Below are 134,261 nucleotides of genomic sequence, written 5' to 3'. Positions count from 1 at the left end.
GGCAAAAGATTGGTAAGGGCGAGGCAGTGAGGGTAAAGTGACTTGCCCAGGGTCACACAGCTAGGAAGTATCTGAGGTCAGATTTGAAACTAGGACCTCCCATCTCTAGGCCTGGCTCTCAATCCACTGAGCCATCCAGCTGCCCCCAGCAGCTTTAATTATTGATAACAATTGATGACAATGGTAAAACCAAGTGGGCCTTGGACATTTGTTGGGATCAACAATTCTTATAGTTGCCACCAGTGTTGAGAAGGCTGGGAGTGAGGGTGTGTGAGAGTTTGAGGGAATGGTTAGGATTAGAGAAAAAAATAAGTCTCATTTATATTGTGCTGTAAGGTTTGAAAAGTGTTTCACAACTATTTTCTCATTTGAGTCCCACAAATAGGTGCTATAGATATCATTATTGCCACAATAGTTTTTTATTATGAAGGAAAAAGTAAAGGAGTGGGGATGATAGAAGTTAGAGTGGTAGGGTAAAGACTGCAGTACAAACGTTATGAAAAGACTATAAGATCTGGAATCAGAAGACCCAAGTTTGAGTCCTGGCTTTGGGACTTAGTTCTTGTATGAAAGATTGAATGAAAAACATTGATTAAGCCCTTGTCGTAATGTGCCAAGTACAGTGAAAGAAAAAGGAGACAGTCTCTGGCTTTGTGGAACTTATATTCTAATGAAGGGTGAGAGCTATATCATGTCCACTGAGTTTATAGCAGAAAAATCAACTTACTCATTTTAAAGGACCCAGTAACTTAGGTACTCACTCTTCACTGTGAGGTGGGAAGATCTAGAAAGCAGAACGATTTATTGGCTACAGTGCAAGACTTAGGGTTAGACTTGAATTCCTGCCTTTGAACCTTTCTAGTGGTGACCTTAACAAATTATCCTCTATGGGACTCAGTTTCCTCATCTGCGAAATGAGGGGGTTGGAATTGATGACCTTAAAGCCCTTCTCAAGTTCTATATCTATGATACCATAATGTCTAAGCCAATAGTTACACCAGAAATTATAGTTCACAGGGAGTCTTGTCAGAAGTGTTGGGTATGCATCAAAATCTCACACTTCAGATGATTGTAAGACTAGGATGACAAATGCCATTCTTATAGACACTTGAGTAGTGGCTGATAAGTTTCATAGTTTGAAACTGGTTATACTATAGAGCACAAGATAGTGGTAATGTTGAATAAGATATCAATATTTTTTTTTTACATTTTGAAGTTACTAAGGCTTAATATTAAACTAAGACTTTTGTAACAACCTATATATCACCCTATCTAGATACTGGTAAAACTATCCACAAACTATCATGTCATTTGCTCTACCTCCTTGGGTTCTGGATCTAACCTTGTGCTTTCTCTTTACTCTAACACCTGTCATTGTGCTTGAAGACTTCAATATATATCTTAACTTTTTAAAATTTAATTTTAAAAAAGTATAAACCCTTCTATTTTGTCTTAGAATTGGTATGGGCTAGATAATTGGGGTTAAATGTCTTGTCTAGTCACATAGCTTGTACGTGTTCAATATATATCTTGATTTTCTCTCAACAACCCTTACTTTCCAGTTTATCAATATCTCTAATTCCCAATACCTTAACTCCACTTCTGCAACAAATAGGGATGGTTAGACTCTTAATCTCATCATCAGAACCCTAGTGTTCAGCCTTTATAACTAAATCTGAAAATTTCTTTCCACAACTGCCTATTTGTTTCTCCCTCAGTTTCACATACTTCTTAAACTTGTTCTCCATCCCTATCCTGTTTTGCTGCTAATTTGGATCCTGATTTGTCTTTCTTCAAAATCTTAACTTTATAGTTAAATAGTCCAATTTTATGCTGTTTCCTTGCCCTGTAATCCCTTAGTGCCCTGTTATAGCCTATTCTTTATCCCTTTCCAAACTTCAGTCTTGGATTACCCCCCAGGTACTTCTCCACTTCCACTCATCTTCCTAAGAAGTCACACAACCATACTAATTAGATTCACTACTGTAAGTCAGTCCTTTTTTCTTTTCCGTTTGTGTTTTTCTGTACTGTGATGTCTGTTCTCTCTTCTAGCACTCTACACCTCTTTTTGCCCTTCCCTCTTATCAGATCACTTCACTTCACATATATTGGAAAAACTGAGACCATGCATCTGTCTGAGTTTTGAACACACAAATCTCTTCTATATTATCCTCAATTTTTTCTTTTTTAGCCTTAGAGGAAGAAGTGACTCTTATCTTTGAGAAGGCTAACAAGGCTAGCTAAATTCTATTTATGTTCATGATCCCACTCCCTTCCATTTTCTGCACAAGCTTGCCTCAATGATCACTTTCTCAATTTTCCCTTTCACCCTCTATTCACTGGCTTTCCTACTGCATACAAACATGCCCAGCTCTTATCTATTCCTGAAAAACCATCACTTAACTCTACTATTTATTTAGTTCATCATCTTTTTTCTCATTTATTACAGGCAAGCTACTTGAAAAAGAAATCTAGACCTACTGCCTCCATTTCTTCCCTATTTCTCAACTCCCTACAATCTGGTTTCTGACTGCATTTGACTAAATCTCCTTTCAAGACGATTCCATATTGCTTACTTGATAAAATCACTGTCCTTTTTTTCAGTCCTCATCCTTATGGGCCTCTCTGGAGCACCTGATATTTTTGATGACCTTTTCCTTTTTTCTCCCTCCCTGTAGGATTTAAATTAATGTCCAATACTTCCAAGTATTACATTTAATGACACTGCTTTTCCCTCATTCTTCTACCAGAATGATTACTCCTCTTACAAAATAATCAACTGTCAACTATATGTTCCTGAAAGCGGATATTCCCCAGGAAGCTGTCCCAGATCTCCTCCCCTTCTTTTTCAGTGATCTCAGCTTCAGTGGGTTTAAGTAAGATGACCCCAGCTCATATTTCTCTCCAGCTACAGTCCTTCCCTTGCACTTAGTTGCTAAACATCTCCACCTAGATTCCCCATGTGTAGAGGATAGTAAGGAGAAGGGAGAAACAAGGCAGGGGGACAATTAGGTTCTGGGCAAAAGATGACTAAGGATGTCATCTCAAATGAGGTGGGCCAGTCATGTAGCAAGAACAAGGCTAATGGATGGATAGCATGCATTGGTACCTATATAATGTTGAGTTTTAGAGGAAGGCATTGTTATGCTGGGTGGAACCCTGTGGAGGATTTATAGGAAATACAGTCAATAATAACACATGTAAGACTTGGACCAGTTGCAATCTGCACCATTGGAGTGAATACCCACATAGATGAAATCACAGATTCACTAAAGTATCAAAATGATGCAAGGTTGGGGGGAATATCATAGACAGAGTATATGTCATTTTGTCTGAAAATCATCACATTCTTGTTCATAAATAATAGCTAGCATTTATTTAGCACCCTAAAGTGTCCAAAAGCTTTCACAGATATTACCTCATCCTCACAAAGTACTAAATCTAAATGGCAGTACTGTTAAATGAATTTGGAGCTGAATAAGAAACCATACCTAAAGAGTATGAATGATTCTGCTTTTGGCCCTGACATCATCATTAATGACGTAAGTGAACACACAGAAATCACTCCTCAAAACTGGCAAGGAAAACTAATACCACAGGTCACAGAATCCAAGTCCCAAATTAGACAGGTTGGAAAGGTAAATTTTGCCCTTCTGGTTTTGGTCTTAAACACAAAGATAAATCAGAGGCAGTACAATGGAGGAGAAAGGCTGTAGGAATCACGGACCTGCCTTTGAATCTCAGCTCTGTTGCTTACTACCTATGTGATGTTGGACAAGTTACTTATCCTCTGTTTCTTCATTTATATAATATTTTAAGAGTCAGAAGACGTGGCTTGAATGCTACCTGAGGCATTCCTGAATGTAGTACAGTTTGGTGGCCCATTTTTTATTTTTTACACCAATGAACTAAATGAAGGGACCGAGGTCCCTTCCAGCTATAAGCCCTGAAAACATACATTTATATTTAAAAGAATGAATTGCAAAAGTACTATTTGTAGGTGGAGAACCTCGCTTGTTAAGAGTTCACATTAAAAACAAAAAACAAAAAACGGGTCTTTTATTTAGCTCCACATTTTGTACGAGCCAATGGCGTGATGTGTATTCTAAAAAACCCACCATCTATCTTAGGCTACATTACAAGGGCAGCGTCCAGGCCACTTTACATGGGTCAGACCACATCTGGTGGAACTCTGAGACACTGGAGTGTCTTGGTGAGGACAATCTTGATAGAAAAATGTCTATATAAAATGTGAAACGTAGAACAGCTGGAAGAATTGTGGATCCCTAATGTGAAGGAAAGATGACTAAAGGCTATCATAATAGCAATGTTCAAATGAAATTCAGACGTGCCTTCAATAAAACAGCCCATAAACATTTAAGTTCCTCCTTGATGTGGAGTATTGTGCCAGATGCCAGGTGGGGAGAAAGTAACAAGAGCCAAGGGAGATAGAAGAGGGCGATGAGGTTTTTGGCTGCTCAAAGGACTAGAATTAGGAGGCATATTTTGAAACAGTATCAGGGATAAGTTTCTAACAGACGAGGCAGCTAGGTATTGCAATAGATGGAGTATTAGACCTAGAAGCAGGAGGGTCTGAGTTCAAGTCCTGCCACAGGCATTTAATAGCTGTGACCCTGGGTATGTCATTTAACCTCTGCCTCTGTTTTCCCACTTATGAGATGGGGATAATAGCACTAACTTTCTGGGGTTGTGGCAAAGATAAATCGAGGTATTTGTAAGACACTGCAGACCTTAAAGTGCCTAGATAAGCAGCCTGAGAGGCCCATGTTAGTGCTAATTATTATTATTGTTTAACAGTTGACTTGTCCAACAAAGGAATTTTACGTCCTTGAGAAATAGCTTACTTTTCACTGTAAAGATTCAAGCAAAAAATGGTAGCCTTTTTGCAGTAAATGTTGGAGGCTGCATCCCTGGGTGAAAGGTTAGACTAAACTATTCTTCCTAATTCTAAGATTATGGTTTTCCATATATTAGTTAACACCACAAGTTTGAGAAACTTAAAGAGCTACTTCAGCCCCCCCCCCCCCCATTTTCCTGCCTGTGCTCCATAAGTAGATATGGGCAGGCTGGCTGATGGCACCACAAATGGCTGGCTATTTCTCAAGGCATAAAAGGGTAAAGAGTGCTCTGGTTACGAAGTCATCCATCTCTAATAAAAATTGGTGGTCAAGATTCTTGTGGCAATGGAAAATGCTGCTGAATTTCTTCTTGATGAGATGACGAAGAAATGCATCAAGGATTTCTTTAGAGCCAACAGGAGTGACTAGAACCTTAGGAACTCTGGATAATTAATATGAAAGAATTAGTGACCCATTCCAAGGAGGCACCAATAAAAAGATTGGTGTCTGAAGAGTCAGGCTCAGAAGGCAGAGGACTTGGCATTTTTATACTATTTCTAAAAGCTTACTATAAACATTTCAGTAAGCCTGTAATTCAGGCTAAATTACATCTCTTGTATTAAATATCTTGGTGTATCTTGCTGTAGTAGAAACAATCTAATGTGGGCATTATCTCATCAGCTTTTAAAAGCTACTTCTACTAGACTTATATGAGTTCATGTAACAAAATGGCAGAGACACTTGATTACTGCTGAATGGTCTATCCTTCCCTCCAAATTTCAATGAAAAAAAAATTTCCCCCTACATTTATTTCCTCTGCCCCACTCTGAAACTGGAAACACAAGTATTGGCTGAGACTTTTCTGCATAGACCATAGTGGGTTAAGACAAGGCCACTGACATGTTGGGGGAAAAGAGAATACAAATCATCATGCCTCCATTTCCTTTCTCCTGCCACCTGCTTTACATTACACAATATATTAAGAGGCAGGTACCTGAGGAAGGGCTCATGGTTTGCATAGTCACCGGTCATTAAAACATTTTTCGAGCAAAAATATTATTGCCAAGCTGAAGATTATATCCCTAATTTTATCCTTTTTCTTTTAACTTGTCTTACTGTGATCTAGCTGGCTTCTCTTTATCAGAAGAAGGCAGAGGAAGACTATCCAAGGCCACCAGAAATCCCTGATGATCTGGAGTCATTTGGAAAATGGTCATTTCAACCAGACTATATGAAGCCAACCTTCAACTTGTGAAAGGTCCTTGCCCAGAGTCATTGCTGTGGTTAACTTAAGAAGCCTTTAAAATACATTCATTAAGAGTTCTCAGGGGCAGCTGGGTAGCTCAGTAGATTGAGAGCCAGACCTAAAGACAGGAAATCCTGGGTTCTGTAAGGATAATTTTAGGGTTGTGACCTAAATCTAAATTATTTATTGGTCACCAGGGGATATCCCAAATAAAATCCCAAGTCAGCTGGAAATTTATGGTGATTTTAATTAATATAGAGGAAAGAAATTAAGGAGAAGGGAGAGGGAAAGGGTGTAGGATTTCTCCCACCTGGCCTGTGCCAAGGGGAAGATCAGCGGCTTTTAAGAGGATAGTGTTGGAAGGTAAAGGAGAAAGGAAATAGCCTAAAACTCCTAGAGGGCTCAGCTAAGATGCCTGAACTTGAACTAGCTACTCAGCTTCTCCCAGTATAGTATCAAGGGAAAACTTACCACCAAACCGGACAATAACTGCCACCATGCCAAGATGTCAGAATGCTTAGCATGCTGCCAGCCAGAGCCACCTCTCCGGGGAAAGAGGCCGAAGAGAGGAAGTGATGTGAAATATATAGACGGTTTTATATCACTTTCCTGCATCTCATCTGTACCAATGGTAGCTTAAGCTTGACTTAGGACAGCCCAGGGGTCTGTCATCTGTTTCTGCACATGTCTATCAAAGGCCATCCTCCTAGATACTTAATCCTTAAGTATGGGTGTAGACATTCCTGATTTTGTTAGACTAAGTATCTTCATTGTTACAATCAGGAGATAGCAAAATCCAATCTTCACAGTTCAAATCTGGCCTCAGACACTTCCCAGCTGAGTGACCCTGAGCAAAAACTTAACCCCCATTGCCTAGCCCTTACCACTCTTCTGACTTGGAACCAAAACAGTATTGATTCCAAGACAGAAAGAATTCACCTGTTCCTTTGAGTAATGAGTTAAACAAAAATTAAATAACAAGTATTGGTTTGTTGCCAAGTTCCAATTGATGCCTAAAATTAATGGGTGCTTTAAGGCCTCTGAGGTAGGTGGTATATGCGGGGAAAAAAAAAATTGTAAGTATCTTACTCACAATAGTTAGAATCTGAGGTGAAAATATTGCCCATGTCTTATTAAGAAGGTATTGGTGATCTTTTAACAGCTACAGCCAATGCCCTTTTCTCAAGCCTCATCCTTCTGAATCTGTCATATTAAAGGTATTCTCTCCTCCTGTGGATGCTTTTGTCTGCAGGATTCCATGTCTCTATGATTCCCTGGTTGGCTCTCTTCCTACTTGTCCGGTCAGTCCTTCTTTGTAGGACTCCTCTCTATCCTATACACTATACCCCATGACTCCATCCTGCCTCCCATCTCCTTTTCCCCCCTCCATACTCTCCATGATTTCACCAGTTTCCATGGATTCAATGCTTATCTCCATGCAGGATGACTCCCAAATACACACATGTAACTTTTATTTTCAAGCTATGGTACGACCCCTCTCAAACTCAACAAGTCCAAAACAGATTTTTCTTCCCAAAACAACCCTATTTCTGTTGAGGCTTACATGTCATCCTTGTCATCCAGGGGTGTCACAACTGTACCACCATCTTCCCCTTTTCCCTTACTGCTCCATCTAGTTACCAAATCTTGCCAAGTCTACCTTTATATTTCTTAATTCCACCCATTTCCCCACTCTCTGGCCACCCCAACTAGTTTAGGTCCTTTATTATAGCTTCCAAAGTAGTCTTCCTGCACTCAGTCTCTCCCTACACTAATCCACTTTCCAAAGAGCTGACAAATTAATATTTCTAAGGGAAAGCGCTGACCATAGCACTCTTCTAAACAAAAAGCTTTCGTGGCTCCATACAACCTCCAGAATATGTACAAATTCCTCTTTTTGGTTTCACAATTGGTATCCAACCCATTGTTCCAGATTGATTTCACAGTCCACATTCTAACTAAAAACAAGTCCTCTTGCTGTATACGACACCTCTTTTGTATAGGATGTTCCCCATACCTGGAATGCCCTTCCTCCTGATCTGTCTTAGTATATGTAGTGTTACTTGAGATTAGCCCAAGTGCAAGTTCCTACATTCCTACATACAAGTTCCTGATTCCTCCTAGGAAAATTATTTTGTCCTTATCTGTATACCATATTCCATCCCTCCCTCCTACAATGGAGTTTAAACTCGGAGAGTTTAAAACTCTTGGTTTTATATACCTAGTACAATGTCTGGCACATGGTTGTTACCTAAGAAATACCTACTGAAAAATGAATGGAATGCCAAAATTTGGTGTTTTGCTTGCTATATCATGCTATTTCACTAGAACAGTCTGGGAAAAGGTGGGAAGGGTGGGGAGACCACAGGCAAAGGGGACCAAACAAGGTGAAAAGGAAGAGAAGTTTCAGAAAAGCAAACTATTTCATATTTGAAAATATAACAAGAATTATAAGAGGAAAAAATAGAGGCTGGAGCAGGAGAAAGAGAAACGAGGAAAGGGAGTTTTTGGAAAGCCACTAACTAGGCGAATAAAAGGAACATCCAACTCTGTAACAGCACTACTGCCTTTTCATCCTTTCTTCAATCAACATCATAATTAATATAAAGGGAAGCTCTAGCAAGAGAATTGATTAGCTACTACTGTTGGACTTTAAAAAAGGGAACATGTCTAATCCATAATATATGCCAACACACTATCGTGGTCTTATAGGGATATTCAAGTTTGAGTTTAAATTACTTAACTATTTTAGAAGTTATTAGTCATTTTTAAAAGCTGTCTAAATAGCGGCTACAATATGGCTGAAATAAGGTAACTATAAACGAGGTAACAGAAAAAAATGTTACAGCTCAATCAAAGTCCATCCTTAAAACAATGCTTTGGAATGCTGATGAACAGTAGGAGTGGCTCCAGCCACAAGAATGTTAAAGTCCAGACAAAGCAGCGGAGCCCCAACACCAGCTCTTATGACAGTTGCTCATAAATCAATGCCTACAGCTTCTACAGAAATCAAAAGGTTGGCCTTCTATTGACCTTTTCATCTATACACTCCTGGATGAACCAGTCCAACTCTACACTGTTCTTAATGCTCAAATACCTTGATTTTCTATCCTATCCTGGATTATTTTGTGCCTACTTCCAACTCTGGATTATTGCAGTACCCAATTCCCTTAGTCTAATTCATTTATATAGATGAAAGGAGTTGGAGAAGTCACTGAAATATGCAGATTGGATCCATTACAAAATTTGTTACCTAATCTCAGGTAGGCCTTTACTACAAGGCAATCCTTCTACTCCTCCCTGACCAATTCTCTATCCCTTTGCTACAGCCTGGTTCCAGCTTTGCCTCAAACTTGACTGAAAAAATTCACCAAGAACTTTATTCTTCTCCATTTCTATCCACTATCATCCCTAATGTCTGCCCTCATTCCAGTTTCTGATGAAGGGGTGGCCCTTTTCTCTGACAAGGTACCCTCCCCCAACTCCCTTACTTTCCATGTTAGAATTAATACTATATATTGGTTCTAAGGCAGAGGAGTGGTAAGGGCTGCGATGGGGGTCAAGTGACTTGCCCAGGATCATACAGTGAAGACAATTCTATAGGTCAACCCAATCTAGCAGCTAGAGAAAAGCCAGGCTTGAGCACTAACAGGAATGAATCTGATCCTCAGCCATCCTCTCACAAGTCCCACAGAAACAGAAGAGGAGTGAGAACAGGTCACTCCAAGCATACAAGACTGGCCTTCAGCACAACCACAACAGTAACTATGGGACTGTCAAGTGTTTCTTTGAAGCTGACTTTTGTTTTTTTATATGAAGAACATTGGCAACATCCAATATGAAGGTATGAAAGGAAATTAAAGATTTTTTCCTTCTTGCCATGATAAAGAGCAACAGACAATTTGGTCATACACATTAGGAAAAACAATTGGACAATTCCAGAGGTCAACACAACCTAGGATCTGAGGCCAATCTGAATGCAGGACCTGCCTCTAGGCCTGGCTCTCAAATCTACTGAGCCATTTGGCTGCCCTCTCCACATTCACTCTTGATCCGATCTTCCCTCATTTTCCCAGCAGGCTGCTGCACTATCATCCCTTCTTTAATCCTTGACTTTTCCCTATCCCCTGACCCCTTACTTGTTGCCTAGAACCATACCCATCTCTTCATCCTTAAGAACAAAACCAAAAAAACAACACACTGATCCTATCTTTGCCAGCATTCTGTATCATCTCTGATCCCCATCTTAAGTTAAATTCCTTGAAAAAGTCATCTCTACTAGATAACATTACTTATCTTTTCTCATTCTCGAAAGTCTCTGCAACCTTTGAGCTTATTATTCAACTCAAAACTGCTCTCTCTCCAGTTACCAAAAGTTGCTTAATTGCCAAATCTAATGGCCTTTTCAAAAATCTTCATCCTTTCTTTAGCACTGAGTTAATTGATCACCTCATTCCTTTACACCATCTCAGGTTTTGTGACATTGCTCCCAGTCTGCCTGTCTCCTTTGCTGGATCTTCATTATTTATGTTCCTCAAGACTGTCCTAGACCTTCTTTGCTTTCTCTCAGTTGAGATCTTCACTCCCTTGGTTTTAATTATCCCCAGGCAGGTAATTCCCAGTTCTACATATCCAGGTCTAGTCTTGCTGTTGAGGTTTAGTCTCACATTATTACTGCCTCACAAATAGCTTGAGTTAGATGTTCTATTGTCTCTTACTCAACAAATCCCAAACAGAAGTCATCATCCCAGCCCTCCCTTTATAGGAAGCCCCCTTTCTATCAAAGGAATCATCATCCTCCCAGTCACCCAGGCTCAAAAGCTATTGTCCTCTTCAATCCTTCACTCACTCTACACAATCAATGCAAGGTTTTGTCTTTTTTATCTTTCCATCTGCCTCTTTCTGCTCATTCACAAGCTCTCAGTCTGGCTGAGGCTCTTCTCACCTCTCCTAGCTGTCTAATTTGTCTGACTGTGTAGAGCCTCCTCCCACTACAATCCATCCTCCACAAAGTTTCAAAGGGACTTTCCCAAAGCATGTTTTGGCCATGTGACATCTCCCTACATAATCAATTCTGGTGCTTCTCTATTAGCTCCAGGTTCATTTATCATCATGCATGACCCAATATTCTTTACTCCTCTCTACATATTAAATAATCCAGCTACCCTGTCCTACTTGACATTCTTCCAACATGACACTCCATCTCCCACTTCAGTGCCTTTGCATTTGACTGTTTCCCATGCCTAAAATGCTCTCCTTTAACCCCCTCTTTCTGAATTTCTGGTTTTCAAGACCAATGGATTGAAGAGAAACTAAAAGTTGATAGACTGAGGGCCTGACAAAACTGATGAACTAACTGTACCAAAGTCAGGAAGCTCAGGGTCAGGGTTGGGCAGGTGGTGCTGGTCAGTCATTTCAGTTGTGTCTGACTCTTCATGACCTTGTCTGGGGTATTCTTGGCAAAGAGACCCATTTTTCCTTCTCTGAACACCACAGCATTTTTGTTCATATCCTAAATATCATCCTGCCTAGTATTACGCATGTACTTCCATCCTTTATTATAAATTTGTTATGAAGAGGAAAAATGCCTTATTTATATGTCCAAATGATAGCAGTTAGCATAACGCCTTACAGTGGGAAGTGACTGATGAATCAATTGGTTTTATCTTTTTCTGCAACCATATAATTCTCAAGAGTTTGTAGCTCATGATTTATCATTTCTTCCTATTATTCACTACCAGCACCCTGTGTGCTCCATTAGCAGATACATGGTCAAGAGAACAAGGAGAAGGTCTTTTGCACACTGACTGAACTTTGTATGAAGAATACAGGACACAAACTACAAAGATGGGAAGACATGGCTGAGGTGTGATCTGTAGCATTGTAAAAAGTATTCACATTGGTGAGATAATATGTTTCAAAGTATTTTTCATGATCATGGTTACCTACCTGCTGGGCACTGATCACAGTTGACTTATCCTTCAGGACCTGTAGTTTAAGAGTTTGGGTTTTGGTAGACCTCAATCACTACGTGATTGTGTTAATGTGAAGGCTATGGCTGTCACTAATATGTGGTACCACCATAGTTAAGTTAGGTTATGCTTCATGTTTTTTTGTTGTTGTTGTTGCAATGGAAGTGCTCTTACAGCTAGATTAAGTTTATATCAGTTTTTGTGGGGGAACTTGTGGGGAAGGGTATGCGACCAAAAAAATTAGTTATTTTAAAAAATTCCATCATTCCTGCCACTTAAAGTGTTCCAAAAGTCTTAGTACAGTTTAAATAGCCTTTAAAACTTGACAAATTAAGCTAATAAATATTATCAAAACAATACCTATAATTTTTTGTGTGTGACTAAAACAGAAAACATATTTCCATATTGGAATGGAAGACACATCTAGAGAAGATGTGGCAAGATTGTTTAGGAGTTAAAATTTTTATATATTTAGATTTATTTTAAAATCTAGTTTCCCCTTCCTTATTGTCCAAACTAATTTGCTATTGAATTTACTACTGTTAAGTGGCTCAGTCCTATTGCAGTTGCCATCTTCTATGACATTTTTAAGGACTTAGGATCATCTATTTAAAAAGTCTAGTATTTTGTTGCAGTTGTTATGAAAGTCATTACTGCACTATCTTCTCTAGTAAAAGATCATTTAATAGTTATAAATATAAAATTCCATCCTCAAATAGTACCTGAGACTACTTTGTTGCCTTACCTTGTAATCAGAGCATTTAAAAATTTTCTCATTTTGAAACCCTGTCTTCAGGGGAAGAGGATGGAAGATATGTCATAAAATTAAACGATGAAAACATTTGAGATCCAAAATACTTGGGAATCATTGCTTTGGCCTTCTGGACATTTATAAAGAAATCTATCTTTTACAATATGGTCAGACAAAAAGAAAAATAAAGCTATTTGAGAAACCTAAGCAATTTCAAAATAAGTTGTGCATGTTTTGTAGTATTTGATAGCAGCTTTTTATTGGTTACAAAAACCTAAGCCCATATACAAAATTAGGAACACATTTAGATGCCTCTTTTGAAAGAACGTTTTAGTCTATTTTAACTGATAGTTTAAAAAAAAATAAAAACAATGCAATTCTTAAACACTGTTCTGAAAACTTAAAAGTGCAGCAATATATTCTGTTTCCTTTAACTATGAAATGGTGCAATTTCAATCCAAAACTGATAAGGTCACATCAAAGAGAGTCAAGTAAATGCACAGATCTATCTGCTTTACCTGGCTCTCTAATGTTCACTTGGATGTTATCTGCACTTTCAGTGCAAGAAAAAACTGGAATCTTCACAGTAGTGGGAAAAATGTTCATTTTAATCTCACTGTAATATCAATGTGTGCAAAATCAACAGGGTAACTGTCAGTATATGTGGCAGGGTCATCAGAAATCAAGATGGAAGGGGGAAAAATTTTAATTCACCATAGTAATCTGGTGGATTTGGACTTCTCAATTTCACCAGTTTGTGACCTTAAATTGCTTTGACTTTGTTATATCTACTTTTAGTGAACACCACACAGTTTTAAGATTTTAGATTTTGTGTGAATAGGATGCAGTTACCATATGAAGCTTTTTAAACTCAACTTTTGGGGAAAGAAAAAAAAGGCACAATGAACTTCAACTCAATTTTATGTGCACAAGAGTTGAAAAATCTGAGCCACCTTAAAGAGAAATTGATTCTAAAATTTATAAAACCTATAAATAATCAGAGGCCAAACCACTATATTAAAACAGATTCTCTAGCAAGTAAAAATCTTGCAGTTTAAACATACGCTTGTATCCATGTAAGATACAAGACAAAACTCACTCTTTAAAGTGGCTCCACCTTGGCAGATATATAGTTTTAATGAATGCACACCTGCTATGTGTTGTTCATCAGTGAAAAAAAACCAGCTGATCCACAAAGCTCTGATGGCATCTGTCCTTGTCTTCATCACAGTAAATACACCCCACATCCAATCACTAAATTAGTTAGATTTTTCTATCCCTTCACATCAATGCATTGGGAAATCACACCCAGTAAACAATGGCAACAAATCCATTTTTGTGATAGCTTACAGAGTTTCAAATTGTTCATTCCCACTCCAGTAATACCATATCCTTTTGTAGATAACTGGGTTAGACAATTTTACCAAAAGCAATGACTTCACATAATACCACCAGATTATGCAGAACTACTTAAAGATCACTGCAAATCAGATTTATGCTGAATAATGGCAGCTTCTTCTATACAGCCTTACACATACTTGTCGGTATCTTTTTAAACAAGGGAATATGGTTTTAGAGTAGGTTCAGAATTAAGCTTTTCTGGTACTCAAAAAATGAAGCTTTTATGACAATTCTAAATAGTTGCTGGTTTGTTGCCAACCACATTATCAAAAGCACTGGTCACTAAGTAAAAAATAGTTTAAGACTAAATTACAGTAAACATGAAAGCTCCACAGTTTAAACCCAATATAAATCAACCAGATTCAATTATTAATTTAAAACAAAACATACTGACGACTGCAAGGTGAAAGCAAGACTCTTATGATCAAGGAGTCTTTTGTTTCAGACTTCTTTTTCCCTCCCCAGTTGGGGATCTTGCTTTCAGCTTAAACAGAAGTCCAAGTCCAGGACAGGTTGCAGCTCAGGTAAAATACCATGCACAGCATTTGATTACTTCAAAACAGCAGGAACACACAGGCTGAAGTGAGTGGCCAAACAGGGCTCGCTGTTCTCAGTTAGGGATAATGGCAAAAGCGTCACCGGTCCAAATCTAGAGCTCTTTCTCCAACCCTGGCTTCTGAGGCAGGTAATGAACACATCAATTACTGATAGATGAAGTACAGTTTGTTTTTTAACTTAATTGTTTAATCAATAACCAAGTTTTCTTTTTTGTTTCATTTTTTTAAAGTTACTTTTTTTTTTCAGTTTCACCAATGAAAATCATTTGGCTCACATTTTAAAATCTATTCTTCCACATAAAGTATATGAAAATATGTTTGTGGAGGACAGTGATGGAGGCCCAGGTTGGACTGTGCCCCTGTAAAGTCTTCCAGAATGTACGCACGCATCATACCCAAGTGTCTTGATCCACAGTGCACCATTTTCCAAAGAAATGCTCTGTGGAAAGCCGACGTGCCGCTGCTATGAAATCTCTCTAACAAATCTGCAGGCTGCGCTGTCAGCACGTGGCACCAGGAAAAAGAAGGAGAAAATAGGAGAGTTGGGGTTGTTGAAAACTCTAAAACAGTTTAGGAAATCATGCATATGCATTTATAGTCCATGTGAGAGTGACTTTTGGCAACTGCAAAGTGACCGATACACGGCTTGCTTTAAAAGCATCAAAACGAAGAGAGGCGTGTGTGTTTGGGAGCCTTTTGATGTTGTTTGTTTTTGTCATTTGGTAGCCATCTGGTGGTACTTCAGGTTGATGGGGGAGAGAAGCTGCCCTCTAGGGAACTTAAAAATTAAATTCTTTTGTTTGAAGGTTGGCCGTTGGGTCAAAATTGTAAGTACCTCCTTGCGTTGCTTCAGGAATGAGGCTAGGATCTTCATCAATCTACAAAGAGCACAAGCAAATCCATTTAATATTAAAATGTGATTAATGCTAGATTCTTGTCTTATGCAGATATAATAATACATTTGTGAGAAGTTGGCTTAAAAGCCTTACTGCTTTGTTTTCTATTGCACAAAAACTGTCTAAGTGACTTCGTAGTCATTTCATTAAGAAAAATATAGATAATTTTAAAACAGTTTCCTGGAAAATAATACTGTATCCAATTTAATAGCAATTTGGTATAGTTTAATTATGTTAGCTGAAATGCCCAAATTGAGTATTATTGAAGAGAATTAAGGCATTTAAAACTGACTCCCTTTTAAGTAAGGTATTAGTATTGAATTTCATTTGTCTATCATAATTGATAAATGTACGTTTGTCATTTATTTCTAATTAACTGATACGAAAGCAAACAAGAAGTATTATAAACAACTTTTTAGAATGACATATAAGATGTCTTTAGGAAGGGAAAAATTATGCAGAGCTTGTCTAATGGAAAAATATTTTTATTCAGGTTTTCTAAATAGCTAGAAAAATGCCTTTTATATAAAAGAAATCATAAATATATAAATTGGAAGTTTTGGTAAATTCATAAGGTAAGCTTCAACCTGCATTTACACACATCATTATTGTACTTACATCATCACCAGAGAAATACTGATCTATGATCTCAAATGCTAATTTATAAATATCTTCATTTTCATGTTGTTGTAATGCTTCAATTTTTTCCAAACCTATTAAAATGAAATCAGTAAGATCAATAACCACATGAACAAGTGTTCGAAATCATAAAATAAGATATCTTAATTAAAACATTTCCAAGCTTTTACCTTATACCTATCAAATTGATAATGATGGTCAAGAAAAACTGGCAATAGTCAATTCTGAAGATATTATGTGAAAACTGGCAAATTAATTAAATACAGATGTAACTGACTGACTCACTTATTGTGTAATCAATTCAGAATTATGAAAAACATTCCCTTTGATTCACAGATGCTACTATCAGGTAAAGGGCTCAATAGCAAGGTTTTTATAATCTATATACACTATAACACATTCTACAACACTATATGAACACACACACACACATATATATTATATAAATATGTAATGGATACATATTGGCTAAACATGGTATATGAACATAATGAAATAGTGGTCTGTCAAAAAAGACAACTAGAGATAAGGAATCCAGAAAAACATGTAAAGTGATGCAGCATTTAAGAATGAACCAAGAGGGTATGAATAATGATAATTTTTTTTTTAAAGCAATTGAATTCTTAGGAACTGTAGTGAACAATCATGGTACTGAAGGAAACACCCTCTTCCTCTCAGTAAGGAGGTGGGGACTACAGATGTAGAGAGCAGCGTTCACTGTTGGATTTAGATGCTCAAGTCAATTTCCTTGCTCAAATGTTTTTTCTTTCACTAAAAGAATGTGATGGTGGGAAGATGGTTAGGGAAAAATTACTAAGTGTAAAAAACAGAAGGCAACAATAAACCTTTTAAAAATGGAAAAACTAAAGTAAGTATTAAAAAGGACTTCTAGGGGGAAGGCTGGTTTCTCTAAAAGCCCTACAAATTTCATAGGATCAAAGATTTAGATCTGGAAAGGACCTCAGAAGTCATGTAGTCCATTTCTCATTTTGCAGATAAAGTATCCCAAGTATTTTGAGAGACTTGCCAATGGTCAGTACCAGAATATGAACTTAGGGAGGTCCTCAAAATACAGAATCCTTCTACTGCACTGTGCTAGGAACCCCCAGGGCCTTTAAAAAGTAATTGGTTGAGGTTCAATAATGTTATTGTATAAATATCAAATTCAATAAACTCAAAAGTCTTTCCTTCAATTGTCCTATTAGTTCCATTATACTGGAAATGTCGGTTTATGGGAGGAACCAGTCTATTTCCTTTAGTGAATGACAATAAATAAAATAAATAGTATGAACTTGTAACACAGAAGACAGAAACGACAATTTGGCAAAAGTGGATGAGATAAAATTGAAATTTCACATGACTCAAAGGCTGAAAAGTTTCATAGGTCTTATGAGGAGGGATTAAATGCTATCCCATTTCAACAAGTTAAAATGTGACTCTCCTCTCCAAAACCTATCCATATTCTTCCTAATTCCCCCATTCCTGATGATATAATCTTTTTTTTTATCTACTCTATTTAAAAGTCCGTTCTTAAAAAAGTAATTTTTATTTTTTAAAAAACCTTTATCTTCTGCCTTAGAATCAATACTGGGTATTGGTTCTAAGACAGAATAGTGGTAGGAAATTGGGGTTAAATGACTTGGCCAGGATCACACAGGTAGGAAGTGCCTGAGGCCAGATGAACCCAGAACCTTCCATCTCTAGGCCTGGCTCTCAATCCACTGAGCCATCGAGCTGTCCCTGGTAATTGTTCAAAAATATATATTATTCCCTTGATCAAAATGCTAATCAGTTGTCTTTAAGAAAAAATATACCTTTAGTCTGGCATTTAAGACCTTATACAATCTGAGAAGCTAGACTGGAACCTACCTTCCATGCCTTGTTTCCAGCAATCTTCTTTCACATACCAGACTGCTAATGTTCCTTTATTCTTTCCTGCCTTGGCATGGTAGAGATGTCATTTCATTTCCCTGCCTCAGATGCTAATTCTTGCCCATCTTCCCCTACTGCTATCTTTTCCATCTTTCCAGCCTTGGACTTAATGTGTCACCTATTCAAATTTTTAAATTCTTTTATCAGACACTTAGTCAACAAACACTTATTATGTATCAGATACTGTGAAAAGCCATGGAGATACAAAAAGAGCGAGACAGTTCCTGCCCTCAAGAAATGAATTTAAGAAGCCAACAGGCAAACAAGTATGTACAAAGCAAACTAGATATAGGATAAATATAAAGTGAGTGAGAGGGAAAGCATGAGAATTAAAAAGGGTGGCAAAAGGCTTCTTCCTGTATACATCAGATTTTAGTTAGGACTCAAAGGAAGTCAGTAATTGGACATGATGAGGGAGAGAGTTCCAAGCATGGGGGACAGCCAGAGAAAATGCCTGGAGCTGAGATGAAGTGTTTTATTTTAGGAACAGCCAAGAAGTCAGTGGATCTAAGAGTATACATGGTGAGGAATAAGATATAAGATGATTGGAAAGGTAAGAGGAGACAAGGTCATAAAGAGCTCTGAATGACAATAAGGATTTTGTATTTAATCCTGTAGTGCATAGGAAGCCACTCTTTGAAGCAGCATTTTTCTGACACATATCATTATCTTTTGGGTATGTGCATAGATCTGGTTGTCACATATGACTCTTCTGCTCAAAGCCTTAAATGGGTCTTTATTATCAAAAAGTTTGGCTTATGTTCAAGGTCATTCAAATCTGACACTCTTCCTTTCCATCTTTATTTCATACTTTTTATCATCTGCTTTACATTCTAGCCAAGTGGACAATCCTCTATCTTTACAATACAGCATTCTCCCTCCCTGTGTCTTTGCTTGTGGCATCCTGATATACTCGTTTCATCCCAATGAACTCCAGAAAGTTCAATTGATGTTTCCCCCCCATCCCCCAAAAGCCTTCATTGACCTCCTAGAAGCAACAAATGTTATATTTGGAAATCTCACTGGTTTGCTACAAACCTAGACTTAATTATAACTGGGAATGATTAGTTATGAGATTGTGGACAATTTGGTAACCTTTAGTTTCATATTTTCTTATCTAAAAAGGGAGGATAATACTTGGCTCTGCTTGTACTCTATTATGAATCATTCTCCCTCTTTGGACATTATGCACTAACATGTTATATAGTACAATGAAGATGCCTTATTGCTCTGCCAGTCTGTGAGCTCTATGACTATAGGGACAGTGTAATTTCTAAACTATGTACCTCCCAGAGCACGTAGCACAGAGTCTGTAATCTAGAAGCACTTAATAAATATAAGAGTAAAATTTAATGTTTTGTTCTCCTATGGAGAGTTGTAAGCTTCTCAAGTGCTTCTTTTCATTAAAAAACAAACAAAACAACACACAACACCTTAAAATCATCTAAAAATCAAGCAACCAATCCCAAAATATTTATTAAATATTTATGATGTGTTAGGCATTGGGCTGAGTGCTAAGAATAAAAATCCAAAGAATAAAACAACCCCTAATATAAGGAGTATATTTTGTAAAAGGGGAAAACAACCAGGAGAAAGATGGGAGGGAGGGAGGGAAGAAGAGAGAGGTAGAGGTGTAGGAGAGGGAAAGTAAAAAAAGAGGAGGAAAGGAGAGAGATAGAGAATGAAAAGACAGATAGAGAGAGAAAGGGAGAGAAAGAGACAGAAGTTAAACAAAAGCAAGTTTGGGAAGGAGTTGGGAGTACAAAAGTTATTATAAAAAACCTTGAATCTTAAAGGAAGAGAGGGACTCTATAAACAGAAATAAAGAAATAAAACACGTACCTAAAAGATAATGATGTGTCAGAAAATGACTGCTTCAAAGAGTGGAAATACATTGCAGGTATGTGGGATAGCCAATGCAAAAAAAGGGAGGTGAAGTGTTAGATATGAGGAACAGTCACTTTAGCAGGAATGCAGAAGGGAGAGTAATATAAATATTACTTGATTTATTTGATTATGTAAATTATGATCAAGTAAATTATGATTAATTTACTTGAAAGACAGGTTGGGGCCATATTATGCAGGGGCTTAAAAGTGTAAGAGGAGTTTATATTTTATCCTAAAGGCAAAAGAAAGTCACTGAAGGGAGTCACAAATTAGCTCTTAATTTAAGGAAGGTGACTTTAGCATTAGTGTGTAAGATCTACTGTGGAGAGAAAGGAAGATCAATTAGGAGCTACTGCATTTTGTTAGGCAAGAGGTGATGAGAGTCTGAACTACTGTGGTAGTTGTATGAATAGAAAGAAATGGTCAGATGGGAGAAATGTGAAGATAGAAATGACAAAATTTAGCATGTGATTGGATATGTGGAATGAGAGAGGATGAGGCTCACAGGATAATACCAATGTTCTGAATAGATAATGGTGTTCTTGTCAGAAATAGGGAAGTTTAGAAGAGGGGAAGGTTTAAGGGGAAAGATAATGTGTTCAATTTTAAACATGTTCAGTCTGTGGTGTCTCCAAAATATCCAGCCTAAAATGTCCAACATGCAAGTGGTGAGGTAGGACTGAAGCTGAGGGGCTTAGGACATAACCTTGGACCGTGGAGGACCCTGACGGCTAGGTATATGGATAAGCCAGGGGAAAAAAAGACTAAGAAAGAGAACCAACATAGAACAGTACCATAAAAACCCAGAAAGAATATTCAGGAGGGAAGAGTGGTTAACTGTATCATGTGTAGGAGATAAACCCTAAAAGGATTAAGAACAAATTGGGCCATTTTGAGAATGCTGGTAACTTTGGAGGGAAAAATTTCAGTTGAAGCAAGGTCAGTCAGATTGCAAAGAGCTAAAGAGTAGAAGAGAGGCCATGGAAACGTGAGCAGATTTCTTTTTCAACAAGTTTTGCTGAAAATAGGAGGACTAATATAGGGCAGTAGCTTGAGGAGATGGTAGATTCTAGTTAAGATTTTTCTTAATAAAGAAAAGACAAGGATTTCAAGGGAGAAGTGGAGATACAGGTGGTTTAAGATGAGAGATGGTTTAAAATAACTTTTGCAGGGAGTCAGATGGGGAAATAATTTGTGGGGAATAAAAGGATGGCTGTAGTCAACCAAGTGAGTTGGATAATATGTGTTTACAGTGCCCAGTTAGCATGGTTGTGTTCAGGTGTTTGTTAGTAGTCCAGAACTTTAGCAAGAACTTGACAAATACCAACAGGAAAGAAGGACAAGGAATTCAAGAGCAAAGGACAGTATAAAGCTGAAATTCAACCCAATTACTGGGCTGAAATTGGAGAGAGAATAAAGAGAGGTTAGAGCAGGGGAAGAGGTCTGAGAAAGTATTCCTTTTAGCAACAGTATTGATTCTTAAATTTAATGAAAATGAATTTAGGGTCCTTTACAAGCTCTTTTTTTTTTTTAAAAATATAAGTCATCTATTGAAATAAAGCCTATTCCCTAAGGCTTGGGTTATTAGGTTTAGGCAAAGAACTATTAAAAGACCTATTTCAGAGAAAAAAATAGGTTCTAGGTGAGTGCACATCATTAATTTTCCCCCCAAGAGTTTACAGAATAGTACCAAAAATTATCTGACTTTAAATAAACCAAGTCTTACCTCCACATTCTTCTATAATTTCAGCTATTGTGCTAGCTTCATCACCAGCCATTATCAGAATGTTTTTCAGACCATCTAGAACCACCTGAACCACCTGAGAATCTTTTACTGACAGTAAGTTACAGAATGGTGGTATTACATTCTTCTGTACAAGGTATTCAACCTAAAACGAAAAGGAAATATTTGCTATTTTTTAAATACACAGCAAATCTTTTTTCCCCAATGAGCTCAAGGAATTACCTACTGAATAAAAAAATTGAATAATTTTGTAAACAAATAAAAAAATGTATTTGTACTCCGTAAGTAACTTAAAATAATTTAATAATTACTTCACACAGTCACTAGTTACCTGATCTTTTCTCCCACTTATCGTCAAGTTGCTGATTGCCCAAGCAGCTTCTTTTTGGGTCCCAAAGTCCCCCTAAGAATTAAATAAATAAATAAAACTTAAAATTTAGTCATTATTGACCAAGAACTATAATTACATCATATCAGAAATTTTCTTTTAAAATTGTTATTGATATCTTTTGTTTTTATATTGTCTGCATTTCCCAATATATTCTTTGATTTCCCCCCCAGGAAGTCTGTGTCAGATACTTTAGTCAAACTTATAATATAACCAACCTTAGCCAGCTGGTGTATGATCATAGGGATTAATCCAGCATCTATTACAGCTTGTACTTGTTGCTGGTTTCCTGCTGTTATATTGGAAAGGAACCAAACTGCTTCCTATAATTGGACAAAATACAAGATACTTTTATTTTACATACAATGAATTTAGATAAATTAACAAAATTGTATTTAAGGTACTAGCTAAATAAAATAAACAAGTAATACAAAATCTTCATTGGGAATATTAGGACCAATTAACAAACTAGTATTAAAACATTTTTTAAAGTTAGGGAGACAGACCAAAAAAAAAAAAATTGAAATTAAACCAATCAAAACTAAATCTAAACCCTGTATTTGTATTGGCATTATACTTGAATTTGTTCCAGATACTTTCTATTTAGCTCAAATATTATTTTTAAAATAAAGATCAGTTAATTTTTATCACTAAAAATATTTTATGGCTAATTTTACATAAGGTGAACTCATTAATCCAACAAATGTATAAAGAATACACATTATATATTGCCTTTGCCCTCATAGAATTTAATATTCAAAGATCTATTAAAATTGGCACAGTTTTGATAGACTAATTGCAGGCAAGTGTTTCTGATATTTTGGTCCTTTCATAACAAATTCTATTCCCATCCTTTATAATGAATAGAATACACGCTCTAGACACAGGATTTGGTACTTCCTTCTTTTCCCAGAGTGTGGGTATATATGAAAGTCTTAAAGTACCTTATCTTACAGAGAAAAAACTTTATGAATAGTATATAAAACACACTCTCTCTCTCTCTCTCTCTCTCTCTCTCTCAAACAGCATCAGAACAATGCTCAGCACTGATGTCTTATGAGTTACCTATAATGTTCTACAACTATAATACTGTAAACCTATGAACTTGTTGCATATAGGCCTCTTCTAAATAACAGCTTACATGGTAAAACAGCAGGGCTTCGCTATCTTGGCTCCATATTTCTATGTATTCTGTTGTTTTTTGTTTTGTGTTTTTTAATCCTTATCTTCCATCTTGGAATCAATACTGTGTATTGGTTCCAAGACAGAAGAGTAGTAAGGGCTAGGCAATGGGGGGGGGGGGGGGGGGGGGTGTCAAGTGACTTGCCCAGAGTCACACAGCTGGGAAGTGTATGAGGTCACATTTGAACCTAGGACCTCCCATATCTAGACCTGGCTTTCAATCCACTGAGCTACCCAGCTGGCCCCTATTCTATTGTTTTTTAAAAGGTTAAGTGGCTACACTTCAGTTCAATATTGTTGTGTTTATTGTAGGATGCCCTGAAACTTCATTACAACATCCTGGGATGCCTTGCTAATCAAATAAAAAGTCACTAACTTTAGTGTATAGTTTCAGTATTTGTATACTATGTTATAAATATTAGAAAATTTCAAATAATTAGAATGCAGTATAATATATGAAGTGAGGCAGTGTTGTATAGTGCATAAAGAGCTGGCTTTAGATTCACGGCTCACAAGGTAGGCTTTTTAAATTTCTCACTGTAACTCACAGCTGTAGAGTTGGTAATTACCATTCTGAATCAGTAAAGTGCTCCATTAGAAGCAAACTACATTAGTGAAATTGGAAAATACATAAGTATTTCTGCACAATTGTGTAAATTCAATGGTATAAAATTCAATGATACTTTATTGCCTGAGGTGCTCAGTAATTAAAATGATTTTCCACAGAGTCTCAGAAGCAGAAACAGAACTCTGGTCTTTTTGACTCAATCCAATTCTCTATCTAATCTGAATGCTTCTATGTATCATATAATGGATTCTAAAATTGAAATAAATTTAATTTTATTCAATAAAGGTAAATTATTTGGAAAATTTTAACCTATGAAGGTGAGACATGACACTTCCTTTTTAAGGATCTGTGATTTCATCATATTCTTTTTACCAAATATAAATTGCAATTTCATTATATTTTAAAAGTCTATCTTCAAGGGGGCAGCTGGGTAGCTTAGTGGATTGAGAGCCAGGCCTAGAGATGGGAGGTCCTAGGTTCAAATCTGACCTCAGACACTTCCCAGCTGTGTGACCCTGGGCAAGTCACTTAACCCCCATTGCCTAGCCCTTACCACTCTTCTGCCTTGGAGCCAATACACAGTATTGACTCCAAGACGGAAGGTAAGGGTTTTTAAAAAAAAGTCTATCTTTATGAGTTGTTGTGGTCCCCCCAAAAATTATGACCTAATACTCAATCTTTTGGTGTTATGCTATGCCAAACTAATTAGGCTGATCTTCTGATTAGATAGCATCTCCCAGAGTTAGCACTCTGGTAGAATAGTCTTCAAGAATCTAGGATCACTATACCATGATTAACTATTTAGCAATAAGAACATTTAATTAACCACACTATTTTATGTCACAACCATAATGGGTTAAGGAGATTATATTATGTTAATGCAATACTGATAGAAATGTAAACAAGGATTTTGACTGACCTGTGAATTCATTATCTTGCACATTTTATTTAGGATATTCAATATCACCCTAAAATGTCATTTAGGCATTTCCTAATTTATGGCCAACTCCTTGATGGGAGGAAATAACTCTTATCCCCTTTAATCAGAAAAATGGCCAATATTTCACCAATTCAGGATACTCAGGGAGAAGATCTAGGGCTATCTCCACTGCTCACTTAGGATACTACTAGATCATTTCATAACATTGTTTCTATGGGAAGAAGCAGTCTGAATTCCAAAAAACTGACTTTTAAGTGCTATAATGAGGTTAACTATGACTATAAAGTTGCTATTGATTATTTTTATTAACTAATAATGTTATTAGTTCTAAGGAGACATGAATCAGTCTGTAACAGACATCTGTAAAATATTGCTATTTAATTTTAAGTTTATTTATATTTAATTATTTTTTAAAAAGGGAAATTATCTGAATTAGTATTATTAAAACTACGTTTATGGTTATACAACATTAGTAGTTACATAGAAAGAGAAATAAAATATACAATTTAAAAGATAGTGAACAGGTAGAAATAGAATGCTTTTCAGCTCTTGCTGCCTGGATAATAAGTCAAATTCTTCATCTAGCTTCAGAGAAAGCAGGGCTATTTTTTTTTTAGTCACCTTACAATATAATATTGCTCTACATGCCTCTCTATCAGCATCTCAAAGAAGCAACAGAGTAGAATTTGTCTTAGAATGGACAGTTCTGTCAAATAGTTTCTCCAACATTTGGTTCAAATACCTAAGATTTTTGTTTTGTTTTTCTTTTTAAACATTTCTTTTCTTGAATCTATCAAGTTCTGAAAGATGCACCTACAATTATCAGTAATCATTAACTCTTTTTACATTTAAATTAGCCTTTTTTAAAAAGTACCTAAGTACACATGTTAATATTATTTCATTACACAGTGTCTTTAAGCATAATTCAATTTCCCTATATGTCTTTTCATAGTATCTATTTTTATTGTTGTCTTAACTGAAACTATAACTCTTGATTTCTTAAGATTCAGTTGAAACAAAATAACAAAAATGTAACTTTGAAAAGATTAGTTTTACTTTTTCCTTGTATAATGTAAACATGGAGCTGTCACTTAAATTTAAATGTGTATGGTGAGAGCCAGGCGTAGAGATGGGAGGTCCTAGGTTCAAATCTGGCCTCAGACTTAACCCCCTCCCCTCCCCCATTGCCTAGCCTTTATTACTCTTCTTCCTTGGAACCCACACACAGTATTGACTCTAAGATAAAAGATAAAGATTTTAAAGAAAAAAATTTTAAATTATCATATGGAAATATTTAGCTTTAAGTTCAGTATGAGTTTATATATCTAACAAAGGCCAACCAATCTCACCTTTCCTTTTTGTCTTCAAAAACCCAAACCCAAACCCTTCTCTTCCTTCTTAGAATTAATACTATATGTTGGTTCCAAGACAGAAGAGCAGTAAAGGCTAAGAAATGGGGGTTGTGACTTGCCCAAAGTCTATTTTAAATGAACTGAGGCATATAATCTTTTCCCTTCAGTTTCAAGGGGCTTATAGGTTCACAAATTTGGACCTAGAAACAACTTCTAAGATCAAATTCAACCTCATAATTTTTATAAATGAAGAAACTAAGAACTAGTTGCCCAGGGTCATAAAAGTTTCCAGGACTTACTGATTTCAAGTCTATCCCTCTATCTACTATATAATACTACCTCCCCAAAAGCTTCTGCTTAAAGATGCCTTCCTGAAGTTATCCTAAATATAAAAATTACATTTTCCAAAAAATAAACAGGGTCTCAGAATATAATGGTGCATATACATTAAGCCATCATTTCTTTGATAAACTCCAGTTGTCCCCTCAAAGAAATGATGGCTTAATGTAAAAGATATGAGACAACAGAATCTGGAGTTCATAGTCTTGTTTAAGGTAAGTAGAAATTTTTAGTCAGTACTAAACAGAACTTGCTCACACCAAGTGGTTAATCATAGATTAAGAGCTAAAAAAAATCTTACGAGATCATAAAAACCTACTTTCATTATTTTTCCCAATTAAAAAAAAACTATCATTGATTTTTCTTTCTCTTCCATTCCACTAAAAAAAAAAAAACTTTTGTAACAAATATGCAAAAAACCCACAACACTTCCCCTACTGGACATGTCTAAAAATGTGTTTCATTCAGCATATTGTAAACCTCAAAATTTCTTAGACTTATAAATGTTGGAAATTTCACCATTGGGAAATTTCATACTTGAAAAATTTCCTATTGATAGTGGGTCTTGACTATTGGAATGTGAATCCCATTGGCATGGGAGGTTCCTTCTCTTTCCCTTCTTAAGATTACTTTAGGACAGAAACCTTTTGCTGAACAATGGAAAGGACTTTGACCTATGCTTAAGCATAGAACAGGAATTTCTTTGAGTCATGATTGATTTTAGAATTGATACAATGGAGATACTTGGAATCAATCTCCACCCTATTCAGTCCTAACAGGATTGAGTAAGGGCTGCAGCCTAGATCAAAATCTAATTATTCCAATCTCTACCCTACTCAGGTTAACAGGATTTAGAAAGGGCTGTAGCAAAGGAGCAAAGATTTAATTATTTGAAAATATGACCTTCAACAGACATGTGCAAAGCCAGAAGACCTCTGGGCGGTCCTGGGTTAAGCTAGAGCCTCCATTGGCACAGGGAAATTGATGGAGAGTGATTGGTAGATGTGAGAACTGAGGGGAGGCAACTTGGAGGGTTTCCTTAAAGATCAGGGGGGTCTGAAGACTCGGGGTGGTTGAGGAGTTGGCCGGAGTGGTTGCGGTGTGCTCTGAGAAGCTTGCTCTGAAGGAAGCTGAAGGTGGGGGCCTCTGAGACTGTTTCTCCATTTTGGTCACATGAGTTATAGGGACTGATCTCTTTTCTTTGCCCCAGCTATCTAAGGGCTTGGACCTTTTGGCCCAGCCTAAACAGAAGGGGTATTTAAGCCCTATTCCCTTCTCTCCCTTTTTCTCTCTCTCTATCTCTAATTCCTTTCTTACTCCTATTGTAATTAAACTCCATAAAAGATTTACTGCTGACTTGAGTTTTCATTTAGGAATTACATAGCTGAATTCCTTGGCGACCTTAAATTAATATATATCAGTCTTTTAACGTGATTCCCTTGTAACAATATTGTATCCAACTGCTCTATGATAGAAGGTAGGTAACAAGTTTCTTTATAAGTTTTTTGAAGACATGGTTGGTCATTATACTGATCAGAGTTTTTAAGTCTTTCAAAGCTGTTTTTCTTCATAATATTGTTGTTATTGTATAAATTAGTCTCCTGGGACTGATCCCTTCACTGTAACAGCTTGTCCAAGTCTTTCCAGATTTCTCTGAAACCATAGCTTTCACTTGTTTCACCTGTTTCTTCATCCCTGTTTTCAATGTTTCAAACTATCCCTGTTTCTTATGGTACAATAAAATTCCAATACATTTATGTAACATAATTAGTTCAGTTGTGGAAACTAAAGTAATTGCAGTGATTTTCCAAGGTCCACTGAGCTAGTAAGTATTTAAGACCGGATTTGAACCAAAGTCTTCTTGACTCTCCAGGCTTATAGCTCTATTCATTGCCTGAAGGTAAAGGATATATAGCTTTACCATCAAGAATAATTTGCCTAGTAAAATGAGTATAAATCCTGCAGGGAAAAAAAAATTTACCTTTAATGAAAGTGAATTTTCAATATTCCTGATAAAAAGACCAGAGTTGTGTAGAAACTTTGAAGTTCAAACAAAGGAGTTAAGAGAAACATAAAAAGGTAAAAACAAATTAAAAATTGGTAAAGGAATAAACAAGGATAAACTAATTACATTCTACTATAGGGAGATGACCCATGTGCCCCCTCTGAACCCTATCATCATCAGGGGTTATAGGGAGTCTAATTAGACAGGGGTATGGGAGTGGTTCAGTTATATTTTGACTATTTAAAATAATGGAAAAAAAGAGAAAGGAGAATACACTGAGGTGAGAGGGAAACAAATCCTAAGGATGTGTAAAAATATTTATACTTTTTTTTTGAAGCAACAAGAATCTTAGGAGGTGCCCATCAATTGGAGACTGGCTCAGTTACTATAAAAATACGATGGAATGCTAGTATCCTATAAGAATGATGAAGGGAATAATTCAGAGAAACCTGGGGACACTTGTATAAATTAATATAGAGTGAAGTGAGCAGAATAATGAGAATAATTTATACAACAGCAACAACATTGTAAAAACAAACAACTGTGAAGGACTTAGGAACTTTGATCAGCATCATGACCCATCCCTAACATGAAACCCCTGGTAGAGAGGACAAAGACTAAAGAGAGCAGAATAATATTCCAATATCTATATGCATATTGATATCAGTTGGTGTATACTGTTTTTCTTTTTAGAAGTGGCCAATATGAAAATTTGTTTGAATTAGACAATGTTTGTAACAAGTTTGTTTTTCTTTTATTTGCAACTGGGGGGTAGGAAGGGAGGGCAGCAAAGAAAGGACAAATTTGTGTAGACTGAAGAAAAAAAACTATTAGGTAAGTACTGGTCCCTACTTTTATTAATGGCAACAGAGAAAAATATTACTTAAACAAAACTGTCTTATCAAAGCACTGAACTAAATATATTTGTTAGCCAGATAGAGAAAGCAGTTAATAGGTGAAACAAAATTAGTTCAGAAGTAATTATAAGGCTTTTATTAACTGAAAATGCTAAAATGAAAAATGTAAGAAAAAAATTCTACTACATACCTTATTTATCTTCTCTTTTGGGTGAGTCAAGAGATTTGGGAAGTGTGAAAGAACATCACAGTTGAGAACAACTTGCGTCTGCTCATCAGTGCCTGTCACTATGTTGCCCACTGCTCTCAGAGCTGCTGTCTGTAATAGCAGAGGAGAGGAAATTTTTGTTCCTTGAAGAAAATTCATTTTATTTTTTAATCATCTGGTTGGACCTAAGAATACTGAGATCTCAACACAAGATTAGCTATAAGCATTTTTGAATTTTTAAATGAAGTATATCTAAGTCAGATAAGCATTTATTAAGCTCCTACTATATGCAAGTCACTGTGCTAAGTGTTGGAGTTATGAAGAAAGACAAAAAAAGTCTTTTACCTCAAAGAGTACACAATATGATGTTTGTGAAAAAATATATAGATTTAAAAGCCCTAAATATATGATAGAAAAAATAAGTGTACAACTTAAAGAGAAAACCTCAAGGCTCATTTTAAATTAATAATATCCTAATTTATTATTGATATTTTCCTCCTTAAAACAATTCTGCCTCAATATTAAAAGTTATTTCATCTTTTATTATATCTTCAAAATACTGACTAAAGATAAAAAAATAAGGTAAAAAATAAGATGACGCTTCTTAACTTCTTTTAAAGTCTCTTATCACTATTAAAAAATTAAAATCATTAACAAATATTCTAGATGAACTGTTTCTTAGCCTTTCATTTATGAATCATCAATTATATGAAGGTATAAATGTTGAAGGTTAAAATTTAAATCATAAAATTTTCTGTCAAAGTTTATACATGGTAAAAGTACAAGTTATACAAGGTTTATTCTTTTTAAAAATCTGTTGATATCTGTTCCTATAAGATTTTTTTAATGTTTGCTATTTAAGATGTTTTTCTTAACCTTCTACTATTATTTCATATTTGAACAATAAAAAATATTTATACACTATCTACTAAGTGTAGGGCACTAAGCTGGGCATTTTGGTATAGAGTATCTAACCAATTTAATTCTAGCAACGAAAACTAACAGTCAATATGCCAAAGTACGAAAACATACATATAAATAATTCTTCCTTCCCCCAAAAGGATTGACTTATTTAACTAAAGTTATGGTATTTTAGAACTCCAATATTTTTGGGTCCATACTAAAACAAAAACCAGAACTCAACAGACCCAATCACTAATATTAGGATTAATATTATAACTAAGAAGTTAATTGTAATGGGCCTTTCCTTGGCCCTGATGTTGGGAACAAGATCAGGGCAGATTTTTTCCCCCTCTACACACTATCAGAGGACGCTTATCCCTTTTCTTGGAATAGGTCTTCAAACTGGAAGATAGTGAGGATTAATGAAAGGAGCAAAATTATGACTCCTCTCTGCAGGAAAAGTTTAACTGGTTATAAAGACTTTCTTCAGTAAGCTAGTGGTTTGTTTCAAAAAAGAGCACGCTAAAATCTGGCTAAATAGACTCTTCCTAGTTGTGTGACTCTGGGCAAATCACTTAACCCCTACTGCCTATTACTAACCAGTCTTCTAGCTTGGATCCAAAACAAAGTATCAATTCTAAGATGGAAGGTAAAGGTAAAAAAAGCCATTCTGTCCATATCCTATTATTATTATTATTATTAATCAATTCCAATTCGACATTCATCTGGGTTAACAAGCTCTGTGTTTTAAAGGCCAACAACAGTCATTCACACACCTTAACATCTAACAGTTAAATCAGATTGTTTCTCTTTGAACACCCAAACAAGTTAACTGAGAATTTTGATTAGAAGTAATTTGTGAAGATGAGATTAACTCTCTCCAGCCCATTTTTAGATTTAATTACCAGAAGCATATACACCCCCACTTACACTTGAGTGAGGGAGGTCTGTGACCCACATGTGCAATAGTGGGTGACGAATGAGAATTGACTGACTGCCCACTGGGCAGTCCTAAACAAAACTTTAGCTGTAATTGGTACATATAAAATGGAAGGAAGTCACAGGAAGTGATGAAAAATAATAATCTTTAAAATGCCAAGAACTTCCTGTCTTTCTCCTTCAACTTGATTTTGAAGGAGCTCTAGCTTGAGACTGCTCTAGGACTTTTCCCTTAGAACTACCATGTGGGATGAGTGAAAAAGGCTGACTCCTTTCCTGGATTTTCTGAAGGGACTAGCCTCAGGAGAGACCTACCCTCTTGAGAGAGGCTTCCTGCATCCCCAGGTCCTCAGCTCAATGCCAAGGCCCCTCTGGCTAAGGACTAACTAGCTCTCCCTGGGTTGAGCCAGGGGACAGAGCAAAATACTTAGTGTATAGGTTAGATATCTTACCCCATCCTCTCTCTGATTTTCTTACTTTCATGCTTTCTACATTTTATAAATAAATTGCTAAAAAAAAAAATCATTTTAGAATTGATTAAAATCCCTGGCAACCCTACTCTTAAATAATCTAGTCCAACCTTTTATATTAACCCCTTACTTTCTGGCCCTTACAAATTTTAAAATATTGGCCCTCTCCTTAGGGAAGAGGCTATAATCTTTATCCCCCCCCAATCCAGTCCTCTTTCAAAATTTCCTATTTCTGTTGAAGGCATTGCTATTCTTCCAGTCTCTCATAGCTTCATAACTTTGGCATCATCCTTGATTCTACCTTCTACCTCATGCCCACATAAATCTATCTTGTTGCCACAGCTTATTATTTTTAAGTGTACATCACATGAGTGACTCATTCTCTCTACTTTCATAGCTGCCACTACTCAGTTCAAACCCAGAGAGAGTGATTTCATCTTATAAAGTTCTTTTGTGATAGTGAACTAACTTTATAAGAATACATATGGAATCCCCCCCAGATGTTTTAAAGGAACTAATCTGAGGTTAGCTGTTAGTGACAAAGAGACTGAGAGTATAATGTATACAGTCACACAAGCTGGGATCCTAGAAAGATTCTGACAACTTTTTTTGTTTCTTCACATAGAGCCCAGCACAATGCTGAGCATGATACTTATTTCCGTTTTAATTCCAATTAATTAGAAAATTAAGTTATTTAAAATATTCTGGTTAATATAAATCTTAAATGCAATTACAAATATTTTTCTGAAAAAATTAAGATCCAGATGCACATATTAAATTTATACTTTAAAATTATAAAAGCAAAACATCCAAATAGGAGAATCAGTCACAAATGAACACATTTTAAAAACTTAATAATTTTGGTTTCAAATAGCCTCAAAACTTTAGGAATCCATATTTTTTATTAGGATCAATACTCCCTCTTTAGCACAGCAGATCATAAACCCTATACCTTAGAGGTCAATCTTTGTGAATTTCTGTGGCTGGGAAAAAAAGAAATTAATCATGAATGTCTAACTATCTCATGATGAGACATGAAGCTATTAGTTACTTGTGTGAATTTTCAGAAATGAAAGATCTACACCAATAACGGAAGCCTTTCTAGAATGGTAAAATCTGTCAAGAGTTTATCTCTACTAGCATAGTCTTTAAGAATGTGGGGTATACTCCATATAATAAATGAGGTATTGATATAGGATTTAAGTAAAAGGTTCAAATTTTTACTCATTATTAAAAATAGCTAATTACATTAGCCTATGTTTTTTTAATTAAATGTCAATAGTGTTAGCTGAAGTTTATATCAGGTTTAAATAAACAGGATTCTGTGTTTATAAGAAAGTTGAACAATACTTACTTGAACTTTAACCTCCTGATGGCTCAGAAGAGGCACAAGAAATGGTACAACTCCTGAATCGATCACCATTTGAATCTGTTCATTACCTCCATCAGTTAAATAAGACAAAGCCCAAACAGTGTCCACAAGAATCTAAAGAAAATAATAACAAACCATTTTACATATTAACTTCAACATTTCAGGAACATAAAACCATCAGATGGTGGTAAGAAAAGTTGATAAATGTCAATATTTGCTTCACGATTATAAATGCCCGATTACTTGGAATATTCTATTAAAGCAATAGATACCATTATCTCAGCTACTAACTTGCCTTCAACATGGACCTCTAACCCCAATTTCTTCACTTTGAAATTAGTAAAGCAAGTTTATCAGAAGGAAAAATGTCTTTTTTTTTTTTGGTTACATCTGCTTGTTTATTACTTGAAAAATGAATATTTATAATGTTATTGGCTTTTCTGAATGAAGATTGCAACAGCTATCCCAACTACTCTAAGACTTAAGAGTTGTTTACTATCTCGAGTCTCCTATCAAACCAAAGATACTATACTTATGAAGGGAGAACAAGAAAGCAAGATTTGGCCAATGATCTTGCACTCTTAAAAAAGATGAGTCTAAACATTTCCCTCTTTTTCTTTATTCTCTCAAATCTTTCACAGATCTTCAATAGGAGAAAAATATTCTAACAGAAGATTAACTCACAAAAATTTTTGTATTTTAACCATTTCTGATGGAAAATGCTACCATCTCAGTTATCAATGAAAATACAGACAGAAGATTCTGATGTTCATCTCTTGCATTCTAATTATGAGCAGGAGCAAAACAGGTTGTAGTTTCTGCTGGTTGTAGCACCAAGAGAAACTAAACAAGCCAGCTATATAAAATGAAGTCAATATGCTTAGTTCCTAAAGAGATAAAATATAGAATTTTTCATGGATAGCTAAGGAGATTACTTTTACTTTCAAGTCAAAATCTTTCTAAAAGTGTCTAAGGTTTCTACTAAGTGTGATTTCAGGACATGTAAAGTATTACTTGAAAACTATGCACTTTGTAGTCATTTCAATCTTGTCTAACTTTCTCACTTGAATCCTTCCGATTCTCTTGGTCTAATTGCTTTCTCTCTTTTGCCTTTTCCTACTGTCCATGGCTCTTTATTCTCTTCTGGATACTCAATTTCTCTAATAGAAATCTTCTCCGCATACAATTTCAACTATCACCTGTTTGTAGATGATGCCCATCCTTCACACTTCATGATCAGTATTGCTAATTGGGTTCTCTACCAATACTTCAAACAAAAAATAAAAAACTAGGCTAATTTTCTCCTTCAAATATTCATTCCTTCCCAACTTCTTCATTCTAGGAGCATTAGTACATGTAACAATAGCCAACCTGTTTTAAATTCTGCTTAAATGAAGTGCTTGATTTTTAAGAACTTGTTAAAGCAGAATTTGGTAAGCATCAACAGACCTGTTTCACTGGCACTATGAAATTTTTCAGAGTCTAAGAAAAGAGTTATTTGAATTAAGTTTCTTAAACTGGTGGGAAGCTTCATAGTTTGCTTAGTATCTTTCCTCAGGTACATCTACCCTTCTACTGGCTCACTCTGAAATATCTACTGGAAGACACACATAGCTCAATCAACTGTATTACTCATGAAAATCTTTTCCCTTTTCAAAATACCTTTCACAACTGAAAGCCTAAAATGTATATTTTAGGATGAGTTAGTTTTGCTGCTTGTGCTTATACTATTGTATTGACTATAGTATCCTCCTGTGTCCAATTCAATAAACACCTATTAAGCATTTAATGTGTGCAAGACATTGCTGGAAGCATAGAGAAGTAAAGTAATATTCTCTACCCTAAGTTGATTACCATAATTATAGAATTCTTCAACAGGAAGGGCTTTTAAATTGCCTAGTCCAACCTCTTCATTTTATTGAAGATGAAATCAAAATCCAAACAAGTAAAATGACTTGTTTAATATAATAGTAAGTAGTTGAACACAAGTTTCCTGGTTGTCCTTTCCATTAAATCAGGCTTTTCATATGTACTGTGGTCAATGCCCCTCCACATTATGCTTTTACTATGTGCATCAAATGAAAACATCAGATTTTAGCTTATTTTGCTATTTTATCAAATTCAGTCCCAAGGACCACATGGCTCTTCTTTGTTTGAAAGCCTATCGGCATAAGACAATAAAAACCCTCAAAGTTACTGAGGCATAACTTTTCTTACTATTATAGTTGTACAGTGGTCCCCTTCCAATCTGAGGACAGATTGCTTTTTTATTCTCCACTATAAGAATTTCTGTTGCTTATTGACCCTTCTAACCTTCATGTCATTGTCCTTCTAATCCTTAAGTAGCTGACTATATTCTTTTACTTTTATTGTTTCCTTTCTTCTCATGTTTTCAACTATGAAGATTCAGACAGTCAAGGAGAGCACTTTCTTTCTAATCATCCAAATGACCATGAATATTTGTTGTAATATCGTTGGGACCTCACTTGCTTCTTGGCTATTTTAATCAGTGTTAGCTGTTTGATGCATGCTTCTTTATTGCCAAAGATTCTTGCTTTTTAAAATTTACTTTTAGATACAGAACTATTCAAAATGCTTGAAGTTGCTGGAAGGCTGACTTCTGGATAAATGAGGGGTCATTGTATTTTTTAAATCCTTCAATAAACTACATGTTAATAACTCTATCCTGAAAATATATTTAATAGCAAATTTTAAAAAGGCTATGGTTCCTATGCAGCTTTTATTAAAAATTACCAGTCTATGTGAAAACTGATTATCATATCAGCCTAAAGTAGGGAAAGTCTACATGCAACTAAAGATCTTTATCATGAACCTAAATTGTTAAAAATATAAATTTGTTATTTATATAAAACACTAATGTTAGTGTTACATAATAAGAGAAAAAATGAAAGAATACTACAGTAACACAGAATGAAAATATATCCTTTGGAAAACAAGATGATAATATATATCAAAATGGCAGTCTAAAGTAATGAAGTTATCACATCATTGATGTACCATATCCATTGAAAAACAATGAATTCTTAGAGCAAATCTAGCTTACATCAGGACTCTAACTATGCCAACTGCAACCCAACTCAGATCTACTGAGTTAGAGATGTGCAAAAGAGAGGAGGATGTTAAAACAGTTTGTGTAAGCTAAAGCTGAATTAACTATTGGAAGTAATATAAATGTTATGAAAACTAAATAGAGATTAGATTAGTTCAAGAATAAGAGCAAACATTCACCACTAGCATTTATATCAGTATTACATGAAATCATCAGAAATGGATGACTACTCTTAATTCAGCACTGTTTAGGTAGTTTCAAAAGGGGGGGGGGGAATCAAATTAGTGATAACAAATAGACCTTATAATGATTAACTATTGCAAAGATTATACATACATCCTCCATGAAATGGAATGGAAAGCAGATTAGCCAATTGCTTTTATTGTTAAGTTAGTAAATATGACTGTTCTCTTTAGCAATGACATCTTTAATAACAAAGATAATATTAAGCAGTTAAATTTGTGAATGCTTCAGTAGTTTTCCAAATAATCACTTACTGTGAGAAATGGTGAATGAAAAATGTATCCTACTACCTGGAACTTTCAAAGGTTAGGATAAGGAATAACACAAAAGTACAGAATAATAAATCTTTGTATTTCCTCCCCACACTGTCTTATAGGACATGAAGAAGAAAACACTGTCAGTTTTTTGGGGGGATAGGAGGGTAGGGGATATGCTTGTTGAATTGAAGTAGTGCTTTTTTTTTTTTACCACATCTATACTGAAAAGATGAGCTTATAAGTTAAAAGAGAGAATCAAATATGTTATAATATCAGTTTCTAATTATTCTCATAAGTATCAGGAATAGTTTATGTTTCAGAATTAATTTCTTCTCAGAGCCCACATCTAGATCTGCAGGAGGAAAAATCAAAGGTCAGCCCCTCCTCAGTTTTAAAGATCATTTCTGTTAAACTCGTAACATTACTGAGGTTTTTTGATTATTCACAATAATAATCCAATTCATTTGGAGTGGGAAAAAAATCACTAATATTTAAAAGCCTGACAGTGGCCAGAAAAATGGGTCAAAACAGATAGTCACTAACTAAATTAGAAGTCAAGTTCCAGTTTTACTATTTAACATGAATACATTGGTTTAGAATTGCTGTATTTTTGCTTTTAGGAAATACTATTGGGCCATAAAATATCAGATTCAACTAGTTCATTTTACAGATGTTTAACTAAAGCCAAAAAAACATTTTACAGATGTTTAAGAGCAATGGACAAGGTAGAGTGAACCCAAAGGGTAATCAGGATGGTCAAGAGTCTAGGGATATTTGGCTTGGAGGAAAAATGACATAAAAGGGTATAAATGTTGTTGTCTTTAAGTATTTCTTTGAAAGACTGTGACATGGAAAAGGGACTGGGCTTAATCTTCTTGGTGCAAGAAAAAATAAAAAGGGGTAGTGAGTGGAAGCTGTAGCAATAGATTCTGGTTTGATGCATAGAAAAAAATTCTAACAACTAAGAGTTATCCAAAGGTTGAATGGACCACATGCATAGACAGTAAATTTTCCTTTGAAGGTTTTCAAATAGAGACTGAATAATATTTGTTAGTAATTTTGCAGAGGAAGATTCTTGGTAAAGAAATGGTTTAGATTATATGGTTTCTGAATTGTTTTAAAAATCAAAGGGAAGCCCATCAATTGGGAAGTGGCTGAAACATGTTGTGGTAAATGACTGTGATAGAAATTGTGCCACAAGAAATGACAAGCAGGATGACTTTAGAAAAACCTGTCAAGACTTACATGAACTGATGCAAAGTGAAGTGAACAGAACCTGGAGAACATTATACACAATAAATAATAGCAATATTGTTCAACAGTGAATGACTTAGTAATTCTTAGCAATAATCTAAGACAATTCAAAAGGATTCATGAAAAAGTCTATCCATCTTCAAAGAAAAAACTGATTAGGGATGAATAAAGATCAAAGCATAGTATTTTTCACTTTCTTCATGTTTTTTCTTTGGTCTGTTTTCTTTCACAACAAGACTAATATGGAAATGTTTTGCATGATTGCCCATGTTATATGCTACATCATGTCTCAGAGGGGGAGGGAGAGAACTTGGAACTCAAAATTAAAATAAAAAAGAATGTTAAAAAATTTACATATAAATGGCAGAAATAGGATTTTCATAAAAATAATATTAGTTGAAATTTTAAAATTTATGTTTTGTTTAGGCTGAACTTTGATTTAAGGCTTTCTGATAGTAAAAAGAGGCATCTCATAAGTAGGTAATAAAAGTGTGTTTGAAATTGTCATGTACCCCAAATAAACTACCAAGTGAATTATTTGTATACACATTTATACATATATAGATTTCCTATATAGGAAATAAAGAACTGACTTCTTTATTTATCTATATAACCGATTTCTATAAATCTTTATGGCTGCACAAAACTATGCACTCTCAGAAATCTTATAAGGAGTTGCTTATTTGGAAATGCCTTCCACCAATGTAGATCAATAATTTCTTTGTAACTAAAGATTAACTTTAAAAGTGGTTCTCCCTAGCTTGTTCAGGCTGGAATATAATAGCAACTCATGGATCCAGTGCTAAAACTGGAAGTTTTAACCTGCTTTGCTTTTTTGACTAGGACTGGTCAATCTTTCCTCCATTCCCAGAGACCTACCATATTCACGTTGGACTTAGCATGACCTCTAGTGCCTTTAGCCTTATTGTAACTCAAGCCATTCACAAGGTCTGGCTTCCTTAGGAGTTGTTATTTCATACTTGCACTACCATACCTATCTTTTAACTTCATCTTAAAAGAGATTTATTTGCCTTGATGTTGAGATGTCAAGTGACTTGGCCATGGTGAATAGTTGGTATGACACAGAAAGCCATGAAACCAGGTTTTCCTGGCTCTAAATCCCAGCTTTTTAGCCCTATGTCAAACTGCATCACAGAGAAATGAATATCCTGCCATCAATCCTACGCTATACTGGAAAAAAAAATTGTGGCACGAACCAAGTGTCAGATATTTTGCTTGATTTATAATTATTTCAAGATGATAAACTAAAAGCTCATACAATATGTTCATCTAAAGTGAGTTTTTTTTAAAAAGGCTAAATAAGATACATCATCTATAATTCCATTTATTTCTCCAAAAGTGATTTGCAAATTGCTCTTTTACTAAGAGAAATTCAAGACAGGATTATAAAAGCAACTATATTTACTACCAAGATCTAACAAGATCTGAACAGAGAATGATCTTATACCTTTGTCTATAGCAGGCAGTAATATCAGAACTGAAAATGAAATTTATTAAGTATCTGACTTCCTTTAGGTTATTTAGCCTTTTTATTTATTGGCTTTGAGAATATCCTAAGATCACATATTCCCAAAATAGGGGAATTAAAACTTTACTTAAAATTTTAGTCAGCAAAATAAATGGCTTACCTAAGTATCAACTTTCTTTTTAAAAATTTATTCTCTTTTCTTCCAGTTCTTGCCTTCACATATTTTACTACTACAACATGACAAATTGTTGCCACTTCATACAAAGTAGTACATGTTAACCCATCCAAGCTCTACATTTTTGAGCTCTACATGCAATTTAGAACATAAATCCATTAAAATCTTATTCTATTTCTGAAAAATAGTTATATATTGCTGAAGCTTAATAAAGGAAATGAAAATTTCACTGACATGTTACAAACTAATATGATCCTAGAAGACATAGCTCCCCATCTAAATTAAGAAATTCCACAGCTTAATTTAACTTCAGTTTTACTTACATTGATATCTGTATGGTATATAAGGACACATAACGCTGGCAGAATCTGAGAAAAAAAAAAGATAAAAGAGATTTATCAACTTTACTACTATTTGTCTGACATCTTAAAGTATTAGAAGCTCAATCTATGACAGCAGTAAGCTAAGTGGACAGATAGAAATAAATGTGTTTCCTCTATTGGAAAAAGGTCATCTGAAAAACTAAAGTAATACATTTTAAGTTTCATTTATATAGCCCAACTATTCTGTGCTAGTAATATAATGTATCTGAAGGAGAAAAAAAAAATTTTTTTTTAAAAACCCTTCTGTCTTGGAGTCAATACTGTATATTGGCTCCAAGGCAGAAGGAGTGGTAAGGGCTAGGCAATGGGGGTCAAGTGACTTGCCCAGGGTCACACAGCTGAGAAGTGTCTGAGGCCAAATTTGAACCTAGGACCTCCCATCTCTAGGCCTGGCTCTCAATCCACTGAGCTACCCGCTGCCCCTGAAAAAAAAAAATTTTTTTAACAAAAGAGAAATAGCCCTTTATGGTGTACATGACAAGTAGAAGAATGACACTGGAGATGAGAATATTGACGATTTTGTAGCTATGTATGAAAATTTAGATTTTAAGATGCAATATTTAGGCTCTCTTTTGCACTTATCTGTGAATCATAGGATTCACCATAAAGTCTTTGCATTTACGCTTTAATTTTTCAATACTAGCCTTGTATATGACATTTTTAAGAGAAAAAAGTACATTAAAATTGTTTTCATAGAAATAAAAAGCTTATTAGATTCTGACTGTTCTTAATTAAAGGTGTATACTGAAAATAGTACTATGCTATTCAAATGACAAATGAATATTACATATTTAGAAACCAAACCAAATTGATATATACAATCTTATTTTTAAAACATAAATAAATAAGTCTATAAACATTTATGGAAGTTTAAATATTCATCATTTTAAAGCACACAAAACACACTAACATTATCTCATGTAATCCTTAAAACAATTTTGGCAAGCAAGAAGTACAAGTATTCCTGTGTCCATTATTAAGTGGCTTACCAAATGACACACAGCTAGTTAATGGCTAAGCAAGGATGTGAATAAACTCTCTTGACTTTTCCAGTGCTTTTTTCATTGCACTACAGAGATTTTCAATTCAGAATTTAAATTCTATGAAATTTTTAATTTTGAACTTGTATATTTCTAGGATTATATATTAAGGGTTAATGTAAAATAAAACAGTAACAGATAAAATAAGTTTATTACTTGGGCAATTTAATAATGCAATTCAACACTAACCAGCTTTCTCTTTCTTCCCTTTTAAAAGTTATGCTATAGACTAATTGGGCATTATTCATTATCCTTTTAAGCTATAAAAACAAGATTCTATTTATAAAAAGTTATAGATGAACCAAAAGTATCTTGTATTTGCAATCAATTACTGATGCATGCAATAAATTCAGCCTATCCATAAAAACCTAAAGCATAAAGGAAAATATCTCATCTAGTCATTATAATTCTTTGTTTACCTCCTGTACTGTCTCCATAGGTGGTGGGGGATCCTTATTCCTGCAGAGATTGACTATGACCCATGTGACGTTCCGAAGGAAGGTGATGGGAATGGAGGGATTGATGAAGGACAGAAGAGGTTTGACAACTCCCAGTGATATGACATAATCTCTACATTGAGGACCATCACCTACAGAAATGAAAATCGGGTTTAAAAAAAAATTACATTCAAGATGAGATGTATGCAATGGCTATGTTGAGACACTGATATTCTATGTTTCCTCACCATTAATCTATGAATGGCATAAAATATTTCTGTTCTTTCCCCTTCTGATTTGGGGAGCATACAATTGAACTTGTTAGAACTGATAGTAATTCACAGTATCCTTTTCAAGAGGGTATGTTAAGATATTCTCTATGAGGGGAAGTCAACATATTAAAATACAGAGGAAACATAGTGTGCAATGATAATGCCAATGTTGAAGAAGTTAGAGAACATAGTTAAATGGTCCTTGTTTTAGCCATTTTTCAAATTCCCTGACTTACCTATAATATTTCCTAAGGCCCATACTGCCTGTTCACAAACATTCTGATGTGGTGAATGGAGAAGTCTCAAAAAAAGAGGCACTGCATCTATAATAATAAAGATTTTTTTTTAAATTTTCAGAAACTGGAAAAATGACCAAGATTTCAACTTTAAGAAATTATTACAAGCAGATGTATAAATGTATATGCATATATGTCCATAGATATATGTACCTGCCAATGTATGCCATACTGCAAACTTCAATTCTAATAATGCACGTTAAAACTCTTCTAAAATAAAAGTTATAACATCCCCAAAAGGCACAAGACTATTAGTCCTGGAAGAAAGCATTCTATATGAAATATTAAATTAATTAAAAATTATGTAAAGGAAGAAAAAAGAAACATCTAATCTTTTCTATCCTGAAAACACAAGCTACACTGACTGGCACAGAAGAGTCTCAACCTTGAAACTACTGTACCCCTTTAACAAGTTCCTCAAATCACCAATCACTACTGAGAGTTGGTCAATATCAAATAATTTCACAAAAGTTAAAAGACCTACTTAATATTATCATAAAAGTGATAAAATAGATATTAAATAAAAAATACTTTAATGTAATTCTCATGCTTTACATATCTTATTTACTACAATAAGATTATTAACTTTGAGGGACAAGGAACTTCTCAATCTTTCTGCCTAGAGATTAATCCCTTTTTCTCTCCTAAATCTGTTGCTTTTTAAATGATGAAAAAAGTACATCAGCTGATGTAACAGTAACATAAATTTATACAATATGACAAAAATTGCAAAATGCTTTGCAGCCTAAATAGTATAGATAACAGAAACATTAAGGCCTGCTGTTAAAAACATAATAATTTGTACCAAAAGGGAAAAAAAATCAAGTTATCTCATAAAGAAAATGCATTCTTTAAATAGTAACAGGGAATAAAAATTATCTGATAAGGTTTAAAAGGGGAGTCCACAATCACAAGGGAAATACCATAATCACATATTTTTAAAAAGTTAAAACATAAAATTTATGCACTTATACTTATTCCAAAAACGAAAAAGGAAATTTAATTTACTTACTAGATTGTACCACTGCTTGAGTCTGTGCAGAAGTTCCTGATGCTATGTTAGTCAGTGCCCATGCAGCTTCAAATTGTAATGAAGGACTAAAAAGCATATTAACAAAAATATGTTAACATGAATGCACTTAAGAAAAATTATATCAAAGCTGAGGCTGCATCCAAAAACAAACAAAAAAAAAATGAAATGGGAGTGTGATTTGCCAGAAACATCCCTGACCTTGGCTCCATGACAACTCCAAATAATTGTAGTGAAAATAGGAAAAAATTTGACATCTATTGGAGATGGTGAGGTCCATCTGGCTGAAACAAAGGGTTTATTAAAATTGTAGATTGGAGCCATACTACTGAGGTCCTTAGATGACAGTCTAAAGATTTAGATCTTGGATAGTAGTATAAAACCAATAAAATTAAGCACCAAATTCTCCTGGTCTATTATCCTCTCAACTTTCTGTATTTAGGATGAAGGGCAAAAGGAGTTAGCAAGGTAGAATTTAAATGGATGGGCAGGATATCTTGCCTTTGCCCTTCACCAGTGTTAGTGGAAAGGGACCTACTAAAATATCACTCTTTAATACCCTACCCTGTCCTGGGGAAAAGCAAAAGATAAAGAGTGTTAAAGCAGGTTAAAGGGTTTATGCTATTGCTTCTGAGAGCCACTACCTCTGTATCTTCAAACTAGCTTTTCAATCTTTCTAGTTACTTTTATTTTTTTAAATCCCTTCCTTTTTGTTCAGAAATGGTAGTGGGGGTTTCTGTAATTTTCAAGGGCAGAGAGAGGAGCAATATGTGGAAGTATAACAAAGCAATAAATTTAGGCTAAAAGAATAAAACCTCCGATTAGAACAGTCCAAAAATGAAACGGACAGTGGAGAATCCCATATCAGTCTTGTCAGTAATATGATTACTATCTAGCTTCTGTTAGAATAATTTCAGTACTAAGGAACTCACTGTAGACAGAAAAGCCCAATTAAATTTTGGATAACTCTTGAACATCTCAAATTTAACATGTTCAAAATGGAAATGATCTTTTCCTTTATCTACTGAAGCTCCTATCATCTTTTCAGTTGACTAGGCAACTTGATATTCTCAAATTTCCATTCACACATATTCCTTGTGTATATCCCTCTTTTCTCCACTCAGTCACCATCCCAGTTTAGGATCCATCTTATATCTTAAGACTACTGCAATAGCCTTCTGGCTGGTCTCTCAGCTTCAAGTCCTACTTGAAGTACTCCCTACTTTAATCTATCCTCCACTCAATGCCATGGCAACTTTCCTAAAGAGCAGACCTACTAATGTCACCTCCTCTAGCTTTCTTATCAATAAATTCTAGCAAGTCATTATTATCACCAAGGATCATAACTCTTCTATTTGGCTTTAAAGTACTTGATAACCTGACTTCTTCCTCCATTTTGAGTATTCTTATACCTTATTTCCCTCTAAATCCACTCTGATAAAGTGACACAAGTCATCTCTTCCACAAAAAATACACTCATTATCTCTCAACTCCATGCATTTGCATGAACTGTCCATACCTAGAATGCTCCTTCTTTTTCTCAAAGACTCAATTCAAATCCTTCCTTCCTATCCCATAACTATTAGTGCCTTCCCTCTGACATTAACTTTCATATATCTGCTATCTATCTATCTATCTATCTATCTATCTATCTATCTATCTATCTATCTATGCTTATATATCTATATCTACATCTATATATTTTAGATTATTAGAATGTAAGTTCCTTATGGGGAAAGACCATGTTTTTGCCTTTCTTTATATCCCTACAGCATTTAGCACAGTGTCTGAAACATAGTAAGTACTTAAAAAATGCCTGTTGATTTGCTAAGTGTTAAAAAATCCTGTTAAACTGCAAACCAGCTGTCTTTAATTTCTACTCACTGGTCCTATTTCTGCCTTGTGGAGTAACATACAAGGAGCCTAATCTCTCTTGCACATGACAACTATTAAATGTCCCTTTAATTTTTTTTGTTCTTTAAAGTTTAAAAAGAAAATAAATTATTTTCTCCTTTAGTTGCACATTTCCAACTGCCTACTGAACATTTCAAACTAGAAGTCCAAAAGGCATCTACTTGACATGTAAAAAACCAAACTCATTATCTTTCCTTAAAACTCATCACTTCTCCAAACTTTCCTGTTTCCAGGAAGAGAGTAATGATTTCTCCAGTCAATCCAATTTTATAAACTTTGCCTTATCCTCAATGCTCATTATCTCTCACTCCACCTATTTAATAAGTCCCCATATCTCCCCCACAACTTCTCTTGCATTCTTTTCCTTTCTTTGATTTCCATGGCCACTGCTCTAGTTCAAGGTCTCATCAATATTTGTCTATATTCCCCGACTCTGTATCATTCCACTCCAATCCATCTTCCACAATCATTTCCATAATTGTGCAGGTCATATTAAGTCACTCCACTATTTAAAAACAAAACACCAATGGTTCCTTATTTTGCTTTAGGCTCAAACATAAACACTGGCTTTTTAAGGTTTTTCAAAACCTGGTCTCAACAGACCTTTCTTGTCCTATTCCACAGAATTCTCCTTCCCATTCTCAGCAGTCCAGCCAGACTGGTCTTGTTTTACCTTACATAAGATAGCACTTGCCTTTGTTCTGGCTCTTTATCCCTTAAGAAGCTTGTTTCCTTCAAAAATCAGTTCTAACCCCACCTTCTTCATGAAGCTTTCCTTTGTTTTCCAAGCTGCTAGAGCCATTACCCAGAAAATGTCCTTGTGTTGACTTTATATGACTTTTTACATGTACGTGTTATAGGGTACTATTCCCAAATAAACAAACACTACTTGTGAGATCTTTTTTTTTTTTAAATGCCCCTGGCACTAAGCACACAACAAATGCTTAATAAATTCTTCTTGACTGACTGATTCTTCTCCAGGTTAAACATCAAAAATTCCCATACAATTGGCTTCAAGTCCCCTCATCATCTTGGCTGCTACTGACAATACTCCAGATATGACAGAAATCAGCAGAGTACAAATTATTTCTCTTGTTCTTAACACTATACATCAAAATATGTACCCAACATTCATAATAACAACTTGTATCAATATGCAGCACTTTTTAAAGATGCACAGCAAAGCACCTTCCTCTTAACAAGTCTGTGAAGTAGGTTGTTAAATATTACTACCCTTTTTTTAGAGGAATAGAAGCTCAGAGGGGTTAACTGATTGTTTGTGGTCCTGCAGCTTCCTGCAAAAGTCTCAGGAGTTTCTACCTTAAGAGTCCTGACTTGAAAGTTCAGTGATCTCTTATTAAACTTGCCTTGCTGCTTAGGAGTGTCTTAGATGGGGAGGTAGTGGGGGTAAGGGAAGGTCCAGTTGTGCCATGCCATTTATTCATATTGAATTTTAAAAACATTAAATATTTTTGTATGTATCCTTATCCTAAAGTGCAGGCTTTTAAATTTATCCATATAAAATTTTATCTTGCTCAATATGGCTCATTGCTCCTTTTTGCTGAGATTTCTTTGGATCCCAGCTCTTACACCCAGTATGTAGACTATCCGGTCTACTTCTGAATCATATGCTAATCTTATAAGCATGCTTTCTATCTCTTGGTCCAAATCTATGACAAAGGGTTGGAATAGAATGTGACTAAATCATGTAGTATGTCACTAAAGACCTCCCTCTAGTTAAGAAGAATCCCGGGGACAGTTGGATTGAGAGATGGCTCCTCAGTTTAAATTTGGCCTCAGACACTTTCCAGTTGTGTGACCCTGGGCAAGTCACTTAACCCCCATTGCCTAACCCGTACCACTATTCTGCCTTGGAACCAATACACAATATTGATTCCAAGACAGAAGGTAAGGAGGGGGGAGGAGGAGGAAGAGGAGGAGGAGGAGGAGGAGGAGGAGGAGGAAGAGGAAGAGGAAGAGGAAGAGGAAGAGGAAGAGGAAGAGGAAGAGGAAGAAGAAGAGGAAGAAGAAGAAGAGGAAGAAGAAGAAGAAGAAGAAGAAGAAGAAGAAGAAGAAGAAGAAGAAGAAGAAGAAGAAGAAGAATCCACATATTCTCTTTTGATTTAATCTTAAGAATCTATCTAGAGTATAATATAGGTCAGATTTTTCTATCTTATTCACAAGGATATCAAAAGGGACTTTAACAAATAGCTTGCTGAAATCAAGATAACTACAACATTTCTGTGAGGTACAAGAAATATCCAAAAAGAAAATGAGATCAGTTTAGCCTGATTTGTTCTTGGGGAACCAAACACATTTCTAATGTGTAATCATTCCTTTTCTAAATATGAAAATCTACAGTTTTCTAAAAATTTACCGGAGATTGTCAAGCCTGTGGATTTATTATTTCTGTAATACTTTCTCTTTCATCTGAAAAACTCGGATACCTCTAAATTTCAATCTCTACTGCCTCTCTCATTTTCCCACAATTCCTGGAGATTATCAACAATAGCAATTAATGGATTGTGCCTTCTTTCAGTAGCTTCAAAGTAATTCATTTCAATTGAAAGCATGAACTCATTTAAATTACCTAGGTATTCTTTCAATTCCTTCACTCATACCTATGCTACCCTATTTAATCTGAAGACAGTGATGAAGCAAATCAAAGTCAGTTATTTTGGCTTACTCTGTAAATTAACACATTGTTTACTCAAAGCTCTGTTATCTTTTCTTTCTTGCTCTTAACACATATAAGTTCTTTCCTTGGCATTTTAAATTTGTGGTTCTCATTTCATTTTAGCCTTTCTGAAATGTGATTTCTTAACATTCTAGGTATTTGTCTATATCCAATGTTCTCTTTCTCAATATTTGAAGTGCTATGTTTATTTATATGTTCACTTTGTCCCAAGACATTAATTATTTCCGCATGCTCAACTAGTTCATTCTTTTGGATGATAACAAGATCAAGAATAGCAGTCAACAAACATCACTGTATCTTCTGAATACTGTCCCTGTCAACAAAATATCAGATTTATCATAGAAGCTTTGCTTTTATAAAGAAAAAATTTCTACTAAATAGCCAGATAATTCAAGATTGCTATCAATACCATATCGTTTCACTTCAATACAATGAACCAACAATTAGAGCTATAATATTGGAATGGGCAGCATTATGAAGTAATAAGTTCCCTGCACTAGGAGAGTTTATGAAGAAGCTGGAAAGCCATCTGTCATCTGTTATAGTTGAGCTATTAGTTGAGAAGGCTGGAGTAAATTAGCCAAGGTTGCTTCCAAATCATCCAAACTTTAGCTATTAGGCACTTAGAAAGTGGATTTTGATGTGAGAAGTACAGTTTAAATGTCTTTGTTAGACAGCCAGATAGCAATTCAATCTTTTCTTCAAAGGAAAAGAAGAAATGGTGGGAAGAGAGTTGGGGCAGAATGTTTAATGGAGAGATAAGAAAAACAAAAAACAAGGGGATACAAGTGAGAGAAAGTTCAAGACTAAGGCGGGTCATTTTTTACTTCCATTAATGATTCTGTCATTTAGCTAATAATTCTAAATCTTTCCCAAACTAAAGTTGTTAAATGGATCAAACTTAAAGTAGCAGCCAAGCAGTCAACAAACATTACTAAATGCTTACTATGCACCAATCAAGATAAAGATATAAACCACTAGGGATATAAAAAGAGGCAAAAGACAATCCCTGTATGCAAAAAGCTCAGTGTAATAAAAGATTCTGAACAAATATACTAAATACAAAATAAATCAGAAATAAATAAAAGGGAAGGTGCTAGAATGAAGAGGAGTTTAGGAAAAGTCTTTCTGTAAATGAGATTTTAGTTGAGCCCTAAAAGAAGACAGGGAAGATGGTAGACAGATATGGATGACAAAGGAGAGCATTCCAGGCATGAGGGACAGACAGAAGAAACACTAAGAGATGGGAATAGCAAGATGGTCAGTGTCACTGGTTCATAAGTACATGGGGGGAGGGGAGGTTGGGGGAAGAAGGGAGGAATAAAGACTGAGAAAACTAGAAAGGATAAGGCTAGATTAAAAAGGAATTTTAATGCTAAGAAGATTTTCTATTTCATCTAGAAAAAACAAGTAGTCACTGGAGTTTATTATATGTGTGAGAGACAGAAAGACATGTTGAACCTTACTGAATGTGTGTGTGTGTGTGTGTGTGTGTGTGTGTGTGTGTGTGTGTGTGTATGAGAGAGACAGAGAGAGACAGAGAGAGACAGATAGACGGATGGACGGAAAATCACTTTGGGGGTTTAATGTAGGATAGGCTAGAATGGGGGAGGTGGAAAGGGTTAGGTGACGGTGGAAAAGAAACTTGAAGCAGACACATCCACTAACAGAATATTGCAATATTCCAGGTGAGGTGATAAGAATCTGTGCCAGAGTGGTATCAGTGTAAAAGAAGAGAAGAGTATTTTGGAGAGAAGTTGCAAAGATAAAGTTGACAGGCCTTGTCAACAAATGCTGACCTCTATTATTGAGGGGGTGAGAGATTGTAAGGAGTTGAGGATGATACTCAGGCTGTAAGTCTGAGGGATGAGAAGATGGGTGTATTTAACCTTTTACAGTACTAGAGAAGGGGGAGGGGGTTAGTAATGGATGGCCTCAGGGGGAAAGATGAATTTGGTTTTGGACATGTTGAGTTTTAGATGTTTACTGAACATTCATTTCAAGATGTCTGAAAGGCAGAGATGAAAGACTAAAAAAGTTAGGGCAAGGCCCAGGATAGAACACTATAGGACACCTGTGATTAGAGGGAATAATCTGGATAAGGAACCAATAAATTAAGACTAAGAATGGGCAGTGTGATAAGTAGAAGAACTAGAAGAGAATGATACCCTGAAAGCCTTGAGTGAAAGAGTGTCAAGGAGGAGAGTGTCAAGGCTGCAGAGAGGTCAAAGACAATAAAGACTGAAAATGACCATTGGTTTTGAAAATTAACTGATTATTGGTAACTTTAAAGAGAATGGTTTCAGGGAAATGAAAATTTCAGAAGCTGGTTTTTAAGGGGCGAAGAAGAGAGAGGAGAGAAAGCAGGAGCAATTATTGTAGATAGTCTTTTTATGGATTTTAGGTACAAAGAACAGAAGGATATATGATGATGGTGGGTGTAGATGGATCAAGTGAGGTTTGTTTGTTTTTTAGAATGAAATGGGGGGGGGGGAATAGGCATGTTTTTAGATAGGAGGGAAGGAATAGGAAGAGGGAGAGATTGAAAACAAATTATAGAACAAAGATGAGAGGAGACAATCTGCTGGAGAAGACTGGATGGAATGTCATTGTGCCAGTAGACTATTGAGAGTCTTCGTAAGGCCTCTTTGTCATGTGAGACAGGGGTCAAGGAGATTGACACAAAGTATATAAGTGATATGAAATTAATGAAGAGAGAAGACACTGGAATTCATGGTGAATGGTGTCAATTTTCCCCATAAGCTATGAGGCAAGGTTCTCAGTTTAGAGAGTGAGGAGAAGCCATGGAAACTTTGAGGAGGAAAAGAAAAGGTCTGGAAGAGCCATTTTGGAAAGTAGGGTGGTGAGTTGATAATGAAACTATAGTGGGATTGCCTAGCAGCACTGAAAGCCCAGTTAAGGTTATGTAATATATATTGGTAGTGGACCTAATCAGAACAGTTGTGTGATTTTCTCTACCATGTAACTTGTGTAGGAGCAAACGTAGCAAATAGTGGGAGTAATCAAAGACTAAGGCTTGGCAGGGTATAATAAGCAAAATTATAAGAGGTCTAAGAATTAAGACAAAAGGACAGGAAAAGTTGAATTAGGTTACCCAGAATTAAGATGGATAAAAGAAGAGAGTGCCTAGTGAAGGCATGATTACTTGAGAAAAAATTGAGGGATTAAGGCATGGAGTAGATTAAAAAAAAAAAAAAAGCTCATGGAGTAGATAAAAAGTAGTATTTGGTAAGGGACACCAAAAGAAGTGAACAGTCAACTTAGTGGTCAAGAAGACCTAAACATGGAGGTGGTACATTTGTAGGTGATGGAAAGATCAAGGGTATGGCCATCTTTGTGCACAGCTGGGGTGGGTGGAGAAGTAGGTCATAAGAAATGAGTAGTTTAGGGTACTTAAGGGAGAATCAATGTGCATTGAAGTTCCCTGGTATGAGGGCAGAAATTGGAGAGGAGAGAACTGTGAGCCATGCATCAAACTCAGTGGAGAAGCAAGAGACTAACCTAGAATCTCTAGACAATAGTTACTAGGATTTTGATTGGGTAGTAGAGATGAGCAACATGAATCACAAAGGAGGAGTGATAGAGATAAGGAGAAAACCTGGAAGTGGCAATGGAGAGGAGTAGCATTCCAATTCACTGAACCAAGGGGAATGAGTGAAGGTGCAGCTAGAATTAAAAAGGGTGACCAAGGAAGCTGAGTCATAAGCAAGGAGTCAGTTTTCAATAATAACTAGCAGATGAATGGAGTGGGAGAAGAAATGATGTAGGAGTAAGGGAAGTTTGTTGCCTGTCGAATATGCATTCTAGAAGGCACAACAGAAGTGTCATGTTTGGCTGGAATTTTGGAATGAGAATAAGCAACAGAATGGTAAAAGATGGATAATAGGGTCTAAATGTTGACCATGGGCAGAATATGACTATTACATAAAACTTTATGAACATAAAACTATAAAAGTATAATAAAACTATTAATGTCAATTAATTTATATGTTCCTTTAGCAAAGCTTCAAAGACAAATAAGGATGATGGGGGTAGTGGGTAGAAGGAAGCATATTATTTCAATGGGAATGGGAAGGATTTTATATATAATTCCAAGCACCTAAGAAGCACCCATGTTTGAACTATCATTATACTAAATACAGATCATTCTTTTAAATTCAAAATGAATTCCCTCTGGAAATTTATTTAGGATCATGCAAAATAAAATTACACTATTTTAATTACTACCTTTGAAATTACTACTATTTAAAAACAATAAAAATACATGCCTGTTAATATTGTTTATAATACAGATGTCTTCCCCCAATAAGTCCAAATTTCTGAGCTTTTATATGATCCATTAATATTCTTAGATCTTGTTGGAAAGTGTGTTCTATGACACTAAATCCAAATGTTGCTTCTTCCATTCCCACATCCCCACCACCCCTCCTTCCTACTTCCAACTCTTCTAGGTGAGTATAATCTATTTCCTGTTTCCCACAGTCCACAAATAAAGAACATAGTATTACAAAAGAGGGCATGGGCCCAAGTGCTGCAGAGGCATATGCATAAGCTCAGTGGATCAGCTGAGAACATTCCTGATCTAAGTGGGAGTCACTCCATTCTGGAACAGTTCATGTTGTCTCTGACATGTGGTTAGTCTATATATAGTTTGATTAAAAAGCCCTAAGGCTCTCCCTAGAACAAAATTTTGGGGTCTATCTTAAAACATTATTAGCGAGAAAAAAATAAATACCTTCAGCACTATAGATAAGGCTAATGGATTCATTCAGGAACAAAAAATTAAAACATACTCTAGAAAACATAGAGATCATATGCTTTCAAATGAATAGCATCTTAGATTTCCAAAAGTATAACAAAAATACAATATCAAAAATGTATGATGATAAAAAACTAGTACTACAAGTATATGAGACAACTGAACTTTAAAAGGAAAGCACTGAACCAACTTGATTATTTAAAAATTCGAAGTCTTAAATGAAAGAAAGTAAAAGGATAGCAAAACAGATCTATACTTACTTATCATCCTTTTCCAGACATTTGACTAGAATAGGTAAAATCCCAGATTTTATTAAGTCATCAATCGGTGGATTTCTGTCACTGGATAACAGTTTTCTAGGGGAAAAAATGAAAACAAAGAATTCTGTTATAATGATCAAATTCTGGACCAAAAGAATTCCCATATGATAGAACAACTCACTCTTAAGAAAAATTAGTTTTACCTTGCAGCTTGGACAGCACTCAATTGGACCACTGGATTATCACTTGTGGCATTCTGTAATACCAAATGTAAAGAAATTCAGAAATTCATAAAGCATTAAACACAAATAAATGTTAAATAAAGTGAAAATGTTGTAGGTAACATACCTGCAATATAGCTTCTAGCGTTACATTTTGCTTAAAAAGAAAGAGATAATTATAATTACTTATGAAAAGTCTATATATTGCTAATAGTTTAAACTAAATATACCCAAATTTCTTGCGAAAACTGACTTTAAGGTTATTACTAAAGACTCTTAAAATTGTTACAGGAAAAAAAATTTCAACTTACTGCTTTAAAATCAGCATCAACATCAGAATCTTCTAAACTTTCTTCTTGAGGAACATTTCTCTTTTTCAATAAGTGTTCATCTCTTTTGTTCTGAAAGGCAAATGGTAAGTAATTGGTCAACAAGTACCGAAAAATACAATTGATTAATTATTATGTTAATTACGGATCTTTTCAAAAAAAGATAAATTGATTAAAACTAAAATTTTGTGCCTCAGCTTTAGTAGTTTGAGAAAAGTGAAGTTTCTATCCAAGATTAATGTAATTCAGTTGTGTAGGTATGAACTGAAAGAATTGGCATGCCTTGTTTTTTTGCCAATAAATGTGTAACATGGTGAAGCAAGGTAGCTCTGTGGACTGAGAGCCAGGCCTAGAGATGGGAGGTCCCAAGTTCAAATCTGGCCTCAGACACTTCCTAGTTGTGTGACCCTGTGTAAGTCATTTAATTCCCATTGCATAGCCTTAATCACTCTTCCTCCTTAGAACCAACAGGGTATTGATTCTAAGATAGAAGATAAGGGTTAAAAAAAAGTGTAACAAACTAAAGAAAGTGACAAGCCTCTATATTGAACACACAGTATCTATTATATTATTTAGTAAGTATAGAAACATTTAGAAACTGTTCGTGTTTCTATTTTAATGAAGTCAAAAATTGAAAATTAAAACTGGTTTTAAAAAGGGGGTAGGGGTATTAAGTCTCCTGGGTTATCCAAATTAGCTCTATTTTAATCCTATGTGTAAGCAAGCATCTTTAAACACTGACACTTATAATATACTGGTCATTGCAACATTAAGTGTTTCCTCTTATATCACTGCTTTATTTAGAAAGTACTCATCAAATGAGTTGTCCTGAAATAGTTACTTTAACATTAAAGAATTCTGCAAACTGTTGATAGCTATTGAGTCTAAATATATCTTAGGCACAATACTGTACTGATCACAGTACTGGCTACTTTCAAAATGCATTCTATGAGAAACTAACTTTTTGCCACTTAGTATATATCCATTGAAAAAGTAAAAATTGCTGTGGTAGGCTAATAAAACCTATTGTCCATTCTATCTTTGTGGTGGTGGTTGTTCAGTCATTTCAATCATGTCCAATTCTTTATGAACCCATTTGGAGTTTTCTTGGCAGAGATAATGGAGTAATTCGCCATTTCCTTCTCCAGCTCATTTTACAGATGATGAAACTAAGACAAACAGGGTTAAGTGATGCTAGTAAGTGTCTGAGGATAGATATGAACTCAAGGAAGGAATTTTGTCATCCTGATTTCAGGTCTGACACTCTTTTCACCTTGCTGCCAATTCTGTCCTTAATGGTAGTGCTTAGTTCTCATATTTGTTTATTAATAAATTAGAAGTCTATTATCCTCTTGATTTGCAACATTAAGTAGATTTCCTCTTATTTTATTTGCCTAGGCAATCTTATGAATGTTGTTTTCTTCCCCCATAGTCTTGTCAATAATACAGGTAATGCTTATTCTCCCCCCACTTTATTTTAAGCACTAGAGAAGTGATATATTTGAATTTTCATTTGTAATGAAATACTTGGAATAAAATTAATGATAGCAGCTGACTGGCAGCATCATTAAAACAAATATTCAATGACATTTCTATAATCATTTAAAATAATAAAATTATGCTGTCCTAGAATCAGTATATATTACTATATATTTTAATGATACAAGGGTCTTAATGCGTAAGAAAAACCACTCAACTATACCATTATTTTTACCTAAAACGAATAGATTCTGGGAAGTCATATATTGACTTAGAAAAACACAAATGAACATTATCCATATTGTATTATATCTTATTTTGTTAAATACAATGTTTCTTGATTATATTTTACTTTTTCTAGCTGTGCTAGCAAGTTTGATGATGGTTTGGATGGCTAGGGTCCTAAAAAATTTGTTCAAGGAAGTATGAATTCTTTTTCTCTTATTGAATTTTCTAGTAGCGTATTCTACTGGCATTAGTGCTCTGATAAAAGTAGTAAATATAAAGGAAGGTTTTTTGTTATTAATGATAAAAATATTATTCTTCCCACTCAGAAGTATTTTTAAAAGTTTGGATTAACATTTATCCCTTTCACCCTCACTTATCACCTCAGTTTAACCAGTTTCAATTGAAGCTGCTCTGTATCAGACCAAAACTATTGTCACCAGGAAACAGTTTAAAAAACCATTAAGTTACTCATATTTCACTGCTATAGCAAGCTTAGCCACTGTGGTTTTCTGAGTCTGGCTAACTTTTACAAAGGCTTGGCAAAACACTATATTCATTCCAGGTATTCTGCCCCATAACCTTTCCAAAAATCTCCCCAAAGTTCCAAAAACAGTATTCAGAAATACTACACTCTCTCTCCCTTGTACCCCAAACCCTCCCTACAAAATAAAATGAAGTAGGATAAATTTGAATAGATAATAATTGTCTTCCAAAATGCAGAAGCAGAAAACTACAAATAAGTATCAAGAAGTCTTCTGGTATATGATACTTTGTCAACAAGCTATGTACTTCAAGGGAAGCCAAAAAAAGCAATTACTAAGTCATTAGCAGACTTTTACAAAGGTGTTTCAAAATATCTCCCCCTAGAGAATTGCTAAGAAAGGCATTAAAAAAAAAAAGATTATATCCCAACTGTACAAACTACCTTGGTTTGAGTAGAAGAAAGAAAAGGGTCTTAGTTCTGCAGACAGAATGAGTAAAACAGAGAAAGGGGTGGGTTGGCTTACTTCAAGAATTTTATTTTTTTTTCTTTCAGATTTAGCTGTATTTAAATACAATTATCCCCTCTCCTGCCAGAATGTTAAATTTAACCATAATTATTGAGATAATTCCTGTAAATGCTCAAGAACAAATGCAACATAGTTCCTTTCCTTATGGATTTTAAAATGACCAGTTCTAGAAAACAGAACTTTTTTCTACACCAAAATCTCATTTCCCATTTTCACTATAATCAACTGTTCTGTTGATCTACAGATGTCTTTCATAATTTCTACCTCATTTCATTAATAGTTTCCCCAATCACAGTTAATATTTTTAGCCAAGACCATTATATTGATAAGTTTGTTCACTGCATCTCTCTATTATACTACTAAGGAACAAAGTTCCAGATTCTATACTACTTCATGGTCCAATAAGATTTTGAATTTGCTATATTTATGTTAGCATTCTCCAAAGAGAACCTGAGTTTATTTCATTGAAAAAGTTAAGGACATTGGTTGAGAGCTCTTTCTTCCCTGTTCCTTATCACTTCTAGTGTCAAATATAAAATCCTCTTTTGGCTTCTCAAAGCTCTTCATAACTTGGTCTTTTCCTACCTTTCTAAGTCTTCTCACAACTTACTCCCTTCCACATAGCCTGGTCTCCTTGATGTCCAGCAGGATACTACATTTAACTGAGATTTTACCCAAAAAGTATGGGGATACATAGAGTACCAGATTTTATCTAAAAATCAGAGAATTAAATAAAACAAAAAGCTATGATATTTTTGACAATCAAAGATATTTCTATGAGTTAATTAAAGCCATATTCTTTTTTTTTATTTTTTTTAAACCCTTACCATCCATCTTGGAGTCAATACTGTGTATTGGTTCCAAGGCAGAAGAGTGGTAAGGGCTAGGCAATGGGGGTCAAGTGACTTGCCGAGGGTCACACAGCTGGGAAGTGTCTGAGGCCAGATTTGAACCTAGGACCTCCCATCTCTAGGCCTGGCTCTCAATCCACTGAGCTACCCAGCTGTGCCCTAAGCCATATTCTTAATAGAGATATAATATCATCAATGACTAAATGAATGTCAATTAAACTAATTCTTTCCAAGTTTTTTTTTTCTCTTGAAGGACAATAAGGAAGACCTAATCCTTACAGATCATTGGATTCTAAGCTGTATATGCTGTCATATAGAACAGAGGTAAAAGTACTAGTTATATAGCAGATACTTGATAAACATCATTGATGTGAATTGACTTTCCCAAATGCTGCAAGACTATTATTTACATTTCTTTTATATCCTCTGACTATAACCTTTTGTTACCTGAAAAACTTCATCAGAAAAATAAATTAACAACAGAAAGCTAACATCTATCCCCAGAATACTTAGACTACTTGTCAAACTATAAAGTTTGCTTCTTTAAACTTGAAAAAGAATCTGAATTGTAAAGCATGTTTTACTAACAACTCTAGGGGAGAAAACACCTAGAAAGTCTTTATGTTTAGGTAACTTCTTAAGAGATAACAAACCAATTACTATAGTCTGGTTTTAATTGGTTTTTTAACAAGATAACAGAAAACCATCTGGTTAAAGGGAATAAATACTTAACCTCAGAGTCCATTAATGTAAACATATTCTCCAGAGACAATACATGTGTTAGTACACATATATATTCACTTCTACCCAGGACAAAGAACTTTCCTTAAAACACTCTGTAAAGTAGGATATCTGATTAAATGCAATTATTCCTATTTTACAGAGGAGGAAACTGAGGCTTAGAAAAATTAAGTGCCTTGCTCATGTACCATAAAACAGAGTGCAGGTACAAATTCTTATTTTCTGACTCCAAGCCAGTATTTTCTTGTTCCTACATCATGTCCTCAACAGTACTATTGTTCCAAATTCCCACTTCCAAAGGGAAATACCATACTCTTAAAATAGAACTGATTAAAAAATTTATAGAGATATGGAGGGTTCAGAGAAATATTCATTTCTGTTTTAATTTTATGATATTATAGTTTCTGAAGGGGCTCTGCATGACAAGAAATAAAGAGCGGTTTTCAAAAGACATAGCCTTTCATTCGTATTATGTGTAATTTTAACATTAGAAAAGAAAATTACCACATAAATAACAAAATCTTAAACTGCTTACCTTACGGAGTTCAATTGTCACTTCATTTCTGTGTCTTCTCATAGTCTAAAAAGACAAAAAAATAAAGATATTTAAATATCTAAGCAAAAAACAAAAATTCAGTAATGTTTATAATACTACATATAAACTGTTCATCTTTTTTTCAGCCATTAAGATACTTATAAAAACTAAACAAAGGTTAGTTATCACATAAAAATATCTAAAGTTGACAGAGAAAAAAATAACTACTGACTCATGTGTCTTCTTTTCCACTATTGTTTATGAGAATAAGCTAAACACATGTCAAGGGCTTAATGAGGATATGAGAATGGAACTGGCAAGTTTACATCTCTACAATCACACTACTAAAGGATGTATCAGGAATGCAATAAGAATATTATTAAGCACTTATTTTTGTGCCATGTATACAGCTGGAGATGCAAAGAAAAAGGAAACATTCCTGCCTTCAAGAAGGGAGGGAGAGGGGGAGAGGAATTAGGGGTAGGAGAACATCCCAAGAAAGGTTTCCTAGAGGAGGTGGTGTCGACTTCAATCTTATTACAAGCCAGGGGTTCTAAAATTCAGCATTTGGGACAGAGCAGTCCAGACATGAGAAATAGCCAGAGGCAAAGGAAATGCTATGTTTGATGAATAGCAAATAGGTCATTATTATGGCTTGAAGTGAAGAGTTGAGATATGGAAAGCATTTTAGAAGGCTACTAAAATTAAGAGGTGGTAAAGGTCAAACTAGGTTGGTAACTGTGTGAAGGTAGAGAGGCAATGAATTTGAGAGATGTTATAAATAAAGGACAAGATTTAGCAATAAATTGGATTTGTGGGAAAGTGGTTAATTCTGAGGATAATTTTGAGATTTGAAGGGATGGCTGATCATTTATCATAACAGGGAAGTTAGGAAGGGAGGATTTGGCAGGGAAAGATGATCCCAGAATGAGATAAACAAATTTGGTAATAATTATCTAGTTAGATAAAAATGTAATTAAATCTTTGGGTGCTGGTGTTATTAACAAATGCAAAAATGTATAGAGAAAAAAGAGTCTAGTTGTTAGTAGATTAAAGAATGCTACCCTAAAGGCTTTCCTTCAACAAGATTTCTACTATACACATTCCAAATTTTTAAAAGATTTTTTTTAAAACATTATTTTATTTGGTCATCTCCAAACATTATTCATTGGACACAAAGATCATTTTCTCCCCCCCCCCCACCTCTCCCATAGCCGACGCACGATTCCACAGGTATCACATGTGTTCTTGATTCAAACCCATTTCCATGTTGTTGGTATTTGCACTTAAAAGATTTCTTGAAAGAAATTCTAGTAATCTTGTTCAATGATTCTCTGATCATTAATGTCAAATAAGTAATAAAATAGGAAGACATTTACTTGCCAAAGGTATTCACTGTCATGGAAAAGATCCAGAACAAAATTCAAGTTGAAGAGACTTCCTATAGAGGCTCCTGCTTGTACATAACATTGTACTGACTGCATCAAGTTGAAGAATACTGCAAAACCCCTGAGACTAATGATGATCTAACCACAGAGGAAAAACACTAAATGGTTGAAGAATGCTTATTGTTCAGACTATGATCTATGGTTGTACAGAAAATCTAGAAATCTACACAGAAAAGGTTTCTCCTTACTAGAAGTCCTAAAGCAGAGGCCATATGGTCACCTGTTTAGTGATGATACAGAGGGAATTCTTTTTGGGTACAGGCTCATCTAAGTTCATGTTGTTGGGCCTATGGCATAGACGCTGGAGGGGGGCTGCTCCCCTCACCCTATCCAACTGTCTGAGGACATTTCTCATATGACCCACCCCTACTACCCAGCAGAGCACTTCCTCCCCTTGGGGGGTTGGGGGGGATGTTTACATGTGATGTGAGGGTTGCAGTTTGGGTACTCAGTATCTAAAAGGTTCACCATGATGGGTCTAAGTGATCTCTGGTATTTCTACAATTAATGCAATGAAAAACAAAAGAATAACTGAAATTATTAATGAACCTGAGTTTTTAAAAATTTGACAAACACACACACATGACACATCATGGACAGACACGGACATGTACAAATTGGATGCAGAACTGAAACGAGAGGAAGATAGCTGACTGGGTTGTCCTTAACAAATTAATGATTATCTTTTCCCTGAAACAAAGGTTCATTTTTTTTTTAGTTCCAATAGTTTTCTGGTGATGCTTTATGGGCCTTAAATCATAGAATACGATGGTCTCCAAAATACTTAGCCTGAAGAACATGGAAGACATAAATAGGCTATACTACACTATAGACAAAGAATAAAGCATTTCATTGAAGAAATTCACAACAAGAAGGGGCAATAAAAAGAGAGAAACAGTAGAGAGCTTACAGACTACTGTCATGTTTGCAATATCAAAAGAACTCAAGAAAAGTTTCCAGCACCTAAGGTTGATCACCTATGGTGAACTTAATGGGCAGAACAAGAGTTCAACCAATCAATAAGTATTTATTAAATACCTACTTACTTTGTGCCAGGTACTCTGTTGGGTTCTGGGGACAAAAGTACCAAGAAAGAAACAATCTGTACTTGCAATGAGCTTACATTGTAATGAAGGAGATAACAATATAAAAAATGTATGCATGTATGTATACATATAAAGTGTAGAGAGAATAGTTAAATAAAAGGTAGCAAGAGAAGAAGGGAATTAGCATTTGGGTGGGTGGGGGAGAATGAAAGGGGGGGGGGGTGCGAATTCAAGGTGGTGCCTGAACTATGTTCAAGGAAGAAAAAAACTCTATGAGGCAGAGCTAAGAAAGGCATGCACTCCAGCTATGGGAAATAGCGCAAAGTGTATGCCATGTGTATGAGCAGTATAGAGAAGAATTTAATTTAACTGGATTGGATAGACTGGGAGGGGAGTAATGTTTGATGCAGATTGAAAGATAAGTTTATGTAAATAAAGAGACTAAGAAGCCACGAGAGTAACTGAATAGGGGGAAAAAATGGTCAGACCTGTGTTTTAGGAAATAACTGCACAGGATGGACAAGACATGGATGACATTTGATCTATATTTTTGGAGGGGATAATGATGAAATCAAAGGTCCATCTGAATACAGTATATTGTGGATCTAAGTTCATAATACTGATACCCAGATAACTACAAACTCCTACTGAATGATTTCTTTAACCAATCTTGTTATCACTTTTAAAATTCTCCATATGTATACATGTATAGAGGGGTCTATTTTTCTATTTTACTCTACTCATCTATTATTTGCTTTAATATTTACTGTTTTACATAATGAAATATGGAGTCTATTCAATTCTTGCCATCAATATCTTTGATATTCTTGCATAAGACACTGAATTTGGAGTTAGGAAGATCTGGGTTTAAATCTCCCTGGTTAAGTGATCTTGAGTGAATCAAGTAAACCTCTGTGTGCCTCAGCTTGTTTCATTTATAAAATGAAGGGAATTGGATATGATGGTCTCTAAGGTCCCTTCTGGCTCTAGTGAGAATTCTATGAAAATGTCAGCATGTTTGATTTCTCTAAAGTATATAAATTCATCAGTCACTGTAGAAAAATCACACATTTAGAGTATCCCTGTTCAAATTTGTCTTTAAACATTCAATCATTTATTATTACTAAGTGCCTATTATGTTCTAAGTGCTAGATACAAAAAATGGCAAAAAACCCCAACAAAAACAACTAAAAATGTTTTTCTCAAGTTCTAATAGGGAGTCTAATAGGGAGACAGCATGCAAACAAGTGCACAAATTGCAAATATATGTATTATGTCTATTGGGGTAATCTAAGAGGGGGGTTTAGAGAACTAAGATCAAAGAGGATGAGGAAAGGCTTCTTAAAGAAGCTGGATGAGGCCTGAGGCAGAGATGAAAGAAATAGATAGTGAAAATGCAGGTAATTGGGAAATGAATATTTTGTTTAAGGAACAGCAAAAACAGTGTTATTGAATCAGGGTCCATAGAGGAAAGTAAAGTTTAAGAAAACTGGAAAGATACGAAGGGGCTAAGTTACAAAGGACTCTGAACACCAGAGTATTTTATATTTGATCCAAGAGGTAATAGAGAGCCACTGGAGTTTATTCAATGATAGGGGAGTGTGATTTGGACAAACTTATTTTTTTTAAAGGAAAATCAATTTGACAGCTTAGTAGAGGTTGTACTGGGCACAATCTAAAAACTAGAGATTTCTCAGCACTCTCATATCCCTTTTCTACTACATCACTACAGAAGTGGAAGGATCTTTAAAGACTTAAGGATCACATCACACTTTTATCTTGTTTAGTGAAGAGCACCGCAAAACATCTAATATACATTTATATAGTGTATGCACATACTCATCACCAACTGCTAACCTGCCAGTAATGAACTTAGACAGCAGAGAGGGTCATAAAGTCTGTCAGTTGGCCCACAGTAGATGCCTTTCCAGTAAGGGAAACCTGCCAGAATTTTCACTCCGTTGGCACAGACTTCAAAGGAACCAGGGTCAAATCCATGTCATGATGAGGGAATGAAGTAGAACTTTTGTAGAAGGCTTCAACAAAGTCATTCATAAAAATGTGAGCACAACAGAAAAGTTCTGGGACCTTGTAATAGAACTTCTCCTTCAATATAGCATCAATCTATTAACCAAAATTCTTTGGATCAGTTCATTCAACTAGTTGAAACTATAAAACTATAAATAACTATAATGAAACAAAATATATTATGACTGCAGACCATACCTTTCTCTCGTCTAAGTACTGTTTTGTGAATGAAAATTTCAAATACCTTTTTAAATCCAGGTAAATGCTATCTGTGGCATTCTCCTTCTAAATCAGTTTAATAATGTCAAAAAAGAAAGTAAGGTTAGTCTGATGAACTTATTCCTTACAAACCCAGGGTCAGTGGTTTCTCTAGTATCCATACACTTCATCTATAGTACTATTCCCCCATCATAGTGCAGCACAACACATGTGGTCAACTGTCAAAACATTCAAATTAATTTACTTCTATACCAGAGATTATTGGAGAACATATTGTAAGAAGTTACCAGACTAACCTCACATGTTCTCAACTTATATACATTTTCTCAGTGAAAAATAACATCTAATAGCAATCCTAGACACTTGAAAAGTATCAAAATTATGTCCCACCCTTTAGTTTCAAATCAAAACCTCTCCATGCAATCCTAGAAGATGTATTCATTACCCTGTCCCCTCCCTATGTTTAATAAATGCCTTATCGACCTATGTATCTATCTACTTGTTAGTCATTCTTTCTCCTACACTTAACTTCATCCTTCTCATCTGGCATTTGGAAATTTGTAATTAAGAAATAGTTTCTAATAGATAAGGAAAAAGAATGGTTGGTATATCTTAACATTGAGTCTAAACTTTAGGAGAACAATTTTCAAAAAGTTAAGAGAAAGGCAGATGGAATCCCCTGGTCTGAGACATTAAGAGAGCAACTCCGATATAGTCACAAATTATTTCTTTGAGGAAGTAATCTTAATAAGACCAATTTGGCAAAATGGGGGAATTCTCAGATAAACTTAAATTTTAAAAGGTCAAATTCAAAAGATGGAATCAAAGGTTAATACAGAAGTTAATACAAGCAGATAAAAAAAAGTGTTGTGGTTAAGTTAGTATGCAAAAAGCTAGCAAAAAATGTTAACAAAAAAGGGGAAGAAGGTTTAAATAAAACTGTTATGGGTAAAATTGTAGGACCATACATTTAGAACTGGAAAGGGACTTATGAAGTCAAATCTAACTCCTTCATTTTACAAAATAGACAATTGAGGTGCAGAGAATGCAAGTGATTTTCCCCACTTGCAAAGACAGTAACTATCTTTGACTGGATTCTGAATCCAGGTCTTCCTGACTCCAAATCCAACACTGTGCCATTAAAGCAAAATTTCACAACTCCTATTTTGCTTCTGTTATCTCTATCAGGGAAAAAGATCTTCAAACTAGAAGGATTGATTAAAAAAAAATTAAAGGAGGAACTAAAATGCAATATAAATAAGAAGGTAAAATTATTAGTCCCAGGCTATTGGACTTATAGGCCTGATTGTTGAGTGATGATTTCTGAAGAATTGTGGAAAATGGGGAAGGTAAAAAATATTGAAAATAAGTCAATGTTTCTAGTTTCAAAGAGTCAGATAACAGATTGCAGACTCTAAGCTGGTGAGTTTCATGTCCACTAACAGTGTAAAAATAGACTTGAATTCAGGACTTCAATCCCCAGAAGCCCTTGCTCCACTTCCCCAGAATGCCCTCTAATCTCACTGAAACCTCACCTGGGCCGGGAATGAGATGGGGTATTTAACCTGATTGCAAAGGCTTTTTGTGCCTCTTTTTTTCCTGTTTCCCCTTGCAAGCAGACGCGGCTTTTTTCATGATGTAGGTGAGATTGTCTAGGCTTCTCTCTGGCCTAGACCCATGCTTTTCTTACTCGTATATTCTTAAGTTCTTAATTTTCAATAAACCTCATAAAATATAATACTCCTTGCAGAGAGAAACTAATTTATACCTGCCTCAGTTTCCCAAAATTTTAATCTTTACACTAGAAAATTTCTAGAAGTGTTGTTAAAAGATGGTCTTAAAATGTTCAGGAAGGAAATCAGTGATTATTATAAGGCAACATGGATTTATCAAGAACAAGTCATTCCAGACCAACCTCATTTCTTTTTTCACGGGGTTACTAGATCAGTAGTTAATCAGGAATGCTGTAGATATAGTATACTTGAATTTCAACAAGGCATATGGCAGTTTGATTTATAGGATTTGGAGTTAAAAGGGACCCTAGAGATAAGAGACAATCTCTAAAGTCTACACCCTTGTTTTCTGGCTAGAAAACCGAGATTCAGAAAGGGAAAGTGATTGACCCAAAGTCATAGTTAGCAGATTGGTATTTTTAACTGAAGTTCTGTGACTCTATATTCAATTTTTTTTCACTACACCATACTGTCTTTCACATCCTTATGAACCATATGGAAGATTTAACCTATAGAATCTTATATGGTCAAAGTACACTGAGAATGAGTTGGATGACCAGTAACAATGAGTAATTATGATAAATTCATGTCATTATGAAAGGAGGTTCCAGTGGTCTGATACAAGGATATGATTTCAATTCAGCTGCATTCATCATTTTATCAATGGCAAACTATCAATTTCATAGGCTTATTGTAAGGAAAATACTTTGTTAAAAAATGAAACATTATATGGATTTGAGAGATTATAAAGTCATGTATGTATGCTAATAAAAATTTGGAGATGTTAGCTTATATATGGTTTTCTCTTGGGGTTCTCGTATTGTTCAAGTATTCTCTTACAACAATGTCCAAAATGGAAGCATGTTTTGCATACAACAGAAGTGGGGGGAAGATGATAGGGCCAACTCAGATCTTGTAATTTTGGAAAACATATTTTGAAAATTGTTACTACATATAATTGGGAAAATACTTGAATAAAAAAAGAAAATTGAAATGACATAAAAATGAAAAATGAAAATTTGCAGATGGCAAGGAGCTGAAGTACAACACTATGATGGATAGCAAAATCAAGGTCCTGACAGGCTAAAATAATGGTTTCAATCTAATGAAATAAGAATTTGGTAAGAATAAACTTTAAACTAGCAAAAAGAATTCAGCAAGTGATCAGAAGGGTCATTCACTATGATCAAGTAGGATTTATACCAGGAATGCAGGGCTAGTTCAATAGTAGGAAAGCCATCCACATAATTGACCATATCAACAAGCAAACCAACAAAAATCACATGATTACCTCCAATAGATGCAGAGAAAGCCTTTGATAAAATACAACACTCATTCCTATTAAAAACACTAGAAAGCATAGGAATAGAAGAGTCTTTCCTAAAAATAATAAACAGTATATATCTAAAACCACCAACAAACATCATCTGCAATGGGGATAAACTAGATGCATTCCCAATAAGATCAGGAGTGAAACAAGGATGCCCATTATCACCTCTATTATTTAACATTGTACTAGAAACACTGGCAGTAGCAATTAGAGAAGAAAAAGAAATTAAAGGTATTAAAATTGGCAATGAGGAGACCAAACTGTCATTCTTTGCGGATGATATGATGGTCTAGTTAAAGAATCCTAGAGAATCAATTAAAAAGCTAGTTGAAATAATCAACAACTTTAGCAAAGTTGCAGGATACAAAATAAATCCACATAAGTCATCAGCATTTCTATATACACTTCCAACACATCTCAGCAGCAAGAATTAGAAAGAAAAAGTCCATTCAAAATCACCTTAAACAATATAAAATACTTGGGAATCTATCTGCCGAGACAAACACAGTAACTATATGAACACAACTACAAAACACTTTCCACACAACTAAAACTAGACTTGAGCAATTGGAAAAACATTAACTGCTCATGGGTAGGACAAGCTAATATAATAAAAATGACCATCCTACCCAAACTTATCTATCTATTTAGTGCCATACCCCATTGAACTTCCAAAAAACTTTTTTACTGAATTAGAAAAAAACCATAACAAAGTTCATTTGGAAGAACAAAGGATCAAGGATATCCAGGGAAATAATGAAAAAAAAATACAAAGGAAGGCGGCCTTGCAGTCCCAGATCTCAATCTATACTATAAAGCAGTGGTCATCAAAACAATTTGGTACTGGCTAAGAGACAGAAAGGAGGATCAGTGGAATAGACTTCGGGTAAGTGAACTCAGCAAGACAGTCTAAACTCAAAGTCCCTAGCTTTGGGGACAAAAATCCACTATTTGTTAAAAACTGCTGGGAAAATTGGAAGACAGTGTAGGAGAGATTAGGTTTGGATCAACACCTCACACCCTACACCAAGATAAACTCAGAATGGGTGAATGACTTGAACATGAAGTAAACTATAAGTAATTAAGTGAACACAGAATAGTATACATATGTCAGACCTTTGGGAAGGGAAAGATTTTAAAACCAAGCAAGACTTAGAAAGAGTCACAAAATGTAAAATAAATAATTTTGACTATATCAAATTTAAAAGTTTCTGTACAAACAAAAACAATGTAACTAGAATCAGAAGGGAAGCAACAAATTTGGAAACAATCTTCATAACAAAAACATCTGACAAAGGTCTAATTACTCAAATTTACAAAGAGCTAAAGCAATTGTACAAAAAAAATCAAGCCATTTTCCAATTGAAAAATGGGCAAGGGATATGAACAGGCAGTTTTCAGTTAAAGAAATCAAAACTATTAATAAGCACATGAAAAAGGGTTCTAAATCTCTGATAATCAGAGAAATGCAAATCAAAACAACTCTGAAGTATCACCTCACACCTAGCAGATTGGCTAACATGACAATGAAGGAAAGTGATGAATGTTGGAGGGGACGTAGCAAAGTTGGGACATTAATGCATTGCTGGTGGAGTCCAGAATTGATCCAACCATTCTGGAGGGCAATTTGGAACTATGCCAAAAGGGTAATAAAAGACTGCCTGCCCTTTGACCCAACCATATCACTGCTGGTTTTGTACCCCAAAGAGATCATAAGGAAAAAGACTTGTACAAGAATATTCATAGCTGCACTCTTTGTGGTGGCAAAAAATTGGAAAATGAGGGGATGCCCTTTAATTGGGGAATGGCTGAACAAATTGTGGTATATGTTGGTGATGGAATACTACTGTGCTAAAAGGAATAACAAAGTGGAGGGATTCTATGGAGACTGGAATGACCTCCAGGAATTGATGCAGAGTGAGAGGAGCAGAGCCAGGAGAACATTGTACACAGAGACTGATACACTGTGGTTCAATCGTAGGTAATGGACTTCTCCATTAGTGTCAATGCAATGTCTCTGAACAATCTGCAGGGATCTAGGAGAAAAAAACACTACCCACAAGCAGAGGACAAATGGTGGGAGTAAAAACACCGAGGAAAGGCAACTGCTTGACTACAGGTGTGGAGGGGATATGATTGAGGAGAGACTCTAAATGAACACCCTAATGCAAATACCAACAACATGGAAATGAGTTCAGATTGAGGACACATGTGATACCCAGAGGAATCACGTGTCGCCTATGGGAGAGGTGGGGAGGAAAAGAAAATGATCTTTATTTCCAATGAATAATGTTTGAAAATGACCAAATAAAATAATGTTTAAAAGAAAAAAAAGAATAAACTTGAACAAAATCAATTACATAAAAGCATGATGGGGAAAGATATCTAGAAAGCAGCAGGGGGACAGGGACAGTATGCAAATACATGGCTATGATCCATTCCACCACAGATAAATGGTCAAAAGACATAAATTTTTTAAAAAGGAGTAAACTATCAACAGTCACATTTCAAGATCGCTCCATTGCTCCAAAATGATCAATGAGAAAAATGGAAATTTAAGTAAACTGTGATGTTTGACCCTATACCCTTGCAAACTGGACAAGAAGCCAAGACTTATAAAATAGTCAATACTGAAGAGACTATTACTGATAGCATTGCAAAATGGTCTGTTCTGCATATACCCTTTGACCCAGTGGTCCCACTACTGGTCACATATCCCAAAGGTGTCAAAGACAGAAATAAATATATGTGTCAGTTATGTGAGCCTACTGCCTTATTCCAGAAGGGGAGGAAGTGCTCCCAGTGGGCTGCTGGGCAGATGATGTGAGGAATGTCCTCAGGTGCGTGTGTGGAGAAGGGGAGGGGAGCAGCCACCTCTGGCATGCATGCAACAGATATATCTCCAACACAGATATATATACCAAAAGGTTTATAGTAGCACTGCTTTTTTTCTTTAAGCAAAGAACTGGAAACAAAGTGGGTTCAAACTGATTGGGGAATAGATAAATATCTACAACAATGTGGAATACTGTGCAGTAAGAAAGGATAAGAAGTCTGAAAATTATGGAGATCTATAGGAGTTATGACAGTGAAATAAACAAAAAGCAAAATATACACAAAATACAATAGTTATAATAATTCAAATAAGGTACAATTTTAATTTCCAATCTTGGCCTTAGCTTAGAAATGAATAAATGAACCATATACTTTTCCTCAAATGTAGAAAATAATGCATTTGGAAGGATATGAACACTGTCCACTGTGGTAATTTATATCTGGTTTTTTAAAATTGTTTTTCTTTGTTAAAAGGGAAAGCTCCCTAGATATGTTAAGTGTAGTGATTATAACCAAATTATGATATAATAACAAAAAGCATCAAGACGACTTAATTTTACATGGGTATAGCTAAGTGGCAGAGTAGATAGCACTTGGTCTAGAGTCAGACTCCTCTTCCTAAGTTCAAATCTGACCTCAGATACTTACTAGCTAATTTGACTCTAGGCAAGTCATGTAACTCAATTTGCCTTAGTTTCCTCTTCTGTAAAATGAGCTGGAGAAGGAAATGGCAAACCACTCCAGTATTTTTGCCAAGAAAATCCCAGATAGGGTCATGAAGATTTGGACATGACTGAAAAATAAATCTAGTGATATATCTATATTCAAAAAGTTTTAGTGCAGTGCTAAGATACTATAATCATATATGAAAAAATGAAAATGTATATAATTATAGACAGAATAAAGGAGAAAGAAATAAAAAGACCTAGGGGTTTGGGTGGACCACATACTGAATGAGTTAACTGTGAAGCAAAAGACTCAAAAGCTAATAGGTTTTAATAGGTATAGAAAATGAGGGAATTGATTATTTTAACATATTCTCCCTGATCAGATATACAGAGTATTACATTTCTTTAAGAGAGTGATGTTTTAAGAAGGAAACCTGTAAGACAAAATGCTTCAAAAGGAAAGGATTGTGCCAAAATCCCCTGAAGGAAGTGGAAATGTTTAACTAAGAAAAGAGATTTTAGGAAGCCATCATAATCTCCGACTTCAATGTATTATAAAGGCTTTCATGCAGAAAGTACAGGGTTTGTTTTTTTCCTGTTAAGGTCTAAAGAGTTGGAAGCTGGAAGGAAGAATATCATAGTTCAATATAAGGAAAAGCATCCTAAGCAACTCAAGAATGTAAAAAGTTGTCTCATGAAGTAAGAGAGGTATTGAAGCAGATACTAGATGACTACTTGCAAGGAGGTAAACGAAATGACCTCAGAGGTCCCCTTCAATTCTGAAATGCTATGATTGAACTGTTTGATTTTTCTCATAGTTTCTAATTTCATAACAAATCTATCTCTATGGCATAATTTGTTAAGGTTTTATTTTTATTGTTGTGTTCCCTGTACTCTGTACAATATTTCACAGATTAGATAGTCAATAAATACTCATTAATGGGATGGCTATATAGCCAAAGAATGGCTTATTAGTCACTTTATAGTACAATCTAAATTTCAAAAATTACTTTTAGTTTTTTTCCCTTGAAAAAGGAATAATGCATATTTTGATTACTGAGCAAGAATGTTTAAAAAAAATCAAATAAATATAAATAATTGTTGAAAAATCAATGGATTATTTAAAGATGCAAGGATTCTGCATGACAAAAATTATTTTTAAGATTAAAGCAATTAGTGAATGAAATAATCAGAGAAAGGTCTAGCAATTAGAATTAATAAGGAATTGATAATGGTTACACTAATAACCAAAATAGAACAATGGTCATAACCACATAAAGAGATGGTCAAGTTCTCTAACTTGAGAAAAAACTTTATCTCAGAAAAAACCTTTTCAAGACACCTTAAAACACACTTCACATCCCCTGGAAAAATGGGCTAGGCTAAAAATACCCCCAAATAATAAAAGAATAAAAAAGTCCAAAGTTGGTAGAATTGTCAGGAATGAAAGATTGGTGGCACTGCAGAATGGTGAAATTTACTTTTGAGATAAATTTGGCCACATGCAGTAAGAATCACAAAATTGAATATATCTTTTCATCCAGCAATTCCACTGCTAGAACTTGAAACATCATTGTAAGGAAAAAAAAATACACATATCTAAATATTTGGTTAATCTATTGTTATGGTAAAAAAAGTTGCAATTGTACATGTAACAATCAGAAGAGCTGAATATACTACAAGATATAATAAATATGATAGTAAAATATCATAAAAGATGATAAATATGAAGAGACCAACTAAAGTGATGAAGAGTGAAAACTGAGAGAAGGAAAACAAGGTTAAAAGTGGTAGAACTTCAGATTCTCTTAGAATGGGACATGAAAGAAATATCATTGGTTTTGCCCTGTTGATTTGCTTCCCTTGTCCTAGATATCTGATTATGTTGATTATCTGCAAAAATACTTTTAAATTAGTATTTGCTGAAATTTAATCTTGACATTTTATCAGGCTAGTGTCAAAAACAGCTACTACTGCCAATCTCTACCCTACCTCACTGCCAATAGTAAGTTTAATGTAGGAAGTCTGTCATCATCTCCCCTCTCTAAATTTTCTAAGAATTTAAGGAATCAAAGTGCACACTGTTGAAGGAAAAAAAGGACTCAGATTATTTGGTCGTAATAACATCCACATTTCTGTATTGCCCAAACAATAATGTGAGTGCCCAAGGTCTCATAAGACTTTGTCTAATTCTAAGATCACTGCTATCTTTAGTATATCACACTGCTAAGGTGGATTCTTACTTTACATGGAGTCCTTCTTGTCTATCTAAAAGATTTCTTTCCTCCTCTATCCTTGCCTTACCTATCAACTATAATTACTAGCTAGTACTTCTACAGTGTTTTTCAGGTTTGCAAAGCACCTTATATAAGCTAACACTTTGATAGTCACAACTACCTTGTGAGGCAGGCACTATTATTAACACCCCCATTTCACAGATGAAGAAACCAAAGCTAATTTACCCCAGGTCACACAACTAGACAGTGTCTATGGCAACATTTGAATTTAGGTCTTCTTGACTTTAAGTAAAGGATCCTATCATCTCATCCTCGAGGACTCAATTCACGTTCCATCTCTTCTGCGAAACTTTGACAAAAAGATCTTTCATTATCCTGAATTCTTGAGATCAATAAATGCAAAAATCCTTCATTTGGCAATTACCAAATGTACTATATTGTACTGCGTGACATTTTTTCACTTATAATAGTCCATAATTAGATTATATGTTCTTTGAGTATTGACTCTTTATTTTATACTTCTTTTTATTGCCTGTAATAATGCTGCACTCTGCACAGCAATCAAATATTTGGTTAAGACCTGAATTTCATTAAGGACTATATAAAGACTACCATCATATAAATATATATAAACCCATAGAAATCATTATCATCTCTATATTACCAATGTAAAGATTAAAATTTAGGGGAGATGGGGAGACTGAGGCAGGTAGAAATTAGTTTCTCTCTGCAAGGAGTATTATATTTTTTAGAGGTTTATTAAAGGTTAAAGATTAAAGAATATACAAGTAAGAAACATGTGCCTAGGCCAGAGGCCTAGACAAAATAACCTCACATCACGCAAGAGACCGCCTGCTCCAAAACGGAAGTCCAAAAAGCTCCAAGAGAGAGAGAGAGAGCCTCAAAAGCCTTTGAATCAGCTTAAATACCTTCTCGATCTCGGCCCAGGTGAGATTACAAGGCATTCTGGGGAAGTGGAGCAAAGGCTCATGGGGATTGTAGTCCTGTATTCGAGTCTATTTTTTACACCAACGAAGCCCAGCAGTGAGAGGTAAGAAGAGCAATTTCATTTAAAAGAACTACAGACAATAGAAAATACTTGGCTGCCAAGATAAAGCCAGAAGTATTTGAAGACAATTAGAAAACACTTCTCACATTATTTAGACATCTAAGCAACTAGAGAAATATTACTCATGCAAAGGATGAGCTAAAAGAATGAAAAAAATAACTCTACCTATATAATTTATTTATTCAATGCTATCCCAATCAAAATGTCAGATAATTATGTTGTACAATTATTTTTAAAAATGACAAAATTCATCTGGAAGAATCAATGGGAAATCTAAGGGAATCAATGGGGAAAAAATGTGTGGCATAGCAATACCAGACTTCCAACTATTATTATATTACAAAGTGGTGATTATCAAAACAATTTGGTACTGGTTAACAAATAGAGTGGTGGATCAGTGGAATAGATTAGGTACACAATACACTGTAGTAAATGACCATAGTGATCTTGGATTTGATAAACTCAAAGATATAGACATTTCGGGCAAGAACTCACTATCTGACAAAAATTGCTTGGAAAACTGGAAAGCAGTTAGGCAGAAACGAAACATAAACACATCTCACACCATATACCAAGATAAGGTCAAAATGGGTGCAATAGACCTATCAGATCTATGGATAAGAGAAGAGTTTATGACTAAATGAGAGACAGAGGATCAGTGGCTATCTAATGGAAATTTTAGAAAAAAGTTAATTTTAAAAAAGTTTTTGTAATTAAAAAAAAGGTTTTGCAGAAAACCAATGCAATTAGAAGGATGGCAAAAAACTAGGAGAAAAAATTTGTATCGTTTCTTTGATAAAGGTCTCATCTTTCAAATACATAGAGAACTAAGCCAATTTATAAGAATAAGAGCCATTTCCCAATTGATAAATTGTCAAAGGATATGAACAGGCAGTTTTCAGAAAAAGGAATCAAAGCTATCAATCAAACGAAAAAATGCTCTAAAACACTACTGATTAGAGAAATGTAAATTAAAGAGCCTCATAACTATCCGATTGGATAATAAGACAGAAAATGAAAATGAGAAATACTGGAGGGGATGTGTAAAAATAAGTACTAATACACTGTGGCGGAGTTGTAAACTGGTTCAGCCATTCTGGAGAACAGTTTAGAACTATGCCCAAAGAACTGTAAAACTGTGCATAGCCCTTGTCCCAGGAATAAAGGAAAAGGACCTATATGAACAAAAATATTTATAGCAACTCTTTCTGTGAAGGCAAAAAATTGGAAACTATGGAGATGTCCAACATTTGGGAAATGGCTAAATAAGTTATGGTACATGATTGTGTAAGAGTACTATTATGCTATATAAAATGTTCAACAGGATAATTTCAGAAAAACCTGGAAAGACTTCATGAAGTGACTTAAAGTGAAGTGAGCAGAGCCATAGGAGCACTGTACAAAGTAACAGTGAAAATGGAATGATGATCAATCATGAAAGATTTAGCTACTCTAATCAACACAATGATTCAAGATAATTCTGAACTACTGAAAAAAGTTATCCACCAAAAAAACCTGATGATCTTAGAGCAGACTGAATACTTTTCCCAAGGTCTTAATTTTTCTTGCCTTTTTTTTTTAAGGAGAAGACATGGTTAATATGGAAATGTTTTGCATAATTTTACATATATAATTGATATATTGCTTGCCTCCCCAATGGTGGAAGAGGAACTATAGGGAAAAAGTTTTAAACTCAAAAAATGTTAAATTAATGCAAAAAATAATTTAAATTAAAAAAAAAAACTATCACAATCTTTAAGTCTATCAGGTTATACTAGTAAATGCTCAGATAGTTAATCAAAATTTAACTGTATGCTACTAATCCAACCTAAGCTCTTCCTTTTAACTTCTTGGAGAAGTACTAGTAAATATTTGTGTTGTCTAAAAAGAAATGCTAAAGCAGTATTTAAATGTTCCATTTCTTGTTCCATTTAATGCATATGAGATGTTAATGGCAGTCAACCTCTCATCTCTATGTACTTTAGGTACTGAGTAGAGTGCCCAAATGATAAACATGGCTATATCTGTCAATATGACTCATCACTGGTATATTTCTAGTCTATGAAATGCCACTTCTAAGTCTCAGATGACAGTAATAGCAAGGTACTGTAAAACACTTTCTTTAGAAATACCCTCATTAATAACACACAATAAGGTACAAATGCATAACTTTTAAAAAGAACTAAAAATATCTTAAGGTATGATCTTATTTTGATTTATATATTACAAATAAAACATATGGATAACTTTAGGTTTCTCAAGGAGATATTAAATTGTGTCATTTAATTAAAATTATACCAAATTAGTTATATTTTTAAAAATATCAATGCTGATAAGACAAAATAAATAATAGCACCTAAAGATAGGCATGATTCTGCTACTCAACTTCACTTAACTCTGCACCTGATCTTAGCCAAAAGGCCAAAAAGCAATTCCTCATTTAATTATGAAAAACATAATCATGATATCCATGCTCTATAATTAACAAACTTTAAGACAATATTGTCAGGAAGTAATCAGATTCTAGAGCATAGTCAAGAAGTTTATTAAAGCTGTCACAAGTAAAACAAATGTTTCACTGTAAGATTTAAATGATTGTCCAATACTTCAAGTATTATTTTTATAAAGTTTATTGTCTAACAAAATAGAACCATGTGACTAAGTTTTTCAACCTGATCAAAAAGTTGCTCCACCAAAGCCACAACAGGAAGGAAAGAGGACGAGAGATGGGAACTCCACCCAATTTATATCCTGCTATGTGAGTGTGTAATGGCAGGAAGTGAGTAGTGCTGGGAATCATAGTTTTGCTGGGAATTGTAGTTTTTAGGGTAACAGAGTCTAATTACACAACTTCCCCCTGGGATCCTTTGGGAGACTAGTCTCCCCAATGAATCATGTAAACATAACCAACTTATAAATTATAATAATTTGGGGATAAAAAGGGTGAAAATTAAATTGATGCTCCCCTGACTGTGAAAGTGAAATTAATTATCCCGATTGTGAAAATTCAATTAACTCTACCCTGCTCATTTTTAGATTTAATCACCAAAAGTATATATACTCCACTCACAATCGAGTGGGGGAGGTCTGTGACCCACGTGTGCAATAGTGGGTGATGAATCAGAATCGACTGACTGCCCCCAGGCAGTCCTAAACAAAGCTTTAGCTGTAATTGGTACATGTGAAATGGAAGGTAGCTACAGGAAGTGACGCAAAAAGAAGTGTCTTTAAAAAGGAGTTACAACTTCCTGTGGAGAGTTCTTCTGGAGTTCTGAGTTCGAGTTGGAGGCTGTGAGACCTTGGACTTGGTGTGACTGTTCTTAAATCTCTCCCTTTGGACTGACATGTGTTAAATAAAAAAGGTTGGCTCCTTTCCTGGATTTTCTGAAGGCACTAGCCTCAGGAGAGACCTACCATCTTGAGAGAGGCTCTCTCCATCCCCAGGTCCTCAGCTCAAGGCCGAGACCCCTCTGGCTAAGTACTAACTAGCCCTACCTAGGTTGAGCCAGGGCTGGAGCAAATTACTTAAGTGTGTAGGCTAGATATCTTACCTTATTCTCAATCTGATTTTTCTTACGTTCACTTTCTATAAAAATTGTTAAAATAAATTTCTTTGGAGTTAATTAAATTCCTGGCAACCCTATTCATAAATAATCTAGTCCAACCTCTAATGAAACTCCCTCGCATTTTCTACCCCCCCTCCCCCAAAGAGAAAGAGAGCAAAACCAATGATTGCTAGGTGCATTGACAAAAAGCCAATTAGGAGGCAGTCCCCTTTGGCATAAGTGTATATATACAAAATAAATGTGTTACAACCCCCAAAGTTCAAAAGCTACAATCCCCAGCAACCTACTCACTTCCTGTCATTATGTGCTGATGGAGACAGGATATAAATTAGGTGCTGGGAATTATAGTTGTGCTAGGGATTTTAGTTTTTAGGGTAACAGATTCTAATTACACATCACTGTGAGTTAGGAGGGGCCAACTACCAAAAAGACTTTGGAGAAAATATGTTGTCCTTCATATATAAATTTATTACCTGGTTTATTTTCAGTAAGGTATGTCTTTTGACTTGTTTGGGAGTAGTGGTGAATAACTTAAGTGTCTTCTGTGTGTCAAGCACTATATTAAGCACTGGTGATACAAAGAAAGAAAAATCTTTACTCTCAAGGTTATACTCTAATTGAAGAATATAACACCTAAAGGAAGGTTTAGTTTTTAGGAGGACAGGAAGGCCCAGAACCCAAGAGTTCAGAGTCTAGATAGCAAGGTCCAGGTGTTGTCATTATGGATATATTAGCATTTTAGATGGATTTATTTCTCCAACCCAAGATTTGTATTTCTATTCATTTTTTATCACCTAGATTTCTCCCTATATTCTTCCCCAAGAGTCATTGCTTATAACAAAGAATTAAGAGACAAGAAATTCAATAAAATACACTAAAAAAAATTGAAATGATATAAATATTCTACACCTATGGACCCCTTAACCCAATGATGGCAAACCTTTTAGAGACGGTATGCTGTGCCACGCCCCCCTTTACCCCACATAGGAGAGGGAGAAAGAGATCCCATTGGACTGCTGAGCAGAGAAGTGGGTGAAGTGAGTTATGTCCCCAGTGAGAGTGTAGAGGGGAGAGTGGAGTGGTTTGAGTGCTCTGCTCCCCTCCAGCTTTGCCACCTGTGAGCCACCATCCTTACCCCAGACAGGGGAGAGAGAAAGTACTCCCATTTGGCTGCTGGGCAGAGGGACAGGTGATATGAAAAAATGTTGTCAGGCACATTGGAGAGGGGGAAGGGAACAGTTCTACCCAAGTCCCTCTACCTTTCTAGTAATGAACTTTGGGGGAATGGAGGTGACGAAAGGCAGTGTGCATGCCCAAAGAGAGCGCTGTACATGCCATCTTTAGCATATGTGCCATAGGTTCACCATCATTGCCCTAGCCTCTAACAATGGAGAACGGGAGGTATCAATATCTATTCTTTAAAGCCAAATTATTCTTTATTTTAAAACATTCTTTTTCAACCTTTTTTTGTGGGTTTTCTTTCAATTTATATGGTTGTGATCATTGTTTTCTTACCTCTGCTTAATTCTTTTTATCAGTTCCTTTAAATTTTTCATAGTTGTCATTTTTTATAGAATAAGAATCTATTACATGTGGACTACAATATGTATAGCTATTTCCCAATCAGTAGACATCAAGTTTATTTCTAGTTCTCTGCTATCATGAAAAATGCTGCTTGAAATATTTTGAGAGCATTTTCCTTATCAATTACCTTTTTATATGCCACCAGTAGAATGTCTGGGTCAAAGGCCAAGGATATTTTGGCCATGATTTAAATCCCTTTCCAATAAGGGTTGTATTAGTTCATAGCCCCACCAAAAATGGATGCATTGTGTGCTTATCTTTCTACAACACCTCCAAAATTGCAATTCCCATCTTTTATCATCTCTGTCAATTTGCAAGGTCCAAGGGAAAGGGGGAGGGGGGAGAGAGAAGGAGGGAGGCAGACAGAGGCACAGCATAGCATTAAAATAATCAGGAAAAACAGATCTTACATCTTTCACAGCTTTGGGAAGATCTCCCTCCTTTATTTGTGATCAAACAAGAGATAAACAATTGAACAAGGTAAAATAATTTTAGTTATATGACAATGAAAAACTTCTGAATAAATACAATCAGTGCATCATCATCTAGGATAAGAATGGAAGTGACAGAATGGGACAAAATCTTTGTGTCAAATTTCTCTAAATCCTTTTATGGGAAATGTGATACAAAGATTTTTTTGAGATCTGGGAAAGGTATTCATCCTTTATCCATATATTTTTTCATTATTTCCTTCACATTCTAAATATTTTGTTCCAAATCAATTTATTTTATCAAGCTCTGTATAGATAGTATTTCTTAGATAATTTGATTGTGAAACCAATAAAAGAGTAAATTAACTTTTGGCGGTTTTGTCATTATACTGTCAGTTTAGACACAAGCACTGAATATTTCTTCAGCTAGAAAAATTGTCCTTTATTTCAATAAGGAGCATTTTATAATTGAAACTTAACAAATATTGGATATTTATAGATTCTTACACATTCTGTAGTTATTTTAAATAGAAGTTCCTTTCTACTACTGCCTCCTGAATTTTATTATCATATAGAAATATGACTAACTTTTATGGGCTTATTGTATAGCCTGCAACTTTGCTAAAGCAAATAACTTCCAATTAGGTTTTTCCCCCCCGCAAATTCCCCAGTATTTTCTAAGAAAAACATCATGTCATATGTAAATGCAAATGATTTTGTCTCCTCTTTGCTTATCTCTATAACATTAGTTTCATCTTCTTGTCTTACTGCAATTGCTAGTATTTCTAGAATCATTTCAACTAATACTGAGGGAGGGTTTATTCCTGCTATTTACTGGGAAAGCTTTTAATATATTCTGATGAAATAGCTATTTTAACCTAAAATCTTATACCTTACTCCCTTTATGAGCAATGGAACACATATATAAGATGACCAAAGATAGACATGTGGTCTCTAGGCACTAAAAAAAGAAAAATTAAGTGGCCTAGATTAGGATCAATTTACTAACTGGAAACTAACCAAATAACTCTAAATGGAATTATTCCTAAGGAATGTACTAAAATCTAAAGAAGTCTAATATGTAATATTCACTAAGTGCCTACTATATTCAAGAGGCACAAAGCAAAATGAAAAATAGTTGCATCTCTTTTACAGCCTACTAAGAGTAAATATGTAAATAGACAATATATATGATTATTTGAGGAAGAGCACTAATAATGTGTTATAAAGAAACACTTTTCAAAGACTGTGGCAAGGGATACTAAGATGAAGTTGTGGGGACAGTATGTGGGAGAGGGGGGGAGCCTGTGCAAGTTTGTACAAAGACTAATGTGAAAGATTAAGTGACAAAATCAAAAGAATACCAAATAAGAGTAGTTTAGCTGAATCTCTGTTTGTGTGAAGGGAAACAATGTGAAATATGCTAGGAAAGTTATGCTGGAACCAAACAAAGCTCTCAAATGCCAATCAGAGGTAAGATTGGGCTTCAAGATCAAGAGAGACACTAGATCTGTCAGTCATCTGCACATGGATAAGTGCAGAATATAAAAGAAAAAACAAAAGTTAAGAGGGTCAAATGCTGCAGAGAGGTCAAGAAAGATAATAAAGAAAAAAGATCAGATTTGGCAATTATACAACCCAATAACTATGGAGATAGAAATGTCAGCAGAATGATACATTATGTTAGAAGCCAGATTCTGCAAAGCATTAAAAGTGTGAGTGTGAGCCTAAGAAGAAGAAAAAAATGAAAACATAACTTTTCCCCAGGAGTATGGTTGAGGAAGGGAGGAAATGAAAGACAGTAACTTAAGAGGATAGTAGTAGGGTGTAGTGAAGGTTTAAGGATAGAGAGACCTCAGGATATCTGAAGGCATCAGTAAAAGAATCAATAGACAGGAAGCTGATGAAGATGAATGAGAATGATTGATGGGGAGACTGCAGAAGAAGACAGGAAAGAATGGTATCAAAAGCAATGTAAAAGAGGTTGTCTTTGGCAAGCCGTTGCTCCTTTAAAAAAAAATGGAGGAAAGAGACAACAGGAGATGTTTTCAAGGAGTTTTGAGATGAAGAGAATGAAATAGGCAAGCTTACAATTGAATCACCTCATTTTTCTTAGTAAAATTGGAGATTGGTTACTCAGCTAAAAGGGTAAAGGAGGAGGTGCTGCCAGAGTACAGAGGAAATAAAGATCTGGAATAGCTTCTTTAGGAAGTAAGAGATCAGTTAGGAAAGAATAAAAATACTGCCTTGAAGTAATGAAGGCCCAATAGAATTAAGATAACAGATAATGAACAAAATAAAGAAATCTATCTAATGAACCCCAAATGGCATGCTTTTGTAAAGGTCATCAAACAATATAAACAGGATTGTAGAGGCAACTGTGTAGCTATAAAGATGTGGTGCAACAGAGGAAAAAAACTGCTTGCAAAGCCTGCCCCCTTGTCTTTTCATTAGGAATACCTTAATATACACAAATAATTTTTTCATAAAGAGTACATAGTGAATTCAGGCATAAAAAAATAGTTGCTAATATCACGTTAGCCACTTTTAAAATTTCATTTTAAAGCCACATTCATCTTTTTTGTTTAGGGATGAATTTTCTTCTTTGAGATATAGTGGAAATTGACATATGATTACTTTTAAGTTTATGTCACCTTTCATTTGGATTTCTTTCTATTTTTCAAGTCCAGAATTCCAAATATTCTTCAAAGAATCCCAGACTCAGAAAGGAATTTACAGTTTATTAATTCTAATATAAAAATATCACATTACAAGTTGTCATACTGTCATCTTTATTTGAAGATCTTTGGTGATAGAAACTCATTACTTACCAATCAATTGACAAATATTTATTAAGTTCCTACAAGAGAATCCACTCTAATTTTAGACAGTTCTAATTTGGGGGAAGTTTGGGGTTAAACTGTGTCAAAATTTCCCTTCCTATAACTTTCATATACTGGTCCCAGGTCCCTCATAAAACAAAACAAGCATAAGTTTAAAAATGCAACCATCCTTCAGATATTCTAAAATAGTGATCATGTCTCCCCTGTCTTATTTTTCTCCTGACTAAACATTCAAAATCCTTTTGGTTAATCTTCATATAGCACTGTCTTCAGTCTATCACTCTGTGGCACTCAGAATTGATCATAATAATAGCCCAGAAGCTGTCCAGGGAAGAGCATCATCATATGTTATTATCTCCCCCTGATTTGGAGGCTGTACTCCAAACATGATTATTGCCACTTTTATCTTCCACCTCACATTAATCTAATAGTCTACTACAATTTCTATGAGTTGGGGGGGTTTCCCCCATAAGAATTACTGTCAATAGTTGTGTTAAGTGTAAAACTTTAAAATGTATTCTTAATAAATTTCATCTTATTTGCTTCAGTTCACCATTCCAACCTATCAGGATAAATATCTTTTAATTTTCTATTTTTATGAATATAATCATCAACATAGATGAACATATCCACATGCAAAGGTCAGAAAATGAGGACTATACACAAAACTGTCATTTTATTATATATGGCTTTTCTTTAAAATAGAAATGTAACCAACACTGTCTTATCATTTCACCTCTTCTATCTTTTACAATTAAAAAAAAATCATTGATGTTTTCCTTCCTGTTTTTTTGCATCATTCTCACCATTCCCCACACCTTCCCCTTCCTTCCACTCAAAATACTCTCTCTTGTAACAAATAGGTAAAAGGTAAGCAAATCAAAGTCACATATCAGCCCTGTATGAAAATGTTTCATGTTAGTCTATTATTTCCTCTTGAAGAACACTATTATAAAAAGGAGAAGAGAGCGCTAATAGGTAATATTCAAACCTTACTCTCAGAGGAATCAATTCTGAGAGGGAAGAGCATCTAGATCCATTGGGAAATCAAATTCTATCTTACCCTTTAGGGAAGTTGAGAGGGAAAAACTAAGGGGGTGGAGTGGGGAAGAGAGTACAAAAAGGGAGAGAAAGAGAGGGGGGGAGGGAATTTAATAGACCCTAAAAAAAGAGGGGAATAAAAAGGGAGGGGGGGGGGAGAAAAATAAGGGTGGGGATTACGGGGATTGATTAAAAGAAAACTGGTCTAGAGGGAAATAGCAAAAGAAAGGGCAGGACTAGGAAAGGAAATCAAAATGTTGGGGAATACACAGGTGGTAATCATAACTGTGAATGGGATGAATTCACCCATAAAATGGAAGCAAATAGCAGAGTGGATTAGAAACCAAAATCCTACCACATGTTGTCTACAAGAAACACACATGAGGCAGATAGACACACACAGGGTAAAGGCAAAAGACTGGAGCAAAATCTATTAGGAATCAACTGAGAAAAAGAAGGCAGGAATAGCAATCATGATATCTGAAAAAGCTATTATTTCCTCTTGTCAAGAAGTGGGAAGCATGATTGATCATCTACTTTAGTTAGGCAGGATTGGTCACTGCATTAAACAGTTTTTTCCCAATGCCTTCAAAGTTTTTTGGGTTTTTAACATTATTGTAGTCACTGTATAAATAGTTCTCTTGGTTCCATTCATTTCACATTACATTAGTTTATACTTCTCTTTCTTCATTTCTTATGGTATGACAGTTATTTCATTACACTCATTTACTATCATTTGTTTAGCCATTCCCCAATGAATGGCAACTACTTTGTTTCCAGTTAAGACTATAATAATGATTTATATGATGCCAAAAGTACCATGTAAGCACTTTACAATTATAATCTCATTTAAATCTCACAATAATCCTGGAAGACAGGTGCTATTATTTCCATTTTATAGATGATGAAACTGAGGCAAAGAGGTTGTTAGGTGCCTTGGTTAGGTTAGGGTTGCACAGCTGGTATCTGAGACCAAATTTGACTCAGATTTTCCTGACTCCAGGTTGAGCACTCTTATCTACTGCTATAAATATTTTTGTAGCTATGGGTCCTTTTCCTCTTTCTTTGAATTCTGTAAAGGTACATACTCTGGTGCCTTTAATGTATAGTTAAAATTTCTCTCTAGAATGTTTGGAACAATTTAGATCTCTATCAATATTGCATTAGGGTAGGGGCAACTAAATGGCTCAATGGACAGGGGGCCAGGCCTGGAGACAGGATATCCTGGGTTCAAATCTGGGCTCAGACATCTCCTAGTGGTGTGAACCTGGGCAATTCACTTAATCTCCATTGCCTAGCCCTTACTGCACTTCTGTCTTAGAATCAATAGATAGAAGGTAAGGATTGAGGAAAAAAACACTGCATTTGCTGCTCATAATCAGTCAATTGATAATCATCTATTAAGCACTTACCATATGTTGGCCAATGGGTTTATACTTCAAAGAATGAAACAAGCCCAAATGAAGGGCCTTCCCACTGCTCCATCAAAAATTTTCACTTTTCCTTCATGTCAGTCTAATAGATATGAGGTAGAAATGCAGTTGTTTTAATTTGCATTTCTCTTAACATTAGTCAGGTGGAGTGTTTTTTTAATATGGTTTGTTGATAATTCATATTTCTTCTGAAAATTACCGATTCGGGGGCAGCTGGGTGACTCAATGAATTGAAAGTGAGGCCTAGATATGGAAGGTCCTGGGTTCAAATTTGTTCTCAGACACTTCCCAGCTGTGTGACATTGGGCAAGTTAGTTAACCCCCATTGCCTAGTCCTTACCACTCTTCTGCTTTAGAATCAATACACGATATTGATTCTAAGATGGAAGGTAAGGGTTTAAAAGGAAAAAAAAAATTACCCATTCATATCATTTGTACATTTATCTCTTGGAGAATGATTTTTTCAATTCCCTATATATAATCTTGGATAGTGAGAGAAACTTGCTACAAAGATCTGCCCCTTTTCCAACAACAACAAAAAAAGTTTCCTTTAATTTCAACTACATAGTTTTCTTTGGTAGAAATGTTTATGAATCTATTCTGTTATCCAATAACAAACAAACAGCAACAAATGAAAAAACTACTAACAATGAATAATTCCTAAAAATAAAATGAACTGCCTTTTAAGATAATGAGCTCCCCATCATTGAAGAGCTTCAAATGTATAATCAACAAGCATTTATTAAGCTATTACTATGTGCCAGGCACAAAGTGTAAGATGGATAATTTCTCACAGATGTTGCAGAAAGTCTTAATAATTCAGAGATGAGCTAAGTTAGACATCACCCAAGATCCCTTCTAATTCAAAGGTTCTATGAACTCTGTTCAGGATTTCAGAAAGTGATAAAGAAGCAAAATTCAAATAGTCACAAGTCAAATTCTGAAAGGCAGATAACACTAAGAACTATCTTAGGTATATTTTACTTAATTGATGGTTATGATGGAATATTAACATATTTCAGTACAATATTTTATACTGAGTTTTAACTATCTACTAAGTATTTAGTGTTATGACCTTATCAGATACATAATGGGTCAGAGAATTCAGTATTTGGAAACAAATCCTTTTAGCACTACTATGTTCTTGCTTTCTTGCCATCAGATCTCCTGGTAACCTTAGTATTTTATTTTGAATGCCTCTAATGAAAGATAGTAGTATGGATTGCCAGGAAACAAAAGCAGACAGGTAACTCTGGAACCTACAAATTAAGAGGCTTGAGAACTCTTTTCAAGTAAGGGAAGCAGGTAGTCTTTGAGGAAAAATAGCCATTTCAACTGATAATTAAAGAGTCTGCAAATGATGACAGTGGTCATAAACCAAAGGATAGACTTTACTTGAATTTAGTTTTTAAAAAAGGGAAGCTGCTAGCACCATATTGATATTTTCATGAAAGCTGAATGTAAAAATAAGTCAACTATCAATAGTATTATTTTCAGACAAAGAATTGTGTAAATTTTGTTTCAATGAACATTATTTAGTGGTTTTTACATTTTAAAGTGGGAGAAAGTAAATATAAAGACTATCAAGACCTCCCTGTTCACCCAGTGAGTTATTCAAAGGGCTGCATATAGGACCCAAATTTCAAGACTCTTCTACTGGTGTCAATTATTATTCTATTATAGAATTATTATTCAAGCAGTAGGAGTGGGGTTAGGGATAGTAAGCATGCTTCAGCTACAAAAAATGACATCTCAAGTAGAGAAGCTGTATGAAGAAAACTTAATAGAACTGAGGATCTAACAATGATTGCCTTTAGGCCAATTCAGCTGTAATAAACTCTCCATAAAACATAGTTCATTATGAAAAGGTTTAAGAATAGCTCTCCCTATAGTTACTAAGTGACCATTCCTTTAAAAATCCATGTTAAGTTTTGTGTATCTGACTTGTCCCAGTTATACATCTGGTCAGACCAAATATGGTGTATCAAAAAATTTATTTCTGAATGCCACATTTAAAAAAATGTTATTTTCCCCAATTATATGTAAAAACAATTTAAAAATATTTTTCAAACTTCTGAGTTCCAAATATTCTCCCTCATTCCCACCCCTCCTCCCTCCCTGAAATAGCAAGCAAAGTGATATAGATTTTACACGTGAAATCATGTAAAACATTTTTTCACATTAGTCATTTTGTAGCAGAGATCTCTAACAACAAAAAAAAAGGGGGGGGGTGTGAAATATAGTATGTTTGAGATTCCATCAGTGCTTTCTCAGGGGGCAGATGGTGAATGCCACATTTAAAGAACATTGACAAATAGGATCATTTCCAGGAGGCAATAAGGAGTCCCTAAAACAAGTTACATGAGAAATGGTTGAAGGAGGGGGCTTACATGAAAGATGTCAAAGTCAAAGGTTTCAGTCAAGTCCAACTCTGAGACACATTGCAGCAATGTATTTAGGATGAAAATGGATTCTAGATGAAACATCGGTAAACTCCTTCATCTAGTCCAAGACCTCACATTAAGATGACTGGTCCCAGGGCCATTCAGGGGACTCTAAAGTCAGTCTTATCTTTGGGAAATGGGGCCTGAAGCCAAAGAGATCTCAGGTTCCAGCCTGTCAGTGCCATAGCAAAGGATAAAAGCCTGGTAAGTGACCAACCTAGGAAATCAAGATGGGACAGAGGCTCCCACGCAACATTAAACTTGGGGCCCACCAGGAGGCAAGAAGCCAGTTTGATCTTTCTCTCTTAAGGTGGGGGAGCCTCACCAATAGACAAAGTCAATTCTCTGAAGATGACTGTGCAAGGAGACAAAGAGGCTGAGGATAGCAATCTGGTACCACCCCTGGTCTCAATGCCTTATTCCAGGGCTGTTACCTCATCCAGAATTGTGGCAAGACAGCAAAAACTGCATCCAGATTAAAATTAAAATTCGTCTACCAACGAATATGGAAAGGGATAGATCCTGGATTTGACATTAAGTCCCAACCCAGGAACTTAGGTGGGAGACTAAGAGATGAAAAAAATCACCTAAAAAAGTGGGGGTGGGGGGAAGATAGCCCTAAAAATTGTAAGAACAGTTTAAAATAAAAATGAAGTGGTGGGAAAAAATCAGGTCCTGAATTCTATCAAACAGTCAGTCCAGTTAATTAGCTTTAATATTGAAAAAAATATTTGCAAAAATTGGGAAAAGGAATCCTACCAACTTCTTAAGATAAATATGGTCCTGATATTGAAAAGGGAGGAGTAAAGCTGAGAAACAAAACTAGAAACCAATATTTCTAATGAATATGGTCACAACAATATTGAATAAAATGTTAGCAGGGAGACTATAGCAACATAGTTTTTAAATTACATACTTATAATACCAAGTTTGATTTATATCAGGAATGTAGGATTTGTTCAACATTAAGAAAACTATAAATGAAATAGAACATTTAGAAAATGTAAAACAATATGAATTACATAACAGCTGCAGAAAAAAGGGATGGACAAAATAACAAATTTATGTTACAAACACTAAAAAAATGGGGAGAAATGTTTTCATTAATATGGCAAACAGTTTCCATCTAAAGCCAAAAGCTAGCCTAAACTATAGCAGTGAAATATTACAGGACCTTAGGAAATCCACTGTCACCCCTATTATTTAATATACTTCTAGAAACCTAGATTGCAATAGAAAAAAATTAAGAAATTGAGGCAAGTATAGTCAAAGAAACAAAATAATCATTGCTTGTAGATAATAATGATAGTCTGGATCAGTGGTATCAAACTCAAATAGAAATGGGTCTCATATTCAGTGTCATACTAATTAAAAATACCAAAAAATAAAAATTAATTTATTAAGCTGGGTGGGGGTGGGGGTTCATCTAGAAGAACAAAAGTTCAAGAATATAAAGAGAATTAATGAAAAAAAAAAAGTGAAGGAAGGTGGCCTTGTCCTATCAGATCTCAAACTGTATTATAAAGCAGTAACCATCAAAACAATCTGGAACTGGCTAAGAAATAGAGTGGTAGATCTGTGGAATAGATTAGACACATAGTAATCTAGAGTCTGAAAAACCCAAAGATTCAAGCTTTGGGGATAAGAACTCACTGTTTGCCAATAACTGCTAGGAAAACTAGAAAACATGCAGCAACTTGGTACAGATAAATATCTCATATCGTACACTAAGATAAGGTCAAAACAGGTCCATAATTTAGACATAAAGAATGATACAATAAGCAAATTATGGGAGCATGTAATAGTTTACTTGTCAGATAGATGGAAGGGAAGAATTTGACCAAATATGAGAGAACATTATAAAATATAAAATGGATAATTTTGATTATATTAAAATTTTAACCAAAAAAAAAAAAAAAGCAATGCAGCCATGACTGCATGAAAACAGAAAGCTGGGGGAAAGTTTTTTATAGCAAATGTCTCTGATAAAAACTTTATTTCTCAAAATTTAGAAAACTGAGTCAAATTTATAAGAATACAATTCGTTCCCCAAATAATTAAATGGGCAAAGGATATGATTAACCAGTTTTCAGAGGAAGAGATCAGAAGCTTTTTACAGTCATATGAAAAAATGCTCTATATTACTACTGATTAGAGAAATGCAAATTAAAACAACTCTGAGTTACTACCTCATACTTCTCAGATCAGCTAATATGACAGAAAAGGAAAACAATAAATGTTGGAGTGAATTTGGGAAAACTGGGGCACTAATCCACTGTTGGTGGAGTTGTGAACTGATCCAGTCCTTCTGGAGAGTAATTTGGAACTATGTCCAAAGGACTATAAATCTATGCATACTTTGACTCAGTAAGACCACTACTAGATCCGTATCACACAGAGATTTAAAAAAAAAAAGGGAAAAGGACTTATTTTTTTTGAAGATATTTATAGCAGTTCTTTTTGTAGTGGCAAAGAATTAAGAATTGAGGGCATGTTCATCAACTGGGGAATGGCTAAATAAAAATTGTGGTGTGATTGTAATGAAAATACGATTGTGCTATAAAAAATGATAAGCAGGATGCTTCTTTATCTGTAAAAGGGGGATAATAATAGCAACTACTTCCCAGGGTTGTTGTGAAGACCAAATGAAATAATAAAGCCCTGTAAGCTTCATATAAATGTTACCTATTTAGTAATCCCTACTGCTGGGTAAGGCTGAAGTAATTGCTTGACTCTAGAAGTTCTGAACTGCAAAGCTAAAGTCCACACTAAGTTTGGCACAAATATGATAATCACTTGAGAGCAGAAGTCTACTGGACTACTTAGAAAGTAAAAACCAGGTTAGGTTAAAAAATTAAATTAAATTGAGCAGGTCAAAGCTTTTGCGTTAGTATTAGGATTTGGCTTAGTAAATGCACTTCTAACCTGGATAAGATTGGAAAACTCAGTCTCAAAGCAAAAATAACACAAAATATAGAAAGGACTATCTTGGGAGGTTGTGTTTTCCCCATTCACTGGAGAGTCTCAAAGAAAAACTGGACAACTTCTTGTCAGGTATATCTATATAGGGCATTCCTGTTTAGATAAAGGCTAGACTAAGTGGTCTCTTGGGCCCTTGTGACTCATGCCTGGAATCATGCTCAAAAGAAATATATCTGATAAAACTAGAGGAGAACTCTATTGTAATGGAATGAAATAGCATTTATAAAACATTTACTAAGTGCCAAAAACTGCCAGAAACTCTGAGGATATCAGCAAGGTAGGGGAAAAAAAAGGCAAGGCAGTCCTTGCTCTCAAGAACTCACACCTTAATTAAGGAGAGACAACAAATTTAAGAAGGCCAAACTTCCAAAAAGATGGAAAGACCATGTGGTCATGGAATTATGATTTCAGAGCTAGAAGAGACTTCAGGTATCAACAATTACAACTCACATTTTACAGAAGCGAAGCACAAAGAAGTTAAATGACTTGTCTGGAGTCAACCAGTTACTAAGTGAGGGGGGCAAGATTGAAATTCAGGTCTTCCTGACTCTAGGCAGGGTGCTCTAACCACTGTACAAGCTATCTATCTTTAGGCTCTGAAGGGCAAAGCAACAGGGCAGATGACTAAAGCACAGTGGACTTTGGAAAGCAATAGGGCAGATGGCCCCTGAGCAATGACTGTTGGGGGAAAAAGTAGTAGACCCAAGTATTAGAGTCAATAAGGGTTCAAAGTGCCTCAAGCAGAGGTAGGGAAGAGGTTATCAGCATCCAAATGAGTGTAGTTGGTAAGAATGAAGGGTAAGGGGGAGGAAAGAGGGAAGAATGTACAAAAAGGGTTTCCCAAAGGTTGCTCCTGCTAAGCCCTTGGGGACTGTTGAGGCAGGGGTGGGGAAAGATCAGATGTCTTCCTCTGGCATATTTATTAAAAAAAAAAACAAAAAAAAACCACATACACAACAAAATTATGGAAATCCAAATGAAAAAGCTTAAAAGAGTGTGTGTTTGGCGAGTATAAGAGATTTTTAAAAGGGGGAGCAGAATTTATATATTGCGAGAATATACCATAGAGTAGCCAAATAGAAGAAATGAATAGTAAATTTCTGATATACATCATAAAACTAGCATACAGGAAAGATATAATTTTGATGTGGGGCTCTCAGTGATCTGAAAATCAATCAGCTGAAGTTTTCTATTAAAAAGACATCTATTTACTTTCTTCTAATCATTTATTCTTTCAAAAAGAAGAGGAAGTGATGAAGGAATTGTAGTTCTGGATGTAATTCTGACCAACAAGGTTGTCCAAGTGAAAATGACAATTATCATATCATCTTCAACATGATGACAGATAAAGGGACTTTTTGCATGGTCAAATGTTTATTGATTGAGGTCTGTAGTTTCATTGGTGTCTTTGGTGCCAAGAAACTACTCCAAATCAGATCAGCAAATCATTTGTAATTTAAAATAAACTCAAAGAGTTGCCTATTTGAAAGGCTGAGACACTGGAAGATTAAGTGACTTGTCCAAAAGTCAATCCATGTCAGAAACAGAATTTGGAACACAGGTCATGCTGATTCTAAGACTCACCCACTATATCATAGCTATCAAAAACCCTAGACTTTTTAGGAAAACACATTTCAAAAAGGTCAGAGCAAAGATAATCTTGGATGAAATAACAAAAAAGAAGTAGGTTTTAAGGAAGGAAGAGTTTGCTCAGAGCAAAATTCTAACATAGTCAAAAAATGATAATTAAGGGAAAAAAAGTAGATGTAGCTTTCACAGGAAACTTTCTGTAAGATCAGATTTTAAAAGAACATGTACAAAATTGCCAGTGGGGATATAGTACTATAGTAGGTATGAGGTGAAATGCATTCTGGACTTGAGCTTTAATCTGTAAAATGGAGATATATTCCTGTATTACCTGTAACACAGAGTGGTTGTACAGAAGGTGTTTTGTAAACCAACAAACTTTTCTCAAATGTTTAAGATGAATTGAGTGATGTTAATGAAAGATATTAGGACATATAAAAGCTTTCATGGTTATGATTAGACAAAAAACAAGGAATTGTTTTTTAGAGTAGATGAGCATATAACAGAAAATAAAACTGCTCATATGAAGTCCTACTATGTGCCAGGCACTGTTCTAAGGGCTGGGAAAACCAAAAAAAGGCAAAAGACAGTATCATCCCCTAAAGGAACTCACAACCCCCAATATCTTCTGCTTTGGCACCACATCCTAAGAATAACTGACTTGTTATTATACTTATAACTGACTTGTTCCATCTAGCTGACTTGTACCTGAAATCTTCCATATATGCCATTTCCCCCTTTAGAATGTGAATTCCTTAAGGGAGTAGGGACTGGTTTACTTTTCTATTTCTATCCTCATGTTTTAGCACAATACTTTGCACATAAGCACTTTTTAAAGGGTTTTTATTCATTCATTGCCAATATAACAAATATGTTTCATAATATGGGCCTTGATGCCAGATGGCTATCTCTAAAATACTGCACCATTTCCCAGCCCACTTTCTTCCTCCTACTCAATTTCATATCCAATTCATTGTCTTAGGGCTAATGCTCATCAGTCAGAATATTTTGATTTCTTTGATAGGAAGATGATAAAGTCATTAAAGGACTAGCATCCAAGGGCTAATTTGGTGGGCCATAACATTAGTATAAGGTAAAGAATGATTACTCACTCAATCACGGTTCCTGACCATCAGGATGGTAGTGGAAAGAGCTTGGGACAGACCTAAGTTTGAAGACCATCTTTGAACACTTGTTACCCTGTATGAACATGAGTAAGTCACAATCTCTTTGAGAGACAATTTCTTCACCTATAAAACTGGGATACTTCCTGTTTTGAAAGACCTACATAGCTATGACTGCCTTGATTCTTTCATAGTGAGTTGTTATTGCTATGACATGCTTGTGGTTCTTATATACACTATAGATATGAAATTCTAAAAAGTGAACATTCACGTAGATATGTCTACATGAATGTTCACTTTTTAGAATTTTTATATTTGCATGTGCTGCCCTTTCTCTGGAAATATAAAAGAATTGACATTGCTTTCTAGAGAATGTATACAAACACATACACTTTTATATATAGACATATTACTAACTAACTAACTAAGGCTGCTTCTACAATGGTAGTATAGTACAAGGAGGTAAGGCATCAACCTCCCAACTCTTTCTATCTATGCCTGCATGTTGACAGGTTGGGCTCCTTTTTTAGAAGGGTCCATCTAGGAAGCTACAACTAACTCACAAAGGGTTAACCATAGGGGTGGGGGGTGGGGGAGAATAAACATCTCCTAATCACAACTATAGCATCCAGAGCCTTCACTGGTGTGCTTCCTATTTAACAATTCAGCTAGTGATATCATTAACTATTAAAAACTAAACATTTACTAATAGAAAGCAAAGTGAAAATCATTACATAATAATTCTACCCATATACTTGGGCCACTCTCTCCCACAATTGCAATGACCATGGGGGGAAAATAAGCACAAATAGCAAAGAAACCCTAAAGAAAAACTCTGGACTGTAAGCCTTGATGCCCTTTAACATCTTTAAGTTTATACCATGTGTCGTGCTGGGTAGAATACTCCTCTTCTTGGCCTCTCCTGCTGAATAAAATCATTTCTCAGAAGTTGTTAAGCTCTCTTAGCTAACAAAAGCTTTAAACCTGGGATCTGAAGAATTTCCCAGTTCTATTCCCTTGACTTAACACTGAGGCAGCATTACACTCTTTTAGTGGAACACAGTTCTTTAAGGCTTGTTCTTGGTACTATGAGGGATGTCCCCCTCCTCTACCATAGACAGCAGCCAGGAGCAATGAAAGCAAGCCTCTGAGGGATATCCCTCCCAAGCTGTAGATGGCACTAGAGGGTAAGAAGCCTTTCTCCAGCTAGATCCTCCAAAACCAAAGGATTCTATTTTCTCCATTCAGGTACTATCAGATCTTTTTTCTCAGTTAGATCAGCATCCTACATCAACTGCAGAGCCTTTCTTTAGTCAGCTGGACTTTCAGCTGGTCTTAGCTAGGTTCTACTCATATCTTCACCTTGCTCTGCTTCCATCAGTTTCTGTCACCTTCTCTTTGCTTTAATGCTGTGTCTTCATATAATGTCTTCTGATTCTCCAGTTCTAAATGCAGCTTCTCCACCCATTTCTCCACCCATTTCCAGCTCATTTCCCACCTGGCTGCTCTTCCAGACTTATGTCCAGAACTCCTCATTTTGCAAGATGAAATCAACTCTGAGACTTAAACCTCCTCAGCATCCCTTGCCCTTGGGGTCCCTCCCTCCCTCTAGTTGGAAAGGGGTGGACATCTGGTAGCTCCTCCCAGATCTTCTACCATTTAAGGAGGGTACCCAAGGCATTCACCTCACCCGGCTGCTCTCCTGGACTTCATGATCTCCAGAAACTCACTTCATGATCTCCAGAAATTCATCATCCTGCAAGATGAAACCAACTTTGAAACTCACATATCCTCAGCATCCCCTGTGCCAGGGTTCCTTCCCTCCCTCTAGTTGGAGAGGCTGGAGGGTGGACAACGGAAGAACTCCATCCAGATCCTCCACCATTTAAGGAGAGCACCTAGAGCATTCACCTCATCATTTTCCATGCAGCTGCTCTCCTGAACTTCATGATCTCTAGAAACTCAGCATTCTGCAAGATGAAATCAACAAATAACTCACATCTCCTCAGAAGATTGCCCACTGGTATTCCCTTGTTCCCTCCCCTTCCTTTTCAGCTTCTTTTTATGTGATGTCTTCCCCCATAAGATTGAGTTTTCTGAAAGTAGTGACTATATTATATATTATACCTTTCTTTGTATCCCAAGTACTTAGACAGTGTTTGGCATATAGTAGAAACTTAATAAATGTTTCCTGACTGATTCTAGCCCCTTCTACCTGAATCAGGAAATCTTTATATTATAGTTATTCAACTCTACACCCTGGGTTGAGAAATTCAAATTTACATTTCTATCAAATATGATAAAATATGCAATTGTCCATAGCTCCAAAACAGTTCTTTAATTCAATGTCCTAGTAATAAACTTCAAAATTCTAAAAGCAGTTATAATTATTATATCAAATTAAATGCTGGGAAATTGCATTCTAGTCATTGTTACCACTAACTAATGGTTTTTGTTTCTGAGAGGGTACTTTTCTCTTAGGCCCTCTCAAATGTGTCCTACTCTCATTTCTTCTCAACCTGATTATTTTTATCTGTGCTTCCCAAATGCCCCATTCAGTAAATAAAATGTTCACATGGGGAATACTACCTTAAATCAAGATTCTCATATAGTGATATCTATTCGCTTCTACAGAACCTAACAGTACTCACATGTCAAGAAGATAGTCTCAAGTCAATTCAAGTGGACTAAGATTCTTCATTTGAGGTGTTTAAAGCTTTTCTTTTTAGAGTCTGCATATTCATCATAAACGTAGGACAAAAAAACACTCCATAGTCCATACCATAGAGCTGGTTTTACAAAACTGCTGTGTCCAAAACAACTTATCACTAACCCTCTCAGCTAGGAGGGTTCTTGCAAATAGTCTGTCCCCAGATCTATATTCAAAACTTTCCAGTTTAGTGAGATCTGCTAAAGCTAGCACTAGATTGGTATAATTTTCAAGAATCCAGGGGTACTTCTATGCCATAGGGATTGTCTTTCTAAAGGCTGCTTTCTAGATATAGTAATACCTCAGACACTTGGCATTTTTGACTATCAAGAATACAAATCAAAAAACAAGAAAGCAAGCAAAGAACAATATAAGCAGTCAAAGGAAATCTTATAAAGATGTACTTTACTCAAAGGAGATGCTGACAAGCTTATACAAATAGGTAAACTATTTGTTTCTACTTTTCTTATGTTAAATACTTAAAATTTCATAGTGACTTCAAATGACTACAACAGTAATCTCCCATGTTTATCAATTACTCCCTCCATAACTCTGCCTTGCTCACACAAACCACTTCCTTTCTTCAAATGCACAGCTCTAGCGCCATTAGTGCCACTTCGTTCAGGGCCTTTCTTGATCATGTTAGCTCTCCTTTCTTCCTCAACTTACTTTGTAGAGCTTTGTGCATACTTTCTACTTAAAACTGCCAACTCCTAATAGAATGTAAAGAAGTGCAGGGATTTTGTTTTGTCTTTGAATGGCCAACATTTAAAGGATAACAAAAGCACCTTAAAATTGGGGGGGGGGGGGGGGGCTGTGAATGTGTGAGAGAAAGGGAGTAAGGGGAAGAGGGGAGAAAGACAGAGACTCTGTGTGTGTGTGTGTGTGTGTGTGTGTGTGTGTGTGTGTGTGTGTGTGTGTGTCCGTGTGTGTGTGTGTGTGTGTGTGTGTGTCCATCTGTGTCCCTGTCTAGTGCCTAGCACACAGCAGGCACTTGATGCTTGTTCAACTAAATTTTGAACAGATTAGAAATAGAAGTACACTGTTAGGAGGGAAATATATCAGCTGGCAAGTATAACAGTAACCAAAATGGTTTAGATCCTCTGACCCAGCACTATATATCTAAACAATATTATTGATAAGGGGGTAAAAAGCATCTATCCATAGACAAATATTTCTACCATCACTATTCACAATAGTAAGATAATGGAACCACGTATCCAACAATTGGGGAATGATAACAAATGTATGAACACAATGTAACATCTTACCCTAATGACATATATGAATACAAAGAAATTCTGGAAGCCATTTAAAGTGATACAATGAGAAAAGCTAACCAAGAGACAGGACTGACTACAATTACATAAATCAATAACTACAAAACACAGACAAATATACAGGGGGGGAAAAAATTCAGAAGGGGACACTGAAATAAACATGAAAATACCACTACCATTTTGTTAAAACTAATATACACAATTTAAAAAAAAAGCAAAATATAAGCAAAAGCTTATAGTTTCATGCATATAATTATTTGCCACATTCTTTTGTTATTTGTATTTTTAAAAATGTGTGAATGTTTAAAATTAATATTAATATTCAGTGAATATTAAGAACAAAATAATTTTTTAAAGTCAGGAAACAAAAAATTATAAAGGAATTGGGAGTCTGATAACTAATATTATTATAATAATGACCAGATAGTTCAGAGATAGATAAAAATTACATATCAATATCTAATGAAAGATACTAGATTTAAGACCAACATCTTTTATCATATATCATAAGCTCCAAATTGATGGATGACCTAAGTATTAAAAAGTCATATTATTTTTTAAGACATCTTTCCCAATTATGGCTAAAGGAGAATAATCAAAGGATAGAAAACAAAATAAAGGTTAAGTTACATAATACTGAAAAACTTTTGCACAAGCCAGACTTAGAAAAGAAGCAGTTAGGAAAAAATACTTTGCAGCAAATATCTCTGAGAAGGGATTGACCAAAATATAAAGGGAGCTAACAGAGAGGTGTGTAAAACCAAGATCTATTTTCCTATACATAAGTAATCAAAGGAAGTGAGTAGAAAGTTTTCAAAAGGGAGCAGCTAGATGGCTGAATGGATTGAAAGCCAGGTCCTGGGTTCAAATGTAGTCAGAAACTTCCTACCTGTGTTGGACAAATCACAACCTCCACTGCCTCACCCTTACCACTCCTTCTGCCTTGAAACCAATACACATCATTGATTCTAAAATAGAAGGTAAAGTTTTTTTTTTAACCCCCCCCTAAAAGAAATGCAATTACTATGTTTAAAAAAGGGGGGCAAGATGGGTAGCCCAATCAATAGAGCACTGGGCCTTAAGCCCTATCTCCTGGGATTGTTGTAAGGATCACAAATGAAAAAAATTTTTGTGAAGTACTTTGTCAATGCCCTGCATATAGTAGGTACTACTCAATAAATGTTTATTCCCAAAGTATTTGTTATCTCTAAAACATTTCAAATTACCACTAAGGGGAATGCAAATTAAAACAACTGATGTTCCCATCATACCCATCATATTGGCAAAGATGACAAAAGAAGACAATGTCCATTGTTGAAAGAACAATGGGAAGGCAGGCATATTAATTCTGAAAAACAACTTAAAACTATACCCTTCCTAAGTCACTTAACTGCTTACTCATATACCTCAAGAAGATCAAGACAGAAAGGACTCATATGTAGAAATATATTTATAGCAATGTTTTTGGCTGCAGTAAAGAAGTAGAAACAAAGCAAAACAACGTGGTGTCTATCATTGAGAGACAGACTAACAAACTGTGGTAAAAGAATGTAGTGTACTATTATAATGCTGGAAGACTTGCATGAACTCATGCAGTACAAAACGAGCAGGACCCAAAAAATTTCTAAGACAACCACAATACTGTCAGGGAAAACTAAGATTTCAAAAGTACCATTAACAGTGTTGACAAATCACAACTTAAAAAAACTGATGACAAAGCAAAACTATACATGTTGATTTGTTTTACTAACCTATATTTATGTTACAAGGGACAATTTTTATTGGAAGTGGAAGAGAAGGGCAGGGATCAGTTACTGGGTAGTGGTAAGAGATACCAAAAAAGTAAAAATCATCACTAACACGTTAAAATAAAAATTTTATATAAGAACAAAGTTCAGAAAGGGACAGAGTAATTTTGTTATTACCCTTGTTAAATTTTGTTAAAACAAACTACATAACAAGTTCACACTATCAGAAACAATACTTTTTTTTTGTTCTTTTGTCTACTGAAACATTTGTTGATAATTAAGTTCAAAACAAAAAAAAAAGGATATTTTTTTAAATGATGGCCTTCATTCAGTAAGGATAAGGTTATCAAATAGAACTTTATCTTTTCTTGATTAAATCATTTCACTCCAAATCATTTAAATAATCAATATTTTGGAATTTAAAGAATTAAATTTTCAGCTATCCTGAACTCATCATATCTTAACGGTTCTAATGGCTGAGGTTATTTTTCTTTTTATGGAACTACAATTAATTTTTAGCTCCTGCTCCTCCAAAAAACAATCTCTCAAAACTATGCTTTCCTCATTCATAAAAAAAAATCTGACAAACAGGAATAGAAACAAGATCCATGTATTCCTACATAAACATTCTTAGTTGAAGAAACTCTCGCTGAGAAGTAGTGAAAGCTCTGAGAAGTTGAATCCAGGGTCACTGGATCACTATGTATTAGATAGAATTTGAACCCAGACTCCTGGGCTTCAGGGTTGGTTTTCTGTATACTCAATCTTATAATTCTATAACATTTTAACATATACAAAACACAAAGTTAGCATGTGAAAGACAGACGTCTTTATATGCAACAGCGCTCTATTGAGTCCCAAACAAAATACATTATCTTCCCTTTCTCCTCTTTTCCCTCCACACTCCCTCCCTGCCAACAATTTTCTCTTCTAAACTTCCCCATTATTGTCTGGGGCACCACTATCTTTCTGGGCATACGTACAGGTTCATTTTCTTGGTGTTACACTAAAACCCTCATTCAAACCCTACACACACATGAAAAGTCGTAACCAAATCTTTGCCATTTCTAATTGTTTCTTATATACAGTCTATTCTCTCCCACAGTCATCAACTAAGTTTAGTCCATCACCTCTTCCCTAAATTAATGCAAGTCTTCTAATTAGTCTCCCTATCTCAGAGTCAGTGGCATTCCCAGTGATATCCTAAATGTCTGACAATTTTGGTACCCTTAATCAACAAACTCCAGTGGCTCCCTATTATGTCCAGGGCTTAATAAACACTTACTGACTTCTGTATTTCTAACTTCTAGACATAGATGGCTGATGAAATTAAAAGCTTAGAAATAAGGGCAGGGGATTCAAAGCTTATATTTATGAAAACAGTTATAAATTAATGCATCTACTGGATGAGTCCTGAAAAACTCAAAAACTTTACAATATACAAAGAAAGCTCATTTTCATTAATTTTGTTTCTGAAAAAAATTGTACAAAATTCAATCATATTATAAATACTCTAGAAAGGCTTGCTATTTAAAGGACTCTTTTAACAATTTTTTGTGTGTGGTATCTAGGCTTAATTTATGTTTTTTGTAGTGTAAACCTTAAAATGTCTTAGACTTATAAATATTGGAAATTTCACCATTGGGAAATTTCATACTTGGAAAATTTCTTACTGATAGTCTATTGGAATGTGAACCCCATTGGCATGGGAGGTTCCTCCTCCTCCCTTCTTAAGATTACTTTAGGACAGAAACCTTTTGCTGAACAATGGAAAGGGCTTTGACCTATGCTTAAGCATAGAACAGGAAGTTCTTTGAGTCATGATTGATTTTAGAATTGATACAATAGAGATACTTGGAATGACAGAACCAGGTCTTGGAAATTGCAATGTCCACCCTACTCAGTCCTAACAGGATTTAGGAAGGGCTGCAGCATAGATCAAAATTTAATTATTCCAATCTCCACCCTACTCAGGGTAACAGGATTTAGGAAGGGCTGCAGCAAAGGATCAAGATTTAATTATTTGAGAATATGACCTTCAACAGACATGTGCAAAGCCACAGACCTCTGGGCGGTCCTGGGTTAAGCTAGAGCCACCATTGGGACAGTGATTGGTAGATGTGAGAACTGAGGGGAGGGAACTTGGATGGTTTCCTTAAAGATAGAGGGGTCTGGAGAGGTTGTTAGTTGGAGAGGTCTTTGCTCTGAGAAGCTTGCTCTGAAGGAAGCTGGAGGTGGAGGCCCCTGAGACTGTTTCTCCATTTTGCGTGAGTGATAGGGTCTGTCTGTCTCTCTCTCTCTCTCTCTCTCTCTCTCTCTCTCTCTCTCTCTCTCTCTCTCTCTCAATCTCTCTCACCTTTTATCCTCCTGTTTGTAATTAAAAACTCCATAAAAGGTTGACTGCTGATTTGAGTTTTCATTTAGGAATTACATAGCTGAATTCCTTGGCGACCTTAAATTAATATATATCAGTCTTTTAAATTAATTTCCTTGTCACAGTAGACCTAAATAATAAGTTTTATTTAAAATATAGTAGACCTGCACTACATAACAAGTTAGTTATGTTGTTACAAATTCAGAATTTTTTTTTCCTGTTGAGCCAATAATTTGCTATTGCAGTCTTAGAAAATCATTAAAAAAAACATATAGAGCATAGACAACATGTCTCAAAGTAAACAGGTTTCAAATAATTAACTCTATCAAATTCAATATATATATATATATACACACACACACACACACACACACATATATATATATGGAGCTAAACAACTGAAAGACCAAAAGCCATTCCTCAATGACAAATGATCAATTATAAACAAATAGTTCTTAAAATATATTTGTCCATAGTAAACACTTAATAAAAGCTTTATTCATTCAGGAGAATTGTACACTAAAAACAACTGGGTGAATATTGCTCCAAATTACTAAAAACAAGAAATGCAAATGAAAAATTCTTTGAAGTTTCACTTCACACACAACAAATTTGCAAATATGGTTAATAGATGGGAAGTTAATGTTGGAAACATTATAAAAATACATGCGAACAAATACTGAAGCTATGATTTGTTCCAAATATTCTAGAAAACAAGACTGAAAAAAGTAACTAAAATGTTTGACCAAGAAATCCTGTTGTTGGACATATATCCCAAAGATATCAAATTGAGAAAAAAAGTTAACATATGTACAAAAATATTCAGAGCAGCACTTGTAGTATCAAAGAAATCGAAACTAGGTTGATTCCCCCTAACTAGGGAAATGGATAAATAAATTCTGATACGTGAATATAATGAAATATAACTATGCTATTAAAAAGGGTGAACATTAAAAATTTAAACAAGCAAGAAAGAATTATATGAGCTAATGAAGAGTGAAATAAACAATATAAACAAGTGACTAGAGGAATGTACATGGAAAAGCTCCCCTTCCCCCCCCCAAAAAAAACCCTGAATAGTTATAATGAAAAAGAAGCTGTGCCCAGCAGAAATTTCAAAAGCATCTCCCTTCTTTGTAGAGGTGGGAGAAGAATCCTATGGACATATAAACAATTAATGATTTGTCATTGTTTTTCTAAATGACTTTTTCCCCTTCAATTGCCTGTTGGATGGGGAGAGAATAGGGGAGCCAAGGATGCTGGAAGGGATATATTTAGAAATTAAAGTGATATAAAGAAGCAAAAAAATACTAAAAAAAATATGTACTATAATCTTAGGGATTAGGTTTATTAAGTTAGGCAAAAGTCCAAGTTCTATAGTTGCTTGATCAAAAGCCATTTCCCCTAGTATTGTAATGAATAATAATAAAACAAAAGGTTCACACTTTCCCATTTAAATTGGCATCTACCTTCTGATAGTCTGTCATATAAATGATATAGAAAAGAATTTCACTAATATGTAACAGGGTATTTTCTACAGGGTGGTTCTACCCTGTATATGGTATATACAATGTAGATAACATCCTGCCCGGTGACAAGGGGAAAAAAATCTAAGTTATTTCAAAGCATTTGATGATCTATGGACTAATCTTTCTATATTCATTAGTTTATATTTCAAAATAAAAGCTGTCAATAATATATTGTAGGGAGCAGCTGGGTGGCTCAATGGATTGAGAGCCTGGCCTAGAGACAGGAGGTCCTGGGTTCAAGTTTGGTCTCAGACATTTCCTGGCTGTGTGACCCTGGGAGAGTCGCTGCCTAGCCCTTACTGTCCTAGAACCAATATATAGTATTGATTCTAAGATGCAAGGTAAGGGTTTCAAAATAAATAAATAAAAATAATATAATGTAATTACTTTATTAAAATCTCATCAAAAGAAATTCTGCTTTTTGGGTGTCAAATGGAAGCCAACATACATTATTGGATCACAGATTTAGAGCAAGAAAGGAACCTTTAAAGTCATCTAGTCCAACCTGATAATTTTACACAGGAGGACCTGAAACCTTGAAAAGTTAAATGACTCATCCAAGGTCATAAAGATAATAAGTAGCAGAGTCAGGATATGAACCCCTAGATTTTTCACTTTAAATTCAGCACTTTCCCCCCACTATATTACACTGGTTACTTACAAGTCTTTTAAGTCTGAAAATTACTGAACCAGACAAATTTCCAAGGTCCCATTAATATGATAGCACATCTCTCAAAATGTATGGATTGATTTCATGTCTCCACATTAAACCTAATATTTTATATGAAAGATGGTGAAAATAACTACCTTGGACTCTACACTTTTCTTCTCAAAAGTTTAGTGCCTTATTCTTCTTCATTATCTTTTAATCTATATTCTCAACCTCATACTCATTTTTAAAAATTAAGCATGTATGTAAAATTTTATATTAGTTGCCAAAGAAGTAAACGGGTTTAATAAGCAAGTTTAAAAAAGGCATAGGTGCTACCCTGATGAAACTTATCAAAATCAAATGACAGATTGTACTTATTTTAATAAGTCAATGCACTGAATACATATCCAATCAACTCATCTCAGTGGATAAATCTATACTTATGTTAGGTGAGTTTCCTATGGAGCAAAGGGTATCTTTGATAAAATAATGTCTAAAGGGAAGTTCTTAATGTGCATGATCAGAAAATGGAATAATTATTCTAAGATATGTGACCTAATTAGGAGGGCAGACAGAAGAGAATTCATACCAACTCTTAGAAGCTCAATTTTCTTATCTGAAAATAAGCATGTGGAAATGGATGATCAGTAAGATCCCTTCTACCACTAAAATTTTATGATTCTAACAGCTTCATTATGCCTCTTTTAAAACTCAAAACATCTCAAATTGAAGTCAAATGCTAAAATCAAAATAATGATAACATGCCCCCCTCCAACCCTTTTACATGACTAAAATACTGCAGAGGACTTAGAAATATTTGGAGGAGGTAAATATGGATTTAGTATAAGGAACTTCCCAACAATCAAAGCTATTAAAAATGTAAAAGTTTGACTGAAGAAGATAGTGATTCCCTTTGAAAGTGGTCGCTGTATGTCCACTTATAGATGAGATTATAGAAGGGATTTATGCTTCCTTCAAGTATAGGGTGGACAAGATTAATTCCTTAAGGCCCCTTTCAATTCTGAGACTCTAAAAACAATTGGTAGAAATAAGGAAGGTATAAATCAAAGAAAGGCTTTATGGAGGAAGTGGGATATAGAAGATCTGAGGGACAAAATTAGATATGATTAAACATATAAGTATAAGAAGGCTATTTACTGGGAAAGATTTTTTATAGCAAGTTTATCTGATATAAAGGTCCCATTTCTCAAGAATATTGAAAACTGAGTCAAATGAATATGAATACAAGTCTTTCCTCAATTGATAATGGTCAAAGGATATGAAAAGGCAATGTTCAGATAAAAAAATCAAAGCTCTCTTGTCATATGAAAAAATGTCTAAATGACTATTGATTAACAAGTGGCAAATTAAAACAACTGAGATACTACTTCACACCTTTCAGATTACCTACTATGACAGAAAAAGGAAAATTAGAAATATTGGAGGGGATGTGAGAAAACTGGGACACTAATGGACTACAGGTGGAATTGTGTTTTGGAGAAAGCAATTTAGAATGCAGACCAATACATGCTACTTTTCACTTAGTTTTTTTGCATGTGCTTGTTTTATGAGTCTTCTTCCACAGCATAATCAATGTAGAGATATGTTTTGTATGATCACACATTCACACATATAACTATATCAAGCTTCTTGCCATCTCATGGAGTGGGGAAAGAAGCAGGGGAGAGAATTTGGAACTCAAATTTTTGGAAAACAAATATAAAAATTGTTATTATATGTAGGGGAAAATAAAATATATTAATTTTTTTCAAAAAGAATATTCCATTGTAGGGATGTAGGATAACCTGAATGAAGGTATAGGAAGAACTAAGAATATACTACTTTAAATCTAACTGAAACAGAGGGCCCTGGTGGAAGTTCAAGGAAAGAATAAATTTGATGAGATTCATGCTTCATTCAACATGAGGTTATTAAGCATAGATGTTTGTGTAAGATGTTATAGTCAATGAGGCTATTGAGCCAATGATGAAGATCACAATCTATTCATACTTGTAACACTGTTTATGTCCACCTGAAAGTTTCCTATAGGGAGTCCATTCAATGCTAAGGGCCTTCTTTGACATGTTAGGATATTAATGGATGCCAGGGGAATATATGGACTGTCCACTGGTAATCAATTATTTGGAGATATGGCCCAATGTTTTTTTCAATCACATTCTTTACCAATGATGTCCTTTACTCCAGTTCTTCAAAGTTCTTTTATTTGCTATCTGTTGCTGATATGCAGATTTGTAGAACACAGACTTTCCCCAACCCCTCTAGAATACAGAGCTTATATTCTAACTTGGTTTAAAGACACACAACAATAAGGAAGTAAAGGGACAGCTAGGTGGCTCAGTAGATAAGAGAGCCAAGCTTAGAGTTGGAAGAGGTCCTGGATTCAAATGTGACCTCACACATTTCTGAGCTGTGTGACCCAGGCAAGTCATTTAACCCCAACTGCCTGGCCCTTACTGATCTGTTTTGGAACATATACTTACTTTGGATTCTAAGATGGAAGGTAAGGGTTTAAAACAAATCAATAACCATCTAAAGATAATAAGCAAGATGCAAGGCAGAGTGAACTAAGTGCAAAGGGAAAATCAGGAAAAGCTTTCTGAAAAAGGTTAAAAAAAAAAAAGGGAAGGGGTTTACCATACCTAAATTTGAGGGATGCCCATTAGGGATTCTGTTGGGCAACAGAAAATCATTGCAGCTGGAACTATGGTTGAGTGAAATGAAAAAGAAGTGAACTTTGAGTCAGAAGACTTATATTTAAGCTCTAGATTTGCTACTTTATTGACAGATATTAGAAAGGTTACTTTATTTTTCTGGGCTTTATATTTATAGTTCATTCATATTTAATATAAAAAGTTTGAATCCCTTTAAACTCTAATATTTTGCTTTCAAATAGTGGAAAGATATGCCTCCAGTAGCAATGTAAAGGTTAAAATGTGTGTTAAAAAGAGACTAGACACAGAAAAACAACTTAGAAGTAATAGGTCTAGGGAACAAGAGATGTGAGCCTAAACTAGTATGAGTAGAGAAAAGGGGGACCTATTAGTAGAAAAACTCTTTTAAAATCCTAAATGTTATTTTTATTTAGAAGGTGACCCAGAGTCACTATAGGGATCTAAATAACACAAAAAAGAATATCTCTGTGCAAGTAGGAACAAATACTACTATTATTACAAGTGTGGAGACTAAAGCAGCAGAATGGTTAGGTGATTATCACAAAGTTAAAGTTTAGGCAACACTAACAGAAAAATAGCCTGGGCTCATTTGGGAAGAGGCTTTGCAGAGAGTTAAACACACATACACATATGCTATTTACAAACATGCTAATATTAGCAAATAATAAATAGTATCAAATATCCACTTTTTCAACCCAAATAGGGTTGTAAAGTAATCAAAAAGGAAATTCTGTGACATAATATTGATTTTAACATAATATTTATTCACCAGATATTTCTTTTTTCCTACAAAAATTATTTTCAACCACGTTAATGTATAGTTCAAAATTCAATTTAAAGGTCTCATACTAAAAATGCCCCAGGATCTACTTCCTGGTTTTTCCAACAAAACCTTTCCCCTCTAATCTCTTAGTTACTATGGGTGATACCATTCTCATTCCTTCCTTTAGAAAGAAGAGGCTCATGGGATCACAGATTAAGAGCTGGAAGGGAATTAAGAAGTTATCTAGTGTTACATTTCATAGATGAGAAAATAGGGGTCAGAGAAATTACAGGATTTGACCACAGTGGAGAAGTTAGACCTAAAGTCAAAGTCTAATACCAAATTTACTCTTTCCACAATACAAGTTAATTAGCTACTGTCATTTTATTACACATCTATATGTACACATATACATAGATACACATATATATAAATGCATCATTCTATAAATTCCACCTCCAGTTTTTCATCTTCACCCCTTCCTCTCTATTCCATAGTAAAGAACCTCAGTTGCATGCCTTGTTTCTTCCCATAGCCTCCTAACCAATCTTCCTGGTCTCTATTCTGTCCTCTAATCTCTCCTTCATATTGTAATCTGATTTTATGTCATTCTCCTGCTCAAAATTCTGCAATAGTTCCCTATTGCTTATTAAATAACTATTCAGTAGGTTATGCAGTGGTGTTAAACATAAACAGATCTGTGCAAACTGAATATTGACTTAGAAAAATCAGCAATTAACATGTAGTATTTTTACTTATTTTGTTAAACACTTCTAAATTATGTTTTAATCTGGATCAGGACTCTGAAGTTTTGTACTGCTTGCAGTCATTGGCCCCAAATTTGACACCCTCTGGTATAGTGGATAGTGCTGGACTTGAGTCAAGAACTGCATTTAAATCTTGCCATGTCAGCACTTTCTACTCACTAGTTGCAGTAAGTAATAAGTCACTTAACATGTCTAATATTTGTAAAATGAAGATAATAGAGGATCAAGACCTAGATGTCATTTCCTATCTGCCTGTATTACTTTGAGATTTCACCATGCTCAAGGAAGTTTATCATTGGGAAAACCTCATCATCCTGCAATATACAATCCCCCCTGGTACTCACACCCCATTAAATCCTGGCCCCTTTGATTCAAGATGAACCATGAACTCTAAAACCTCCATTTACAGAGCTCTCATTTACCACCTGGCTCCACTACTTTGGGACTTCTGACTTTTCCATCTTGCCTCTACAGAGGGTACCTCTTCTCTTCCTCCCCTCCCACTTTTCAGTTTTCTTTTGTGTGTTGTCTTCTCCCTTTAGATGGTAAATTCTAGATGGCAAATTCCTGGAGAGTGGGACCATCTTTCTTGTGCTTAGTACAATGCCTAGCACATAACAGGCACATAAATATTAATAAACTATTGACTACAGGTCCCAAGGGACTTTGGCAGTCCCATACTACTGCACTCTTTTATTACAGCCGTCCCTCCCCCATTTTACAGATGAGAAAACTGAAGCCCAGGGAGTTTAAGTCCTACAGATAATTAGCAGAACTAAAGATCAAACTCGGGTCCTGTAATTCCAAGTTCAATGTTCTTTTCACTGTACCACACTGATTCCTCTTAAGTAGCTACCTCAGTGTTGCTGTATGGTTCAAATGAAATCATGCATGTAAAACTCTTTGCAAACTTTACTATATAAATGCCACTTTTCATCAATAGACCACCTAATATTTGAGATCAGTGGTGTCAAACTCAAAAAGAAAGAGATGCCACCAGTTCCATATGGTCTGGGGAAACTACAAATTAACATTATCTATGTTGCATTACATTTTTATTTATTTTCTTAAACATTTTGCAATTACATTTTAATTAGATAGTTCAGACTCACCCCCAGATTTTTGCTGATCCCTTACTGGCCTGTTGGATAAAAGTTTGACTGACACCTCTGTTCTATACTTTTATCAAACCACCATCCTCACACATAACATTACTCTCTTGCTTTTGTGACTGATTACAGAGCAGTCTTTATTGACGAGAACATCTTCTTAATATGCTTACTGAAATCCTACCCATTCTTTAAAGCTCAGCTCAAAGCCACCTCTTCCATGAAGGCTTCTTTGAGTTATTTTATTTCATCCTCAGTCCTCACAAAGCCCCTTTTTTTGTATCCCTTTATGAGATGTCATAATAACTGGAATTTAGAGCTCCTCTACCAGAGGTAGAGGTAGTCTAAATTTTGCAATTCCTCCCCCATCCAGTACAAAACAAAATACTTACAAATATTGCTTCAATTGAAATACATATATATGTTAGCAAACATTTTACATATACACATATGCACACTCTAATAAAGACTACAATAAAAGCCTTGTCCAGTTTCTACAAATCACCAACTCATGAAATTTTTCCTTGAAGATCTCCTTGATGTCAGCAGTGTTGCAACCAATTCTAAAAACTGGTTTTAAATTCTCTTAGCCACTGTTTTGTTCATGTCACCCCTTGGAATTTTGAAATTAATCAAGCAATAAGCATTTATTAGTTACTATATAGAAGGTAAACTGTGATAAAGAGACAAAAGCAAACAATTTCTGCCTCTAAGAACTTTATATTCATTTGGGGGCTAATGTCCATACAGAAATAAAGTATGGGCAGAAAGGTTATGCAGTGGATAGAAGGCCGAAAGTCAAGAAGAATCTGGCCTCAGACATTAGCTATGTGACCCTGGACAAGTCACTTAACCTTTTTTGCCTCCGTTTCCTCATCTGTAAAATAAGCTGGAAATACCTAACTATTCTAGTATCTTTGCCAAGAAAAATCCAAATGGTGTCACTAACAGTTGGGCATGATTGAAATGCCAAAATAACAAATAAAAGACCCCCCCCCCCAAAAGATACAAAGTGAAGGGGAGGAGGAAAAGGGGAAAAAGGAATTCAGGAAAAGTACTTGGGATGAGCCTTTAAGAGTCCCAAAATACATAGGAAAGGAAGAACATTTCAAGTAAGGAAGACATGTATAAAGGTATATGGTAACAAAAAATTGAACATCATGCAACCCATTTTGGCTGAAGCATGTGCAAATGAGAGTTGTGTGTATTTTAGTCTAGGAAGGTAGCTGAAGCCATGAAATGCTTTAAATGCCAAGCAGAAAAGTATGTATCTATAGTAACTCCTTTTAGAACTCTTTACTAAGACAAAGCTCTAATAGTATAACCCTTAAGTAGTCCACAAGATTCTCTCATCTCCATTATTCTGTCCTTTCATTCTAACTTTTCTGAATCTTCACTCTATATCAATGCTTTTTTATGTATTCCCCTAAGACTTTAATGTCTCCCCTTAAAAATGCACCAAGCTTCTTCTTTCCCCTTCAAATTGCTATTAGAATCCTCCTAAGAAGTCATTCTAGACTGAATAGATATGAAATGTTTTTCTCCTAAGATCACACTCAATCCCCTAACAAAACTATATACTTAGAGAAATTTGTATTTTACTTCTGATAGTTCCTTCTTTTTTCTTGTAGAACTTTTATTTTGCTTGATTTTTCTTTATATATGTCTACCTAGATAGTCTCTTCCATATTATACAAATTCCTAAAAAAAAATGGCAATTAAGATCAATTTACACAGTATCCAGCACCTTTTACATAAAATTACTTTTAGTAATATTACTTTTAATAAAATTACTGAGCTTGTTAACTATAAACCTTGGGGGGGAGGGGTTAAAGGATAGACCACAGGAAAGTAATCAAAAGCCCAACATGCTAGCCTTAGTTTTGTCACTGACTAATTTGATTTGGGGTTTGGGTTTGGACAGGGGGCTGTCTTACGATCTTTGACCAAAATACATAAATGAATGAAAAAACATTTACCAAGTATCAACACTATGATAAGCCCTTGGGGATACAAATAAAAAAGTCAGATGATTCTTGCCCTCAAGAAATCCTAATGTGGAAAGGTAACTCTTACAGAGAAGTCACAGCCAGGGAAAGGAGTTTGGGCCTGTGGAATCTTAGGGACTATGAGTGGAGGCACCAGGGAATCAATTCTCCCAATCTCCCAATTCTCCTAATCCATAAGTAACAATAGTAGTACTAACTGAGGATGGAATAGTCTCTAGAAATGTGGCCTGGAAGTTACTGTTCCTGGTGATGGGGGAGGGAGAGAAGGGGATATAGTAGCATGGAAAAGAGCAAGATGTTTGGCAGTAGATCACCTTTCTTTTCCAAAGTTTGCCAATTTATAAAATGGAGATTAATTACAGTTTTTCCTGGAATCATGTTTTAGGTCAGAAAGTCTACTACTGCTACTCATCCATTAAAATGCCCAAATAAGCTTATAATTTCCTTGAATTGAAGGATAAAAATTGATACCAGGAGCAGCAAACATTCAACATATACCTATATCTATTTTTTTAAAAGGGGATCAGAGCAGTGACAATCTCCCTCCTTTCCAATAAACATGCTGTCTGACACTAGCGGTTATGTCCAATTTCTTTCTTCTCTTTCTTAAGAATAGTAGTATCTTAAGTTTATAGCTAGAAGGGATTTTAGAGACCAATTCAACCCTTTACAGAAGAAGAAACAGGCCCTGGGAATGAAATGAGTGGTTCATGGTCACCCCAGCTCTGACACTTCTGCCCACTCCTTTAATAGACAGACAGCAATTAAGTTCTCCTTCCTCCTGGACAGACATTTAATGGTCTCAATTCAATTGGAAGAATTCATAAAAGACAAATTCAACTCTAGAGACCCAAGGAGTAAGATAATCTTTCCTTCTCCCACCTTCTGGGGGAATATAGCTATTTCTGCAATATTTTTAATATTTTCTCAAGGTAGGCTGCAGGAGAGGTAGGAATTGGTTGCAAATGGTCCTTCCTTGAACCCAAGACATTAGACTCAATCACTGAATAGACCAAGATAAAGCAATTTCCTGCTTTTTGAATTCCATTTTTTAATGAATCTTAGATCCAGAATAGGTGTCTGTGGTAGGAAGTTCAGAAAAGTCCAAGTCACATTCAGGCAGAGGAAGCCTCAGTTTTTTCATTCATAAAATGGGATCTCCACAATAATCACATATTTTCAAAATTACATATTCTGAAATGCCTCCAAGATTTTGTCACTGTTACTTTGAGCTTCTCAAGAACTACAATGTGTCTCAGTTTACTCACTATAAAACACAAATATGTTATTTTTCCCCTTACTGCAAAATTATGTTTATTAATTTTCATTTATAAAACCTCCTTAACATATTAATTAAAACTTACAAATCATATCCTATAAAAGAGGATGGGTACTGGACTAGGGCAGTCTGGGAGTTCAAAACACTAAACACATCTATACGCATATATATCTATAACTAACACCTATATGTAATTATATCTATACCTCGACCAAAGGACATTAAGTTTGTACATTCCACTTACATGCTTTAAATAGCTGCATAGAGACCCCTAGCGCTGCTAAAGATGAGCTGAGTTTGAAAGTAGTACCTGCTCATGTCACCTTAATGAAACAATGGCAACACACGAGTGGCAGCACAGAGTGACCACACCGAATGTTTACAATCTTGCCACAAAAATAATTACGTGACTATATTATAGTCGGTGCCAGGGGTGAAAGGGTGGAAATGCCTTAACGACGTTTCATTAAAAATACTTTCCAGCAATGATCAATCCTAACATGCATACATCATATACTCCAAGGAATGTAAAGGAAACTAGGAGGAAGGATGGAAATGAACCCCTCCTCCCTCTTTTTTTCCCCTTTCAGAGCAGGAACACAATAGATCACAAACTATTGTCTGCCCCGCATCCTGATCCAAATGCCAAGGGAGATGGGAGTGGGAGCTGAAAGAATATTACATGGTTAGCAGGGGGTGAGAAAAATGGTCCTGGCGCATAACCCTCCTCCCCATTCTGCCATCCAGGCACGAGTCAGTTACCCGGCCTTGCCCCACGACGAGCCCAGGGCTCGGGCCGCCGCCCCCCTCCTGGGCCCTCGTTGCTCTTCCTGGGCCGACGGGGCCGCGAGGAGCCTGCGCCCCATGTGGAGCCGCTACCCCGGCGCAACAAGAAGCCAGCCCTTCAGCTGCCCGGCGGGCGTGCGAGGCTGAGGCGATCCGGCCGGACAGCGAAGCCCGCCTCTCGAGGCGAGGTGGCGGCGGTATCCCCGGCTCGCTCTCGCCGGCCGGCCTCCAGCGGCGTCTCGCAGCCACACATCCCTCGCTCGCCTCCACCAGGCCGCGCCCGCATGACGGAGGAGAAAAACCCAAAGCCTTTTTCCTCTTCTCCCCCGCCGGCCGGTGCCTCCACGGGGCGGGGAGGGGGAGCGGGGCCGCGATTGCTTCAACCACTCCACCCGCCCCCGCTCCGCTCCCCTCTCGGCCGCCCCGCGCTTCTCCCGGCCCCGCCGCCGCCTCCCGGTGAGGAGAAGAAGGAGGAGGAGGAGACGGCGGCGGCCAACTCCAAACCGCGAACCGGCGACAACCAGCCCCACCGCCAGCCGCTGGCGGCCAGGCCCCAGCCCCCCGGCTGGCGGTGGCGACGGCGCGATACTTACTTCCACATCGCGGCCCTTGTTCTTAAAGCTCTTGATGCGGTGGTTCTCCAAGCCGGCGTTTTCGGCCATGGCTCTGCGCTGCTCCGGCGGCGGCTACTCCTCCTGCTGCGGCGGCGGCGAGTCTCCGGCGCGGGAGGGGAAGGGCAGGGGGTGGGGGAAGGGTAAGAGAGGGAGGGAGAGCCGGGGAGAGGGAAGAGGAGGAGGAGGAGGGGGCACGTTCCGTGACGCCTCTGAACGCTAGGGTAGGCGTGGGGCGGGTAGCGAGGTGGGGGTGGGGCGGGGGCGGGAGACTGGGGGAGGATGGAATCTAGGAGGGGCAAGCGCTGGGAAAGGGCTCCGGCCCATGTGACACCCGGATGGAAACGCTACAGTCGGCCGCTTGAGCTGCGATATGCGCGGGTTCCTAGGGTGACACACCAGAACAAACCTCCCACTCCTCCCCCCCCCCACACCCCGGCCTTCCTCCCCATGCCGCCTCGGGGCTGCAGCTTATTAGCATAACATGGAGCTGGGCCCAACGGCTTTTCCTTATGGCACGCTGGAGGGAAGGCGGGGGACTACAGTTCCCGGCATGCCTAGTTCTGAGCGAGGGTTATTCCACCGCGATGGAAGGAAAGTGGTGTATGCCGGGATCTCTAAGCGCGAGGCGGATGGCCTAGATGAAGCGCGCTCCGCCCGCCCTCGGGGCTCCACCCCAGGGGCCGCCTCAAGGAGGGGCTTCCTCGGGAGAGCGCCAAGACCATCCTAGACAACAGTCCATTAAACGTAAAACGTACGGGTTTTCTCTGCTTCCTCACTGTCCTAAGTGAACTGGAGTAAATCTAGGACCCTGCTTTCTTTACTGTATCTTGTTGCACCCACAAACCCCCACCAACACATAAATGCATACCTAGGAGAAGAGTAAAAGTGGAGGTCGAGGACACTTTGCATAGGTGGCCATGGCTCTTCTCTCCCTTTTAACCAGACCCTTTTTTTTTCTTTCTGACCCAATCTCCAGCAAGCCTGCCCACCCTGGAATAACTGTTTCAAATCCTATGAAGAGACCAAGAGAATAAGTCAGTAGTACTTGCCAGTAGAGATTGTCTTTGCCCCTTTTTGTCTCTCCAGCGCTTAGTACAGTACCTGGCTCATAGTAGGCGCATAATAAATGCTTATGAAATTGAACTGATAAGGAGTGCCTTTCAGAGGGGGACGCACTTGAGTTCCTGCCCCTAGGGAAAAGGGAAAGGGTGTCATGGCGGAAGGAATAATTATAAAACTAAGTCAAGGAAACTGACAGTGTAGTTTTCCCTAGAACAGAAAAGAAAGGATTTTATTGGTTCTGACTAGAGTTGGAAGGGACCCATCTATCCAGCCCCCTCATTTTACAGATAAGGAAATTAAAACGGCTGGTCCAAGGACAAAAAGGGAGTGGGTGGCAGAGTTGGAGAGAGCTAAGGAAGTGATTTGAGAATCAAGGGATTAAAAGAGATACCTGGAGAAATGATTCAGAACAACCTGGTACTTCTAGGACCCATCATAAAGGGTGAAATAACTGAGAGTGTTTTATTAGAATTAGGATGGGGGAAGAAATGGCTAGAAACTATTTTTAAAAGTAGGAGAAGTTAAGTGAAGTCTATTGGGTTTTGAAGGAAAATGTGTCCTATTTGTAGCCAGGGATTCAAGGACTCCCAAAATGATTGAGTCCAATCTTTGGGGCCTTCCACAAAAGAAATCAATTTCTTTCAGCTCATTATTGCCACTGCCTAGTTTCCTCTGAGAAATATCTGAATATAGCTTTTATATAATTAATGTCTAGGTTTCCACAAGTGCAGGTGCCAGGATCCCCAATTCCCTTAAAAGTTCCAGAAATAAATTCTTGTCAGGATAGAGGCAGATTTCCACAGAAAATACAGGAGGTTAAAAAAAGATTCTCAGAAGTCCATAAACAGAGAAAAAAACAGAAAACACTTGAACCCATAAGCAATCAACACAACTCTTTTTCTGATAGGTCTCCCTTTCCCCATCAGAATCTGGAGTCCCTCCAACTAAAGCAGCACTCTCCTCCCTTCTAGGTCTTTTGGCTAAGATCAAGTGTGTAAGCAGCACTCTGGTTTGGACTCCATGCAGAAAAGAACTGGTAGGGTTACCAGCATAGTAAGACCCTGACATACCTGGTCAATTCTTGGTTTGGAATCCCTCCAGAAAGCAAACATATGTTGGAGCTACTCGATAGGTAACCTCTTCTTTCTATCAACTTATCCTAGTTGGAATAACTAATACTAACAGTCGGCTTGCAACAAGCACTTGCTTCCCCTTGCTGTATTCCCCACTGCATATATGTGTGAGGAGGTCAGTGATGATAGAAGAATGCCAACGATGCTCTCTAAAAGGACAGAACTCTGAACTCTTGAACCTAGGGATACTCAATTGGCATCTGCCAAGACTGGTGCTGATTTAGAAATCTTCCATTTGGGGATAAAAAGTGGTAGAGCTGGGATTTGCATAAGTCTTCCTGGCTCCAAATCCATTGCCCAATCCATTACATTATCATGCCCTTTCTGACTTTTATAGACCAAACCAAAACAAGGGCAGGTTGCCTTACCCAGGATTCTAGGGTCAATCAGTTAATCAGTCAATAATCATTTTTAGGTGCTGACCATATATGAGGAATTGTGAAATTAAAAATTGATTTTAAGTGCTATTTTTTTAACACTTAAAATATATTTAATAGTCCACTTCAATGTGTTAGGTTATCTGTCTCACAATTCTTGTTTCTTGAAACCAGGACCTGAGTTTAGAGGTGTATGAGTGATCAAGAAGGATTAGCACTTCTGGTAGAAGCACTTGCCAAGCCCTTTTCACAGCTACTCATCCACCTTTGTTGTGCACTTGATGAATTCTTGTTGCAGACAGAGCAATATTTCTTAATAACAAAAGTATTTGAACCATTTCCTCACATCTAGGTAAAATCATTAAAGGTCTCTAAGCAACAGGTAAAAGTGGTCAAACTTCTCAGCCATGCAGGGTTAGCAAACAATGCAATGTTTTCTCACAATTCCTATAATTAAATAAAGTTTAACTCAAAATTATGGATTAGGCCCATAATTGAACAGAAAGATAACTGAGCTAGTTCCAGATTTGAGACACAAGATGGAATAAGTGTGGTTCACTCAATTCCCATAATTTCCTCAATTCCCCCTTTTGATGCATGGGGAAGGGATCAGTCCATTCTCCTCATGGATCACTTATCCAAGACAAATCTATAAGGTTTTTCATATATATATAATCAGAATTACATAAATCAGGCTACAGATCAAACTACATAAGAAGGTGGAGTAATTTTGAGAGGAGAGATTTATATGTCACCAAGGTAACCAAGAAAACTCAGCATAAACACCATGAAAAAAAAGTTGAAATAACACAAGAATGATTGTCAGTATTAACTAACACCAAGCCTCCTTGTATCCTCCTAATCTACTCCCAGTGTCCACTTAATCATTTCATCTTGTCTTGAGACCCAGATGTCCCATGTAGTCATCTAGTCCTTGGAAATATCTTCTCTTGAACATTCTGGAATAGGTCTCATTCTCAGGGCAGCACTGAAGGAGACTCTGCTTCTCTGGTTCCAAATCACTTGCAGATGTTCCTATATAATTCTGCTAAAATCTGTCAGTAACAAGGCTTAATACAATTTAGTACAATCTCTTAAATTTGATTTTCCAATAACTAATTCATGTGGCAAAACCTAGCTCAAGCCTTATGGTTCTGATCCTATTAACTACTAAGCTATAAGAAGAACATCAAATTAGGAGCCCAAAATTCACCTGAGACTTCAGAAATTTTCAGTTTTTAAATACCAAGTGTTATTTTTTTAATTTGACCTAAACCCTGCAAATAAGATTCTAAAAGAAAAATTCATGAGGGTCTGAATTATAAAATGAACCTTTCTGTCTTTTAAAATTATCAGACAGATATTTTCAAATGATAAAATAATTGCATTTTCTTTTCAATTATCAATTCAATTTTATGTGGAAAATCCTTAATCTGATTTTGAGGACTTATTACTAAAACATAACGAAAGCTTGAATTTCCCATTAGAAACATTTGGAAGTCAATCATATGTATATGTATATATTTCTTAGAGAAAAGTCTAATCCTGCTGCCAAAATTTAATATTCTATTTATTTATTTAAAACCCTTACTTTCTTTCTTAGAATCAATACTGTATGTTGGTTCCAAGGCAGAAGAGTAGTAAGGTCTAGGCAAAGGGGTTAACCTAGGGTCACACAGCTAATAAATTTTTAAGGACATATATGAATCTAGGACCTGCCAGTCTCTAGGCTTGGCTCTCAATCCACTGAGCTACCCGGCTGCCTCCTACTATTCTATTTAATTAGAAAACTTTAACATTACATATTTTTCTTATTATTTTGTCTAATTCCCCCAGTAGGCAGATATCATGCTATCTATCATTTGACCACAAGTTCAGATGAAAATTGTAAGATTTTTCATTCTTGCAACCTATTTGTATAGAGATATTCCAGCAGCAATCTATTAATTAATATATTTATTATTGTATTTATTATATTTCTATTGCTTACTTGTCCTGATTATGGAAATTTACTATGAAAGGAAAAAGAGGGACATAGTTATAACAATTTCAAGACTTGTCCCCATCCATAATAAAGGAAAAACTCCCTTAACTTGATTTGATTCCAGGTACAAGTGATATCTAACAGCCAATTATTCAGTAAAGTTCCATGTTATTCTTAGGATATAAGGTGGGGAAATTTCCTGTTAAGAAAGGTAATAACACATTGTAGAAACTGAGTCAATAGGCTCCTACCTTAGGCCACACCAAAGTTATCCTCTCAACTTTTCCTAAGGACAGACATCCACCTTTGGCAGTTTGCATAATACAGCATATGCCATTTTCTTCTATTGGCTTCATGACAATTGAGACATCCATTTCTAAAATTATCCATTTTAAAACAAAATATATGCTGTTAAATATTGAACCATTTTCAAAAAGTCTATTTTAATCACATTCTTTTAACTGATAAATTTTATAATCTAACAGCAACCATATTGAAATAAAAGTCTTACAGCATTTCTGATACCATGGTTTCTCAGATTTCACAATATATGAAAAGAACATTAGAAACACAATAAAAGCATATAAAATATCATGTATTTAAAACATGAAACAAAACTTATTATGTCAGATGATATCAATTCAGCCTAATGCATTTCCAAGTTATCTTATATAAAAATTATTCATTTTATCACTTTTGACAGTTTATGCTAATTATATCTAGCAAAACCTAGCAAAGAGTTATCAAGTATGGAAAAATTACAGACAATTAAAGAAATTATAATAACAATCTATACAAAGTGCCTATCATATACCAGGCACTGGGTTAAGCACTTTACAATTATTATGTCATTTGATTCTCACAACAACCCCAGGAGGGAGGTAGTATTATTATTTTCCTCTTTACTGATCAGGAAATTGATGTAAATAGAGATGACGTAACTTCCTTAAGATGACATAGTTCATAGAACACATTTTATCATAATATAATTTCATTACAGTAAAATCTCAACCAAACCAAATCTATATTTACAACCAAAAAAATCAAAATATTGATTTTCCAGGGGCACTCAGCACTTGCTCTTTAAAATTTAGAACCCCAAGTTAACAATTAGCTATTTCCAAAGGTTCATGGTATCACTTTCATCTTTCTATAAGCTTTTTATTTTTTCTTTCAAAAATCACCCAAAGAGTGAAATAAATTCCCTTAATGTTTTTAACCCTTCCCTACCCTCTTTTCCCCCAAGGCTTTTAAGTCTCAATGCTTGGAGAAAGAGAGGGTAAAGCTTCAAGTGACAACTTCATATTCCTATCTCCTTGTTTTGAAGTCACAGGATTCCAAATATTAGGCAATAAGCCCCTGAATGAATGTCTAACGGCAGAGTACTATATTTCCTAATCATATCCAATCTAAATAACTAACTAATCTTTATTCCATAGAATTTTTCATTTTAGCACAAAATTATAAATAACCACAATTCATTGTAATATTGCTATATTTTGGGGGTTCCTAAGAGCTTACAAATGCAAGGTATTCTAATATTCTTTGGTGGTCTTACTTCTAATTTACCTAAACATTTAATTCTATTACATACATCTTTGAAAGTTCTACTTCAGACATCCCCAAACATATTCCTAGTTCCTGGACACCTTCCCCTTTTCCCATCATTGTGAATATCTTTCTGGGGTCTAAACCCAGGTGATAGTGGGGGTTGGACTAGGTGGTTCTTGCTTATGAACCTCTCTTTGGGTTGGGTTTAAAACATCCTTTCTATTCCTTAGTGAAATTTTACTTATTTTTAAGTTCCTCCCTGATTTAAACAAGCTTTTCTCTATTCATGATCAAGAAAGGGTTAATAAGAGATGGCTATTAAGTTCCAGAAAAAAATTTTAACTATAAAATGCATAATTATTTTTTTCTTTTACTCTGGGATTACTTTGAAATTAGTCACTTTTCTTTGTTACATTAAAACAATAGGTCTATCAATCTTGTGAATTTTAAAACTACTCCACCCTACTCAGACTATACTTTAGAAGATCTGATTTAGCTATTTCCTGATTAGTAACAATGGAGATACTTGGTCTAAAAGAATCAAGTCTTGGGAACTCTACATTTCTCCACCCTACTTAGTTTAACAAGGTCAGGAATGTCTGCACCATACTCAAGGATTAAGTATCTGAGAAAATGGCCTTCAACAGACATGTGCAGAAACAGCGGACAGACCCCTGGGCTGTCCTAAGTCAAGCTAAGCTAACATTGGTACAGATGAGACACAGGAAAGTGACGTTAAACTGTCTATATAGGGCATGTCAGTTCCTCTCTTCAGCCTCTTTCCCCGGAGAGGCGTCTCTGGCTGGCAGCATGCTAAGAGTTCTGACATCTTGGCATGGTGGCAGCTATTTGTCTGGGTTTTGGTGGTGAATTTGCCCTTGAACTGATTCAGGTTCAGGCATCTTGGCTGAGCCCTCTTGGAGTTCAGGCTGATTCCTTCCTCCTTTACTCTCTAAAACCTTATCTTCCTAGAGCCTCTGGTCTTCCTCCTGGCACTAGCCAGGCAGGAGAAATCCTACACCCTTTCCTTCTTCCTTCTTCTTAATGTCTTTCCACTATATCAATTAAATCATCATAAATTTCCAGCTGACTTGGGTATTTTCTTTTATATTTGGGATATCCATGGTGACCAAATAATTAATATAGTTTAGGTCACAACGCTAAAATTATCCTTTACAATTTTTAGGGGACATGTGACTAAATGCCATTTATCCCTAAATTTTTTTCTTAATTCTATTTTAATTAATGAATTATTATCATTAATTTTAAATTAATTTAATTCTTATTTTTCCTTAAATAAATTCTCCTGAGTGGTACCCCAGAATTCACTACGAATATTTAAAGTTTCTCCTAAGCACTTTATCAGATAAGACAAAAAGAAGGATTTGAGTTCCTCCTACTACTCAAAGTCTCAGGAGTTCTTACCTGCAGTCTTAAAAATCACTAACCTTAGGGGCAGCTGGGTGACTCACTGGATTGAGATCCAGGGCTAGAGAAGGTAGGTCATAGGTTCAAGTGTGACCTCAGATACTTCCTAGCTATGTCACCTGGGCAAGTCACTTAACCCCCATTGCCTAGCCTTTACCACTCTTCTGCCTTAGAATCAATAAGTGGAAAGTGAGGGTTTTAAAAAAAATCAATAACCTCTTAATTCCTTAATAATTAATCTCTACTCTCCTTAATCTCAAAACCTCAAAAACCTACCAAGATATTTTTAGCAGTTACTATAATTTGGAATCTCTAATTCATGTATAGTGCCACAAATGCTTACACATCAGGGAGAGATTTTACTCTCCTTGATTTACTGACTTTATAATTCCAGCATGGCCAAGGCTGAAATGACAGAGATACAATATTGCTGGGAGGTTTCCCCCCTTTTTAATCATATCTTCTGTTGAAAGCCTAATGTGAGAGTATGATGCTTTCTTTGCCATCTAACCTCAATGCTCAGGCTGTTGCATTTATTGCTCTTACTGCAGGACAAAGTACAACCATTTACACTGACTCCTGCTACGTTTTGCAAGTCCACCATGTCATTTGGATACCGTGGTTACAAAGGTGGTTACAAAGGAGTTTGCTGATGCTTGCTGGCAAAATAATTGCTAATGCTGACAACTCAGGGAACTTTTATATGCCCAGGAGCATCCAAATGTACTTGTTATTGTTCACTGTCCTATCCACACCAATGGAACCAATCCTGTTTCAGGAGGAAACAGCCATGTTTATATTGTCACTAAGCACATATGTGTTTCACCTTTCCTTTTTAGTTACTGATGACCTTTCTGTCATTTAAAATGATGAAACAATGATATAAGGCAAAAACAGGTCTCTTGGTTCTAGATGACTTTAGAAAGGAAGCTACAACTTCCCCAGAGCTTCTACCAGGTATGTCTTTTTGTTTATAAGGTGGCAGGGTGGTGGTGGGGCCATCATTTTGGCATGCAGGGAATAGTAGATAGAGTTAAGTAGGTATGCCCCAGGCATCAAAAATGTTTCAGTTCAAATTTGTACTTCTTGTCCAATTTGTCAAGTATTCAACCAACACGCTTTTTTAAGCTCCACTTTTGCTTGTTTCCCTTTAGCTTATGCTTCACATGAGCATTTACAAATTAATTATATATATATAATATAAATATATAATTATATATGTATAATTACATATATATAAAATATAAACATATAATATATATGTGTATGCATATATATGCACCTTAGGATGTCACTATAAGGTTTTTATTATTACTGTTGATTGACTTTCTCTGTGAGACAAGAATTTTCTGGTTCTAAAGCAATGAAAGCATTTTTTTCCTAATATCCCTCTAAAGGAAATTGTGCCTAGGCTTGGTCCTCTTACACACATGGACTCCAATTGGGGAATCTATACTTTCTCAGATTTTCTCATGTCTTAGGATAATGTCCATATTTCATACCCACTATGACCCTCCGAATTTACGGGCAAGTTGAGTGTATGAATAAAAAACTTAAAACTCTTGTTGGGAAGTTATAATCTGAGACCCACCAGATGTACTTTCCCTTGATTAGTTATATTTGTGAAGTAGACCAAGGAGTAGACCATATCTCTCCTTATGAAATGCTATTCAGTTATCCTCCTAAGCAAAACTTTTATTCTCAATATACACATATTTGCAAGGATGAGATATGTCTGCTGCCTTTTACATCATGAAGCTTCAATGCTGACTGAAAAAACTCCAAAAAGCAGGAGTTTTAGTACAGACTGGTCTTTTTGGACTCTTCACTACACAACTCCAATCCTGGTGACAAGGTCTATATCAAGAATTTCCAGAAAGTCAGTGGGACTCTACCTGCCCAGGAACATCTATTCCAGGTACTACTGACCACTCTGACTGCCATCAAGATCTCAGAAAAGTACTTTTTGACTCACTTACATAATATACATACAGCACCATATGCTGATATATATAATGTTTGTTTTCTAACTTTGATTATCCAATATTTATTGTAGCATACCAGGCATCTTAGCATCAGTCAAGTATAATTGATGTATTGATATTGTATCCTGTATATTCATTTACCAGACACATGGTCAGATCTCTTAATGTTCATTGTATAGAAAGGGTCAGTCCAAAAGAATAGCAAAGGACTAGCAAATTCCTGGGCTGCTCAGAGTTCATTCATTTGCAAAGCGCAGGTTCGATTAATCTCCTCCTCTGTGGTTCGGTCATTGTCAATGCTACCAGTGTAAAAACCTATGTCATGTCATGTATTCGTTAATCACCTCCCACTTAACATTCCTAAGGTCCCCAATAAAGGCTGGGAAACATATGCAAGCCTCTTCCCTTCTCTTATACCTCTTACTCTCACAGGGTTTGCTCTCCCTCTTGCCTCTTACAATCTTGATCTTGCTGTGGCCTATTATGTTCCTTGTGTATTATGTTCCTTATGTCTGACTGACGCAGCGCAGCTGCCCCACACATCTCCCATTAATCTCTTGGCCATGTGGCCCAAGGGGGATGTCCCAGAGCTCCCAGGTCTACGCACTTTCTCTTGGTCCTCATATTTATAATTTTTCCACTTGCTTTCTCTTTCTAGAGAGGTTATTATGGAGCTCTCATCTCCCCAGGTGTTTTAACTTGTGGTGTCTGAGTCTTTATTCTGGTGACTGCCTTATCTATCTCACATCCATATTCCTCTAGCCTCCATTCTCCTTCTCAGGTCACCCACCCACAGATAAATAATATAGGACTCCCTGGAGGGTCTCTAAATCTGGTGACCAACATGATCACACCACCAGAGGAGAAATTGTTGGAGGTCGGGATTGGAGATAGGATCAGCAGACCTGCACTTGACCAGTGCTTTTCCATTCAGGAATATGGGTCAAACTCTATCATCTCATACCTATTACATTCAGTTGTTGGAGTCTTAGTTCAGAAGCCAGGACTTAAAACTATCTTAAAATATTATCCTGATTTCCCTAAAACCAGTTTTTTCATACTGTGAAATCTTTAAAACTAGGACTTAAGATCTCAGGAGTTGCTCCAGGCATTACTTAACGTTATCCTGTAATGTCCTGCCTTTAAAAGAAGGAGTAGTTTCTAAAAAACAATGGCATTTGAAATGCAAGCTATGGAAGGAAGTTCAAAAAAAAAAAGGAGCAAAAGTATGGTAATTATAATCAATTGGAAGCACATGGACTCTAGTAAGAATACTGCACTAAATGTGGAGTTCTCAGTTTCTACCCCAACCTTTCATTAACTCTACTAACAATTTGCTTATCATTTTTCCTCTTTCAACTTTTTGGCTTTAACTGACTCTTATCTATTCATTCCCTTCACCATTCTTACTTGGGGTAACTGCAGAACCCCAAAAGTAAGTTATCTTTATCCCCTTCCCCTCACTCCCCCTCAATTTCAAACTCTGCTTCCATGAGAACTTAATGCAGTATTACAATATAATTCTGAAAGTGCAGAAGTAAATTTAGTACAACCTAATGGTATTGCATTCCTGACTCCTAAAGAGATTTAGAGCAGGATAATTCAGTATGATAATGAAGCTCCTTTCACTAAGGACTGCTGGACTAGATAAGCCTGAAATCTCTAAGGCCAGATCTTTGGTATCAATTGAATCTAAGCTTATGGTGGAAGATTTCTCAACTTGAAAATTGCTATTTCAAAAGTTATGCAAAGTACAACCTAGAAAAAAAATAAGGAAATTCATGTGCCCATTCCCTATGAGGAACTAACTGGCACAGGTAAAGTTTGAAGTCTTAATAGGTAATTGTTATACTCAGAACAAACCTTTAATCACATTGGGCTAGCTGCTAAATGTTAAAGAGTTCTTTGAGTAGACAATTCCTCACAAAAGGGCTATAAGAACATCCCAAGACATAAGAACTTTAGTCCTAAAGAATCTGAGGGAAGTTCAATTTAAAAAGGAGAACTCGTGCTTGCTTTGCCTAGAAAACAGGCAGAAGTTTTGCTCTCAAGGGGATAGCCAGAGCAACAGGATTTTTTCTCTATCAGCAAAGCTCAGCACAATTTTAGCATATCAAAAGGGGGACAGCTGGGTATCTCAGTGGATTGAGAGCTAGGCCTAGAGACAGGAGATCCTGGGTTCAAATCTACCACAGACACTTCCCAGCTGTGTGACCCTGGACAAGTCACTTGACCCCCATATCAAAAAGGGGATCTGGGAGACTCTTTAAAGCACTCCCAGAGAATCCAGTCAGACCATTGTTTAAAAGCAAAAGTATAAACCTGATTATTTTTTAAATAGATCTTTGCTAAAAGATGGAATTACTGTGAAGTCAAATTTGTTATCCAGTAGAGTGATTTATTAATTGCTTAGAAGTGGCAGTACTACTACTTACTCAAATTACAAATATTGGTCCTGATACTGATGTTAGTCTAAAACCAATGACAAGAATACCAGTTCAAATGTTACTTATACAATATCTATTTTGACAATTAAATTTTGCAAAGTTTGTAGGTAAAATTGATAATTCTATTACTAGTACCAAATTCTTTTCAGTTATGAATTTATATATGATGGTTTAAAAATAATAACATCATTGCACCTTGTTGATAATGCTGTGAATACTTTCACTGCATCTAATCAGGAAAAAGCAGAAGCTCTATATCAGACAGTCATATAATGTTGATGCATGCAGAGTATAGTTTGTTGCAGAAAGCAAAGTTGACTGCAGTTAGACACATACTTAAGATCATAGAACAAACCTGTAAAATCACATGTGTTTCATTGTATGTTGTTTCTATGGTTATTGGTTTTAAAGATGAATATCAAACATCAATGTATGCTATCTTACAAAGTCAAAGTGAAAATTTTATGACACATATTTACTCTGATATGAACCTTCCTGGATTTGTATATGAGGGAATTTCGAGAGTAAACGGCATAGCAGCCACTGCCTTTTAGCAGGCAGATAATTAGCACTCACTGCTATATCAGAGTGCCAGATCTATTGTACCTCAATATTCTATGCAAACAGGTGAAATTGCTTGGCAGTGCAAATTTTGTGGAATATATAATGTCACTCATTCACTTCAAAGAGGTAACTGCAGAATTTTAAGAACTGCACAATGTGGGCAAAAGGGTGCATTACAATATGCTCCTGGTCTAAAAATGGAAAATTGATGTGTTATTGGAAATAATTACTCTCATGATATATGAGCTAAAGCTCAAAATAAAAAAATAGTATGCAAAGTTATTGCACATCTTGTAAATAATCTTGCACATTTGGCCATTCCAAAACAGTTTTGGAATAACAGTGTTTTTACCAGCAATAGATGGGCTAATTGGATAAATCATGGAATTTATCTCATAAGACAGATATTCCAGAAAATTCTTAAATACAAGCAATTGGAGAAAGGGCTCAAAGAAATGTAAAAGCCCAAAAATTTAAAAACAATAAGAATATATTTTCAGTCGCTTTCTAACTAAATAAGACCCAATAAGTCTTTCATGTGGGGTCAAGATTTTGCTTCTGTTTTCTCAGATACCAGAAATCCATGGAGAAAAACCGAAACCATCCAGCATTTCCAAAAAGAAAGTCAGCCCAGAGAGAGGAGAAAGCAGATGTCTGTATAGCACCAACCACAGCACAGCACAGAGGCCAGACACCAAAAAAAAAAAAAAAACCCAGCAGAAAAACAAACAAGGCAAAACCACTGCCTTAGGGACAGGTCTAATGCAGTATTCACACAAATGAACTTTTTCTGCGAGACAGTTGACCTACAGAAGAATATCATTAATTTGCTTACAGATATTCTATTCTACAAATATATGGGTATTTGTTGTAAGATCAATGCTTATCATGTACCTGAAAATTTCAAATGGTATTTGTACAATATGTAACTTGCAATTATTTTATTGGAATTGTTCCATGTTACCTAAATTTAATCAAATAACAAATTGTGCAGTTGGGAATGTTATAACAGCACATCGGGTACTGTTCAATTGCAGCAGAAATTGTTTATATTATCCAAAATGTGTGTTATGATGTTGTGGTGCTAATATTCTAATAGGAAAAGAAGACAAGAACCTTAATGCTTACAAAGTGAAGATGGGATTGACTCTCCCCTTGCCTTTTAAATTTAATCAACCAAAAGTGAAGACACCCCTTCTTAACATTAAGTAGGGGAGGTTCATAAACCACTTACTAAAGTGAGTAACACCTCCAGAAGTGACTGACTGCCCTGTGGGCAGTGCTAAGCAAATTTAAAGACTGCAATTGGTCCCTGTAAAGTGAAGGAAGGGATAGGAAGTGACATAAAGAAAGGTCCATAAAAAGGACCTAAACTTCCTTTTAGGGGGTCTTTGGTCTTCTGTATTTGTCCTGATTTTTGGGTTGAAGGAGCTTGGACTTGGACTGTGGCTCTTGGACTGCTCCTGGATCTCCTCCCTTTGGACTTCAGCCTAGTGAGTGAAAAGCTGATCTTCCTTTCCTGGCTTATAGAGAGATTATTTCTGGAGAGGCCTCCCCTTCCTGGAGAAGGCCATGTGGGTTGAACCCTTGCTTAATTCACCACCAAGTTCTCTGGCTGAGGGATTAACAGGCCCTGTGTGGGTTGAGCCAGGGACTAGAGCATCATTTAGGGTGATAAGCTAGACTTCTTATTTGACCCTCTTTCACATTTCTCTACGTTCACTCTCTCCACCTTCTTTGTAAATAAAAGCTGTTAAAAGTCATTTTGACTTGGTCCATAATAATTTTAAAATCAGCAACCACAGTATTATCTTTAAATTCTTATATATTTAGTCAAACCATAAAATTTAATTCCTTACAAAAGAATATTGAGGGAGTTAAATAAGAAAAACAGAAGACTTGGGAGTGGATTAGTTCTGTTCTGGGGGTTTTAAGATAAGAGAGGGCAGAAAGCAAGGAAAAAAGAAGAGAATGAATCTTTCTGTTTCTTATAATTGAGGTATGGGTAAAAATAAGAGTATAGAAACATAGAAGAAGGGATGTGGGGAACAGGCATTAGATGAAACTCATGTTTATATGAAATGGACAATATCCATGCCTTAGAGGAGTTTGATGTAGAAATACATCAAACTCAAATGAGAAACAATTGGGGAATGGAGGGGAGACAGTTAAGAGGGAAAATAATAAAGTGGAGGGAATTTCCCCAAGCAAGACAAATTTCCTGATTCTGAATGAGGTTTTGTTTTTGTTTTTTTTAAACTAAGAACTAGAGTCTAAAGGGTGCCCATAAATGAGGAATTGCTAAAGCTATTGAGGGATAACATTATGCTTAAGAAATGACATGATATGGTTACAGAGAATTCTAGGGAATATGAACTGATACAGAGTGAATTAAGCAAAATGAAGAGAATGATTATATAAAGATAATATTGTAAAGAAGAAAACTTTGAAAGACAACTCTGGTCCTTGTAATGACCAACCATCCAAGTTTCCAAGAGACTTCTGATGTAGATTTGTATACACTTTCTTACAGAGAAGTGATACACTCAAGGTGAAAAGACATACATTCTTGGACATGGCTACAATGTAGATTTGTTTTACTTGAATATGCTTATTTGTTTAAAGGTTTGTTTTTCTTTCTTTCTTGTGGATATTTTTTTTTCACTATGGAAAAAGAAGTTAGGGTTTTTGGAGAGAGGAGAAAAGAAGTACTAATGATTTGTCATACCAAATATAGGAGAAAAGGAAAAAGATTATCAATGATATATTTTAAAATATACATAGAAGATAACTGAAGGAAGTTCAAATAGTGACCCTGATACAAATAAAAATAGTTTTGAAACTAGTTGTATTTATTATTTTCTTTTTTAAAAAGTCATATTTAATAGAGAATGTCAGTTTCAAATGCAATCTTCCTGTTCTCTTTATTCTGTGAGGAACTGTTTGTGTTTCGTAGTGTTTTCCAAGTTCAGAATCGCAAAAAATTAAACAAAACAAAACAAAAAGTAGAAAAAGAAACAAGGGGAATTGCTCTTCTGGACCTGATTGTCACCAGCAAAGATAAACTAGTTGCTAAAGAAGAAATACTGGTAACCTTGAGAGTAAATGATGACTTAGTCTAACAATTCGCTTTAGAGGAAAGGAAAGCCAAGTATAGTGACATGCATACTAGATTTTGGAAGAGTATATTTCAAGATGAAAGAGATGATTTCCAAAAAACCTAGAAATACCTGCATGAACTAATGCAAAAGAAGGGAACAAAACCAGGAAAACATTGTACACAGTAGCAGCAATATTACATGATGAATATTTATGAATCATTGAACTATAGTGATATTCATATATAGTAATATAGTGATCTAAGGCAATTCTCATGGCTCATGATTAAAAGTGACATCTACCTGAAGAGAAAGAACTGATGAAGTCTTAATGTACAAGAAGACATACTATATTTCATTTAATTTCTCTATTTTTCTTTTGTTTGTTCTACTTCCCTTCCACAAAATGATTAATATGGAAAATATTTTACACTATTACATATGTAAAATCTATGTCAGATTATTTGCCATCTCAGGGAGTGGGTAGGGGAGGAAGAGAGGGAGGATGATAATTTGGTTCAAACTTTAAAAAAAGGTTTTGCTTTTTATGTAATTGAGGAAAAATAAAATATTTGAAAATGTAAAATAATATAAAATATTATTTAAAGAATTTTACAAGTATATTTCAAAAGATTTAGAGGGAGGAGGATCTTATTGCCTCAAATCCTAAAATGGAATATAAATTCTCAACAATGAAATTCCAAAAACACAAAGAAATATGTCTGATGAAAAGAGAAAGGGGAAATTGTATAGACTACGTTGGAATGTTGATATACATACTGCCAAAGGATTTGTGTAGAAATATATCAAACTCAAAATGGAAACAATTTACAGAAATAAAAACAAACTAGTCAAATAATTAGAAACATACAATAATTGCTCATGGTTGGGTGGTGCCAATATAAAATAGATGTGACTAGGATGATGATAAATGGTGAAGGAGAAAAAACAAAACTTAGCTCTTTTTTATTTTTATTTTCTCTGCCAAATAGAGTAATCCTTGGATTAGAAAGGACAAAATAAAGTAGCTAATCACGAGCCAAGATAAATAAGGCAATAGTAATAGAAGAAACTAAGTGGTGCCTGGTGTAGAGAAGAAGAGTTCAAATGTCTATGACCATGGTCAAGTCACATCATCTCTGTTTCAGTTTCCTCCTCTGTAAAATGGTATTAATAATTGCATCTACTTCCCTGGGTTGTTGTGAGGATAAAATGAGAGAATATTTGTAAACATACTTTGCAAACTTTAAATGTCTATATAACTGCTAATTATTAGCTGTTATCTAGTAGTAAAAAAATACCTAGCAGTCATCAATGACAGGCTTGATAGTTAAGCTAATCCTAATGATCCTGTTCTCTTCTCTCACTAAACTTCCAGCAATATTATCATAATTCACAAATTCAACTATCAACTCTGTGCAGATAACTCCCAAATCTACATAGTCAGTCTTCCTCTCTTCCTTGAACTCCACCTAGATGTCTCATGGGCATTTTGTACTCAGTATGTCCAAAAAAGAAGTTACCTTTCATTGTGAACCCAGTCCTTCTTCTACTTTTCCTATATATATCAAGGGAACTACCATCCTTCTGGGAACCCAGGTTAACAACATTGGAGTTAATCATGTCTCTTCACTCTTGACTGCTTATATTTGATCAATTGTTAAATCTAGTTATTTCCATCTCCATATTATTTTTTGCTTCTCCCCTCTTCTTTCCACTCAAAATCAGTCATAATTCAAACTCTCCTGTCCTCTCACATACATGGTTGCAATATCTTCTAATTGGTCTCCCTGTGCCAAGTTGTCCTCCACACAGCTACCAAATTGTCATGTAGAGGTGTGATGATGTCATTCTTCTCCTTAAGAAGTTTCAATAGATATACTGAAGAGAAGGAAATTCAGAAGGAAGCACAGACAAGTAAAGAAGTTTTGAAAGTAATGTGTATAACTTATGGATATATATGGATATGTTTGTATGTATACATATATTGGTATATATGTAATTGATAGGAAATGGAGAGTTGCATTGTAATATAGAATCTCCTTTTTGTGTTCTGTTTTTATGGAAGTGATCTTTTTTTAGGCATTTTACTACAGAAAAAAATGTTTTACCTGGTTTAAATAAAAACTCCTCAGTTTGGTATTTAAAGTCTTCCACAGTATAGCTACAATATGTCTTTCTAAACTAATTTCACTTTCATTGTCTAATCTTCTATGCTTTCCTAGATTGAAACTATGACTAGTCCACAGTAGGTGTCAAACAAATGTTTCTCAAATTAAATTGCATTGAACTGGTGACTGATTGGGGAAGATGGAAAGTTAGAAGACTCATAAATCAACTGGGGTGATATAGGGAATGGGCTGGACTATTAAGTGAAATAGAGACTAGGACCACTTTCAGATTCACTGCCTATTCTATTAAATATTTCTCTATTCTCCCACAAGATGATGAGTATCACTGGAGAGGGGGAAGGCTACTTACTCTAGAAAACATAAATGAGAGGTACTCCCTGCATATCTGCACAGAAATTATTTTCAATGATTGTGAATTCTGATATTAATGGTTATTAGAACTTTTCTTAATGAACTAGAGTGTGTATCAAAGTATCCTATCAAAGTGAAGATTGGAACCATTAAAAATATATACTGTATAAAAGTCACATAAGTCAATAGATTATATTTGTTTAAATAAAAAGAGTGAAATTGCTTTGAACACTGTTTCAATTCTATATGATATAACTTTTTATTTTTCTGGGTTTTAGGAGGGAACGTAGTAGTAGAAAACAGTCCAAAAATGTCAAGAATGCTATAATATTTTGCAGTTTCTATATTTTCATTTTCAAAATATAATATTTATGCTTTATATTCTAAGACATTTTGCCCCTCAAAAGTGCTTTTTCAACTTCATAAAAATGTGTTTGTTATATAGGCTCTAATTGTCAAGATTAGTCCAAAGAGAAATTTGTCTTGTTCCTTCACTTCAGTACCCTCTCAAACATGTTCAAAAGAGTTTGTAACCTCCCGTTGTGGCTGTTCCTTTCAACAATGCAGACTGAAACTCAGACATATCTGTTTAACTTGTGCAAGTAATGGCTTCAAGATCTTGTCTATGTACTCCCCCAAATCAATAGTCAACATGCTAAAGGTCTTCCCCATTTTCTCTGGATGTTTCAAGATGAATGGAGTACATTGACTGTACACAGAATACTCCTCACTCTCATCACATGACCAGCCAACATACTTTTTTGTTCATACATTTCCCTGATAACATCCTTTACTCCAGTTCTTCAAAGTGCTTTTTTTTGTTTTGTATTATATTATGTAACATGCTATGTATTTTATGTGTTTGTTATGTTGTTTGTACACCCCTCCAATGCCTTCTAGGTGCCACTCAGTTTTAATTAAGTGAAAATTAGTGTTCCATGACTCATAGTAATAAAGCAGGAATAAATTATAACCCTTAAACATAATGACCTTTTGTGATTCAGGACCAAGAAGTGGGAAAAGATGGCACAAAGGATGAAGTTCTGGGCCTGGAATCAGGAAAATCTATGCTCCAATACAGCCTCCAACACTTCCTAGCTGTGTGACACTGAGCAAGCCATTTAATATCTATCTACTTCAGTTTCCTCAACTGTAAAATGGGGATAATAACAATATCTACCTCACAGAGCTGTTCTGAGGATAAAATGGGATATTTATGAAATGCTTAACATGGTGCCTGGCACATAGAAAGTACTCAATAAATACTTGTTCCTTTTTTCTCTCCACAAAAACAGTTATAAGTGAAAGCATTTAGGAAGTAGGAGAAGGTAGTGATGACATATATAAAGATCTGAGGTTAAAGAGAAATGGGGAGATTAACATGGAAGAAATGGGACTAAGGGGGAATATCACTTTATGTCTTTAGAATCTTGTTGATAAGATGGATACATACAATTAATTTTGCTTTATTTGTTTACTAATGCTATATTCTCTGCTTAATAAAAGTTAACTTTTGCTTAAGTCTATCTATAATTTTTAGCTTGAAGTGCATACTCACCAAAGATTCATGGGTCTATGAAATTCTAGTCATACTAAAGAAGTCAGGAAGAAATGGTAGTAATCCAGTGATACTAACTTCAAGTTTTGGGGAGTTTAAGTTTTCAAAAAGTCAAGATCACCCAATATAGAAGGCAAGCCTGGGAACTCAGCTGGTGGTGCTATTTCCTTACTGCTATTTTTGGTGTAATTCTTCACAACATCTGCTCAAACTGTGTAGCCCTTATAGAACAACAAAGAAAATAGATCACCAAGAATAAAGAAGAAATGTATTCCAATCTGGTCGAAGCACATCCAGACAGCCATGTTCATTTATTGCACCACATTTTAGGAAGAATATTGATAAAATTAAGAATATGCAGAGAAGGACAACCAAGATGTTGACAGATCTCAAATTCATTCCAGATGAGGAGTGGTTGAAGAAACAAGGGATATTTAACCTGAAGAAGAGGTTACTTAATGTTAACTTTATAGTTACTTTGAAATAGTTGAAAGGCTGTCATGTGGAAGAGGGTTTATGCATATTTTGTTTGACCCTAAGGGTAGAACTAGAAACAATGAATGGAAGCTGCAAAGAGACAGATTTGAAATTGACATAAGGGAAAACTTCCTAATAGGTAGATTTTTTCTGAAGCTAAATGGAATATCTTGAGAGTTAATGGACTCCTCCTCTTTGAGTAAGAGATAAGTGAACAATTGCTTCATATCTCATGGAAGAGGTTCTTTTCCTTGTATGAATTAAAACAAGACAGCTAAGAGTTCCCATAAAATTATAAAATTCTTTGGCAAGAAACTGGGGTACTCTGAAACCACTGTCACCATGGTGGTTCACTATGGAAGAGAATGCTCTTAAATCTCATTTGAATTGTAGTAAACCTCTCTTTCCTCTTGCAAAATGGTATTGACCAGTTTCACACCAGTAATCCTTCACCCTCTAGTTTAAACATATTACAATTATTATCCCCAACTGAGTGGGATTCTTATGTGTCTGCCTTAAAATTAGTCCTTATGGTCTAGATGGCAGACGAGGGGCAGCAACCCAGCCAAACTCTACCAAGATTTCCCTTCAAACTTCTTTAAAATAACTCCTCAAATCAAAATTTGGAGTGACAGGGCCAACAAAAGATAAGAGTGAGACATTTTTTAGCTTAAGACAACTTAGGAGGTTTTCAGGAGAGGATTGTGACATTGGTGTAAAGGTGACCCGAAGCACACTTAATGATAACATGAGCAGGGCCTTGGATTTAAAACTTCCTCTGAGGGGAGAGAGAAGCTTTAAGGTAGGAAGATAGAGAAAGGATAGAAGTTTTAGATACCACGAGGGGGATGATGGAGTCGAAGTAGAGATATGAGGTGGCAGGAATGAGTCTTTATTAATTATCAATGAGCCACAGCCAGGTTCCATCTCTAATCTTTCTCTATCATCTCTCCAACCTGTGTGGTATTAAATCTGGATCTCTGGACTGGTAAAGGCCTTCAGAATGGTCCATTGATCAGAGCTTGGCTGTGGCTCATTGATAATTAATACTCATTCCTGCCACCTCATATCTCTACTTCGACTCCGTCATCCCCCTCGTGGTATCTAAAACTTCTATCCTTTCTCTATCTTCCTACCTTAAAGCTTCTCTCTCCCCTCAGAGGAAGCTTTAGGATTAGTCTGAGATAGTAGCAGCAGTAGAAATAAAATCAGCAGCAATAGTTTCAGAAGCTCTCAGCCCAGGGATGACAGTAAGGGAGCCAGACAACTTCAAGAAAGAAATTATATTAGTAGGCTGCAGGATAGTTCAGTGGATTGAGAGTCAGACCCAGAGATAGGAGGTCCTGGATTCAAATCTGGCCTTAGACACTTCCTAGCTGTGTGACCTTGGGCAAGTCACTTGACCTCCATTGCCCAGCCCCTACCACTCTTCTGCCTTAGAACCAATATGGGTTCTAAGACAGAAGGTAAAGGTTTAAAAGAAAGAGATTACAAGGGATCCTTTGCTGGCATTGAGTGCAACTGGCACTGATTGAGAAATCTATTACCCATGAGCATTTCTAGATCCCAGATTCAGTGGAGAAAGAAGTCCTAAGGAAGTAGAAGCCCTAGACAAAATTCCAAGGCAAAGAGGAGGGGAGTAGGGATACCAGGGGTCCATCCTGGGTAAAGAATAGAGCATAGACCAGGAAAACGTAATTGCATCTCTCCTTGGGCTACACCACTTTGGAAACACTGAAAGCTTGAAGATACCC

General features: G+C 35.7%; 1 protein-coding gene across 4 annotated transcripts; it reads right to left on the bottom strand.

Annotated features, from left to right (window-relative positions):
- Nucleotides 1-13,060: 13,060 nt before the first annotated feature.
- Nucleotides 13,061-112,982, bottom strand: KPNA3 (karyopherin subunit alpha 3). 4 transcript variants are annotated; one of them, XM_056794833.1, is made up of 18 exons: nucleotides 112,340-112,560; nucleotides 93,733-93,803; nucleotides 58,400-58,444; nucleotides 53,538-53,627; nucleotides 53,354-53,383; nucleotides 53,209-53,261; nucleotides 53,006-53,101; nucleotides 43,336-43,421; nucleotides 42,264-42,350; nucleotides 41,738-41,907; nucleotides 40,219-40,263; nucleotides 33,390-33,521; nucleotides 29,706-29,834; nucleotides 22,491-22,595; nucleotides 22,216-22,287; nucleotides 21,867-22,029; nucleotides 16,301-16,395; nucleotides 13,061-15,664 (listed from the first exon to the last, which is right to left on the bottom strand). In XM_056794833.1, exons 3-18 carry the CDS (start codon nucleotides 58,439-58,441, stop codon nucleotides 15,566-15,568), a joined length of 1,494 nt encoding a protein of 497 aa, XP_056650811.1. In that variant the 5' UTR covers nucleotides 58,442-58,444; nucleotides 93,733-93,803; nucleotides 112,340-112,560; the 3' UTR covers nucleotides 13,061-15,565. The 4 variants fall into 4 exon arrangements, with proteins under 4 accessions (XP_056650811.1, XP_056650813.1, XP_001368661.1 ...); XM_056794835.1 differs by having other exon boundaries at nucleotides 93,738-93,803; XM_001368624.4 differs by lacking the exon at nucleotides 93,733-93,803 and having other exon boundaries at nucleotides 112,340-112,982.
- Between the last annotated feature and the right edge of the window lie 21,279 nt (nucleotides 112,983-134,261).

Source organism: Monodelphis domestica, chromosome 4 (assembly GCF_027887165.1).
Source record: "Monodelphis domestica isolate mMonDom1 chromosome 4, mMonDom1.pri, whole genome shotgun sequence".
NCBI classification, from domain to species: Eukaryota; Metazoa; Chordata; class Mammalia; order Didelphimorphia; family Didelphidae; genus Monodelphis; species Monodelphis domestica.
Note: the sequence above shows the minus strand (reverse complement) of the source record. Positions and strands in the feature narration are given on the sequence as shown.

Bases quoted from the DNA above. Each gene is read 5' to 3' on its own strand.
- KPNA3 (XM_001368624.4), bottom strand. From the start codon at position 112,408: ATGGCCGAAAACGCCGGCTTGGAGAACCACCGCATCAAGAGCTTTAAG. The intron at 53,628-58,399 runs GTAAGCAGTTTA...TTTGCCTTTCAG, and splicing joins TGACAATTGAACTCCGTAAG to AACAAAAGAGATGAACACTT. The intron at 15,665-16,300 runs GTAAGTACAATA...TGCTCTTTGTAG, and splicing joins AGTATTTCTCTGGTGATGAT to ATTGATGAAGATCCTAGCCT.